Source organism: Chlamydotis macqueenii, chromosome 9 (assembly GCF_036417535.1).
Source record: "Chlamydotis macqueenii isolate bChlMac1 chromosome 9, bChlMac1.mat, whole genome shotgun sequence".
Lineage (NCBI taxonomy): Eukaryota > Metazoa > Chordata > Aves > Otidiformes > Otididae > Chlamydotis > Chlamydotis macqueenii.
The window spans coordinates 9801745-9944622 of record NC_141564.1 but is presented as its reverse complement, the minus strand read 5'-3'; the positions used below and the strand labels follow the sequence as shown (position 1 = coordinate 9944622).

The 142878-nt window shown below is 46.5% G+C and overlaps 3 protein-coding genes across 4 annotated transcripts; 1 reads left to right on the top strand and 2 right to left on the bottom strand.

The window, feature by feature from the left end:
* Positions 1-44256: 44256 nt before the first annotated feature.
* Positions 44257-61332, top strand: CLDN18 (claudin 18). 2 transcript variants are annotated; one of them, XM_010124534.2, is made up of 5 exons: positions 44257-44476; positions 57162-57326; positions 59141-59246; positions 59613-59723; positions 60347-61332. In XM_010124534.2, the coding sequence occupies exons 1-5, from the start codon at positions 44257-44259 to the stop codon at positions 60522-60524; spliced, it is 780 nt and encodes a 259-aa protein (XP_010122836.1). In that variant the 3' UTR covers positions 60525-61332. The 2 variants fall into 2 exon arrangements, with proteins under 2 accessions (XP_010122836.1, XP_010122828.1); XM_010124526.2 differs by lacking the exon at positions 44257-44476 and adding an exon at positions 52489-52827.
* A 6845-nt stretch (positions 61333-68177) lies between these two features.
* On the bottom strand, positions 68178-83044 carry DZIP1L (DAZ interacting zinc finger protein 1 like). The gene is made up of 15 exons (XM_086754850.1): positions 82957-83044; positions 78997-79518; positions 78052-78136; positions 77042-77166; positions 76523-76684; positions 76161-76293; positions 74931-75076; positions 74353-74383; positions 73505-73550; positions 72906-73038; positions 71572-71764; positions 71077-71254; positions 70062-70213; positions 69111-69250; positions 68178-68318 (listed from the first exon to the last, which is right to left on the bottom strand). The coding sequence occupies exons 2-15, from the start codon at positions 79471-79473 to the stop codon at positions 68178-68180; spliced, it is 2142 nt and encodes a 713-aa protein (XP_086610976.1). The 5' UTR covers positions 79474-79518; positions 82957-83044.
* A 1696-nt stretch (positions 83045-84740) lies between these two features.
* A4GNT (alpha-1,4-N-acetylglucosaminyltransferase) lies at positions 84741-86722 on the bottom strand. Its single transcript, XM_010127259.2, has 2 exons — positions 86303-86722; positions 84741-85354 (listed from the first exon to the last, which is right to left on the bottom strand). The coding sequence occupies exons 1-2, from the start codon at positions 86705-86707 to the stop codon at positions 84743-84745; spliced, it is 1017 nt and encodes a 338-aa protein (XP_010125561.2). The 5' UTR covers positions 86708-86722; the 3' UTR covers positions 84741-84742.
* Between the last annotated feature and the right edge of the window lie 56156 nt (positions 86723-142878).

Here is a 142878-nt window from a genome sequence, read left to right as displayed (position 1 = left end):
TTGTGGAAAAGAAATGTCTGAGGTCAAAATCTTGCAATTGGAACTGAGAAAAGGGGTCTGACTACCAGAATCTGTTTGGAGAGGACTAACTGCCTTCTTCCCGGATTGTGCTGGTAGACTGAGATCTGTGAGGATCCCTGTTCCCTCCTGCACCACCATCTGTGTGCATTTGTGAATACCATCGGGTACACCTTGGCCGATGGATTTGTTGCTGTTTATAATGTTGTTGACAGAATTATACTGGCTGCACGTGATCCCAGGCACATCACCAGGCACGATGAGATGAGCAGTGCTCATTGCCCCTTGCCGCCCATCCTCTACACATCTCAATTAAAAGGTGCCATTGAAGAAGGTTTTGTAAAGTGAGCCATCGAGTCTGAGCAGCGCAGTGTGTGGGACAGGGAATGCTGCGATGTCTGTGTGCTGCTCAATTATTCATTTCCTATTTCTGCATATACAAAAGGTTAATCCATGAGGCGCCTGCCACACAGGGAAAGCAGCTCTTTGGAGACAGCTCCATATTATTTTTTTTTCTAGTGGTTTTTCAAGCATTATCTCTCCTCTGTTTCTCCTCTTGCGTGGTGTCGGGGGGAGGGAGCATGTAGGGTAATGAAGAGCTGCTTCTTCCCAGGCAGACAGCTCGAGAAGAAACTTGATGTGGCTGCTGTAGGCAGGATGGATAATGGGTTATTAAAATGGTGGAGTTCTAACATGAGATCCCTCCACCTCTCTAGTCCTCACCTTCACCATGTACTAGGGGAAAAATGTCATCACTGGAACCTGTACCTCCCTCTTGTCACACTTCCAGGGAGGCTGCTACAGAAACCTGTAAACACCTCCATAGTCAGAGGTGCTGAGCAGATTTATTGCCTTGTTAAGATGTCAGGCAGTCGGCCCTTTGGGCAAACTCTGCTCTGTGTCCTTCAGTTCACACTGCGAAGCTTTAGGCTGGGAGGGTCTGGCCTCATCCTCTGACATTCAGTGAAACAGTACTCACAAAGCATTTGGAAGAAGAAACTGCCACTTTTGCAGTGACACCAGACAACAAGACAAGAGAGGAAGCAGGGTGGCATGGCCAGCAGTGCACTAGACCAGGAGGAAAGGCTTTGAGGCTGTCCCCTCAGCATACACTCAACAAAGATCTTGTCCTTCCATCAGAGTGGTTTGTGAGGGAGGGCTGCAGAGCCCTACATCCTCCTTTCCCTGAAATACGCATTTTTCATTGACATCTAGGGGTTTTGTCCTGCTGAGCTTCTCTTCTGTTGGGGAACTCCAGCAGGACCTTTGGAGAAGCCCCAGCAAATCTCCTCATGGCTGCCTTCCAGGCTGTGGTGCCTGGGACTTAGGATGAGTTTCTTATGCTGCTCAGAGCTGCCAGGATGTGCAGGTGAGAAGAGACCTGGAGTGGATGCTGCTCCCTGTGTCAGAGCCAAGGAGGGCTATACCGGCTTGTGCTTCACCTTGTGCTGTCTTTCGGGTCAAGGGGGAGCTGAAGGGACGTGGCCAACCAGGTGTGACCTAACCATCCACAGCCAGACCTTCTCCAAGTTGGCCAGTGCAGACAACTGGGTGACCCTCGGGCTCTTCCATTATTCATCCCGCTGGACTGATCTCATGGAGATGGTTCGAAAGGTCGTCTCACTATTAACAGGCTAAACAGGAAGATGCTATAGGCTGGAAATTGAGCCTGTCACACCAGAGTGATTCTCATTGCTGGTGTTTGATTTGCCATTAATATTAATTGTAGTTTTTGAGGGACAGTCACAAAGATTTGCTACATGGTAACTGTCTCAGTAGTGTTTGCTGCTGGAGGAACATAAATACCATCCAGAAGTTGTTCTTAAAAGGTTGAATATCCTCCTGCAATGAAGCACAGAGATGAAAAGAGAAGAGGTGCCCAGAAGACCCAAGCGTAGCAGCTAACATGGAGCCTGTGAGACACACAGGCCATCCCATAGCTCCTGGGATGGCATGGGAGTTGAAAGCAAGAATCTCCTGAAAACTATCAGGATTATCAAGCAGATGTGTGGGGCACACAGGCAGCAGCTGGATTTCCTGCTGCTATTCTCTCAGTGCCGTCCAGGTGAAAGACACTCTTCTAACTCAGGATCTCCCATATGAATCAGCCATACAGAGTCTTCTCCTCCCACAGCAGGCCAGACCATGGAAAAAGATACCTTGCAAAGAGTGCTCCTCCATTCCCAAAGAGCCTCACCACCTTTGTGTGGGTCTGTGGTTTCCGCAGTGCATTTCTGCCTGTCCAACAAGAAGCAACATCATGGCTGGAGGCCACATCCACCCTCTTTTCAATAACAGGAGGGTGCTGCTCACAGAAATGGGGGTGGTTGTAGTATCTGCGAGTTGGCTGATGTAAAGGGAAACGTGGTGTTTCTACGTGAATTCCACCATGGAGGGATGCTTCTCTTTACCCACAGATACTGAAAAGTAAGGTTGGTTGACACTAGTTGTCTAGGCTGCTTCTGTACTCTACTGAAGGAGAGCAACAGCTTCACCTCTGCATTCATAGACACTGGATTTTGGAGAGGACAAACCATCCCTTGGTGGAGCCAGTATGCCCTACTGCTCAAGGAAGCAGCGTAGATAATGTGGTTGTATGAGGCACCTCATTTTTAAATGGCTACAAGTGGTGAAATGAGTTAGCACTTCTTAGACATGTAGTTGACCAGAAATACTTGTAAACTTTCACTGGTATTTCTAAAAAGGTCGGTGGGAAACACCCAGAAAGAGTAGATGTTTCCATTTGGTCTTTTCAGAATGTAAAGTTTCCAATTTACATTACAAACACTAGCTGAGGATCAAATGAAATTTAAATGAAATTACTAACAAAAGGAAATAAAACCTGTCTCTGTGTATGGAAAAATTTGACCAAAACTGTGAGGCAAGCAGGCATCCTTTCTGCAGGAATACGGAACATTTTCAATTTGGAACTGGCCAAACGAAACCCCAGTTAAACCAAAATGCAGTGTTTTCTGCCAGTCTGCTGCAAGCAGAGCCTGGGTGTCATCCGGGATGGAGGTGATACGCCAGTCAGCTTGTGTTATGTTAGCTAAGAAACACTGTTTAAGAAAGATTTTTACGTCTGGCTTGGGGACTTTGAGGAAGATCCAAAGTTAGGCTTCAAAGTGTGCCTGGAGGGGACTATTTGTTCTGTCATTGTCCCAGACAAGAGTCTGATGCTTGGTTGAATGTTGTTTGTTTTAGCAGAGCTTTTAATCTATAGGCAATTGAATAGATGCAAGCTAGACAGCTGCTGAAATGACATTTGAGGATGTGCAAGGTACAGGGACTAGAGACCTTGACTTGGGGCTGGAGACAAATCCCATCATACTGTTCCAGGGTTATGTCTTTGTGACTCTGTCTATCTTTCTCATCATTTGTTTAACGAAAGGTGGGGGAAGATGGCTCTAAACTGTGTAATATCATCTGTACATTACTATTATATCTTCCTGGGCAGAGAATGAAAATGTAAATCTACCTGATTTTGACAGTGAAAGCAAGTGAAATGTTCCTGATGCAGTCTGTAATTGAATTGAAATATGGTCTATGAACTGGAGAGGTCCTTAGCTGCCACGTGAAGCCCAGGCAACCACCTTCAGGAAGACCTGAAGCATTGCTGGATACTGGAGAAGATGGACTGTAAATTTCTCCAGATTTAGTGCTCTGATGCTCACATCTTCAAGGTCCAGAGCTGGCCAGAGAAGAGGACTCCAGGCTGCTTCTTGTGGCCATTTTGCTAAACCTTGACACTGACCCATAAGTAACTCAGGGGGATGAAGCTGAGGGAGGGACACTGACTTCTGCTCTGAAACTGATCAGGTAGCTTAGAGGCTGAGCATTTCCTAATTATGAAACTGGAGATGCTAATACCAGTGAGTATTAGTTAACACCCATTTCATTCCTGATGTGAAGGAGGGCTTGATATTTTTGTGACTATCACTTGTTGAGCTTTTTCTTTTCCAAATGTTGTGATAGCTTCTGTTGTCCCACCATCCCAGGAAAGCTGTTGCATAATGAATGGAGAATCAGGAAAAAAAATAATCGAAGAACTAATGCAAGAACTACTGGAGAATAAACGGAATCTGAAAGATTCAAACAATTAAGTCAGTCCTTTGCACAGGGAGCTATTGAGACCAAGAACTAAGCAAGATCTGGGAGGTGACACAACATTTACATGCATACTAACAGCTGTCAGTGTTGGTGACAGTAACTGATCTGAAAATGCAAAGGTGAGCATGAATTCATGACCATGTTCTGATCTCTAAGTATTGGAGACCTTTAACATCACATCATCCAGGATGTGATATCATCACGGTCTGGAGAAGAAGGAAATGCAAAGCTGTTTGCTGGGTTCCTTGCATCACCTGCTGCAGCTGGTCTTAAGAAAAGGTGCTGCATTCAGAGAGGCAACATGGCAATGAATGTTTGAACCGCAGCTTTCAAAGCCAGCACGATTTTCCTGGTGAATACACTTGGGTGGAAGGAAAGGAATATTTGCCACGCGTCTCAATGAGACAAAGGCCTTGTGGAGATTTACACAAACCAACTCTCCTTCCGGAGTGTTTGGAGTCTTACAAAACCCCTTGGTTTAATTGAGAGATGCATATATCTACCGAGGACATGCAGATCGGAAGTATGCTCATTTTCATGCCACTCTAGCCTGCATATTAAGCACACATGAATCCTCCTTGCATGCACGGGGGGACCTATGTGGAGCAACATCATAGAGAAATACAGCAAGTCACAGCCCTCTCCTGTCTCTCCAGCATGCACACACCCACACACATTTGAATGCAGGATTTTCTGCAGGTATTAAGTTCCTCTGGGTTTATCTGAGAGCAGGCTGCTCTAGTTAGAATAACACTGTGCAGCAGAACAGAAAATAAGATGTCACGGCAAACTAAACATCTTCACTTTCACAACATACTAAAAAGCTCTGGGGTGAGCAGAGATGGGCTAGTGGCAAAGGGACCACGCGGCCCTGCCTGGCCCCTCGATGGGTGGGTTTAACCAGTTATACGTTTCTGTCTGGTCATTGTTCCCAGGGAAGAGCTGGGTGAGATGGGCACAGGCCAATCCTGTCTTCTAAGACATCTTTAATTTTTTTCTACTAAAGAATACATTTCATTTGCAGTAACATCTTATTTTCTGTTCCACTGCACAATTTTATTCTAACTAAGGTAGGTGGTTTTCTCCTGGATAAACTCTGAAGAAGTCTCTAGCTTTCTATTCAGTAAGAAGAGCTTTGGAAACCCTGCTTTTATTTATTGGTTCATTTTATTTCCTGTTCTTTTTCTGCCATGTTTAGTATGACTGAGTGACCAATTCAATAAAAAATGGAAAACTTGTGCGGATTGTGTAATAAAGCAGAGCAGGTTACTGAAGGCTCTGTATTATGCTTTCAATATTCTTTACAAAATACAGATTTGAAATAGAGATATGCTGAATAAGATGGGTCGCTGATATTTCATTTCAGTTCATATTATTGCTATGAATAGGAACAGTCACCAGTATATATCTTCTGAGACATCCACAGGGAATACACTCTTGGGAACAGCCCTGTCATTCCCTGTAAATACAAACCAGAGCCTTGGACACGCTCCTCACCAGCCCTGGGAGATGAGACTGCAAGATCTTTGGGGCAGGAATTGCCATTTGCAATATGCACTGTGCAGTGCCTGGTGTGAAGGCATCGTCCCTCCTGCTCTTGGGATGCAGGAATACCGACACTACTGCTTCCAGCTACAGCTCTGCTTTCTCTATGGGATGAGGCTCAACCCACATCACCCCACTGCTGCATTTCCACTACCAAGGAAACCCCATAATGATTAAACAGAATACTTTGCCCAATAAATATTGCTTTTCTGCCTGCCTGTATGGTGCATGTTCACACAGTATGTGTTTTGCGGGAAAGTCCATCTCAACTCAGCACAACTCCTATGCAGTCCCCATCACTTGACAGCTTTCTGCACACAATATTTGCTCTGTTTTCCCTTTGCTGCATTACTACTGAAGGTTCAGTGCAGCAGTTCCTCGCATCGCAGGGGAACGGATCGTAATGAAGAGGCTGTTTTCTCTGTGTAAGGGATACTGCAACTGAAGTGATTTGCAGAGATGGGCATCCGCAGAAATGGCACCACCTTGGTAGGGGAGCACTGGTGACATGCAAGACAGTGAAAAGCTTATTTTCACCTCCTTTTTGTGGGAGCTGGCCAAGACAGAGTGTGGTTGCAGTGCACAACAGGGTTTTTTGGGGTCATTTCCAGGTGTTTTCTGCCCTAATCCTGTGCTAGCACAATGGTAGCACTGCTCTGTACAGGTAAAAAGTTCAGCAGCTTGTGGAGAAAATGTTATCCCCCAGCAGCTGCTCATGAATTCTTATGTGCCAGCAGCAGTGCATGAACCATTCTTTGTTGTAAGATAAAATCTGACAGAAAAGCATAGCTCCTGACAGAAAAATCTGATGCAATTAAGTTTCTGTGCACAGCTCATAAACTTTGATATGGCAAATAATGGCTAAAATTGATCTTAAATCCAACATTAAAAAAAGTATCCAAACCCCCCACATTCCACTTTGTGTAGGCAGGTCATGTTTTTCTTTTAAAGAGAAATATTAGTCAACAAAGAGAAAGATAGGACAGTGTAGATAAATCCCAGGCAAAGGTGAATTTCTAGCACTGCTTGTTAACAAAACTAATTCTGGGGAAAAACTGAACCAAAATGACATAGACTGACGCTGAGGAATTTCTCTTCTTGGGTCAGCCACTTAAGCAAAACCAAGACCATCTGCTTGATTCTATCACAGCTTTAATGGCAAAGTTGTTACCAGACACCTTTATGTCTCTGCCATGTTTGCATCTTTAATAAAAAGCATGCTTTGGAGGCAAATTAAGGAGGGAGCAGGAGAGCAGGTGGGAGAGGAAGACATTACCACCAGCGATGGCAATGTGGTCCTTGCTGGGAGGAGATGGGTAAGGAGCACGAGCTGGGGACCAGGCATGGTCTTTGTACTTTTTAGAGTACAAGAAAAATGGACCATGTGAGCATCTTGAGTATGAAACAAGATAATCTGGAGAAGGAAAAGGACATTGTGAATACTGAAAATATCAAACCATTGCACTGAGCAGAGCTTCCTATGCTCTCAGGAAAAACCACGATATTTTCTGCTTCCAGCAGTTGAGGAGAGGGTAGCACAGGTCTGGTGCACTCCTTTATGCCAGCTTCTAATGCAGTCCGAGTGAGGCAAACGTCAGCATTTGTGAAATAAGCTACTTTAAATAGAAGCAAGGTCATCCGAAGTTTACCAAAGAGCATTCAATTTAACAAAACTGCAAACAACATAAAAAGGAGACTAATAAAACAATCCTAAAATAATATTTGGAAGCAATTTCAGCTAAAGAAGGAGCACAAGATTCCCCGGCTCCATTCATGCAAAATACAGGGGAATTTTATTTCCACTACTTCACGCCTAGAGCCTGACAGTCATCGTATCACCCCATCTCTGAGAGGCGGAAACAAACACCTGAGCAAAACCTCCCTGCAAAGAGGAATTTCCTTAGACACCGCACTTTGGAGATGCCAAATGATCCTATTACAGACTTATCAAAGCAGTGGGGATTAGTAGAGATAAAACAACTTTCAGTACTGGTCTCTGCCTTTCTTTGCTCTTTTGTTTGTCTAAATAGCTGTTTTGGTGAGTGCAGAGAAATAATAGGAGGCAATTATTGCTTCATGTAATGTTCCATGTTTGGTTTTGTAATCCTTCAGTTCCGTTTATTTTCATTTTAAGCAAAAAAGTTCCCCCTGGAATACTATAATCGCCTTTTAGCTTTCCATCACTCTCCTCCTGCAGAAGGGCTCCTGGCTTTGTATGCACCTGATGGAAATGCAAGGCTAGCGACATCCCCAGGGCTTGGGGCATTGAATGCTCGTTGTCTGGGCTGCGGCACCGAGATCCAGACACAAAACGGTGGGAACAAATCCACCCAGCAGCCCAGCACAGCGAGCTCCCTTGCTGGCATCCCGCTGTGGCATCCCTGGCTCAGTTCCTTTCACCTTCAGGAACCCAGAGCTGGATTTTGAATGGTACGGAAAAAGCAGAGAAAACTAGAGGGCTTTTCAAAAGCAGCTTTTCGACGCCTTTGAAAAATCTGACCTTATCTGAGCTTTTAATCAGCTTTTAGACCCTGAAAATTTCTATCCATCCTCTCCTTAGTAGGTGATCTTTTCTAAAATCTCCTTAGGAAGATCTAGTGGGGAGTTCACGTATGCTTTCCTCCATTTCCTCACCTTGTCCCTCCAGCCTCTCCTTAGGAGGAACAAGGAGATCTCCGAAAAGCACTGCTATTCCCCAAGCACCATTAAGGGGGGGCTACTGGGGCCTGGCTACGGGATTTTTTTTCAGGGAGATTTTCCCCCAGCAAATCTCTGTCACGTAGTTCTGCAGGTAGCACTGGGGAGACATCAGCTTTTCTATTGAATGCCTGCCTGGAGGCGGTCATCCCCCTTTACCGGGAGACCCAGCAGTTGCAGGAGATGGCGTCTCAGTAGATTTAATAGCTGCTGATGTCATATGTGTTGCGTGTCTGCTGATTGAGACACTCCAAGAGTGGGTCTAGTGACTTGATGTGACTGCCTGGGTCATGAAATCATGAAATCGCATCTTTGCTCCAGAGAAAAGTCCAAAAGCACCTGCTGCTGGAAGTACATAGCCCACGTTCAGGAGAGCAGGCAGAGTGCCAGCCCTTTCTGAAGTACATCTACATTCTGTGAAACTGCCACTTTGCACCAAAAAGGACAAAATATCACCTGTTTTACCCCTCCACTCTTCAAGTCACTGAAGAATGATGCAAGACTGCAGAGCTGTCTGGTGATCAGGTACCCCTATAACCAGAATTAGCTGATTGCAAGGTTTAAGCATATTTTAACTTTTGTTCATATCACACAGGTGACTATATTATGACTATAATCATAAGAATATTTGCACGACCCTGGATCATCAGGCTATGAGTATAAGCCTGTGAGCAGTTGCGCAAAGCTGCAAGGACATGTTTAAGTACTTTGCTGGCTCAGGGACTTAAATGATGGACAGAGAGTGGATGAAGGTGCCACGGATAGAAGATCATCCATGGTCAACTGGGAGGCAGAGGGTTGGTGCCTGCTGCACTGATGCATCTCCAAGCTAGTGGAGTTCATTCTCCAGACCCCTCTTGCAGCTTGGTCTGGAGCATCACCAAACCAAAAAGGGATGTGATTTTTATCAGTCTGAACTCTGTATCACCTCTGACAAAAAGGCACCCCAAAAACTTGACCTATGAACCTGTTTATGCCATGATTTGAGGAAAATACCACTCCTCAAGGCAGCGGGCTTGTGGATTGTTAACTTCAGCGCAGGGATGCTCCCATGGACACTAAACATAAGCATGCACTTAAGTGCTTTGCTGAGCTAAAAGGACTCTTCCACTGAGGATTTTAAAATATGAAGAGCAGCTTGCTTGTTCTGCCTGGAGTGTCTTTGTTTCATTTGCGCAAGTTAGTTTTGTCTGGCTCTATAAATCCTGCAGCTGGTCCTGGGGAATTACATGGGCCAGCACTCAGCGTTGGCTTGGTGGGCTTTCTCTTCTCACTCATACGTCGACCACAGTAAACAAACCCCGTTGCCTGGGCTAAGTGTTCATAGCGGATTAAACACCGAGCCTCAACCAATACTTACTGACAACAGCTTTCGCAGCAAAGAGAGGACAGGTGACAATATTCAAGAAATATACATAATAAAGCTTTGGAGAAGTGTGCTTGTGAGCTGGGGGGAGGAAGGAGATGGGGAAAATAATGCATAATTCACAAGGCAAATTAATCAATCCTCTTTCCTCTGCCTGTTGCAATTACATGGAACATGAGCAATCACCAGGTTACTACTTTTTATTATTATTATTTTTATACCAGCAGGCTAAACAGTGGGGATGGTGATATTGGAGTGAGGATGAGCTGAAAGCTGCAGTCACATTTAGAGTGGTGCCTCACCAAGATTTCTATCTAGTTGTGCTTTCATTGTGAAAAGGGCTTTTTTTTTTTTTTTTTTTAATTCTTTCCTTTTTAGATTGGTGGGGAGTTGCGGAAAAAGGAGGGCGGGGGTTGGTGCGCGTTAGAGCAGAGAGATTGGGTAAAATTATTTTCCTTCATGCTTGGCTAGGCCTCAGTGTGAAAAAAAAAGGGGACCCAGCTTAGGGCTGGTGGGAGATTGCAGATAAAAGCAGCTTCATTTCTAACTGACCTTCCATGCGTTCGGCCCAGCCGGGGGAAGGCGGGGGAAGGAACAATGAGAGCCACCTCCAGAAAAACCATCCCTGAATACCTACACCAAGCTCCAGTGAAATGAGGTGGGGAAAAAACAAAAGCAAGAAGCAGGGCTTTGCCTGGAAAGGCTTTTGATAACCCCCATGGGGGAAGAGACATGGAGTGGGGAGCAGAGGGCTGGCACTGCTGCATCTGTGGGGATGGGGACCCCTGGGACCTGTGGCAGTGCGGGTTCCATGCAGCCATCGTGGCCCAGAGGCTGTCAAAGCAGTCTGAAGAAGGCAAATCTCAAAGCAGCTGGAAGGTCTGAAGAAATCAAACCCAGGTCCCAATTCAGCAAGAGATTTTATCCAACACCCAACATTCTTTTGTAGGAATAGGCACAGGCTTGAAACACATGCATGAACACCTCATCCACCTGGCCTTTGTACTTCAAGACCCTTTGGAAAACAAGTGCAATTTAAGTCTTAGGAGGAAAAAAGACTTTGCACTACACTGAATGTGATGTGAACTGAGCAAAGGGCCTGATGAAGGATGCAGGGTGCAGCTGGTCCTGCTTGGCACAGGTGGAGGGAGTTCACCATCAGCCTGGTGGGCTTAAATAGGGTCCTAAGCATAGCATTCCCTTTTTCATCCCGTGGTGTTATCAGTGCTGGGTGAATCCTTCCTGGAGATAAGGTGTTCTCTGCTGTGTGCTCTGGGTGGGAGGTATTTTTCTTTATGCAGACCTGGAGTAGCTGCTTCTTTTTCTGTCTAGTAATCAAGCATCACATTTCCTCTTTTCTTTGTGTGGTATAAGGCCAACCTGGGAAACCTCTCTGGGGAGGCTCTGGTAGTCATCACCTTAGCAGAACAGTGTTGAAGAAGAGCACACTGGGCTGAGTAGTCTACAGCAAAAACTGCTTGAGATGGGCTATGCTTCTTGTAAAGATGGGCAAATCCCTCTTTTGTATCCCTGAGCAGCTGGGGTGTTTTGAGTGGGAAGGGAGGGAAGAGCTGTTTTGTACTGAGCAGGGCTGGCTACAGGCTCTTAGATTCTGGTGCCCTGATGATGAAGGCAAGCATCTATTGATCTTTCCTTGTTCTTTTCTCCATTTTAATGACTGTCATAAGCAACTCAAAGTGCAGCTCCTTCCTGGTATGCATAAGATGATTGCACTGTGGGGTTCACTCAAGATTTCCTTTATCAATTGCCTTTAGATCACAAAAAGCTCTTTACTGTCCTAAATTCTGGGCTTGTTTTTCAACTTTGCATAATACACTCAGCACCTGGAAGTTCTGAGTGCAATTTCAAGCCCTCATTGATGGTAATGTATCACTATGATCTTGCTTGTAACATATCTGCGAGCCCATCTCATTTTTCTAGGATAGCGTAAGTGCTAATATTGTCCTGGAGCTCTTTCACACCTTTGTCCATAGATTGTTTGTGTGCCTTTGTAGTTTTTTGAAGAACTGAGGGGTGGTCTGGAGGCTTGCACTGGGAAGAGCCTGTGACATGACAATTCCTTCCTTTCACCTACCTTAGGCTCAAAAGCCAGACATAAAATTTATCAGCAAAGCACCCATCCCTGTGCTCAGGCTGTTTCAAAAGCAGACCTGAGACAGAAAGTAGCTGTGGAAATTCTTCCTTTTTTTTTTTTTTCTATCTTTGCAAAATCAAAAAGGGGAATAAACCCTTTTTAAACTTAAATTTCCACTGACAATAAGGGCTCATCAGACCTTGCTGCCGCTCTGTGAAGTGTCTGTACCCAGATGACTGTTTCGCTGAAATGCTGAAGATATCTCCCCGACTTCTGGCTTCTAGAATAGTCCTGCAAGTGGATGCTCCCAGACACCTGCTCAAAGATAGACTGGCCAGTGCAATTAGAACAAAAGGCCTTTAATTAGACAACAGACACCTTTTTGGATGATGCTATGTTATGGGTGGAGGGGGGAAAAGTGCTTTTGCTTTTCTTTTTTATAAATGGCGCTCATAATCAGGAGCTTATTTCCTGAAATTTTCTTTGAAATACTACTGAAGTTGAGCAATGAGCTCCCTGGGAAACCCTAGGCTGTTACTTTCAAGAAATGTGAAGTACTATAATTTAGACATAAACATCAGATACATTTCAACCAGCTTCCCAGCTGAAGCTTTTCCGAGAAACTTTATTGTGTCTCGTTCAAAAGGCCTGCATGTGAAAACAGCTAACAGAGGCATGCTCTTGGACTAAAAGCCTGACATACAATGGTTTCTGTACATAAAAGGAAAGGTGTAACACTTCCTTCTGTTCCTACCAAGTGCTCTTCCAGCAAGAACCAGCCTCCCACCATCAAGAGCTGGGCTCGACTTGTAGGCATCTTTGCTGAATCACCCAGGTGCCTGTGGAGCACTAAGCTGAAATAAGGTTTGGGGAAGGTTTGAGCAATCTGCCCCACTGCCTGGGGCTGCAGGGAGGTCCGGGGGGGCAGGTGGGTCATCTCCCCAATATGCCTTATGCTGCTGAGCTCAGAAGCACTGCTATAAGATACCAACTGGATGTTTCTTGGCTACTGATACTTGTACGCTTTTAGAATCCCCTAAATTCTGCAAATTCCTATTGCTTCAGATCCTCTGGTACTCCCCCTGGACTGCCCCTGACATCGGAATAAGACAAGGACTAGGCCACTGAATCCTTCAGAGAAAAAAATGTGGAGTAAAAATGCTTTCTTTCCCTTTAAAAAATAAATAAAGGAGGCTTATAATTTCTTCAGAGTGGAAATTGCATCTGTCAGTCTGTTTTCTCAGGCCTCGGCTCTGTGAAGTACTTCAGCACAATTCTAACTTGAATTGCACAAGTTCTCCTCCTGCCTGCCTTCAGTTGGATGACTTGTGGGTTTCTAAGTTCGTCATGTCCTTCAGGATCCCTCCAAATTGAATGGAACCTTTCCTTCCCTCCAGCTCAAGGATGAAGAATCAGAGCTAGTGTCAGACAGACAGCTGGTTCTTCAGCATCTCGCTGTCCTGCCTTCAAAACCTGCCTCCTGCCCAAGCTCATGTCAAAATGTTCTGCTTTGGAAGTTGCATTATGGTTTTGTTTGACAAGTAGAAGTACAGAGATGTGCTAGGTACTTCATAACGTTTCATGTGGGAAAATTTAAGATCGCTTTAGTCTAAAAAAAAAAAGGTGTTTTTTCCATGTCTTGTTAACCTCTTTCTGCCCAGCTGGAGGAAATATTTCTGTGCACCTGAGTTTGCCTAAAGCTTTATTTCCAGATTTACAAAGGAATTAGAGGGAGTGCGAAGAAAGCCTTGATTTTTGAGTTAAGTTAGAGAGATACTTTCCATCATGTGCTAAATCTGATGGATTGCACCAGCAGCAGAGCCTGATGATGACCCTGAGTGGGGTGCAGTGCCAGGAGGAGCTGGCTCTGCCTTCTGCACCATCCACAATGGACAAATATCAAGCGTACCTGCTCTGGTCCTGCTTTTAGGTCCTAAACACAAACAGCAGCAGCAGTTTTCTTCATCCTACCATATAAGCTGGGCAGAGCATGAGAGCCCCTGAGACATGGGCAGCAGGGCAAATGGTGCTGTTGCGTTTTCCCATCCTGTTCTCTCTTGAATAACAGCTGACTGCCCTGTTCCTTTACCCCACAAGTCCTACCTAATGTCAGGAAAGCCTTCTACCTAACATAGATTTCAAATTAAAAAAAAAAAAAATCCATCCAATTTCTACGAGAGGAAATTCTATTAAATCCCCAGAAGAAAGTGTATTATAGCTGTACTTTCAGAAGCAGACCCTTGAATAAACTTTTTTAGTTATTTCACATAACTTCCATTATGACTGTCATTATGAAGCAGATGAACATTTTCTTGAACAATTAGATGTGGGTGTGTGGAATAAAGAGTGTAGTTCGCCTGAGATCATTGAAACCTATCTGTTTGGGTGATTCATTTTCTTCCAACTAGGCTGCCCATAATAAGCTTTTCTTTTCCGGCTTTGTCTTGTTTCCCATTTCAGTCGGCCACAATGCCTGAAGAATTGAAAGAATGTCTTTCACCACGTCCTTGTGCTGCGACTGAGCCTGGCAAACAAAAAAATAAAATATTTTTTTTTTTTACAAAACAAAAAGAAGAGAAGGAGGAGGCAGAGCAGATTAAAAACAAAATAAGTGCTGTTCCTTGTGGTGATGGTAACGTGGGGCATGAGGGCCTTGAGAAATGTCATGGAGTAAGGGATAGGAGACGGACTCTTTCCACTTCTAATTGGAAGTGAAAACCCATCCGGGTGGATGGGAGATGGCAGAATATCTCTTGTATTGGCCTGGCAATTGTATCGGGTGGAGACATATGCAGGCATGGGTTGCACAGAAGGCTTCATCTCCTGCTTCCACTACTTCAGCAAAGTAATCTATGTTAGTAAAGTGCTCCTGGTGATGTGGTGGAAAGCCAAATTCAGCTATCCAGTGTGCTGTGTTACAAATGTTTAACAGTGGTATGCAGAGCTGAGGATAGGAAATGGTACATGAAAATCTTTACAAACACGGGGTGTCCTCTATATATCTTTCCTGTGCTCCCACCCTGTGGTCTAGGATTGCTGACAGAGGGGCAATGAGCTCTGCTTAATGCTTTGCTCAGATCATTATTTCCTGATAGCTTTTCTTTGGAGCTGATCTGGATGTCACTGTGATTCATGACCAGGCTCTGCCCTTAAAGTGTCCAGCAGCGAGGAGCCCTGGCAGGCTCCAGCGCCTGTCCTGGTTAAGGCCTCCTCAACATGGCTGCCTCTCCCCAAGGGCAACCACTTTATCCTGTGTATGTGTGCAGCTTACTCCTCATGTACCTCGCAGACTGCTTTAGTGACTCTGATTTCAAGTGGATCAGCCTGAATTTCTTTGTTTTGTTGGCTGTGTCTTAAAGCATGCTGTGAAGTCACGACTGTACCTCACGCTCTGAGGAGTGGGTGTCATGAGTCTGCTCCTTGGAAAGCTCATAAAGCAGTTAGGTGTTTTTTCCTGTGCAGACAATGTACACAAATATACCTGGATAATGAGAGATGACTGATAATACAGGCAGATTTGTTGAGGATTGTCACTTGACAAACAAGTAGGTTTGTAGTGGGCTAAAGCCACGTTTCCATTGTTCATCCAAAATTAAACCTCAGCCTGCTAGGTGATCCCTTGCTGTTTTACCTCTTGTTGCAAGCAAGACAACAGCAGTACAGCTAAAATTCATGTCTAGGGGCTAGGACTGTAAGTGTTCATTTCCTGGGGTGAATATCACCCAAGTCCCGACACAGCAGCCTGATATTTAGTCGGTACTGCTGCAAATGATATGGAAATCTCCTGGCCGCCTCTAAGAATGCTTTGTGTATCAGTTTGCAACTCAAGAAACTGCTGGAGAGTCTAAGAAAATAAAGAGCTTTCTTTGGTTCTTTTAAAACAGCAGAAGCAGCTGACTTGGGGTCTGCCCTGAGCTTCTTGTGGATATATATTAGCAGGGATTGAATTGAATGGAAGCTACTGGAGAATGTGAGGCAAGGGAAAATGTTTTTATAAGAAAAAGAAATGGCAAAACTTAGGGGAGAAAGCAGAGAATGTGAGACCTTGAACTGAGCCTCTTTGGGGAGGGGGGGAATAAAAAAGAAAAAAAGTGCCCGCTTGAATAGTAGACTAACTAGCGACCTTGAGCATATATGGTGTGCATAATAAGAGTGAAACAAAGGAACCTCTGAATATGAGGCATTCTTAGACTGGATAATAATAATCACAAGTGGCAAATTTTTAAAAATGGAAGACTTATAATGTAACAGAAGTAATGCGGACCTGAACCAACCTGAGATGAGAGAAATGACTGAAGGGGTTTAGCAATAGGCTGGGCTTATGAATGGCCTAGTTACTGCTTGCAGCAAAGCCAGGCTTTTCTTTCTGCTCCAGGAGGATTTTATTGATGTTTTATTACCTTTGCCTATGCGTAAATTCCTCTTCCTTCTCAGACTGCTGGACAAATTTGGGAGGAAGCAAGTTTCTCGACTCAGTTCTGCTACCCGGCTGTACCCAGTCCTCCCTCTGCAATCCCTGTGATGCAGCCCAGCTCCAGCACAGGGGCTGGCAGGGGATGATGACACCAGTTGATGCTGTGTGGTGACATCACTTCACACTAGCAAGGGATGTGGCTTGATGCTCACTGCTGGGCTCGATGGATCTGGCATGGCCAGCGGGTCTATGAGTTCCCACTGAAAAGTGACAGCGCTCACAGTTCATTACCAGCACTCTCCACAGGTGATGGGAATGAATGCAAGTCATCGTGAGATATCGTGGGCTCTCGTACTGCTTTCCCAGTCTACTACAGCAGCTCAGATGAGCAGTGACAATACCTTAAGTTAACTTGACTGCTTGTGGATTGTCTGTTTCTTGCCTTCTTTGCTTGTGGATCATCTGTTTCTTGCTTCCTTATTCCATTGTGAGTACAGGTTTAACACTGCCCACCTGAAGGCAAAGTCCCTGCCCACACTATAGCTTTTTCATATTGAGTATTGCAGGATATTTAACCACAGCAGTGAGATCCCTTGTGCTTTTCCTGACCAAATCCTGTATACTGTAGCCCCTTTGTGACTGTCACTCACAACTACTTCTGATTTGATGTGAATACCTCCAGGAGAAATGTCTTAAGTGCCTTCTCTAGATCATCAGTGAGGATCTGAGACTCACATCTCAAGTGCTCCTTTACATGTACTCCTAGTTTGGTTTCTTCTCAATAATCAAAGTTACTTTATGTTGGTGGTATTGGCGAGTTTGAGATCTACATTGCAAGATTTCCTCCTAGGTCTCCCCTCAGTTTGTTTGTCAGAGGCTGTAAGGGATGTTTTATTTTAGATTTCCTTTCCATCCTTTCTGTCCTCGGAGCTTGTGAGTTTGTCCTTCAGGATGCTTCCTGTGCCTTGGATGCATGCAGTTATTACCCAGCATCCTCATGAGTGGGCTGGCTCCATCGCCTCCCAGCTCTCTATCTTCCCAAGACAGGACCATCTGAGGATGGATTTTTCTGTTCACATCAGAGACTGGATTTGTCTGGACCTCTGTGCTATGGAGGTAATGGCACTGCTAAAGTCCATGTGGTTTTCCACACAGACCTTTGCTCCATCTGTGCCTAGACCTTGGTTCTGCCAACTGACACTAGAAGACCACATACAAGGGAGTTTGTGGGCTCAGATATCTCTTCCTCTCTCAAATCTGGCTGAAGCCACTAATGGCTGGTACAGAAAACTCAGACACACAAATGTGGTTTTAGCCAAGCTTTCCAAAGCCAACGAGGCTGTATTTTTTTGGGTGGGCTTCCATCCTGTGAGGATACCACTTGACTGCTGGATCCTTCTGATGGAGGATCCATTCCTTCACATAGCCCAGCAAGCCCTGCCAGGTTCCCCTCTGCCTGGCTCCTACTGCTTTGTGTGGGTCCTTGTGTTGTCCTCATTCTTCATACCACAAAAGATTAAAGATAATACTAATAATATAAAAACGCCCTTTTGAGAATGGCCTGCCGGCTGGTATTATACCATATAAAGACTCTGTGAAATAGCTTGGGTAATTTACACTCATTAGGAGGAGAATGCAGTAGATTAAAGGTAGCAAGGGTGAATAGCTTCCCATTTTTGTCAAACTTGCCTAACCTTTTATTCACCTGCTGAAGCCATTATTTTATAATAATAAAAAAGAGGAGAAAGAGCCTTGCATGAACTTGGGGAGAAAGGCAGAGAGTGCAAGCTAGAAGCTATTTTCTCAAGAGAGAGAAATGCAGCATTATAGATTAAAGGTGAAAAGACAGCCCTCATTTAAATCAATCCACCTCTCCGAAGCATATTTATTCACAGATTAATTAGAGTTGCAAATGAAAATGATCTGGTTGGTGGGAACGTTATTGAGGCCTTTAAAGTGCAGGAGTGAAGATTAAAAGGAAGCACACTTACCCTTTCCTTATGATCTAAAGAGGAGATCAAAAGAGTTGGTGTCAAATTAACAGCCCTGATGATTTCTCTCTTCTTCTAGTCCTCCATTTATTATCTAAGGCTCATGTTGATACATGCAGGATGAAGACCTGCTTTCCTAAGCAGCTGGTACGTGGAGTGTGTAGGGACCCTTTAGACAATTCAGATCAGGTAGGAAGTCTGCAGCTATCTGACCAGGGACGTGGGGAATGTGCGTGTGTACAAGCAAGGGAAACCTTAAAACTCTGTCTATGAGAGGACATGGAAGGGAGAAATTTTCATTTTACATATTGGAGTGTTGTAGGGAATTCTTCAGGCTGCAGTGATATAGGACAGACAGAGTGCAAGTAAGTTTACCTAATCTGTGGTTAAAACATGGTTAATTGGATGCCTAGCCTCTTGTGAGGCTGTGGAATGGATTTGGGACTTCTTGTTGGATAAGAAACATGATTTTGCTCAGCTTGAAGGGAGGGGAGGCAGATTCAATGCCTGTGAGACTCCACCAGGAGCAATACAAATGCAGCAAAGCAGGGAAAGACTGTTAAACCCTTCTGGAAGACAATAGCAGAGGTGAGTCAGCACCAGGCGAGACTGAACCTTGTCACAGGGTCTAAACATAACCCTGTTGGTGGCAGGGTTAAGAGAATTGCGAACTCTGGTGCAGGCTGGTTGAAAGCCAAGAGAGGGAATGATGCAGAGCTGCCAGGGAACATCACAGCAAAGTCCATCACACTAAAGCCTCTTGCCTGGTGGGTTGCAGGTGCTCAGAGGGGGAAGGAGGTAAATGACTGCATTTGGAGGCAGAGGGAAAGATGTGCTGTGCTTTGAAGATCTGGCACCAGGCTGGGTATGTAGGGAAAGGAGATGTGTTACTGAGTGCGCTACCATAACTGGAAAAAGCTTGCTGGCTTGAGAGATTGGCCAGGTTATGGCTAATTTAGTAGACATTTAGCAGGGCAGTTCTACTGCCCTCCAAATGTAAGAAACCCATATAGTAATTATGTGGCTGTAGATATCATATCTGTTCTTCATTTTCAAGAGGATTTCTAGTCGCAGGTTGAACTGGCATACTTAAACTTGCTAGAAAGCACCAAGCAAATAAGACGAAGGAACGGTTAACAGCATCACTCTCCAGGCAAAAACTTCATCTTCCTCTCTTCATCTTGCCCCATGGAGCATGTTATCAACTTGGAAAAAAAACTCCTAATAGGAGAGAAAGCAAGTTCACACCCAGCTCTCTGCAACCTCAGGCTTGAGAATTGCTCTGCTCGAAGAATCATCTCAAAAGGACCGGAAATAAATTCTCCTTGCTGAGATTTTGCAGAGTATGAAAGCTGATTTTAAATGTACTAAGACAGCATTTTGCAAAAATATGTTCATTTTAATATCACTTTTAAAAACACACCGTGGATTGTTCTATATTTAATTTTAAAAAAGTGAAAAGAAATATGCAAGAAGGGATAGACTGAGAACATTTTCCCTAAGTATGTCTCCTCTTTTTTTTTTTTCTGAATTGTGAAGGCTGGTAAAGAAACATCACCCATAATCTTGGTTTTCTTACATGGTGGCCTTACCTGTGCAATGAATGCTGTAAAAGCTGATCTCTCTCACCACAGATTAGCTCTGCTCTAGTGTTTTGGATTTGTCCCCATGTGTCTAGTGAGGATAACGGTAGCAGCAATGTAGACAACGCTCAAGGGGTTGTCCAACTGAATGCTTGCAAAATAACTGGCGTCTTTCTCACTTTGCAAGCATGCCAAAATATTAGAGATGCTGCAGATGTAACATAAATGCACTTACTGCAGTAATTCATCATTATTTTTTCGGAGCCCTATTAGAAAGAAGAAATGAGAAAGGGAAAACCAGCTGAATCCTCTGTTTGTCTGCTATCAGCATGGGCAGCACAGAATGGCCCTGAAACACTTATAGGAAGGAGGAGAAGCAGCAGCCAGATGTATTTACTGGCTCTTTCTGAAGCCAGACAAAAGCTTTCATTAAGGACAACTGTTTGGGCAGCTTCCTTGTGCTCAGTGCCTGGTGAAAGGGCTGACCATCTCTCCCAAGGAGGCTGCACAGAGGCTGGAGGGAGAGGCAGCCCAGTACACAGCTGTGGCAGAGGCTTGTCTCAGGATCTGGACCTGCTTTGGGGTGCAAATGGTTGAGTCCATCCCAAGCTAGGAACAAGGAAATTCTTGGCTAGTGGTTTGGTACTGGTTGTGAAGGTTGGCAGTCCTACATCAGTAGGTGCCAATGAATCCAAATACATTTTGATGATCTGTTTCATGGTCCTGTTTTGTATCGGGGGACATATGCTGCTGGTGCTACAGCAATAGGAGATGGCTACTTTCCTGAGACCGAGCCCTGAAAGGTGTTTAATGACAACGCAGTCTGTCTCTCTGCTCTTAATGATTTGGTCTATGTAGAGAGGATGCCATGTCTGTCCTGAGCTCCTGAAATATTTTTTTCTTAAGAAGTCTGAAGTGGGTGGTGTGTGAGTTGGGTGCTAATGGCATGATAAGTTTGGGACTCGAGGCTGGCTCCTCCATAGGAGACCAGGCCACCCCAGGGCAGGCTGAGCAGGCATTGCTCCCACCAGGCACACGTCCTAGATGGCAGCTGACATAGGATGAGGGATTGTTCCATCTATTTTTTCACTACCACACATCTCTGTTAATTTGCTAGGTTACCCTCAAGGGTTTTGACATATCTGGGTACTCAGATTTTCCTTGCAGTTGAGTTCTTCCGACATCACAGACACCCTAATTCTCACACTCTCTGTACAGGGAACAATACAGATTCATTGCGGAGGGAGGTCGGATTGGCCCCAGCTTTTATTTAGCCTCCTGCTTTATTATTTTTGTTGTTTCTTTGTCAATACCTGTCTTCTTCTCCTAGCATATCTCTTCACAGCTGTGCATGTGTAGCCTGGCTGTTTGCCATACCAAGCTGATTGCAAATACAAGCTGGGGGTGCTCAGGCATCGAGGACTGAGCATGTTTTGGGAACTCTGCTCTAGCCATGCCAAAAATCGGCTTGCCAAGTCTGAGAGAGGACTTGAGCCACCTACTCCAGACTGTGTGGCCTCAGCCAGACTTTCTCCTTTCTGCTGCAAGGTGAACAGGCATGGTAAATGCTGTGACAAGTGTTTTGCTGATGGGGCCAGTTCGTTCTCAAAATCTTCTGTATGCTCAGAAAAGCCTAGACACAAATATTTCCATGGAAGGAATCATTTCTGGCTTGTGTTTAGTGACTTGGGAATCTTCCTGCAATGTCTGAAATAGTATTTTCAGTTTAAAACAGTCACTTTTCCCCTTGAAACAGAGTTTGCATTTGCTTGTGGAAGAAAATTAGAAACCTAATCAGTTTTTTTTTTTACTCTAAATATTTTGTTTGTTTTGAGAAAACAAAGCACCTGTGTGTGCAAAGCCATGGTTTGTGTTGAGTTTTCTGTTCTTATTTTTATTTTGATTTTTGACCTGTCTGCATAGGACAAACATTTTGCATCTAAAAGATTTAAATGAGTCGGGAGACTTGTTCCCCTCCCAGCTCTGCTGACAGGTTCCAGCTTTTTTCAGATGCTTTCCTGAATTGATGATTTCTAGGTCAAGGAGAGTGTTACATTTTTTTTTGACCGTTTGTCTTCTGCTAATCGCTGTCAGCCCGGAGATTTATGCATTGATAGTGACAGCAGATGGGGTCAATTTTAATAGGAATTCTCACACCAAATAGTGAAAGGCATGTTGGGGTGTATGGCACAGGAGCTTTTACCAGGTAGATAACAGATACCCAGGGGCTCCACTGTACTGAAAACATTCCTGTTTTTAATGGAAGCTGAAACATTGATTTTTTTTTTTTTTCTTTCTCTTGGAATACATATGTTTACATACACTTTTTTTCTTTGGGTAACTTTTATAGGAAATTGTCTAATTTCTTGCGCTTCATCTGTGGCTGCCTACATGCTTCAAACACACTCAGTGCATGTTGCTGGTCCTGCACTGTGAATGGTGAATCTGGTTCAAGGGGTTCCTTGATACTTCCAATTATCTTCTAAATATATAATTGCTTCCTGCAATACAGACCTGTAGCAAAACATCTGCTTGCATCCTAGTCTCTTTTTCTGGTGGAAGGCAAGTCCAAGAGAGCAAATTTAGAGTTTTCAAGAACGCCAGAACAAATCACTGTGCCCAAGCGGCATCCTGTAGTAGAGTGGGAAATGGTGGATCCTCTTGCAATCTTTACATTTGTGTTCAAGTGTATGTAAAACTACAATTCCCAGGAAATCCAATGTCTTCATTTCTTTTGACTTTGTCATGGCAAAGATTGTATAAATCAAATGTTTTTCTGTGTGGCAAATGTAATGATTCAAATTCAATTTTTGTAGTCTACTTAAACAGAGAATTAGATCAGAGATACAGAAATAAAATGACTGAGAGATGGGAAAGGATCCTCCTCATGCAGCTGTCATGGATTTTGTGTGTGAACTTCGTAGTAAGTTTATCTTAAGAAGCACTAACCATTTATTTTTAATGAAGAAAATTAGTGAAGACCTTTTTTTTTCCTCTCGTGTACACATAGAGATTGGATATGTATGTGCACGTCTCCCTTGTATTACATGCCTTTCGATAACAGGGATTTCAAGCTTGTAGTTTTCAGGCCTTTTCTGAGTTTAGATCTATTCTCTCCTAGTCACCTGCATTTCCTTCATCTCTTCTTTTAGTAGACCAAGCACATCCTTGGGGCCCAGATCTCTTGTTTCTATCCCATAACTTTGTACCATTTTCCTGTACAAATGTGAGAGCACAGCAATATCTCTGCAAGTTCTTTTCTTTAAAATGGCCTGAAAAAAAAAATCAACATCAACTAAAGAATTGTCTTTCAGGACAACTTCCCAGTGATTTTTGGAGTGGGGAATTGTGACCTTGGGTCCTGCTGCAACCTAAAAATGTGTGATATGGGACTATAAGTTTGTATTTTATTTTCCTAATCAAAACCCCATGATGTGTATCAGCTAACCTTGCTATGTTACAGGTTAGGGATTTGTCTCAGAGGACATGATCCTACAGTTTTGTTCCATGACTGGAGTGGCTTCTCTGCCATGAGTGAAGGAAACCTGATGCAAAGTATTGTCAGCTTCAACAGGCTGAGAGATACAGGAAAATCTTACACAGTGCAAGCTCAGGGTTTGCTTTGTGGGTCACAGATGCTCAGGATGAGATCTCCCATGTCCTCTTTTCTGTTTGCTGCTTGATAGCTGTGTGCTCAAGGACATGAGATGTACCAGACATTTTGCTGATGTCTGGTTTTGGGCAAGTGCCTTGTTTCAGGAGATGATGTATGTTGGGATAGTGTACATCAAAGGGGTTAAATCAGCTCAGCCACTTACATCATGCCAACTGTTAGATTTATCATCAGATCTCTGAATATTAAATTGAGTACAACAACAAACCAGGCAGTGGACCATGATTACGCAGCCACCAGCTGCCATCATTGTCTGTGACATCTGTGTACTGTGCTGGTGGGTCGGAGGGATGGCAGAAGATAGACAGGAAATGTCTTATCCTGAAAGCATGTCCTGAGAAGAAGAGTTAGGATGCTCTCAGCCCACTTTGAGCCATAAGAAATGAGGTGAAACAGCCAAGAATAAACATTTTGTGAATAGGTATTAAAAAGAAAAGGGGGTGAAAAAAAAATCCGTTAAGCACCCTTTGAAAGCTCCTGAGCACTGGGAGTGATGCAGAGCTCTGGTTAATGGACATTCCCTAAGATTCCCCCCCATGTACCACAATTGATTGCAGCGAGATTACGATGCCATTAAAATTCACTCTGCCCATAAACTAACACTGTGCAAAATGCTGACGTTTATAGCGGCTCCTACAAGAGACATATTTCAGTATGAAAGTGAGTCCTAATGTGAGAACTTTATTTAGGTAAAACAACATCCAGGGAGGGGGGAGAGGAGGAGGAGAGGTGGTGGCAATTGCAGAGAATTTTATTTCTTTCAACTAATGGGTATATGGATGCTAAATTTAAAAGACATTTTTAATAAATCTATTGGCCTTTGACAAAATCAATCCAAACCCCATAAACCAAGAAGTCACCCACTTGGTATTAATGAGGCTACATTTGCATTTATTTTTCCTTTACACTAGACAAACCATTAATTTCGTGTTTATGCTTCCTTTGAAGTCTGAATGCTTGTAGATAGATGGCCACATCAAGTCTCCTGCTGCTACATTAATATTTTGCTATAAATGATAAATTTGACCATTTTCTACAACACCCCTTTTTTCTTTAAGAAAGCTGAGAAAATGCGAGCAATAAGTCTTAAGCCCCTGAAAGCTTAGCTGTTTTTTTAAATACTCTGCAGTCATTGATTATTAAAGCAGTCATAGCTTTAACTTTGGGTTGCATTTGATGGCACCCAGGATTTTGCTGCTGTAAATTGAGAGATGTTCATTAACCAATTAGGGTTGCTCTTCTTGCAAATCATCTTTTATTTGACCGATGCAAAAACTGGACACAGCCAAGTCACCTCTGCTTCACCCCATCTCTGGCCTCTGAAGGTCTTTTCTTACATCTTCTGATTGCTTCTATGCAAGTGAAGCACATCCTTGTGCCCCATCAGGACAGCAAAGCTACCTTCTGCCAGTTTTACAGTAATTCATCCTTGCTTTGTGGTTTTTCTTTCAGGATGCTCTATTGCCTACATAGGTTTCTGGAAGTGACTGGTACCAGAAGCTCCCCAAAACACTGGCTCCTAGAAACAAAGGCAAGACCATTCTGAAAATCTTGCAGGAGCCTATGATAACAGGTAAGAGGGAGATTTAACTCCTGCAAGACTATGGGAAAGGTTTGTAAGTTTCAGGAGTCTGAACCTTCTTTCAAATCACAGTCCTAGATCCAGAGGAGGGCACAGGTTTGCTGATGTTCCATGATTCCTGTGCTTGATCGGGGTTTGAGAATGGGTTTCATGAAATCAACATGGATGGAATGGACTTCTCTTTGTTGGTGTAGGACAGTTGATAGCCAAGGGGGTCCTTGCAGTCAGTGCATGGAGTAGTGTGACAGTAGGGAAAGCCTAGGAAACCTAAGCTGGGACTAGAGAAATGGTTACTCTAATGGAAGCATTTTCCTGTAGTACAGAATATGTACTTGATGGTATTCATGCCTTGGGCATGTTGCTGGGCGTGGTTAACTGGGCTGCTGGGACACTGAAAGATGTGCTCCTTTTCATACCACTTTGATGGGACTGGGGAAGGGAGTCCAGCCTTCCTCTGCCCAGCAAATTAGACCTTCTGCTGAGACACTCCTAGGAATTGGCTCAGATATTTCTCACAAACCCTGCACCTTGGAGAACAAGTGACATCCCAACTGGACAGCCCTTGTATGAGGGCAGTGCTTCTGCATGTGTGCTCTAGAAGGGATTTAGAGACTAGCAGACACTCAGCTGCTGAAAGAGAGATTTCACGGTCTGTTTCTTGATGTAGGTGTCTAAATTCTTCCTTGATTATTCTTAGGTGTTTTCAGATCCACCCTCTGCCTGTCACTCCTTGCTCTTCAAGAAAAGCACAGACCCAGAATCTTTCAGGGTGACTGCAAGGCATTTCAAAGAAAGAGGCAATGACGTGTTTTGGTGCTTTTCTCTGACAGAGCCTGGTGTTGCAGGAAGCCCTGCTGCCACACCAGCACTGCCTTTAGCCACGAGGCAGGGTGCTACAATGTGAGAGGCAGATTCAGCAGGCTGAACATTTCCTGGGCCCCAGCTGTGGCTGCAACAAGCCCCAGTGCAAGTTATGTGTCTGCAGCAAGTTGGGTTTTGGTTCCCTTCCAAAGTCCTCTGGTAGCACATCTCTGATCCATGCTCCTTTTCAGTTCTGCTGCTGTGTCCCCCAGTGATTTGGGGATGCAAAAAATGCATGGGATGCAGGGATGTCCCATGGTCTACAATGACACCATGGATCAAGGGCTCTTTCAGCACCTGTCTCATCGCCTTTCTGCTAGATCTTTTATCTGTTATCTGACAGGTCTCCCAGCAACTTACGTGGTGGAGGACATGAGGTGCATTTTCCCCCTCTGCCCTAATCGGAACTCTTCTGTGCACACGCTTCCTAAGCAAGGAGCAGAGACCTGAGCATGAATTACAGATTAAATATAACTTTTTGGCTTTTTAATGAAGTGTCTTTTATAGCTATGCCGGGGTTAGATTTCATATAACCCTGTTTATTTTCTTTGCCAGATGGAGTTTATGGAGGAGGGAAGGGATGTTCTATCAATAGGGGAGTGGCTATTGACACTTGCTGCTATGAAGTGCCTTTATGTACTTTCAAATGGCAGGATTACACTCCGGGTGGCTCGGTGCCTGAATCATCTCATGCTCTATTAACAGCCTAGATATGGAGGCGTGAACTGATCTTGGGGGTCTGACATGAAAGAGGACTGAGTATTGAATGTGCAAGTTGCACCCACTCTGGCTTTTTACTTGCCTTTTAAAAAAAAAATGAAGAAACACTTCTACAGATATTACGAAATTCAGCCTGCTGGGTTTCACACCTCCCTTCCAACATACCTGGGAAGAACTCACACAGCACAGCAGTCTTACACATCCCTTGCTAAGAATTAGGTTGCTTAATTCAGGAGGCTGGCATAAAACCTTTGAGACTTGTTTTTAACTCTTGTGTTATAATTTCTCACTATTCTCATTCAGGTCCCAGTGTACAAACTTGAAAGGTGCGCATGTCCAAGCTTCACGTCAAACTGGTTGAATGAGAAGCGTACTTGAAAAAGAAATAATGCCTCGATTCAGGTCAGTAAAGGATGTGAAGTTTTAGAAATAACATTAATCTCGTGAGAGTCTTGTTTAAGTTTCCCATCTCAGGCAGCAGCTCTGACAAACACAGTCCTAATGCAAGTTCTGTGCCAGCATCTCTCCCAGCATCCAAGATTTGTGCCCAGCAGAAGCTCTGTGTTTAGCTCTACTCCAGCCAGCCCGTCTTTTTTTGCTTGTTGTCCTGACAGCTGCTCACATTCTGAAGACAGTGGGTATCTTCTGGATATATCCATGGATTTTTTTTTCCCCTTCCGCAACAAGTATGAACCTGCTAAAGATCAAGTGAATGTGGTAAGCACTTCCCATCAATAATTAGAAATGAAAGCAAGCATGAAACAAATAAGTCTGAGTTATTCTCATGGAAAACTGAAACTCAAATAGGTATTTCAGAAACCAGCTCCTGCCTTTCATTTCATATTTTGGCTTTTTTTTCTTTAAAAAAAAAAAAAAAGGAAAATATATGTCTAGTTTCCAGGACCTGGGAACCATTCCTACCCTGCACTTCTCACTGTTATTACCGTGGCATGAGAAGAGACATCACCAGTGTTGGGGGCTGAATCTGATGGCAAGTCTGGGCACTGGGAATTCTCCCCACCCCTTCTGCAGGAGCTGTACTCGTGCTCTGGGAAGTGAGGTTAGCTGAGGAGGAGACAGTTCCCCATAGCTCTCAAAATCTGCCTTTGAGCAGAGCTGGGTTTGTAGCCACAAACCAAAGGAAACCTCCAAAGCCACAAAAAAACAAATGCAAGCATAAAGCCCAGACAATTTTAATGGTTGTAGCTATTAAGGGTTTTGCTGCACCTTGGACCTGTTAAATTGTATTGCTTAGAGGCAATGCAATATGCTTGGAATAACCAACCTTACATGAGCAGATCACTCATTTTCACCTCCGGCCATCCTCTCCTACTCTGATGTTGTTCTGTGTGTGTGTTCATACAAGGATATAGTTAACACCATCACCAGAGCTTTAAGCCTCTGCCAAAGCTGGAAACTGCTGGTCAAAGAAGCAGATCCAGACTAGTGGCTGTTATTGGTCCTGAGTTTGCTCATTGAAGAAAATGAAGCAGAACCTCCTCCCTCTAGCGATGACCTGCTGTATGTCATAGAGACCATCACGCATGGGATGTGGCATTGGAAGATTACTTACTACTTCTCAGGTATTTTCATGGAGTGGACATCATCAATAACTTTGTTATATGAGTCAGTATCAGATTTTGGGGTCTGGATTTTAGCTGCTCCATTGGTCAGAGTCATCATTCATTTACTCCTTGATAGATCAGTAGCAGTTCTTCTTATTCACATTGCCCTCTTGTAGCCAGCACCTACTCAGCAAAGGAAACTTGGAAATGAGGGAGCTTTAAGGTAATTCAGGACACAATGTCTTTGCCCTACTTCCACTACAGATTGCAAAGTGAGAGGAAGATAAGAGATCTCATGTGCTGCAGACTTTCTTTGCTGCTGTCTTCAGTTAGAACCCTGCCTAAGAAAAGGCCACTTGAGGACTGTGGTGCCCCAAACCTTTCCCGTTTCATCACGAGCACCGGTGACCTGGACTTCCCACCATCCATCCAAGATGTGTCCTGGTGAGTCACGGCAGTGAGTAAGCCAGTGACATGGAGTCCTCCAGCTGTATCTGCTGGAGGGGACATGAGCTGATGGGTTCTGCCTATTCTTTCAAACCAAAACCAGAGATATGGAAAGGGAGAGAAACAGAGAGGAAAAAAAGAGGAGGAAGCAGAGACACAAAGACCAATGGTTTGATAAAAAAGGAAAATAGTACTTCCTTGTCTAATATCTGTCCTTTATTCTGCATTACAATGTTTTGAGACTTTCAGACTGGACGCGATGTTGCCAGAATCAAGGCTGAAATTAGTTTTCAGCCATTCATTCATAACCGTTATGTTTAAAAAAAAAAAAGAAAAAAAAAAGAAAAAAGAGGGAGAGAGAAGGTAGGGGAAACAAAACTAAATACAAAAAGAGAAATGTTAACATGTGTGATGCAGAATGTATACAGCAGACAAAGCTCTGCTTGTTGTTTGACAATGGCTTTGAAAAGCAGGTGTCATAGCAGCTGTACAAGGTTAAAGCACAGGGACCATTATGTACAAAATGAGTGAGTCTTTATCCAGAGTCTGCTTCAGCTCTTAAGAATGTGCTTCCTATTGTGCCAGTGTTTGCTGGAAGGACTCCATCTATACAATGGAGAAATTTTTCATTCTCACCTTCCCCCCAACCTCCGTTCCACCATCCAAATCTACAGTTATGGATATAATACAGACCTCTGGCATTCAAGGTCCTCATTGCCCTATACTTCTGAAACAAAAGCTATTGTGTTGCACCATGAAAGCCTGCCTGCGGCAGAATAAAGCTGTTCAGCACTGGACCCTGAGAGAGCATTTGTGAGGCTCTCTCTAAAGTTAAAATCCTGGCGAAAACAGAACACTTCCAATTAAAAATGTTTCTTCATTTTGTTTTGTGGTTTTGGTTTCCTTTTTTCTCCCTCCTCCTCTTGGAGATGTTCAGAGATGCTCATATAAAAAGGCAAGTGACCTGTCCTTGCTTTCATTCTCAAAGGGAGGAGATGGAAAGAGAAGCAGGAATGCACAGTCTGGGAGACAAGCAATATTAAAAAAGAAAAGAAGTTAGAAACCAGGCCAGGACATATCTTCTTCCCAGTAGGCAGTGAGATAGGCTGATGTGTTCTGAAATAGAAGATATAAAGCTCAGCAGCTACCTTTATTTATTTATTTATTTCTATATCTATTTATTTATTTAGTGATAACAAGCACAGAGTGTAATAGAACTATCCCATTCCCAGGTTTCCCATACCCTTCCCCATAGCACATCCAGCATGCCTCAGGTCTGTCCTAGAGGGAGCATAACAGATGGTCCCTGTGTTAAATAATTTGTCCCCTGGGCCTGTATTTTAGATTTAACAATGGAACAAGGTGTAGGGAAAGGATGGAGCTGGTAGCTGTTCCTATTGCCTGCTCCCAACCTGGACCAGCCTTGGTGAAAATGAGCCATCAGAGTATGGGCAGCCAAACATATTCTGAAGCCACAAATGAGATCAGTGAGTATTTTGCTGTTGCCACTGGGACAAACCTAACCCCTTATTTCAGAAATGTTGTCCCTGTTGGGCTATTGGGCCCTTTCTTCTGTGGGATGTGTTCCCGTGTTTCTGGCATGGTCCTCACTGGCTTGCATGCCCTTCCTAGGCACTGGAAACATCGGCGTGTGACTGAGGAGGCAGTGTAAGACTTGAGTCTGCCATGTGTGTTTGAAATGAGTCAAACCCTGAAATGTTAACAAGCTGACAGGAGGATTGATGTCCTCAGGATGATGCTTCACCCATCTGCACCACAGATGGGGTATGACAAGGTGCTAGAGCAGGGAGATGCTTGGTGTAAGGGATATGTGCAAGAGTTATGCTAATACCCAAGATCTATATCCTTCATGGCTCAAATTGCCCAGGTTTATAAGTGTATCTTGTCTTTTGGATTGGAAAGAGATGGGAAAATGGGGTTGGAGAACTTGATTTTTGTGTCTGGCTATTTTCTGTATCGAGTTTTGCATTTAGGGCATATCTGGTGGGGGTACAGAGCCAGGCAAGGGAAGCTTTGATTCAGTACTTGCTGTACCCCCATGCAAGCACACCTCTGTGTAAACAATGTCACTTTGAAATCACTGCCTGTCTTATTGCTGCAAATAACAGCATCCAGCAAATTATACATCCATGGCACAGATGGCTGAAATGGAATGGAGGTTGATAGGGAGGAGGAATTGAGCTCCAGGACCTCAGCCCTTGGACTCCAGCAGATGACAAAGGCTGGAGTTATTCTTCCATCCTTGGGCGCTTGGGTGGTAGCTCAGATGCCAGCTGGAAGTCCTCAGGTAAGCACCCCCCTCACTGATGACTTCCCCTGCAGTAAGAGTATGGTTTTCATCAGGACCTGCTCATACTCCATGATCTGTTGTCACTTCTGCTTTCAGCATGGATTGGAGTATGCATGGTCAGGCGCAGGTGTTACACACTGGTTATTGAGCTTTGTGCATGTCCAGTATTGAGTAATATCTATTTGAATGTGAATTACTGTTATCTACTATACCATATACTAGGCTCCGAAGCCATGAACTACAGGCAACGAGGGAAAGGGCAGTGAGATAGGGGAAGTATGGGTGATTCACAAGACAATGACAGCTGAGGATAAGAGCACTTTGGGATGCCAGGGTAAAGACTTGGCCACAGCAGCCTCTAGGTATGTAGCTGAGCAGCTACAGCGCTGCAACTGAAAGGCGAACACCAAAACTGTGTGTGGGAGAAGCCTCCAGTGCTGCACAGGTTACAACACCCTGCGATATCTCCCTTCTCTCACCCTCCACCCTCTCTTACAGAGGGGAAGGACTAAAGCAGGGTATGTATCTCTGGATGTCTTGTATCTGTGTCTCAGCACCAGCATGTTGCTCTTCTGCCTACCTTTGCACAGTTAGCCGTCCCAGTGTTGTAACTTCTCAAAGCAGCGTCTGGCTTGAGTTTTGGATTTATATCGAGCATACATCAGAAGTGATTTTGTCACAAATCAACTTGTCTTAACACTTTGCCATGCAAATGCTTTTTAAAAAGATCTAGTGAAGAACCTTGTATCCAAATTGTTAGAATCACTTGACCCTCTAGCTGTATGCTCCTGGGTGTGTTTTATGCTGTATTGCAATCACCTGGGTGCTTATTAAATACTGCTTTTAGGAAACAGTGGTGTTTGCTGCACCTTTATGCAGCATTCTTCTGAATGTCGGGTCTACTTCCAGTTTGATTTTTCCTCTGGTACTGGTATTAGCACCCACCCTTTGTCATGCTGTGACAGGTCTCTGTGGGACCTGCTCACACTGTGATCCTTGAGGAATTAATCCCAGCTGATGCCTTGCGAATCACCACTGAACCCTGCTCTTGCTTTGCTTCAGAGCACAAGCCTGAAAATGAATTAAAGCCAGATATGGGAAGAGGATGGACATCAGGGCTTGGCCCCTGGACATGGAGGTCTTTGAGTGTGAAAGCCAACATTTTGGGCCACCAAGGTAAAGGGACAACAACTGCCTTGTTGGTTCCTTCTTCATGACACGCATGCTGCTCCTTGTGCCATCGTTCCCCTTTTGAGGTGAACGAATGTCTTCCAGAATGAAACCATAGTGGCAAATGGCTCAGAGTTTTTCTGCCTCTCGCAAAATAGCTGCTGGGCAGTATCACCTTTCTCATAAGAGACTTAGTGGATTGGCAGTTCTTGTGTAGTTTAAAGGCAACAGGAGAAATGGAGCTAGAAAAGCAAGCTGATGTAAAGAAATGAGTTAATGAAGTGAGATCACAAAGTGTGCAACCCTAGCTGTTTGTATCTTTCTCTCCAGTTACCTTGGTAACTGTGTAGTGATATGATGTTGCTTGGTTTTGTATCCTTCAAGTGAAGAAAGCTCAAAGTAGCCACCAGTGGCAAAATTATTGGCAAGATATCTTCATCTACAAAACATAACAATTAAGTTATGGACTCACTAGATACTGTATCGAAGGAGAAAAGATGTCTTCCCCAAAGCCTGGATAAAATGACTTCTATTTTTCTATGAGCCAGCAATTTAGTGCATCTTTTGATGGCATTTTTCAGGGCCAAATCAAAGGGATCACAACGGGACCACTTTTTTTCAGTGACATGGTTAGCTGAATCTCTACACCCTTTCAGTCTTAGATCTTTCAGCTTATGAATAATGTTGGTTAAAGAGATATGGACTCCTGTTTATTAGAAAGAGGACTTAAACTATATTTGGATAGGGATGGACTTTCTTAACAGGGAGTTGAAAAAACCACCAGCTCAGTGTCTGTCATCTGAAGATGATAAATATTGGTTCACATCAGCAGTGAGTCTGGGCAGGTTTGGATCCACTGGCCATCTCTCACACTGCTGGCAAGAGCCTGCTAGGGACCCACCAGTGGGACATTTAGCAATAGAAGAGGATGGCTACTGGAGCCCCAAGTGTCAAATATTGAGGCATTGCTCCTCTCTAAGGGTGACAGGGAGTGCTACTGCATCCCAGTTACTTTCTCCAGCACTCCTCTACCTCTATGGCTACTCACAGCCATTGGGGAAGATAACTTAGGGTGGTCAATGCAGGGGAATGGACCTTTATCTAGCTACCCTACCTGACCAACCACCCTTGGTCCTATATCCATCCTGAAGTCTGGCGTAATGGTGTCATACAGGCGCAGTGCCTCTGGGGCACAGTGCTGTTCATATGGTCTGGAGAAAACCACGGTCTGCTTCGTGCTTCCTTGGTCGTCTTCGTCCAAGGGTTTCCTTGTTCTCTTTACAAAACCTGCAACAAATCATTAAAATGAAAGGTACTACTTAAGGACTTGAACAGGAAAAAGATATGGGAAAACCAGTTCAAAGTGGGACAATTCATCTGGGAGGAGAGGAAGCAGCACTCCTTCACTGAGGGGGAAAAATGACCAAATATCATTTGATACTGAATGTCATTTCCTTTCCAGCCTCTGCGCATATAGGCATGAGAAAAGTTAGGCTAGGAGTATTGTCAGCTCTGGATGCAAAATCTGAATGGCCAGAATTTTGCAGGTAAACCCAGAGCCTGTCTGGCAGAAATATGAATGACATCTTTGCACTGGCCTCTTTTCCCATGATGTTTTCTGCACAGTCTGTAAAGCTCTGGGAGTGTGACCTGGAGATTGGAATGCTCAGCTGGAGGGAGGTGACTAGGTTTAAGAGCAGAAGTCTTGGAGAAGAGCAGAGCGGGATAACAGAGTGTTGTCTTCTCATGGATCCAGGTGAAGTGTCAGAGGCTCTAGCAGGGCTGGCAAAGGTCTTAACCAAAAAGTCCAAATCTGGCTTCAGAAAAAGCACATGGTTTGCCTTTGCCAATACTACGAAGCAGCTGATCTAGCAAAACAAACCAACCAACTAACTCTCTGGCTGGATATTAGTTTAGGGGCTGATCATGGGAGGATCTGCATGCATAATTTATGTCTTAGTTCACTGCCTGAACACTGACAGTCAATTGGAACACCAGAACATGGAAAACTTAATTTAAAATACAAGCAAACAAACAAACAAAAACTTAATGAAAAAAATCCTATGGCTACTAACCTTACTTGTCTGCATAAACATCTAATATTTGCCTTTTAAAGGAAAAACTGTAGTTGCATTACTATAGAGAAAATGGAGAGAAATATCAGGGCAGAGGCAGTAGCCCCGACTTGGAGTTTGCAAAATCCCTCTGCTCAAACCCAGCCGCTCCTGCATGGTGAAGCACATGGAAAGGAGGAAATGCAGATCAGGCACCAATACAGTGCTGGGGCTGAAAACTGGTCCCTGCCTTTGAGAGCAGAGCCGGAGGTCGGCAGACGAATGGACAGGCAGCGGTAGCCAGAGGGTGTTTTTCTTTTCCAGTGTCCTGAGCAGGTTTGCAGGTGCCCAGCTGTGCGTTCAGGGCTGTACAGCCAACCAGCCGCTATCAACAGCACAGCCTGAAAAGTCGATAAAAAGGAGGGAAGATGAAGAGCAGCAACAACACACCTGTAATGAGCTGGAAAGACTGAAAAAACCTAAGTATGTAAAGGTTGGCTAACTGATGTCCTGGAGGGTGGTGGTCAAGGTTGTTGAACAGCCTTTTACATATATATATATAAATACATATATATATGTATGTGTATATATATGTATAGTTAATCTGTGTTCAGCGATCCTGCAATGTCTAAGATGAAGCAGCAGAGTTCTCCCCTCAGTTAACCCAGCCCTCTTGCACCGTGCCCTCGAGGGCTGCCCACGTCCCGTGGGGGGAAACCCCTGTGCTGTGGGACACAGGACACTGGCACCTTGGTCCTTCGTCTTTGTACCACCTCCTTGAAACACCAAAGCGGGTCTCTGGATGGAAAACTGCAGAAAATTCCTCCAGACAATAAAATTATTCAATTTGCTGCCTCTAACAGAGGAAGTCTATCGTAACGGTGCAGAAGTCAGGCCAGCACCGGATCGACGAGTTTCTGCTGCCATCCTGTGGCCACGGTCCACGTTGCTTTGTTTGAGCCGTGATCTCGCTTTTTGAGAGATTTCTGGTGTGAGGAGGGTGGAGGCCGTGGGCAGCTGCCCGCACTTCGGCAGCGTGTGCTGAGGCTGCTCCTCTCCCCGCTGCTGCTGGCATCTCCCTGCCTTGTGCGTGCAAACACTTGATGCCTTTCCCCTGCCAGCCCGACATTTTTGCAAAAATATATTCTTGTGAAGTTTCCCCCAAGTTTAGAGTGAAACTCTACTTTTCCTTGTGACTTTCTTGTCCAGCTACGTATAATGTCAATTAATAGATCTGAACACTTTTGAGTAAAAAAATTAATTAATGATGAATTTAAGAGGCAAATACACAATGCGAAGGATCTGCAGGCACATCCCATAATGGGCTGGAGGCTCCTTTTCCATCTCTGCAAGGATGCTCCCTTCCAGCACTGGGACTTGGCAGTGGCACCACTGCAAAATCTGAATTCCTGGGCTGTGTACAAAGCTGCCCTATGCAGGGGGGGAAATAAATCCTGACTCTTAACAGCTATGCAGGGGATGGTGGGGCCCCTTGTCCCCAGTAGGCTTTGCTGGAGCCTTGCAGGGAGATCTGTCCTCATTCCTCATATGCTGCATCTTCCCTCTTTCATTCACCCTAAAATCAGAGACTTGTGAAAACGTCTCCTTGTTTCTTTTGCTCTTCCCAGAGCACTGTAAAACAGGGCTGAAATGCACCTTGAGAGGTCTTCTTGTATGGCCTGCATAGGCTTTCTTGGAAGTAAGAAGTAAATGCAAGAAAAAAAAATTACAAAGAGGATAATTTAGAAGAGTGTCCTAGGTGCTTTCTGCCCAACAATGCAAAGGAGCACTGCCAAAGTAAATCTTGTCTTTCCAAAGAAACTGGAGACAGACATAATTGTTCTCTTCAGTGCCAGGCTTTAGGTCTTGAGAAAGCTGGGGCTGTATTATCTGCAAGCACAATTCCTGAATTTCCAGAGGGAATCTCTTGGTGTCAAAGCAATGAGAAGAAAACAAAGGCTTGGAGAAAAAAACTTGAAATGGTGTTTGTGACAGATGCGTCTGAGCCTTTAGATTCTGGCCACAAAACCTGAAGCAGGAATTTACCATCTGTTTGGGCTTTAGATGTTAAAAATCACCCTCCTCCCTCCCGCCAAAATTAATTGCTGCTGGTGGAATAGGTTTAATACAGTGTGGTTGGCACATGCACTGATGCTATTTCAGTAAGTCACTTGCTTGTGTCCAGAGACCTCGCTGCAGGTACAGCATCCCAGTGGGTGGGATGAAGCCCCAGGGTGTCACGCCTGCTCCTCGGCAGTGCGATGTGGGAGCGCACAAAGGTGATGCTCTTGGCTAAGAGGAAACGCTGATCCATATTGGGTCTTGCAGATAGGTGACAGGAACTGGGGTGTGGTTGTGGTCACACTGTTTTCCCTCCAGTTACCTTGGGTCACCACTCAGGTAACCTCTCCACCCCTCCACAGGCTTAGTGCTTTGGTGGGCATCCATGCTCCAAAGGGAGATTTGGGGATGGAGACGGTTTGCCAAGAAGGCTTAAGTTTGGGATGTGAGCCTGAGATACACAGATGGCTAGTGAGGGGGATGATCAAGAGGCTGAAAAACACCATACATTTGGCAAACCACAGAGCAACGGGGCACCAGGACACACTGGTGAGAACTGATACCACAAAACACTTCAGTCGTCCCTTCTGTGAGTGGTGGAGAGAACCATTTTGCTTCATAAAACCACTGAACAAAAGCATCATCATCCTTGCGATAATGTTCAGGGTTAGCTCTGTTCATACCTTGGATGTGGCAAATAGAACATGTCCACTCTGGTCTCCTCTCCAGCTTGCCTCTGTGCAACCTGATGCTCACTCAGGCAAAGTGCGACATCGCTCTCCGGAGCCAGCTGTTGAGAAATCACTAGTGACTTCTCAAATATGTAAAAGCTGAAAAAATAATTGCGGTGTGGCCTAAAACAATGTTTAAAGTTGTTCTGATTGGTCAGGTAAACAGAGTTTACCATTGCACATCAAATTTACTTTAATTTATATAGTACGTAAACTCTTTCTGTCTACCTCTCGCAAGCAGCAAATGTTTTCATGGGTTGCTTCCAGTACAAAAATAAATGAAGGTAGCAGGATTCAGTACACTATATTGCCTTGAAATGTTTGAGCAGCAGCATGTTGTCATCTCTGAAGTCCTTATGCACATCAAACACGCTGACCTTTCAGGCAAGCACTCCTTAATTGAAGACTCAGGGCCTGAGTGTGTTACAACATGCATACAAGATACTGCAGTTTTATTCTACTTTTAACCCCAGTTTCTCCATTTCTTGGCTTTTAAGTACTTAAATATGCAACTCAGTGTTGTATCAGCACAAGAGGAAGGGTTTGTAGTGAGCTGTAAAATAATAAATAAAAAAACCCCCAACATTGATACACTGGAGGAGGCTGAAGTTATGCAACAAATACAGTACAAGATTAAAGAATATGATCCATGCAGTGAGATGAAGGTATAACTTCCATGCCACCTAGAAGAAAGGTAACAGAAGTGGCACACATGATATTTGTATACAAATGTGTGAGTGGAAACAGCACAAAGTGATCAAGATATTATTTAAGGTGGGGAAAGAAGGCCTATCGATCCGAACCGAAAAGAAAGGAAAGCTAGGCTGGCTGTCAGCAGGAGCATCGATTTATGGACAAGCACATTATGAAAAGGCACTATGTTCTTGTAGGAGCTCATCCCAGCGGACAACTCCCACCTGCTTCATTGAGCATACCTGTGCTGTTCTGTTCACACCTCTTTGCAGTACAAGTTTCTGTTGTCACTCAAAGCCACCAAGTGAAAGCTAATTAGATCCATTATTTTGGGCAGTACTCAGATTCCTCCTTGTAAAACTCTGATCCAGGAGAACATAACTGTTTAGGAATGCATTTAATTGCAGTTAATTGCACTTGTGCTTAACTTGTATTGCACAGTGAAGCAAGATGCTGTACCTGCAGCCTATTGTGTGTTCCTCCTTCCTCACAGAAGTCTCTACCCAAGGTCCCAGATTGAGATCACCTGGTCATCTCCCTTCAGGGACTTGATTTAAACAACGTGTTCCCTAACACCAATAAATCTAGAGAAGAAATGTTAGCAAAAGACCTGCCAGCTAGGTTCATAGAGGTAGCCCATGTAATGGGGAGGTGTTTCCTTCAGGACATTTCCTTATCACAAAACAGGGAAACCACCAGCCATCAATGTGCTTTCCTGAACTCCTTTTCATGGACAAAAGCTCTCCCGCCCACACATCTTCCTCCTCAGACAAGAGTATAGTAGTTGAGAGGCTGCGTGAAGTTCACCCTTCCTGAGAAGCTCGTATTGCTTGGGCACATACAAAGAGGTGTCATGGCTGAGCTCATGAGCCTGTGAAGGGAAAGTGCTCCTTCTTGCTCTTTTCCTGAAGACTCTGTTAGCGTGAAGCCATGGCTGCTGTTCTGACTTGTTGGGAAAAACAAAAATGCACAGAGCAGCTCTGCTGCTTGTGCCCTCCTAGGCTACAAACCCTTTCTTGTCCTGCTCCTCTGATCACCCCTGCCATCCAGCCCTCCCTGGCTAGTAGCAAAACGGAGTTTCCTGGTGTGCCCAGCTTTTCTGGAGCAAAGCTTGCTGTACTGGTCTGTGTTAGCGGCCAGCCAGCGATGAAAGGAGTGACGTATTGGCGTAGCCTGGCTCTTTTGATGGTAGCTGCCTTTCTTGCCTGATGACTAGCACTCCCGAGTCATACTTAGCATTAGAAGTCATGGGCAAGTAACACCATTAGAGGTCTCTAACCTCCTATAGTTTAGAAAAAAAGCATAAATAAATTTTTTGGGGATGTGGTTAAAAATAATCACAGCAAAATACATTTTGGCTGGACCAACACATTTCTTCTCAACATCTTTTTTTTTTTTTCCCCATTCTTTCCTTTCCTCTTCTAAATCTCTTTATGTTCTTATAAGTAAAGTTAGAAACAGAAATGTCATTTTGAAAAGAAAAGTAGAAAAAGTTTTCACTTTGCTAAATTTGCAAATGAAGATCTTGGTTTCTGTCTCCCTAGATTAGTTTTTAAAACCAGACCTGGAAGAAAGGTGTCCTGAGCTCCTCTGCAGCCTCACTCACTCCAGTGCAATGTTTTCTAGCGTGTTCACTGTTTGCAAAAATCCTCAACAAAGTCCCCCCAGCTCCCCAAACCCAAACCACCTTCTAAATAACACTTACAATACAGCAGTGCCTTGCCCTGGAAATGATTAACCCACCATTTCACTTGGCTGTATCTGGTTCCAGAGCAGTAGCCCAGACCCGTACCGCTTCCCACGCTGTTTTTTATTGACCTCTGGCAGGTACCGCAAGTGCTGCTCCTGGCAGTTTATCTCCTTCACCGCGTAGGAGAGCGGCGAGGCCGGGAAGGAGGGATGCTCACAAAAGCGCAATTAGCATGTTATTTGGCTCTTAATGGGTAGAAAAGATGCAAGATTCTTTTGGCACAGTGGTACTTCTTTTCCTCCAAAAAAAAAAAAGGGGGGGGGGGGGGGAAAGGACTTTAATTGAAGCCTGCAATGTTGTATAAATGGAAGATCTAAGTTTTAATTGAAAAATAATTATAACCACTTAATCATTTTAAATGAGGGCTGTAATTGCAGTCAGTTCATAATAGCCAAATACAGACACTTAGATTCCCGCAATAAAGCAGGGATGGTACAGCTTGATTTGCTAATAGCTCTTCCACTTCTCTCCTCTTTTGTCTCAAAGATTAATTCAGGCAAGGGCTATTAGTGCCGTTAATTGGTTCTGCAATTTAGACCTTGTGCTTGTGAATGAGTGACTGATGCAGACCTATCAGCCAATAATGTGAACACTTTGTCAATGTGTTTCTCATTGTCCGGCTGCACATAACTCCCTCAGCAGCTCCTCTGCCACCCAACCCCGGCTCCCCGGAGGGATCAAGAAGAGTGGGTCTCCTCCGGGGTGAGGGATTCACTTAGCTTTAGATAGGTCACCTAGATGTCTTTGAAATTACGGCCAGCTTATGAATAAATTAATTAGGCAGTCAAGGAGTCCTCCTTGACAGGGACAAATCCTGTATTCAGGAGAAATCTCCACCATGCTGGAAGAAGGAGGTTTGATGGGATTGTGAAGTTGATGGGGAGATGTGTTAGGTGGAGAGCAGACATTGCTGGTGGCTCTGGGCTGTGTCCCTTCAGGGGTCCCCTTCCCAGGGGCAGTAGTGATGACTAAAGCGAGTCTAAATCATCAAAGTCACAGAGAACAACACAAACTCTGCTTCCCAACAGGCAGTATTTTTCACTTAAGCATTCACGGCATTGGTGATGGGCAGTGGGAACAGCTGGTGGCACAGCTGGAGGCACTTGGGCTAACAGGAGCAGCTGGTGGCATCATCCTTGATGAGGCCCTTATAAAAACACCCAGGAAGGCTTTACCCTTGCCATATCTATTTTGCAGGAGATAACTGACTGAGATGAGATTATATAATTCAGTCTTTACCAGAAAAAACTGTTATTTTAGGCTTAGCACAAGTGCAGGTCTAAATTCATTGCTCATTTCTCCTTTTGCCACCACCACCATTTGCTGAAAATCCCACTGCTGCAAGCAGGGTTGGCAGGTTATTTTCCTCCAGGGCTGTTTTAACAGCACAAGGAAGATTTTCCTCATTCCACTTCAATCATGGAAGAAAACAGGATGGAGAAGAAGAGCCAGACAGTGCCCTGGGCAGCATGAGTGAGCATCATCCAGCAAGCATTAGGCTGTCTCTCCCAAGGTCTGTCGAGGGGATTTGTCCTGAAAAAAGGTAAGTTGACTCTCCACACATACATTCATGTGACAATTCCTGCAGCATAAGGGCCCTTAACCCCTGTAGACAGACAAACTGCAGGTCATCTGTCCACTGTAACATCTCCCTCAAGTTCAGCATCTCTTATCCTTCCTCCTAAGCTGTTAGTTTGGAAAATTTACATTTGGAAAATTTACACTGTTCCAGTCAGACCACTCCTGTCTGCAGGACCACCTGGTCTATTTGAGGTGGAGGGTGGGGAAAAGTGTCAAACCATTGTTGAGGTTTGGTGGTGCACACCAAGCACAGGCACATCTTTATGCTTTAATCTTATTTGTAGCATCAAAAATACATTTACAACTATGCTTCTGTAGAGTTCAGCTCTAGTGCAGTTCTTTTTATCCTGAAAGGAGGTGCTGTGAGATCTTTGACCCTGTGGAGATATTTTAATCTCCTGCTGTTTTTTTTTCATACTGGGAGTGACAGCTATTCAGAAGGAGTTTACAATGGCATTCTCTTATTTTCTTAGAAATAAATGAATTGTTTGCCTTATAGCAGAAATCTAACAGACCTAGAGAAGAGGTTGGCATGAGCTTAATTTTTCTGTTTAAGATACTAAATCAAGTAACAAAAAAAAAATGAAGAAAAGCCACTCTTCACTCTCCTTTTTAAAAAAATAATTATTTTTGGTTGTTTAAATCTGCTCTGTTACAATAAGCAAATCCTGCTTGTTAAAAGCACAGTATTTCATACCAAACATTACTCTGATACTGTTAATGGGAGGCTGGACCAGTCCTTGCTTGTTGATACTGCTTGGGGAAAACCATAGCCTAGGAATAAGCTTTTACAGAAAACCTAAGTAGGACATGATGTGCTTTACTTCAGTCAAGGAGGAATTGCTCAGATGAGAGGCACTGTGAAAGGTGGGCAGAGGAGGGGAAACAGCAAAGGCAAGAGCCCAGGATGGTGGTTGATCCTCCCAGGTGACCTGTGTGAGAGCTGCGGATTGCACTTCACCAGGAGGAACAGTTGTTAAAGGTGCTGGCGAGTTTTGAACGAGGGAAATAAGTGGTACTCTCATGTCAAGTTGGTAAGTTTAGGTGGTTGAAGGAGTTCAGTCCTTGATTATTTTCACAGTGAAATGCTGTCAGTAGATAAAACTGTCCTTTTGGTTACAGCTGTGAAATTTGTTTGTGAATCATACTGCTCACACACCAGGACCCTGCTCTTCTGGCTGCTGTAAATTGGCACAGTCATTGAAATAAATGGAGTGATGACTTGGCCAAGCTCTCTCCCTTTGCATGCATACAGTGCTTCCCACCCAGGGAGCGAGGTGTACCAAAATGGAAATGCATTTTTCAGGCCTCCCAAGGTTGATGGAATGCAAAGCAAATTGATCCTTTTATTGAATTTACTGAAAACAATCCCTGGCTGTCCTGAGTCTTTCCTGTCACCAAGTGGTCCTGGTTGTGACAAACACAGGGAGTGTATTTGCGCTCTAGTCTTAGGCTCTATATTTAGCTATGTGATACCAGGAAAGCTTTCTGTGATTAGGCTATGTTGACTAACACCGAAAGTAATTACGCAGCAGGTGTGTGTCACTGGGACTGGGTATCACTATGTCCAAAAAAGGGTCTGGGAGAAAGAGTGAATTAAGAAAGTATACATGAATCATCGTACTGTTCTTTTGGGGAAAACAAGGAAAATGGGGTAATGTTACGTTTAAAGCAGAAGACTGTTGGTGGAACACATGGAGTTATGTTTCCCTGTTTGGTGTTTACTTTTGGGCACTACTTTTCATGAATGACATGTAATGAACTTTAGTATTAGGCATAAAATCTTCAGAATTGATTTTTGAGACTCTGAGATAAATTGTCTTGAGTTAGAGTGGCATCTCCTTTGTTTATGCTTTCTGATGGCAGGTCAGAGGTTTTTTGAGAAGTAGAGTTGCTCTGCTTTGGGTGTGGGAACAGATTTGGATGACTTTCTAAGGTCCCTTCCAAACCGCTTGGTGCTCTCAAAAAGATGCAGAAACAAAATTATGTCTACAAGCCAACAACTATGTTCACAGGACAGGTTGGATCTTCTTCAGAAGCAGCTTTACAAGAAAGCCTGGCTAGACATGAGACCAAGCATCTGGGAAAGCCCCAGTGGTCCTTGAACACAAGGGTGAATGTACCGGTCTACTTTTTCAAGCTCCTTGATAACCTTCCACTTCCACCACCTATGTGTCACCTGACTGGGCTCCACTTCTTCGGAAGGTCCCTTCCTCGACCCTCTGCATGCCGTGTGTGAGTCTGGCACAGAGCTCATCCTCTTCTCCCTCCCAACCGTAAACAGGTTGGCATCAGTGGAAAATTGGGGTAGGAAGCAGTGAGGGATGTAGCAGAACAAGACAAAAAGGCATCACCCAACAAAGTGATTCTCTGCAATAACATCAGGTCTATAGGGTGCTCTTGTCTTACGCTAATACATAGCAACTTATCTGACTTGCACTCGTTCCTTGTCCATCTAAACAAGTCCAAATTCATTTTTAGATGAGGGTGAAAAAGCAATAGTGAATGAGGATATATCTTTGCTTCTCTTATTTTTTTCCTTTGCCTGCCAGATTTGGTTCTCCCTCAGCAAACTGCAGGCTCACACCATTCACTCTTCAGCAACTGCTGCCTTTCCCATGGGCTCCCAGCCTGATCTCACCAAACAGTGACCCATCTGAACATCTCTGCCAGGGGTGCACTGTCCTTTGCTAAACGCTATCCTCTTTTACACACTATCCTTTGCTTAAACATTTTGGTTGAGCAAACATCCTCAGGTAGAGGCATGCTAATAATTGCCTCTCCACTTGGCTCAAAAGCATCATCCCTGCCTGGAAAGGATTAGGCTCTCTGTAATTTTTATCTGTTTCATCTGTTTTAAGCATCTCTGTGGTTGGCCTCCTGGAGCATGCAGTTGCTTCTGCAGAAGCTGTCCCCTAGCTGTTTCAGAGGGACCCATTGGTCTCTGGCTGCCCCTCGTTGGCTGCACCTCTGCCTGGAGGGAGAAGGTAAACAGAGTGAGGCGTTCACGCCGTGCGTAACAAATGGCTCTTGGTACCGAGTGAGCAAAATTATCTCACCAAAGCAGATAAAGGGAAAGGCTAGGTTTGTATGGCGTGCACCAGACCTCTCCTGACTCCCATCCGTGACGTAGGCTGTGCCTCCAGCTAAAAGTCCCTTCTACCCTGGCTGCGTGCCCCAGACCCAGCTTGTGGAGGCTTGTGCGTGCCGTGGACCTGCCTAGTGAGTGCACGGCGCCATGTCTGTGACAATATGCCAGTCCATGGGCTTCGTGGTGTCCGCTTTAGGAATAGGAGGCATCATCGCATCAACGTGCATGGACCAGTGGAGCACCCAAGACCTGTACAACAACCCGGTGACAGCAGTGTTCAACTACCAGGGCCTCTGGCGCACCTGTGTCCGGGAGAGCTCTGGCTTCACTGAATGCCGCGGCTACTTCACCATCCTGGGGCTGCCAGGTAGGGCTTGCTGGCCATGAGGGCAGAGCCATGGGCATGTGCCATAAAGCTGTGTATGAGTGCTGGTGATGGGGGATTTTTTGGCGCAGAGTGCGGAACCCAAATTTTAGCCAAACCAGACCTCAGGTGCTCACACTGTTTGAATGGCAGGTCCCTTGGAGGTTTCTCCCATGGCCAAGCTGAGGTTCAGCAAAACTCATTACAGCTGATTATAGATCTGGTTCCTGAGGTGTTGTCCATGGGGCAGCGGCTGCTCCATGGGGTAATTTGTCCCCCATGCCGTGGCTGGATTGGGTACACACTCCTACCCCAGCTTCATGGCTGTGCATGGCTTCCCACCAGAAACCACTGATATCCTTCTTGTCTGAGAAGATCCTTTTCTAAGAGGATATGTCACAGTTCAGCTCACTGTATTTCTGTATGGGCTGACGCTAGGCTGTATTTCTCCCTAATTCTCCTTTGGTTCAATTTTTTTCTTCTATGGGTATCATTCCTGTCCTGGTTGTGCCCGGAGTATCTAGGGGTGCAAACAATTAGGTTACAACAGGATTATCTGGATTTCCTTCTTGCCTTTAATACAGTGAGAAAAAAAGGCAGTTAGACTACTATATCCATCTAGCCTCTGTGCTTTGACACAGCAAGAATGGAGGGAAGAAGCCAATTGTGTCAGCAAATCATTGCAGAACTTCTGCAAAATGGCATTTCCAAAACACAGAGGAAAAAAGCATTGTGCACAAAAATTGCTTCTTTCACAAGTAGTCTATCTCTGCACAAATCAAACCAGTATAACCCAATGCAGCTGTGGCCTCAGACACCAACGGGAGGGGTGTTTCATCCCCTCAGCTGTATTTCCATGCCACTCATCCCCGGATCCTCATTCCCAACTGGTGTCTGGTGTTAGCTGTGCTGCAGCATCCCTGTGCAGGTGCCAGGGATGGCCGGGAGAATCTTCCTCTTGCTGGGGCCATGGCTTTGAATGCCCCTGCTTGCTCACCCAGACTCTGGGGTGCAGATGTGCATTTTCCTAGAAGGACATGGGCCTGATCCTGCCTGGGCATCTGGTTGTGCAGCCCCTAGCAAAGGCTGTGTGCTGTAGTGGGTACAAGTGAACGAGGGCTGGCATCCAAAAAGATGGGGATGGTGGTGCAGGGCTTGTTTCACACACTGCTATCGCAGTCGGCAAAGTTGAGCGGTTTCATCACTGGAAAATGCGTGTAGCAAGTGGCAGGACAGGTTGATAAAACTTGAATCCAGCAGGCTAATTGCCTATGGGTAAAGAGATTAAAGTTGCCATATGAGGAAGAAATAGAGGTGTAAAAAGCAAATCTTACTCCCATCACACAATGCAGAACTTCCTCAGTTCTTCAGCTCTAAAAGCTTAAAATTACAGAAAATGTAACTCTACAGAAGAAGCAATTAAACTTTTCAAGTGCTCAGCTCTGGGAACTACTTTAATCTTTGAGGAAACCAGAATGCTTGAGATTTGAGGGTTTTTTGTTCTTTCAAAATACCTCCATTGCTAACTTCAGCATTACAGTGAAAAGCTGATGGTTTTTGGTTTTGTTTCGGGGTTTGTTTTTTTTGGGTTTTTTTTTTTGGTTTGGTGTTTGTTTGTGGTTTGTGGGTTTTTTTTTTCCAATTCCTAAGCATCCAAACTGCTGTCTGTAGGGAGGGTATTAATTTCCTAAAATGAAAATACATAGCAGTGTTTGGAGGATGGATCCTTCATTTAGCAGATGGGCTGTACGAGATGAGTCTGTCCCTCCTTGGCTTCGTCCAGCAAGCTCTGCGGCCCCCTCCCAGCTGCAGACAGAAACAGGCATCCTGTCCTAAATTGCAAGGTTGCTAATGAACCGGTTCTCTTAGAGTGGAATTACCATGTGTGATTTGCTGGGCTTATTGCAGTCACCTACTAAAAAAAGGATTTTTAAAAAAAAAAGCCCAAAGAATAAAGCCCAACCTTTAAAAATAAAGGTGGGTGAACGCCCTAAGGTTGCTGTCCTCACCCTCAGTGGTGTTAAGCATTGGTGCATGAATATTTACATGCTGTTGTCCTGCTGAGAGGATTTCTGTGACTGGTGCTATCAGCACTGCCCTACAAAGTGAGGTAGATTTTTTTTCCTTTCTTTTTAATGAACAAGGCTTACTCTTTTGAAGTCACTCCCTTGCTCTCTCCCCCCACCTCCCCTTTTCCCTCCTGTTATATATTGTCTGACACGTCCAGTCTCTGGAGAAGCTGGTGCAAAAACAAGAGCCCCGCTGCTCTACTTTATAGATTGGCTCCGTCTCCTGAATTAATCTGCTCCTACGGGCATTTCTTCCTACATATCGCCAGCGAAGGGCAACTGCATCCCAACCAGAAGGGAGGGAAAAACAGTGCTAAAAATTAATTTATTAATTTGCAAAGATATTATTTAAGTGGATCATCCCAGTGTTTATTTTAACCATGCTGCACCTTGATCTCCATTAAACCCCCCTTGCTAGCCACACCATAGTTAATGGTTTGTCAGCATTTCTATTATAAACCCCTATTTATTATTCTGACAATAGCAATTTATATTGGGAACAATAGTGCCAGAATGAATAAAAATAATAGGACTCTAGCAAAGCAGGGAGGTGACCTGAGTACATCGATGAAATTTTGGTTTCTGAGGACTTTTTTTTTATCAATCCCTCACTCCCATAGCAAAGATTAAACTTGTCCTGACGATCATCTATCTTCAATTTAGTTGGGAATTTTAATTTCAAATAGACTGAGGAAAAATCAAGATAATAGACGAAAATGAGAAATAACACAGGTAGCTTATGACTCTCACCCTTGCTGCTCTGCTATAAACAGTCCATCTCCGATGAAATATGTCACTTGAGAACTAAGACTGCTTGTTCTGATTTTGCTTTCCTTTATTATTTTTTGCTGCTTGCTTTGGTGTGTCGGCAGACCTTACTGTGATTGTCTGGAGGACACGATCTGAATTTGAACACACAAACAATAGACAAATAGCAGTAACTGAGCTCTGGCGAGGCTGGTAGTTTCACCTGGTGCGGAAGTCACAAGGCACTTTCTGCTAAAAGGAGCATTTTTCAGTTGCTTGCAAGTTTTCTAAACTACAATAACACGGGCAGTAATTTTCCTGTTCTCTGTCTTGGTCTCTTATTTTCAGACCTCTTCAGCTATAATGGTTCAGTCATTTTTGAAAGGACATTTTGTTCTCAAGTTGACCCTTTCAGAACCCCTTTTGACCCCTTCAGAAAGTCTGAGGCATCTCTCTGCTGTGGAACAAAAGGCTGCCGACTTGAAAAATAAGAATATTTTTGCTTCTTTGACAGCAAACTTTGAAAGTCTGAGGGCCCTCTGTTAAACTTCTGTAACTGATGGAAAGGTGTATGTTGCTAGAGCGGTCAGAGTGAAAATACCCCATGGGAACGTAATCGTGACTGTCAAGACTTTTGCATAGGACAACTGCTTTTTGTTCTGCTGGTGCAAGGTAGCAGAGATGGGTAGATGTTCCCCAAGGAGAATTCATGTCTGGGAAGTCTTAATGTTGGAGTCTCTGGATTTTTTTTTTTCTTCTGCATCAATGATGTTCTGACAAAGTTTTATGTTTTTCATACAAACAACACACATTTTGTGGCATAGCCCTAGTAAAACCTTGCTCTGGAGATTATGGAGAAAGGGCAGCCCCCCAGCCAAAGAAAGAGCATCTCTGCTCCCTGGAACTGCTTTATGCCCAGAGTTTGTAAGGATGAGGACTGCTAATTGCTGTGCAATGATTCTTCACTGGTGATGGCTGCGATGAAGTCTTGGAAGAGACTCTTGCTTACTACTTAAAATCCTTTAACCCAGTCAGTTCAGCTCCAAATTTTGAAATATCTGCAGGCAACTGCTGTAACCTGCTTAAAGTCTTTCAAGACCAAGCTTTGTGCATAAAAGGGGTTTAGGTGGCCCAGATGGGCTGGAGACTTGATATAACCTACCAAGAGGGTGTGTGAGGCTGCAGTGGGTTTGCACTCACTGCAGGAACTGAAGAAGGTGTGGGGATGGGGAAAGCTAATGTGAGATTCTTAGAGATGCCTTGGGTACCCCAATCCCCAGTGACATGCAGGGTGGGGAGAGATGGTAGAGAGCCCAGTGGGGATGTCAGGAAGCTAGACACATGCATCACATCCTTGCTATTGTCTCGTGCCTTTACATGATGAAGAGACAAGAGACATGAAAAATAATCCTAAAGCATCTGGGCTGAGGGCCAGAAGAGGAGCAAGGAAAGGGAAACAGCAAGAGACTGTGGAGATGCAAGGCTCATGTCTCATAGACGTGTAGGACAAGACGCAACTTTATGCACCCCAGCTCTGCTAAGGGACCTTCAAAGCTCCTCTGGACTGCCTAAAGACCAATGGGATAGAGTGGGTCTGAGCTGGGATGGGGGCCTTCCGTGACCCCCTTTCCCTGTTGAGTTTCAGAAAGGCCAGTCAGCCCTTCTCGTGCTAAGGACTGGTGGACCACATGCTCCTGGAGGTTGTGGTCATTACAGCATTGGAGGGACAGAAAGAGAAGGGTGAGTTTGCTTTGTTTCAGTCTGAATAAGCTGGAACTGACTGGCAGGGTGTGAGCTATATTTGCAAATTTTAAAGTAAACATGAGCTGTAGGTGATTTTTGTGGGAGAGGCAGTGATAACATTCAGGAGCTGCAATGGGCCTAGTGAACAGTTTTGAGATAATATAGAGTCAATGCCTGGGTAGATAAAGCAAGTATGAGCTGAAATAAACGTTGCAGAGGGGAGCGGTCACAAAGTACCCTTGCTTTTCCTAGTTTGGGTAAACTGCTGCAGATGTCCCAGTAGTCAGAGTGGGACCCCTGATCTCTCCACCTTGGTGAGGAAGCTTAGTCTTTGCAAGAGCTGTCTTCCCATCCCATCCTTAGATACTGCTCAGCACTACCATGTGGTGTGGCAAGCCCTCTGGCCCAAGCATTCAGCCACCTTGCTGGAAATTGAGAAACAGGCATGTGCTTGGAGGGAGATCCCCATCCTTCAACCACTCCAGGCTGGAGATGAGCATCAGGTTGTAGTAAAGATGCTTAGACATGCCCTGCAGCATGAGAAATGGCAAGCAGCTAGTGCTGGGATGGCTGGATAGAACCTTAGGCAATATGTTTAGGGATGAGCAAATGGAAAACCCCTCCAAAACACAATAGTTCTTCAAAGACAGCAGTACCCAGAGTGCAAAGCATGGTTGGGTGTTTGTTTGCCTCTTAGTGAAGGACTGCAGCATGACCCTTGCTACTGAAGTTGCTTGCTCAGCTCCACTTTTGGAGGTTTCATGAGGGAATGTGCAGCCTTATGCTGGTTAATTGTCTTCAGAGACATGATTTAATTTGTCCCTCAAAATCAAAGATAGACCAGTTCTTCCAGGCTTTCTTGCATGTCTGGAGACTGTTGATGATTTTTTTTTTTGATTGCTCCACCATTGCTATGAGGTTTTGATGCCCCTGAGTAAGAGGGATGATGAGAAGCAGAATCCGTCACAAACAGGAGAAAAAACATATCCCCAAAGAAAGGTGAGGCAGTGCTGCCTGGGTGGCAGGCTCTGGCTCAGGACACAATTAGGGGCAATCCAGGGGATGGCCCTCTTCCCAATGGGTGTGTTGGGGGAGCAATGGGGCTTGGGGGTGTGAAATGGTGGACAGGGAGAGAAGGAGGAGAGAAAATCCCTGTTGGCTTGAAGAGCTGCTCCAGCTGCATGAAGCTGGAACCAACAGAAAAGGTTAGAGGAAGGAGTGGTGGCTCCCCTCCCAGTAAAGCAAACATGTGGGCATGGGGCACAGGAGGGCCACCTCCGCTGGTATTCATGCAACCACCCAGTTGTCCAATTAAGCAGAAAAAACCCAGTCATTTTAAAAGAGCAAGAGATTTGGGGGGGGGGGGGGGGGGGGGGAAGAAAACATTTGCCCTTTGTATTCCCCTCCTTTTTCTTTTTCCTCCTCAGAGTTGGTTGGTTTTTTTTGTTTTTCTTTTTTTTTTTTTTTTTACCTGTGACCATAGGTCCATTTTTCTGTGCAGCCCTCCAAACCATTGCACACTGATGCTGTGGGGTGACACCACCCTTGGGAACATGGGTTATGTCCCAGAGAAACATCTGTTCCCAGGACATGGTTTGAAGCAGTCTAGCCTGGGAAAAGAGTGAAGTGGTCTCTTGCCCCTAAATGGCAAGAAGGTGGCAAGTCCTGGGGGATGACGAAGGAGTTCTGGAAGCTGCTGGGGAGCATCAGGGCTTGGGCGCATCAGCCTTTCTGGATTGGGGAACAGGAATGGGTACAGCAGGGGATTGTGTGAAAGGGTATCTCCTTCCTCCTGCTACCAGGGTCCCCACCTGCCACAGACTGTGGGCAGTGAAGGATGGGGTGGAGATCTGGCCATGTTACTTGTTTTAGCACGTGTTGTCCTCCCAGCTTCTAGGTCTTCCCCAGCCCTGATGTTTCATAGTGAATTATCCAACATGAGGAATGTTAGTCAGCATCCTTATCCTTCAGAGGGTGAGCAGCTTTTATCATCTCTGGTTCTTGAGGGCTCACTTCTATGGTTTTCGTTCACACTACTCTTTTTGCTGGCAACTTCTGACCTTCAGATATGTTTGAGCTAGCCCTTTCCCTGATATAAACTTACCAAAGTCAGTGGAAATTACTAAATTTGAATAAAATTGCTGGAAGCAAAGGCATATTTTGCCTGATTCAGGAGGGTGGCTGTGATTTGTAGCCAGTAGACATTCGAATTGTGCTCTGGCTGCTACAGCAGAGTCCACTGCAAAAGCATTTCTGTCTGCTGCCCACCAGCTCACTGAAGAGCCAAAAAAAAAGCAAAAGAGATGTTCTGGGTGGTTGCTTTCCAGAAAGCAGAAGCAATAGCCAACGGGTAATAACTCTACTGTAACTTATCCATCCACAGAAATTAGCCTCTCATCTTATCCTGGTGGCTTTCACATGGTTTCACCATCAGGTGATGGTATTGATGGTGCCTGTGGCACAGAGCGGTATTGGGACTGGATAAAATGGGAATTTGTTTCCAGGTCATGGCTGAAGTAAATCAGTTGGAGCAGGGTATTGGATAAGAATGGGTGAGCGTGAAGGCTGGAAGGTCCTTGTAACTCACTGCGCTCCCTTGCCAGAGTGAAACACAGAATTTATATTGCTCCTGTGAGCCTAGCACTTCTCCACCATGCAAAGAGATAATTAATTTCCTAATTTTTATATATATATATCCCCCTGCCCCTTTTTCCAGGACCATCCCCTCAGCCAGTACAGGAAAGCACCTGTAAAAGGGCACTTTCCAAATGCTCCCTGCAACCTCCCTCTCCTTCTCCCCATACGGATTTCGGTGGGGCCACATGACAGGTGATGGGGATGCAGGCGGGATGCTTTGCTGGATCAGTTTGGGGCTCTTAGCTCAGTGCCCTGGGTTGTGCCGTGGTCAGCATTGGAGGTAACATCAGTGATGCTTGAAGTGGCTGCAAGGAGCGGCCATGTCCCTGTTTGTTTCCTGAGTTGAGCCGTGGCCCTGCATCCTCCCACAGAGCTCACCGCTGGCATCCTTATCTATCACTGTGCCGCTTGTGTGGATGCTTGCATGGGTGGCCAGGAGCAGAGACGTCCCTGTCTTGATCTGATGGCTGATCTACTCTCCCTTTGTATAAGCAGAGAGCCAGGGAGGCGGTGACCTGGGCTAGGTGCTGAGTTCACCTGGGAACATGGTCCTTCCCTCTGCCCCTCTCAGCACACTTGCACTGTGCCAAGCACGCAGGAGAAGCCCAATGGGCAGTGAAGGGTTTCGATGGGGAAAAGGCACATGTTCCAAGTGGGTTGCCCAGCACTTGATGGGAGCGTGGCTGCTTAGCTGGAAAAGGACAAGCACTTCTGAAGGACAAAGGCTCATATCTCTGGCTCTGCCCGTACAAACCTACCCAGCGAGAGTGAAACTGGACTATCTTGCAAAAACACTTTGAGCAAACACACCACTCAATGGAAAGCATCTGATAAGAGCTGCTGCATTTCTGGTGGCTCAGTCAAGAGGACTTCGGCGCTCCCATTAGGTCTGCGACTTCATCAGGGCTGTCTCACCTCCTCTCTCTGGGGGAGACACTATGTCCACGACGATCTGCCAGGTGATGGGGTTCATCGTTTCATCACTGGGTGTTGCGGGCTGCATCGTGTCCACCGTTATGGATATGTGGAGCACACAGGACTTGTATGACAACCCGGTCACGGCCGTCTTCCAGTATCAGGGACTGTGGAGAAGCTGCGTGCGGCAGAGCTCTGGCTTCACAGAGTGCCGGCCATATTTCACCATTCTTGGGCTGCCAGGTAGGGGCAAAAGATGCACCAGGTTTAACCCAGGAGCTCTCCTCTAACTCTGCAGTTTTCATCCAAAGCAGGAGTGGATATCTTAAAGCACTTTGCAAGGAATAAAGTTTCTATGAGCATAAAAATATGGGCATATTTCTTACCAAAATAATATCTTTACTCAGTGGAGGTTACAACTTGGAGCATGTGTAGGTCATTTCTGGATAAGCATCATGTGGTTAAGCATCATCAGCCCTGTTGCTGGCCTAAATTAGCACAGCAGCACTGATGTGAGGAGTGTGAGTATGTCTAAACCTGCGGATATTCTGTCCCTTTGAATGGAAACACAATGAAAATAGCTGCATGTAATTTTTCTGTCTTTATCAGAATAATGGTTTCTACAGAAAACAATTAAAATATTTTTTTTTCCAAAGAGAAAATGGGAATTGAAGAAGTGTGCCTGTGAGTGGTGCGTGTAGGAAGGGTGAGAAGGGGAAGGGTGTGCTCTGTTGCTTTGCGTTACCTGGGGAGCTTTAGTGGCTGCTGTAGTAGATTGCAGAGATGTACTACTTTCTCGTTTGCTTGCTTACTTTACAAAAAGAGCTGGTTTTCCCACCCCCCTGCATGCGCGGGTGTTCATGTGCTCCTGAGCTAGCTGGACCCATGGGAGGGGAGCGGCCAGCCTGGCTCGCTGTGCCTCCCTGTCACCTGTTGTGCCCATGGCCTGCCTGCTAGCAATAAATACGGCCCTGAGAAGGTTTTTCACTCTTGGTGCACAATTGCAAATAAGTACAAGCAAGCACTGCTGTACGTAGGCCTTTTGCATTTATGGATCAGTGTAGAAAAGAGTGTGATGTGGGTGCTCAGCCCTGAATGCGCAGGGATGCCAACCGTCCTTCCCTGCAAGGCAGGAGGGAGAGCTTTGCTGAAGACCCATGTACTGGCTCCAGTGTTTGCTTTTTGGGAAAAGCCTGTGACTGTCCCAAGGGGTGTGATGGAATAAATGTGTTTCTGTGTACCCAGCTTCAGGATTTTTAGGCTCCCTCTTTTGGAAGAGTAAAACTTATGTTTGAAGTAATTTCTCCTACAAGCCCATTTGTTTTAAAGAAAAAAAAAATTAAGCTATATATTCACATGGTGATCAATATATTTACATATAATGCTGTGTGTAGATGATTGTGTTTTAAAAGAGGAATGAGGCAATGATAACAATCACTTGCCAATTTATCATAATCAAGACTTTTCTTATTACTTTTAAGTAATATAGCAATAAGTGCAGTCACAGGCATTTTCTGTTGTGTCTTGGAGGTATTCTGTCAGTTTTATTCTCTTCACATGTCAATTTAGTTGATGAGTTCATTAAAACAAAGAAGTAATGCTTCTGTTTGAATATGGTTAACTTAAAAAAACCCTCATTTTTTCCCCTAAACTTTCTGTATTCTATTAATCATAACTAGGCATAAAGTTAGATTTCCAGTTTTGTATTTGTATTAATAACAGAAATGTGAGTGGTGTTAGTTTGTGACTTTAAATTGTTGTATTCCATTCACCACTCACTACTGACAGCAATACTGGGGGAAAAGACAGCTCTCCAGTTTCACTTAGGCCTGAGAAACATAGTGATGCTAACTGTGGTTTCAGGTTGCTGACATTTATTTTGGTGAACATGCTTGCATTGTTACTGTTTTCTGTGCACATCATCCCTTCATTTGGAAATCAGGTGTGCAAAAAGATATGTGTGCAGGTACGAAGCACAGTTATCCTACTTCATGCAAAATGTGTATGCAAACCAGCAGGTAGCTTCTGTGCTTGACTTGAACTATAAGGTTGTTTGCTACCCAGTGCTCCTGATACTTTTTTTTTTCTTTTCTTTTTTTTTTCTTTCTCCCCTTAGTCTCCTATTTTGTTTGTCTAAGCCCTTCCACTCCTTCCTTCTAGGGCAGGTCATTCACCTTTGGAAAGCAGCTCTGTTCAGAGGACTTTCGATGGATGTCAGAATTCACTTGAAACTGCAGTGTGCTCTTTCTAAACAGCTCTGACTTTCAGTCCCGAGAGCCAAGTAAAGGGGCCTTCATGCCACAGCAGACCTAGGAACACTTTCTTTTCCTTTCTGTCTCTTTGTGGAGCTGGTACATAATTAAGCCTCATGGAGAGAGGAATCACTGCTGGTGGCTATTTTGCATTTTTTCTGTTGTGTTCTGCTGTTCTTCTCTTCCCCCTTTCCAACAGCTGCAGATTGCTCCTTTTCAATGGAGATTCACCACACTTGGACTTCAGTGCTTGAGCAGAAACGCAGCATCCCAGGAGCTGCTTGGCTTGGCCTGTCCATTGTGTCCTTCCACAGGCACTCAAGCTGCTGGGGACATCTCTCCTGGGAGCCTACAATACCCCTGTGAGGTCTTAGTTTAGGGTCACTTTTTCTTGAAGGGTTGAGAGCACCACAGGAATGGTACCTGGGAACTACAAGTTCTGTAGGAAGCATCCCAGGATGAAGGACTGTGTTGGGGACAAGAACCTTCCATGACAATCTGTAGTGTCTTATGCTACCCTAGAGTATCACCCTCTCTTGCCTGCCCTGAATCAAAAGCAGTTGCAAAGAAACTTAAATGACTGTAAAGACAAATTAGTCTTGTAATTTTCTTCTCTTTGCAGCTTTCTGCTTTGCATCAGGTGCTGTGTGAACAACCTTTGAGGGCTGATAAGGCGTATCCGCTAGCTTCTTGTTCTCTGAAGAATAATAACTAATGAACTCACACCTGGGGGCTGATGAATGGGAGATTGAAAATCCCAGGCTTGTTAGCACTTGCTATCTGTTGATAAGAGCAAATTGAGTCATAAGAGCAGGAGCCCCAGTGGGACTGCCAGATGGGAGAAGGTAGTGTATTCCCAGCCTGTGGGATGGCAGACCGCTTGCTTCCTTGTGCATCACGGTGCCAGCACGGTTCTGTTTGTGTTTGTGGTACCCCATGAGCACGGAGACTTACACAGGCACCCCAGCACTCACCCTTGCCCTCCTGGGGAGGGTTTATAAACCCTTCTCCCAACTTGTGCAAGGCCAGTAGAGTCTGCTCCCTGCCCTCCTGCACCAGTGCCTCCTGCTCCAGTCAGGCCATACAGGATCTTGGGCACCATGGCCATCCTGGCTAGCTCAGCAAAAGGGGTGATAGACAGGCTGAGTGAAGTCCCTGAAGCTGCAGGATATGTTGCCTGCCCCTCTCAGTTGGCAACAAGCCCACGTCACCTTCCCTGAAGACAGACTGTTATGTACAGGGAGCATCAAAGCCCAACCCAGGGCTGCAAGAGCTCTGGGAGGGCAAGAAGAGGCTGCAATTCATCCCAGCCAAATCACAACAACCCTTCAAATACTTTCAACCACCCTCCCTGGTGCCTTGCCAGTGCTGCCGCCTTCCTGTCTTTGCCAGGGACACGAGCACAGGTGGGGAGGAGACGTGTCTGGGTCCAGCACTGAATTGCAGGCAAGATGGGATATGTGCCACCTTATTAGAAAATCTCCTTGGTATTCAAGGTATTTAACTTCTCCATTTTAAAAGGTACAACTTTCCCTTTGCTTTTCTCACTACTTTTCTACTCTGGCCAAGAGGAGTCTGGAGGGTTGTTGCTGCCTTCATCTGATTGATGGCAGTGCCCAGCTCCCACAACATGACCCAACAGCATTACAGCCTGCCTCCAGCCTTCCCACCTTGATGGCAGGCTGCTAAACAAATTCTGGGCTAGGATATTTGTGTGTTGCACTAATGAACGCGGACAGGTGTATACAGGACTGGTGTTGTAAATAACCATGGAAAGGATATTCTGGGGGAGGTTATTGCTGAAGATTTGTTGCTCTCCCTTGGTGTACGTGTAATATTGGTCAAGGTGATTTTCCTCTTCTCCTGTGCCATGTGTTTTACTGTAAAGCAGGAACACACAGAACTCCACTTTGACTCACGCAGTAGTTGGAAATACCACAGAGAGCTGGGTGGAGCTGTCAGTTTTCATTGCTGCTTGGGGAGAAAAGAAAGCTTCCTCAATAATTTTAGTTATGAAAAAATTCATGCTTACCCCAGCTGTACACTGACTCTCCTCTGTGAATTAGAGCTGATTCATGACTGTTGCCAATGAATACTCACCAAAAAACTATGTCTAAACTGTGAAACTCTTTGGGAAATTGAGACAAAAAGCCACATCTCCAGCAGTGCCCCAGATAACAGTGAGAGTAGATCTGGTGTCCATTTTGCAAGGTTTCCTTCTTTAATATTTTTATTTTTAGACAGAAACAATCTTTAAAAACCTCCCAGGCCCTGATGAATCTCGTTTCAGTTGCTCAGCGTGGCTCTTGTTGATTTGTTTTGCAGCAATGTTCCAGGCTGTGAGGGCTCTCATGATCGTGGGTATCGTCCTGGGCATCCTTGGCCTCCTTGTGTGCATTTTTGCTCTGAAATGCATCCGTATTGGCAACATGGAGGATTCTGCAAAAGCCAACATGACTCTGACCTCTGGCATCATGTTTATTATTGCTGGTAAGTGGGTGGTGGTGTGTTCTTCACGTGCAAAGCATTGTGGTTGCTTGGAATTGAAGACTGGGCAAGTCTTCACATACTTCTGGTCACAGGTAGCAGATGCTCTGGAGCAACCCAAAGCATTGATGCTTGCGTGAAATTATTAGCATTTGTCTTCCAGCTTGGCCTCCTGGGGTCAAGCGGTTTCTATCTCTGCTTAGTAAAAGAAAACCATAACTTTGTATGGGACAGAACACAGAGGACTGAAAACACAGGCCACAGATAAAAAAAAAGAAATTACATCTCTTAAATTATCTTATGTATACTTTTGTTATACCTTTTATTTATACATAATAATTTTATTAACATTTTTGGGCTTTATACATAAAATATTTATTAAGACTTTCAGGGTTGCAGTAGCCTAGCCTATAATTTTTTAATACCTTGTGTTATCTCTGAGGCTGCAGGAGTGCCTAGTGTCACCCAGCTCGCTTGAAATTGCAAATGTTTAAGAACATCATTTAGAGGTTTTCTCACAATATATTGCAGATGAGTATATCAAATCGAGTCCATTTCCTAATGAAGGCAAAGAGAATGTCTCAAATCCTTTCAGTTGAACTGCACTTACATTTGTAGGGATATGAAACACACCACACAACTTAAAGATGTACAAAAAATACAAGCTGGACAGAGGAAACCATCTTCTGCAACACATCTTCAATTTTGTGCCCAGAATCTCTCATTTTATCCATCTGAGTCAGTGGGATGAGAATTTGGCCAATGAGGATATTAGAAAAGCCCACTCATGCATTCCCAAAGAGAGGGTGGCTAAAATGAATATGTGACTGACTCTTGGGATGGGGCATCTCTTGGTCAGGTTCACCCATTTCAAAACAAGGTCCTTAGTCTCAGTTAGCTGAGGAGTTGGGTACCCACGTGCTGTGGTGGTCCTTGCCCTTGGTCACACTTCTGTGAGCTGGGGGTTATGTTTCTTCCCAAAATAACACTTTTGTCCTGAGAGCAGCCCTTAAGGACTCTGACACTGAAGTACCATGGTAGTGGAGGCTATATGGGCACCTGAGGCAGAAGCACCGCTGGTTGCTCCATCTCTCCCCAGTGCTGAAAGTAACTGAATTTCAGGAAAGATGCAGAGGTCTTGGTGGGTGTAGTGAGGATAAATAGGACTTGTAATGCCCAGAAAAGCTGGAGTCCATATTTTTTTGAACAAACCCTGGAGACCAATAGTGAAACAGCAAATGATAATGTCATTGCTGCCAGGCTTGTCATGGCTGGGTGATCAGTAATCACCTGTGCAGACGAATGGGAGAAGTTCCTGCCTCTTGAGTCTGGACCTACAGGCTGCCTGCAGACTCAGGGAGGCATCAAATGTATCTTTTCTTTGGTTGTGAACCAAATGTATCTTCGCTTCCACATGACAGAGTGTGGGGGTTTTTTTTTCTGTTAAAAAAAAATAATTTCTAATAGGGAATCTTTTGTCACTGTAAAACAAATCTTTAAAACTGAACTACTGGATATTTCCAGCAGCTAAAATAGTCTCTTTGTTAAAATCCTTTTCTGGGAGAAAACACATCAGTAGAAAGATTCCTGCTGGTAAGACTTGTGATTTTGTAATATGGAGTTATATTCTTGCTGCTGGATTGTAAATATGTAGAAATCCCAGCAGAAATGCAAACACATTGTGGGTCCCCACTTCTGCTGAAGGTACCGTGTCAGGACACAAAGCAATACTGCACATGCTGTAAGGTGCTTCCTCAAGGCCAAAGCTGAATGCTTGTGCTATGTGGGTCTCAGTCTGTCCTTCTGTTTGATCTCAGGTCTGTGTGCCATCACTGGAGTGTCTGTGTTTGCCAACATGCTGGTCACAAACTTCTGGATGTCCACAGCCAATATGTACCAGGGAATGCAGAACGTCCAGAACAGGTAGGTGGTCATGTGGCTTGGGGTGCTCCACAATGCACATCTCCCTCAGGGTCAGCGTGTGCTGCAGCTGAACAAAAGATAAACTCAGGGTGAATATTAGTCTGGTCCCTGGACTTGGAAGATTTATTGAGTCTCTTTCTTATCTGCACTGGAGATAATTTGTCTAAGCAAATTTTCTGGGATGCCTCTGTCCACACAACTCCAGAAGGTGGTAGAGAGCCCATTGAGGATGAGTCTGCAGGTAGGACAGTGCTCATGGAAACTTCTGCAGGGCCAGAGAGAGAGTGATGATGTTCCATGTGTTTCAGAAGCAGCAGACAAGACCACTGTCACAGCACTAACCAGCTATGTCTCTGTGCTTTGTAGGTACACCTTTGGCTCAGCCCTCTTCGTTGGCTGGGTAGCAGGTGGCCTGGCCCTTGTAGGAGGCATCTTGATGTGCCTTGCTTGCAGAGGGCTGATTCCAGAAGAATCCCGGTAAGCCTGTCTGTGATGGACATGGGAAGGTATTGCATGAAGCCTTGGGTGTTGAGATAGCATACAGCCATCATACACAGGACATGTCTATGTGTAATACCCCTGTTGAAAGAGTTATCATGATTATACATCTCTTTGCCCTGCATCATGGGTCAAAAGCGACTATTTCCCTACCCTAACCACCTGACTTGCAAACAAATAGGGAGGGCAGGAGAGATCAACCTTAAAATCTAAAATTTGCAATGTTCTGGCTAAGTCAGGCCCCTTAATTGCAGTTTTGATTGCAAATTGCATAGCAGATCATCAGTAGGTGTAGATTACATAAGCTGAGCTACGATTTACATCAGGTAGGGCTTTGTGTGCCTATGTAGCTGCTTATTGTGGATGTGTCCTTCACTCAGTCAAGGTTTTACTCATTGGAACGAAAGTAGAAGTTTATGAAAAAACACGAAAAAGACTTGCAACCTGTCCATGGATGGTTGGCTCTGAGGTCATTGAGTGGCTCTAAGTGATGGCACAGTACAAAGTTGCCTAAAATCCAACAGCAAATAAGAACACAGGGTACAACATTAGGTAGTCACAGACCCTCCAGTGGCTGATCACATCTTTTGCATCTCTTTCAGTTACAAAGCAGTGTCCTACAATGCATCGGGACGGAATATCTCCTACAGAACGGGGCCATATAAGGTTGGTTCAGGGTACGAACCAGACACAAAGACTAGGAAGGGTGCAGGATATGAAGAACCTGCTCGAAGTGAGGATGGAAGACGCTCGTACCCTTCAAAATATGACTATGTCTAGTAGACTTTCTGGGCTTGAGTTGTGCTATCTTTTATAAATTTTTTTTAACTTCAGAAACAAAAAGTATAGGCAAACAAAGCAGTCTGTAAACAGGATCGTGTTTTCTATCATGTTTCCCTTACTCTGAGGTTGTATCCTAACTTGTTATGCACATCGGTTTTATTTGACTGCCTGTTAGTACGCCTACCATAAGGAGCTCTGTAACAAAAGTAATGCCTTTTAATCCTTTCAGAGTAGAACAGTTTGTGCAGATTTTGCATATGAACTCTGATATCCAGGAGCAGGATTATGCCTTGTGCCCTTTCCTAATTCTTCTAATAGGTTAAAATTCCTATTTAATAATAGCCCAGATGTAAAGGGGATGCTATTCCATTGCCTTCTTCCCTTTGAGCAGGCTTTCATGTAATTAGGCAATGTCATTGCCTACTTTCTGAGAATTTGGAGAGGTGAACAGTATCCTGTGACCTTAGTGTCCTCTGTTCGCAAGTATTTTGCTGAAATCATAGAGTATCTTTGCTCTGGTTTTGCCACTCAATTTTTTTTTTTTAGAGCAGGTTGAACATCAAAAACTATAATCCAGTAGTCTCCTATATTATTTTGCTGTGTATTTTTAATAAATTCAGTTGTGTCCCTTTGGCTGTGGCCAATGCATACAGACCCCATAATTACGGTGTTTTCCTCCCTGGTGATTGTTTCTACTCAGACACTCCTTTGCTTTGCTGGTTGTGCTACAATGCTGATCTGCTGCAATATTTAATCTGATTTTTGTTACTTAGATATTTGCTATAAACCGTGATACCAAAGTGTATTTATTTCTTCTGATCTCTCCAGGGAATATGTATAATCCATTGTTATTCCTATGCTAGATATTTGCTGTAACAGCTGAAAACCTCTCTGTGTGACCAGTGTTCCTGCAGATGTCATCTTTAATGAAGCCAGAAGTATTTCTCATTTAGAATTAATTAGAGTTACAGTTGGAGCAGAAATCCCAGGGAGCATTAGATGTGTAACTTTGTACTGACATCAGGACTTTCTTGTGTTAATACTTCCCCCAGTGATGTGATGATTAACTTGTTAGTGGGACATTGATTGTTCTAGCCAACCCACCAGAGAGCAAGTTTACTTGAAGGGGTCAGAGAAAGAAACACAAGAGCTTATGTAGGAGGAGAAAGCTGTGTGCTGTTAGCACATCCTCCCACCTGGCTCCAGAGCATGTTCTAGCAAAGCTTTGGAAAGTGCCCATAAACAGAGCAAAGGGTACTGAGGGAAAAGTTAAAGAAAAAAGAGGTCCAAACCATCCAAGGCAGCAATTTTGATACATAATCTGCAATAGGTTTTAGCCCTACTCGCAATAATTGTAAGTTCTCTGCAGGAGTTCCCTGACAAACTTGTTTTGGTGAAATGCTGATATTCCCTTCAGTGGTTTCATGTTCTGGAGGGATCAGAGGTAGGGCTAAATATTCCTTCAGTGATGGACCTTTGGTAGGTCTAGCTGGCATCTCTGGTGGCTTGTATGAATAGGGTGGGCAGGATGTCTCACTGAGCATCAGTACCCCCTGCCACTACCCTGAGGCACATCTCCAGCAAAGGTCCAGGACATACAGAGGGGTTGTACCTTGGGAAGGTCAGTAAGATGAGGAGGGAACTCCTGGAAGGGTACAGTGCTAAGGGCTGATGGTTGGAGATGATCACAGTGGAGAGGGTGGGAAGATCTTCCAACCAACAGAACCTCTTAGTCCCATCTCAGGCTCAATGCTGGACCCTGCTGCCAGCTGGGATAAATCACTACATCTGCTGGATGTCAGCACTGACTCTCCATTTCATATTAGCAAAGGACTTGTTTTAAGAATAAGTTTTAAAAGCAGTTTAAGGAATTACTTCCACAGTTCAGTTTTGCAGAGGTAAATCCCATCCTATTTTAAAAATATTAATATTCTTTACCATGGATTCTTCCCTAGCTCTCAGTATAGCCTTACCTTTTCTTTTTTTTTTGCATGCTGGATTTATTTTTTTTGTTCACTTGTTTTGTTAGTTAATTTTTTTACATGAATATTAAAACAAAGTCTTTAAGACCAAAATAACTGTTTTCACTTGTTCTATCCTCACCACAAACAGCAGCTACCAGCTTTCTTGCTCACCTACATGAACCCCAGCTTCAGGTTCTGCTGCTACATGCAGTTGAGGGGAAAAAAATAAAAGATAAGGCTTTTCTTTTTCCCTTTATGAGACATCATTAGTTATATGCTGAGACAAAATATCAGAAAAGTAGATGAATAAGCATCAGAGGACCCCCACCTCACTTGATGCAATGAAATGAGAGGTCCTGGCTGGGACCCTGGGCTTGCTGAAGAGCACGGTTCAGCATGTAAGTCTTCTGGGGTTTGAGGCCACTTTGAGTCCAGCATCTGCCCAACTTTCAAGGTAGCACTTAAACACTCCTAAATACTTTATTGTTCTGAGGAGGGTAGAAAAATTACTGGTATGCTCCCACTCCTGCCAGCCTCCACTGGAAAAGGGCTGAAAAGCATGGGAATGTTTAATTTAGATAGGAAACACAGAAGTGGTGGTTAGGTAAAGGTACACGGGGTAACGAAAAACACACAGAAAAAAAATTGAAATACAATTTTCCAACTACATTAGAACAAAAAAAAAAAGTGTGCACAGAAAATCACAAGGAAGCAGAGTTGAAAGTTACATTTCATTTTTGTGCAACACAAATACTCTGACAAACTCACCGAGCAGGCTATCTCCCAGTTTCTCTTTGATGTGTGCAAGTGTGTAGATGACAAGATTGGGGGCAGGAGCATTATGGAGAGTGGCAGAGAACTGAGAGCTGTATCTGGGAATTCCTGCCCTCAGTAGATTTCTAATCTTCCAGCATCAGTTTTCATTTCCTTACCTTGGCTGAAAACTCACACTATGAAAAAAATTTAATGCAGTGAACTTTACTGAAAAAAAAAATCAAATTCCAAAGCAGAGAATCATTTATTTATGAGCCTGTTTGCTATGTAACAACATCTGATATTATGGCTGCTCCTCTCTTTTACTGGCCATAAGGGACCTTATCTCAAGGTGGGTACCACTGCAGGTGGTGAGAGCGGGGACACTCCGTTCCTGTGCTGCCTGGGGAGCATGCTGGAGCCACCCACCCAAAACACAGCCTCTCTACCCCAGAATTGCAGGCGATTGGCTGAGCAAAGCCTGGAAATAGCTGGAATCCACATACCACAGCTCTCCTGGCCCCATGAATAAATCCAGCGTTTCCTCCTGCAGTTGTTACTGGCGAGGGCTGGAAGACCCCTTGCCAGTTTTTGCCCTTATTAACAAAAAATCACAGGGCAAAGGATGCATTTGGTAGCACTGGTAGAGCCAAGGGAGATGAGCCAGGGAAATGGTGACAGGTGATGTGTGTGCATGTGGGCACACACTCAAATCGGTTTGTTTCCATAACTTTGATCATCCTCTGAAAAGAAATGCATATTGTGTTTGAGAGGAGCTAATTAAATATAGGCTTGTCTAATAAAGCAACCGCTGAAAAGGCTGTATGCATTATCTGACAGCAGATATATAGGTTCTTTCTGAGCTTCTGCAACATTTATAAGTATATGAGAGCATGGCAGATTTGCATGGACTTTGACCAAGGGAAGCGAAGACCCCTATCTGAAGCTACAAATTGGACTATGAGATAAGAACTCTCCGGAAATCTATATGCAATTAAAAGCCCAATCTTCCTTCCTATAGTGACAAGGTTATTGCTTTTATATAGCTGAACAGAGATGAATGAGTCTGTGGATTAATAGCACTAAGATTTATGACACTGTGCTTGCCCCAAATATTATGGGAGAATAGCTCTCTGGGTGAGATATTCCAGCTGAATAAATTTGATAGGATTTTTCTTTTCCATTATTTTTTTCAGCTTGCTATTATTTGGGAGAGTTGTTTTGCATTCAGAGATTGTTAGTATTGTGGTTTGATTATCTACTAATTGTACCACAAATACTCATGCTTTATAAAAGCATTACAAATAAATGGCGTCTCATGAAGACAAACATAATTGAGAAAAACAAAATTAAAACCACTATTTTAAAGAGCACGGGATGCCAGTGGCATTAAACTCCCGTAAAGGGCAGTGCAGCCGTGCTGCTTTGCACCCACGGGAAGGGGGTAGTGCCTACTCCTCGTGGATCTCCTAAACAGCATGGCTCTGCTACAGTACATACCTGCAAACTGGACGCTGGTTGTGCGGGCATCAGCTGGTACATTGTCTGTAAATCCAGCCTCAGGTTTCTCTTCACACCTTCAACTTCAAGAGCAAAAGGTCCCTTCTTCAGAGGGAAACCCTGATTTGCACGGCTCCACCTTCATTAAATTGGCTAGTTCTTTATGTTGTTTTACTGTTCCCAGAAGCTCTGGAGAGGACGAAGACAAAGGAGACACTTCTGGTAGGAGAAATGAGGTTTTAGCAATTGGTGAAGACCACGGAAAACCCTCCATACTGTGCTAAATTGAAGACAACATTGAAAAATTAGAGGGAGGAATATAAATAGCCATGGGAATTTAAGGGGAGCACTTTGGGTATGGGAAGGATGGGGTAACACACCTGGGTGAGGGATGCAGGTCAGGGCAGAGGAGCGAGGACTGGGCTGCTTGCTCTGGAGGAGAGGTAAAACCACCATGGCAACAGTCATGTCCAGGAAAAGTCATGGGCGCTGGACAGGACCCACTCCTCCAAATCACATCATGATGCTAGGGGTGCATCTTCCCCATTTAACAAAATTGCAGGGTTTTTTACCTTTTCAGGAAAAGCCTCTGGGTGTTGAACAGCACCTGTGTTAACACTTCAGTGTTAAGACTGAGCCTGCTCCAGGACCTCTCCACCCCTCACCTGCAAGCAGCTGACTGGTGGTGTACAGCCACAGCATGCCAGTGGGCAGGATTTGACCTGAGGAGCAGGTGTGAGGGCTTGAGAGCAAGGGGCTGTGGTTGCAGGCTCTGAGAGGTGCTGGCAGCACGAAGGTAGGATGCTGGCAGTTGGCAGGGCCATCTCTGCCTGCTTTCGCTGCTAATAAAGTTGCCTTGTCTCATGGCATTGCAGCATTGCATCTTTACAGGGTGAGGGAAATTAATTGTGGAGGCGGCTCTTGTTCCATTGTTGCTCTCCTCTGAGAGAAGCTAAATTTGTTTCCTTAATGCAATCACAAAGAAATCTTTGTGCAAAGGAAACATTAGGACACCTGTTTGCCTATTTAAACTCGGCTGCGAGCAAGAGTCCCCGCTTGCGCTTCTGATTTTTTTCTCCATTGTGGTCTTCCTGCTGGCTTTGTTTTGTTTTGCTTTGTTTTGCATTCCCCGGCTGTGGTGATCGCTGCTCGAAGAGCATCCCCGCTGGCGTTTGCTGCTTTGCTACTCTGGAGCAAGGCACAAGGGCTCAGCAGTGCCAGTGGGCACAGGAGTCATGCCAGGTGCCCAGCCAAGTGGCCCAATCTGCTGTCACCAAGAGAAGGACAGTACTTTAAAAAGGGGTACGTAAGCAGTTGCTTTATCATTTGCAGAAGTAGTCCATAAAACAACAGGAAAAAAAAAAGTTGAGTAAAATTTGTTTTCTGGACAAGCCACACTGATGGAGCTGATAGTGTTGGAGTCACTTCTCATCCTCTTCTCTGGAGACATCTGGGATAACGCAAGGTGAATCTTCATGGCTCTCCTATGCCCACCACACATCCTCTGCCATGTGGCTCGCTGCAACTTGCAGCACTCAAGAGAACAACTTCCCAGGGACCTCATTGGTTCAAAATATCCCATCTGAAATAAAAAAATGCTTTGTCTGCATCTCTATTTATTTATTTGTCAGAGTATGGCTGTCACCTTTCTCTTACCACAAGGCTGCCAGGTATTTTTGGAGTTTCCTAGCTTAGGGAAAGTGTTTCCCCTACCTTTCTGGCACCATCTGGACTCAGTGTTGAGGGCATGAAGCTCGCTGCAATGGCTCAAAAGCTCCTCAGGCATAAAAATTGCTGGCAAAATGAATGGAAGAGTGATTCTTGCACTTGTCAGCAGGTGAACACAAGCAGGAACAGCAAAAGCAGCCAGACCCAGGGCTGACAAGGTTTGGTTGGCAGCTGGAAGGACGAGTGTGATTTAGATTTTAGCACTGGGCAGGGTACCCACCTTGGCACTGAGCTTGTCACGTAGTCAAGGTGAAACAGCTTCTGCTTTCTGCCCTTTTCCTGCCTGTTTTCTCCTTTGAGCAGAAATATATTTCCCCATTGGCTTTGGGCCATGCCAGCACTGGAGCCCAGCCCAGGGCAGGCAGTGAGGGCAGAGGTGTGGGAACAGGACAGGTTTCCTATCACCCCTCTCACAGGAGCAAATGCTTGCTGCTACCTGCAATTCTTAAGTAAAAAAAATAATTTTTCCCCAGTTACCAGTACTCTGAAGGTGATGAGAACATCCCTCTTTTATTTAACTGATTAAAAGCAGTGTTCATTATGATCAACACTTACCAAGAAAAACAACAGCTGTTAAATTAAACATTAATTAACACATCTGGCAACAGTACTGTAAAGCCATTAATAACACAAACCAAGTATCGTTCTTATTTAAACTTGAAAGACTGAAACGGAAAAATTCGTTTTTGAGGCATGCACCTACACAGCTCTGCCCTGTGGGTGGGTATAATCCACAGGTGAATGAGCAGAAACTTGGGGCAAGTGGATTTTATGGGTCTTTTTCTGCATATTTGTGGACAGTTATCTGGAAGGCACTTTTGCTGTTCAATGAAATGAAGTGAAGTCACCCTGCTCTACTCAGCCCTAGCTGGGCTTTCTGTTCCCTAGCACTAAAATCCAAATGCCAGAAAAGAGGGAATAGCAGAAGTTTGAACCAGCAGTGAAGAGGGTTGGAAAAGAGAAGAGAAATTGAGAAGCACTAGTTTTTCCTGTTGCATTGTCCAAATTGTCATACTTTCATGGGATCAAGATCATAAATGCATTGCTACAAATGTACAAAATATGGAGAGAATTCAGAAAAATGAACTTAAGTTACACAGCTAAGCATTATCAGTGGAGTCATGCTTACGTGGTCATGGGTTGGAGTCTTCATCAACTCAAGAAAGGAAGGAGCCAGCTGCTGTGGCTTGTTACTCTGAGTGCATTCAGTCCAGGTTCCTCCTGGAGCAGGAGATCTTTCCCACCACCCCTGGGAGCACTGACGAAGAGAGCCACGGCGGGAAGGAAAGCTGCTTTCTCCCCTTCCGGGCTCTGCTTTTCGGACTGCTTAAAGCGTAAAAAAGCCACAGGCGTGGGCCAGGCCGTGTCTGGTGTGGAGAGCTGGCCCCGGCCCGTGGGATGCGAAGACTGGGGGGAGCCGCTGGGGCTGGGAAAGCTGTCCGGGCTGCCGGGCGCTGCGTGCGTGTGCGACGGGACAGCAGAAACCGCTCCTTTTCGGACCGCGCAGCAGTTATCCTCCTCGGTGGGATCCACGGGCTGGCCAGGTAGGCCCCGACCCTCCCCGTGCTGCCCGGGAGGGCCCCGGTACCGGGGTTTCCCCGGGAGAGGGGCGGCGGGGGCGCAGGAGCGGCCCCCGGGGCTGCGGGAGCGCGCCCGGTGCCGTTGCCGGTCTTGCGGCGCCACCCAGCGGCTGCGGGCGGGGCAGTCACGGCCCCGCCAGCGCCCCCCGTCCCCGCGCAGCCCCGCGGAACGAGGGGGCCCCCCGAGCACCGGCAGCTGCCCGCAGGGGAGGCTCGGCCGGGTCCTCGAGGGAGGAGAGCTCCAGGTCGCTGCTGTCACCTGCCAGCTGGAGAGGAGCACACAGAGGGTGACGGGGAGCTGCAGGGCCAGACCCACACCCCCCGTCTGCACCCTGTGCCCCCCGGTGACAGACCAACAGGGATTTCTTCTCCATCAGGCCGATGCAAAAATTAGAGCAAAGAGGGACAAATGCGGTTGCATCACACAGGAGACCCCTTCTCTACCTCCATGGCTTGCAAGTTGTCTCAAATCTCATGCCTTTTTTTTTATTTCCTCTCCCCACTTTGCTGGATAAAGGCCTAGAATTTCATCATCATTGCAATAAGGGGAAAAAAATTCTTCCCAGTATTTATGCCAGGCCTCCCTTGAATAAAATATATATTTTTTTTTCTGAAAAAGCAATTTAATTCTGACACCGCCACCACTTTAATTACATCAGCTCTCCCCCATAAATTGAGGTTATGTTTAAGTCTCATTTTAGTAATTTAATAATTTTGCCATTGCATCACTCCAATTATCTCTGGATTTGTTCCAGAGACCTTTTCTCAATTTGATTCCCTACAGCCTACTGTTTTGCTCCCAACTGCATGAATACTGATTTTTTTTTTTCCTCCCCCGAAGAGGGTGAAGGGACAAACATTAGGGGAAGGACAAATGTCTGCAACTGGATGAAGGGGCCAAGGGCCCGGTCTCTGCTGCTGTAGGTTTGAAGTCCCTGCGCACAGCCTACGCCCTGAGGCACCACTGGTGGGTATGAGCTGAGAAGAGGGTTTGAGGGGCCTTTTTTTTCCTGGAAATTATGTCAAGGAACAGCCCTGTGGCCATTTGCATGAGGTACCTGGAGTTTCTTGGCAGGCTGGCTCTTTTTTGGTGATGCTGAGCTCTGGTCTGGAAAGAGTTTCACCCTGCTGTGCGGCCTCTGTGCCGCTGCGTCCAGATGTCTCTCCAAGATCCTCGCCATGGTGGAGATGACAGTCCCTGTGCAGGAAAAGTTAAACAGGGAGTCCCAAGGCACGGTGATGGCTCAGCTCCGTGAGAAGGGAAGGGACTACCAGCCACCACAGGGCGAGTTGGTTTCTAAATAACTTAAACTCACTAGCTATGTCCGGACCCATCCTAATGGGGCTGTTTGAGGAAGAAAATGTTTTGTGCATAGAATAAATCACGGGGGCTTCCCTCCCCACGCGAGCACTGGGTGGGTAATGCTCTGTGTATGCAAGGAGGGAATGTCCATCCACACACCCAGCCTGGGCTGGCGGTCTGCAGTAGAGCACCAACAGCTCTTTTTTGGCCTGGGACACACCAAAACCACATGCAAGGAGTACCTGCTGCTGTCCACAGTTAATTAATGGGCAAGAGGTGCCTCCCACTGCCCCCCAGCTCTCCGAGGGCCTCAGGAGCATCCTCACCTTGTCCCTGACACACGGTTCACATTGGGTTTTACAGCGTAGAGCTGACAGTTAAAACAAGCTTTTCCCCTTGTGTCTGACAGCCCCTGGGGGTCCTACAGGGTTCCCTGCATCTTCCAGACAGTCTGGAATCCCTCAGTGCAAAGAAACAGTTGCAGAATTTATTGCACCCCAGGAAAATACCCTGCAGGTGTTTAGCCACTGCAGATGGTTAAAGCCACCAGTGCCCTGTTGCCTGGCCGGATATGGGGGATGGCAGGGTAGGACCTGTCCCACTTCAGCCCCAGGAAGAAGGTGACACAATAGCACTGATGGTGCTCACCAGGACCGTCCCCACCACCTCGCTGACCCACAGTGGTTGCTACAAGAACAGGCAGTACCTGAACCGGCCATTTCTTCCAGGGAGTCCAGGTCTGACCCATTGGAGTCGGTCTCATCCCCCAGCACCACTGCCGAGACCGCCAGCTCTTGCTGAGGGCTGAGCTTCACAGAGCACAGGGCATGTTTCTTCCCTCCCAGCATCGCTTCTGGGCTGGTGCAGAGAGAGATGGGTCAGGCGTGGGGTTGCTCCGGCGTCCCCTTCCCCACTCCTGACACAGATGCAGGGAAGCCCTGCAATGCTCTGGGCTGTGATCCAGCCCTGAGCAGGGTGGCCCATCGAGAAGCCCCGCACTCCCCATGGATATGGACAGATCCATCACGCCCATGGACTGGAAACACCTTGCCGCTAACATGTCCAACAAATACTCACACCCGTGCCTTGCCTGTGCTTGGTATTGCTTTGCTTGAATTTAAAACCTAGGTCTGACTTTCTCTTGCTCCTGGAGCAAAGAAGTAACACCCTTTTCCTCACCGGCTCTCGGCCACGGATGAGCTCTTCTTCCTCTCTGCAGAAACCTCACACCCTCTCCGCATTATTTCTTCTCTGCATGGTCTGCACAGTTTCTCCAAGCTTTTATTTTACATCTTTACTTTTGCTCCAAAACCCCAAGAGAACTCCTTTATCCTCTCAAAGAAGTTTTGGAAGGGGAAAAAGGAGCTGAATATCAGTGGGAAACACCCTGTGTTTCTCTCCAGCACCACATGGTGGGGTAGAAGCCCTCAGGTCTGAATTTGCAGAGTTAGAGTCCACCCATACAGACAGGGAGACCCTAGGAAACTCCTTTTCCAAAAAAGCAAACAAAACAAAAAAAAAAACCCAACCAAAAACAAACAAAAAACCCAAAACAAACAAACAAAACCACAAAAAACCCCGGTGTGCCACATCACCCACCACTCAGCAGTTTCCAAAGGCAGTTTGGGCAGCACCGACAGCACACTTGGAGCTGGTTCATGGCTGAGGGTGCCAGACTTTGCCCGCCTGCTTGGAGACCAAAAGAAGGTGATGGGACTCACCTCCACCGTGGGACAGATGCTCGGAGGGGGCTGCTGGCTTTGGAGGTTCGCAGGGCGCCCCAGGGAGTCCCTGGGGGCCTGTGAGTGGAGTGAGCTCTACTCCGAGGAGCTGCTCCTGCAGCTGGTATTGCCACGGGCTGTGACCCACGAAGTGGCCTGGGGCTCTTCAGGCTTTGAGCTGGAAGGCAACATTGAGAGCAAGGAGAACCATCATCCACCTCCTGGTAGTCCTGGGAGCTGCCCTTGGGGGAGCCATGCAGACCACCTCGCCAGGAGTTATATAGAAAGTGGGGGAAAGAGGGATTTGCAAGCACCACCAAACCTGTATTTTGCTCTGCTAGGGCTTTCAGGGTCAGCTGATTTATTTTTTTTCCCAATGTCCTTTCCTGCCCTTTCTCCATCTTGTTGTCCCACTGGGACAACAAGATAAGGACAGCATCCCGTGGCCACCAGTCCCCATGGTTCGTATCTAGACAGGACAGGAGGACATCTCACCTGGGAGGATGGAGAGCTGTCGAGGAAAAGCACTGCTGGTCTTCTGGCATCGCCTGCATTTCCTCATCACTGCTTGGACCAACTTGTCCCTCAGGCTAAGGAGACCAGGAAATTTCTCAGCTTTCTGTCGTTGCTGAAGCCTGACCAGAGCCTGGAGGCTTTTGTAGGTCCGAGTAGAGATCCCCTTCGCAACCTAAAGCGGAAGGTGGCTGAGGAGCCTGGTGTTGCCCTCCCATGGCACTGGGTAGTGAAACAAGCCCTCGGCAGCACTGCCCGCACCTCAAGAGCGTCCCACAAGCTCCAAGCCCTGTCCCACCCCCAAGGAAGCTCTCACCACCCTGACACCCGTCGTTTCCCCAGCACAACATATCCCATGCAAACAGCCCACAGTGAGGCTTCACTTGCAAATCCCTCACCTGTTTTGGCAAATGGCTGCTGAAGGTAAATCTCAGCTATTTTAGGGAATTTCTGGGCTACAGGCTAAGTACAGCATTTTCTTTCAGGAGACATTTACAACTTTGAGCAGGTTTTGCGACCACGAATGTCCTGGGCTTGTAGAGACGCAAAGTGATGAGAAGCGAAGGGGGGGGGGGGTTTACGCCTGTGGGCCTGGCTTTGGGCACCTCTCCTGCTTGTGGAACCACCTCAGTGTTCCCAAATAGGAGAGGAATCGGGGGACATCCCAGGGCTCTGGCCCATGGGAAATGAACCCACGCACCTTCAGGAAACAATCACACCAGAAGCCGGTTCAGTTGCGGCTTTCTCGACCCGAAGCAGAGACACCACCTTGCTCCGAAACGCGGGCTGGTAGAACATCATGGGTTGCCAGCAGCCATGCCTGCTGCCTGCCTGCTCGCTGCCCGTGCACCAGCTTGGCAAGGTGCTAGGTGGTAGTGTTGCATTGCCGGCAGCTCCGGAAGACTTGTCGGAGGTACTGTTTAATATGCTTGGCATGAAAAGGGCTTGGACAGTGAAAGTCCCCTTGAAATCCCTGTGACAGGGGCTGCTGTGCCCTCAGACACCCTCCTCTCCTAGAAGAGAGGGAGCCCTGGCTAATTTAGCATATGAAAGGCTGCTTGGGAGAGAGATTTGCTGGGGAGATAGGAATAACCAACCTCAGGGATGGGAGCACAGCAGTTTATTCCCTGTGACCCTGCCTCCACCTTCCCATTTGCCTCTCAGGGTGCAATCGCTCCAGATGGGTTTTTTTTTTTTTACTGCCTGTTAATATTTCAGCTGTTCTTCCCTGCCAAAAAAAAAAACCAACCTTTGTGTCCCCACACTGGCTCAGGGCTGGCAGCGCAAATGCTGGCACTGAAAGACTCCAGACTCACCCTCTTGACTCCCATGCTCTCCAGCTTTTCCTCCAGCACTTCCTCCAGGATGGGGCGAAACTGCTTCAGGAGGTTTGGGTTTCTCCGCAGGGCTTCCAGCAGCCTCTGCTTCCCACCCTGGGCAGCCTCCTCCCTGTCTGGAGTAAAGGTGGGTGCTGGTACCAGCACAGCGACACACGGTCTGCGCCCTGGGGAGCCGGCTGATGGGTCCCTCCTCCTCTTCAGGGACATGGGTCTCACCAGTCCCAGAGCAAGCAACTGGTTACTCTCAGGAGACCACATCCCTCCACAAAGGGGCAACTTCCTCCTCTGATTGGATTAAGTCCTGCTCACAGCTTTTCCAAAATCCCACCCCCAGCCCAGCAGCTGCCTGGGACAGCTTTCCTGGGTGACAGGCTGGCAGCAGGGCTGGTCATGATGCTGTTGTACTCTGCATAGGCAAGATGGGACCAGCAAGCCCATCCCCTCTGTCCCCAGCACACCACTTCATCACCACCAGCTTTGCCCAGCACCCCCTCATCCTCACCGTACAATACCCCAACCAAAATTCCAGTTTCATCCTGGTTCTTTCAGGATAGGGATGGTCCCAACTCTGGTACTCACCTGCTGACTCATCAGCCACCACTTTGGTCACCTCCTGGGTCACTGCAGGGAAGAAAGGAGCCTGTGAGGGTCAAGGAGGAGCCAAGGCTCCAGTGCAGAAGCAAGCGCTGATCACCACTTGGTTTTCCTATACAGAAAGGATAGGCACACCTGTCCTTTTGGGGACCCAAGGCTGGCCCAGGCCTGGCACCAGCCCTTGGAAGACATCCCTGAGGGAGGCATGGGGGTGCTCGCCCGCCAAGGCCTGGAGGATGTCAGTGGGCAAACAGCCCTCTGCTACCCTTCAGGGCTGGTGTCAACAATTAATAGCCATCCCTGGTTTATGGCCTTTTTTGTTTCCTGAGTAGCAGCACCTGGCCCAGTCTGCAGCTGAGCTGCAGGCATTAGGGAACTGAGAAGTCCCTGTTTTCTTTCCCTGGTGCCTGATTATAGAAAAAAAAAAAAAGACAGTAAAGAAAAAAAAAAAACACCGCTGCCTCAGCTCCTTATTTTTATGCAAATAACCACCGGCATCATTTTGGAGGTCATCCATTTGCTGCAAGCCCTTGATTGAGATCTCATTCCTTTGGGGTACAGCTACAATGCCAAACCCACCCAAGAGACAAGTCAGCATTGTGCCAGCGACCAGAGCTGTGGTCTAGGCTGCTGCAGCAGATAGTCACGGGACTGGGAGGTGTCCCCTCCACGGCTTTGTGTGAGAGGACATACAGCCAGCTCCCTGGAGAGGACAACATGGCACGCTTTTGTAGAGGGAGGCAGAGGAGACGTTGTGGTCTGAAGGGCTGTTAGCTATGAAAAATTTATCTAGATACAAATTGAGTCACTTTAAAAATGCAATCATTACCTTCAGGTTTGCTTGCAGAGAGCAGCTTGATCTGTAAAGACATAGACTGGGCATTATTCAAAGATCATTTCTTTGTCTATAATTTTGGGTAATTTTTCCTCTCTCTGCAGAGTGTTATTATTAAATGCATTCAAAAAGGAGTAGAAAATAGCAAGAGCCTAAAGTGGGCACACACATTACCCAAGAGCTATTTCCCTTAAGCAGACCACACTTGGAGGGGTCAGCTTGGGGCTCTCCTCTCCATAAAGATCATCACTAGCACATCAGATGCCATCCTCTTATACCCCACGTGCCAGTCATGGATCTGATAAGAAGTAAAAGATGCTCCAGATTGTAATGCAAAGTGTTGCCCTGGTCATCTATGCCCCGATGGACACGGTTCATGCCGATGATATTCACATAATGCTCCATGTTTAACGAGTACAAAGAGTCGGATGTAGCAAAGCATTACAGAACGGCCTTGAAACTAGGCTTAGTCTTAACTCAGCAAATATTTGAAGGCTGCTCAGAGTCAAACATCTGCTTAAACCCTCTTGACAAACCAAGGCCATCATTTTTTTTTTTAAAATTTCACTTGCCTTCTTCTCCTGGGACTTCATGACCTTGGGCTGCTCCCCGAGATGGGTGCTGAGGACATCCATCTGCCGATGGACATGGTCCACAACTGCCCGCCGGTCCTGGGATGGGATGGCACTGAGTGTCCTGCTCTCTTTCTTCAATTGAGAGGGGCAAAAAAGGAACAAGAAGGCTTGAACATGGTAAAAATAGTTTTGCAGCCACCCCTTCCCTTCACCAGGAAGGGCAGCTCTCTGGATTTTTATTCATTAGTGAGATGTCCTCTGAAGGGCAGATCTGGCCTTGCAGAAGACCTACAGCCAGCTCCAAAGCCTGCTGGTGGCAAGCTCATGTCTTATTAGCCACAATAGGACACAGCTTTGGCTGCTGCATTCCCTTTGTGCTTTCCCCTTGATAACGTAATAACCATACTCTGTTGCCCTGGGCTTTGAAGCCCAGCCAAGGATCACTTAAAGAGTGTAGCCCTGCAATTTTCACCTACCACTTGCTGGGCTGATCTGCAGAGAGCACATCCCCAGTTCTTCCTAACACCTCTGGGCTTTCAGCTATAAAGGAAACAAGGCCTTTTCTGAGCAAGGTCCCTGGGAGCTGCCAAGGACATCTGGCACCTACCTGGACCTCCTGCACCCAGTTCTCCCTCCGCAGGTCCTTCAGCACCTGCTTCTGCTCTGCCCTCTGCCAAATTAAACACAGAGGCATTTCCCTCCTTGGGTTGCAGGCTTCTTGTGGGCATGAGCACCAGTCATGTCCATGCTCAGAGAAATTCAGCTTCCCTTTCTGCCTTGAAGGACCGTTGACAATGTAATGGCAATGCCATTCCCAACTAACTCCGTGCTCAGAAGTACCATGCACAGCAAAGCCTTCAGATGTTTTTAGACATTGAGAAGGCAGCTGATGCACAGGTAAACAAATTTCTTTTGTTTATTTAAGTGCTTTTCCATATGGTAAGCTTCTGCAGTGCTCCAGTGAAGACAGGCTTCCATGCAGTAAGTAGGGATGACCTGGGACTGTGACATGCCCTCTGCACCCTCCAGGTCCCACTGCTGGGCTTGGACTGTCAGTGCCCTACAGCAGCAGCAGGGGCTCATTGCTACCCAAACCTGAGCCAAGACCAGATATCCACAAAGCAGGTGCACACAGAGGTGCATGGATGGAGGTCAATCTCCATCCAAATGGACCTCCTGGGATGCACAGCAGGGGTAAGGACACAGGTACCCCATTGCTCACCTGTGCTGCCATCTTCTCCTGCTCACCCCGCAGCTCTGTCCAGCTTGGCACCTGCCACCGTGCCTCCTCGGTGTCATCATCCCGCAGGGTCCCCAGGTTGGACTCCGTCACCTCCTTGGCCTGAAGCTCCTGCAGTTTCTGGAGTGGGGAGGGGAAGGAGCTGTGTGTCCCACAGGAGGCTCCACTTTCCTCCTAGGGAGTCCAAACTTGGCCAGCCACTGCTTCTAACCCGAAAATGCTCGTGTGCCTCAGAAGCAAAGAAATGAGGACTCTGGGCTGTGAACCTGTGATGCCACCTGGACCAGGTGAAGCAGCAGGTTGGACATCCCCTCGCCTGCCTTGAGGAGCATGCGAGGTGCTTGCTCACCCCCTCTATGGCACTGCTTCTGCTGGCCACATCCTTGAATGCTGCAAGGAAGAGCTGCCTCAGGCCATCTATCTCTTCATGTAGCTTCCTCCTCTCCTCTTCTTGCCACCTTTCCAAATCTCTCCTGCCCTCCTCTTCTCGCTGGCGAGCTCTCTCCGTTTCCTAGAGAGAGTGGAAACATTGGGGCAGGAGAAGTCTTGGCTGCAGACGAGAAGCACCAAGGGCTGGGGCTTCTGCCCGCTCTCATTACACCCATTGATGCTCAGAGCCTGCCTGCACGCCGTGGGGAGGCCGAGGCAGCACAGCCTCCTAGGCGGGCACGCTTACACAGTCCTTATCTCCACATGACATTTACCATGGGAATTTCGGGGGGGGTACGTTTTCCAAAGAAATAAACACGAGCCTCATCATAAAATATTTTTTAGCATCTTTTTCACCCGTGCTTTAAAAACACCCTGCGTTTCATCACTTCTCCTCCCCCTACTTTTTCAAACAGGCAGCGGTGCCCTGGCCCCATACCTGCTCCCTGCGCAGCTTCTCCGCTTGCCTCTCCGCTTCCAGCTGCTGCTGCGTCTCCCGCAGTTTTGCCTTCAGCTCCTCCACCTCACCCTCCATTTGCTCCACCTGCTTCATCTTCTGCCTCTCTGCAAAGGTCACGGAAACAGAGGTATTGTCAGCAAGCGTGTGACCTGACAGCTCCTACTGGGATTTTGATTTGCGAACCCTACTAAAGTACCAAGCAAAACAGCTGCAGGGTTTCAGGGTGGAGAAGCAGGTAGTGAGTTGTGGGAAAATCCATGAAAATCCAGGTGTGGTTAGGTGGCTTCTGATTATTTTTATTATTTTTTTTTTTTGTAAACTTGGAGAGATGAGTGGCTCGTGGAGCAGCACAGTTTTGCGTTGCTCTTGCTGTCCCAAGTAGCCGAAGTGCCCTGCTCAGACGTTTCAGGCTGCACCGGAGAAGGCGCCTCTGGAGCAAAGCTCAGCCTGTTGCATTGCACCAGCCCCGGGCTGAGGTTTCAACCCACCAGCAACAGCAGCTTGTTTATCTGCCGAGTTCAAGTGCTGGGTCCAGGTGAAGCTGTAACCAGGCTTCGTGGCTCTCGCACAGCACGTTCCACCCACAGCTTTCAAAGCTTTTTGCAAAGGAGCATCCATTCCTTGCCAAAAAAGGGGCATGGGGAAGGTCAAGCCCTCTCCCACTCCAGCAAAACACTCTCCCAAACTCCCCAGCATAGCTTCGTCCCCATGGTCCCATGGAATCTTTGGGTGGAAAAGATCCTTAGGGAAACTGAGGCACAGAGATGAACTTTAAATGCTCATGCAGCCTCACATTTGGCCGCATGTCCTACCTGTGCCTGAGGGAAAGGCAGCAGGCAGAAAGCATTCAGTAAACATTCATAGAAGAAATAAGTCACAGGAAGTTGTCTTTAACCACTTGTGGTTGCTCTTTGGTTTCCAGCACCCACATCCAACTGGGGAAAAAACCTGCCTGGGAAAGTAAAGGGAGAAATTGTCCCAGGGCTCACCTGCCTTGGTGGCCTCTGCATGCCGGCGCTGCACGTGGGCTTGCAGGAAGGCATCGTTCATGAAGGCTTTATTGCAGAGGTGGCACTGGAGAGGGCGGAAAAAAAAAAAAAAAAAAAAAATCAGCAGAGGGAGGGAGTCTGTAGAGAGGGACAGTCCCCATGTCCCCTGCCTGGCAGGCAAAGCTTTGCTGCTTTAATGCAAAAGGGGAGACCCCAAGAGACATGGTTGTCATGTTGGAGGTGCATAAATGGAGGGTATGAGGAGCTGCTTCTGTCTGAAGCCAAGGAAAAAATGCTTTAGGGGTCAGGAGGAGGCAGAAGCCAAGATGGTGCAGGGATACTGCTTGGGGAAGGGCAGGGGGGGGAACTGCTGCTTTCCCCAACAGCAGTGCAATAAAGTGGCCAAGCAGCAGCAAAGTCCTGGTTATAACAGGGTCCTGCTCCAGCTCTGGAGGAAGGGAGAGCCACGCTAGTGGAGCTGTACGGACCTAAATCACCTGGTTTGGGTGGCTTTTACTCTCCAGGAATAAGTGAGTGGGTTAATGTGGTGATGGAGAAGCAGCAGACAAAAGGCACAGCCAGCAGGCTTCCTGCTGAAAGGGTGGGAAAAGCTTGGCAGGGAACAAAAAGCAAGATCACCACCAAATCCAGGAGCACGCAGAAATCTTTCTCTGGTCTGGAGGTTGTTTAGAGTCTCCCTGGCATGAGGTGTCCCCCAGGACGTAGGGATTTTGCGAGATCTCCTCAGCCAGCCCTCTACAGACCACCTCTCCCACACTCTGTGCAGCTCTGACTACCTGTAGCTAGCACAAAAAAAAGGGAGCTTCCCTAGCAAGGACTTCACAGTCTCCAGGGAGGTGATGAACCAGCACCAGGGATAGTAGGACTGACCAGGACCTTCTCTAGGAATGTGCTTTACACCCCTCGCACCTTTCTGTCACGCACCTTGCGGTAGGCGTTGGGGCCAGCTTGCAGGAGAAGCTGCTGTGTGGCCATCAGCTTTTTCCACCTCCTGCTCTCCTCCTTTGCCCCCCGGAGCTGCGCTGCCTGCTCCATTACTTGCTGCTGGGCACGGGCCAGCTGGGCCTGGGCATCTTGCAGATGCTGGGCGTGCAGGGCCAGGCTGGTCCCCAGGCACTCCTGGCAGTGCAGCAGGTACTCGATGCTCAGCTGGGCCATCCTGAGCACCTTCAGCAGGACAGGGTCTGCCGGCTGCCCGCAGTGGGGGCACCGCTCCCCGTCCAGGTTACAGAAGGTGACACTAGCAATGTGCTCCTGCAGCGTGGCCAGATCCACCTCCCGGGCCACCCGCTCCACATCAATGGCGCCGAAGCGACGCCAGTCGACGCCAACCCGACGGGGCTGGAAGTGGAAGGGGGGAACATCCGCTGGGATGGTGAGTCCTGGAGATGCCCCTGGCATTGCTGCAGCCTGGCGCAGTGGGTGGTAGACGTCTGCAGGAAAGGGCTGGAAGGCAAAAGGATGTGTTAGGGCTCACTCCACGGCCATTCCCCAGCTCCCCTGGAGCCCCTGCCAGCCTGCACACGCTGCCAGCATCGGGGAGTGGGTCAGAGCTCATCCTCTGCAGCAGCAAACCAAAAACCTTCCTTTCCTTCCCCGTCCAGAGCTGCTATCTACTGCTGTGCCAAACTCTGCAAAAAATATTCTACCATCTGCTTTAGTTAAAGGAGACTTGTACAACTACCACATTGCAATGCGTTACAATAACCCGTTCCGAACGAACCGGTCAATCCCTCCCGAGCGTGCCTGGTTCAGGGATGCAGACCTAGCCCGTGTTCAAACAACAGACGGCAAACGCTCGGCACGCTTTAATATCACAACACTGCTGCCTTCTGCGGTGCCCTGCTCTGATCCAAATCCAGATCATTTCCCAAAGTGGTGTTTGCTTGTTTTCCTAGCTGTGCCTTAAACAATAAACAAACAATTGTATTTAAAATATACAGTTTTAAATCTGTGAAACTGACCTATGTTGATCTTAGTTCCTAGCTAGGGATTTGCTGCTGGTCCACGGGAAAATTTCCCCTCTGCAACACTCACATGCCACTTCTAAGATACTTCATTTAAAAAAAAAAAAAAAAACAAAAAAACCAAAAAAAAAACAAACAACAAAAAAAACCAAACCCAAAACCAAAAAAAAAAAAACCCCAAAAAAACCCAAAACCAAAAAAAACCCAAATACTCCCCCCCCCCAGAACAACAAAAAACCCCACAACAACAACAAAAACCCACCTGTTTGCTGAAAGGCCACTTACCATGTTTCTGGATGCGGATGGGGCTCCTGCAGAGGCTGATGGCCCTGGGACAGAGCGGGGTTGGCGTGTTGCTGGGTGTGCTGTGTACAGCAGCAACGGGCTCCCAGCCAGCCCATCGCCCCGCGCACGCCTGTGCCTCCCGCACAGCCCGTGGCCACCGCCGGGCTCACCGGGCGAGGACACCCAGCCTCAGGAAACCCAGGGAGACGCTGAATAGCCACGTGTATGGCACAGGAGAGCCGAGCTTTCTTAGGCTCTCCCCTGCTAACTCAGAGGAAGAGTAGTGGGCAGTGGTTATCACTGCCTGTTTGCAGCAGAAAGAGTGCCAAAATCAGCTTTTTTTTTTCCCCCCTAATTTCAGGCCCCAGAATGTTGTTTGCAAATGGGAGGCTCCAAGGCTCAGTCCCACTAGGCACACAGGGTGATGGGGGCATGGGGAGGGAGAGGGCAAGGAGCTGCCAGGCAGAGCCAGCCCTCCACGCAGGGCTTCCCAACCCAGAGCCTAGCAGAGACACTTTGCATGGTGCCAGCACACGTGCTGGGATAAAATAATCCTGTTCTTATCTTCTTCTGATGCTGGAGCAATCGCAGGGTTTCCCAGGAATTATCTAGGTTGCACAGGGTGAAGCCAGTCAACTCTGATACTGCAGCCCCTGATGTCTGGAGCCCATGAGTGCTTTCCATCCCCTGGGACTGTTTTTCCATCCCTGCCCCAGGGTCTCTGCTACCTGCACTGCAGAGGTTGCTTCATCTTGCAAGGCCAGCTTGCTCTCAGTTCAGCATTCAGACCCATCAAAAACTCTGCAAAGCCCCCTCTCACTCTCAGGGACAAAGGATCTCCTCCCTCCCTGCTAATACTGGCCCTGCAGAGGGCCCTTTACATCTCTGCCCTGCTCAATCAGCTCACCAGCACTAATTACCTTCTTGCCTGCAGTCCCATCTCCCAGAGGCCTCTCCCTGCTACATTTAAAGAGGAGAGGGTCAATGACTGCTCTGAACCCACCTGTATCAACCTGTGTGGATCTTCTAAGCACATTTTAGCTCTACATGAGTTTCACCTGACCCCCTCTTCTTTCTCACCCTCTTCTCTCTTATTCCACTGCCTCAATACAGCAGGAGACTGACAAGCCCCAATTTGGGGCTGCAGGTAACCTGGGAAGAGGTCTCACGCAAGGCACGAGAGCCTCCGGGAACGGCTGTGGACCAGTGTGACACTGTAGTTAACCATAGCATCCCTCCAGGGTTTGCCCCTTTTTTATCTTTTTTGGTGTCTGCCTAAAAAAAATACCAGATCAGCAACCCTTTCCAGGCTTGTAGGGCCAGCAAGGATCGTCACTGTAGTTACGGCTGGGACGTGTAACGCTAGCAGCACTGCAGTGGCAAACAACCCACTTCATTGCATCAGGCAAAGCAAAGTGTATGCATATATATACATGCATACCTATATATACACACACGCGTACACACAGGCGTACGTACAGCTCTGACTCACTGCTGCATGCTGTGTAGATGGCTGGGTAATGGTGCATGGTCCCTGCAGGTGAGGTTTCGCTGCAGGAATTAACCACCTCTAATCAAAAATCCCCTAATGACCTACCCCACACCCCTGGGGGCAGGCTGTGTTGCGTAACCTGGTTAATATTAACAGGGTCTTCACGCACCAGAGCCAGCCGTGTTTCACCCAGCCCTCAGTGCCTGCATGGCTGCAATCGCCCCGTCGCCTGCCTCAGCCTTGCTTGTGGGAGCTTGGAGCCTGCTGGGTTTTTCCCTCTGTTTTTCACAAAATGCTATACATAAGGTCTCAGACAGTGCAACCATGGCTTCAGAGGGGTTGGTACACCACACTGGGCTAGTTGGGAACCCAGCTCTGAAGACTGACTTCTCTTCAACAGTGTGTTTGCTGTCCCAGCTCACAGTTGCTGGGTCAGGCTGCTGCATGGTCCTTTTCTCTGCAATCCCCATCCTTTGGCAGGGAAATCTGTTTGTTCCCTTCTCCGCTGGCACCCTGGGATCCTCTTCACCGTCCTGAACACCTCAAGGCTTCTCCACTCCCAGCAAAGTCTAAGGGTGCCCCGGGTGCCAGCATCCCTCTGCTCCCCTGCCGCTCTGGGAACCTGCAAACACCAGGAGACGCCTTACCACGAAGCAGAGAGGTGTCAGGAGACCCAGACTCCCCTCCTGACTGCTCAAGCAGCTTCCCTGCCTCCTCTGGACCCTTCTCCAAAATAGCCATCACCTCCCTCCCTTTCTCAGCTTCTCCTCTTGCCAAAATGCAATCTCCTGGGACTCATGCCAAGCAGCAGCAGCTCACTCAGGTGGCCACAGGAGAAAGCCCCCATGCCGGACCTTGGCTGGGGTCAGCTGTGTGTGCGAAAAGTCCTGACGGTAAATTATTGTTTAAGCATGAGAGAGAAGCGAGACGAGATCAGACCTCATCTGCAGAGGAGCCGCTACGTAACACAGCAGAGCCTTGGAAATGTTTCTCGCCTGAGCTCATCAGCAGAGTGAGCTCCAGTGGGCCAAGTCTCTGCCCGTCCCCCAGCCTCGTCCCTCCCTTCCACGGACACGGCCGTTGCCCGGAGAGGGAGGCCTGGAGAGTCAAGCCATGGGGCAGAGAAAGGCAAATACTCACTTGTTGCCGGAGACAGAAAGATACACCGGAGAGGGGGGATGAGGACGGGAGCAGAGCAATGAACGTGGGTGGCAAGAGGCCGCTAGGGATTGCCGGAGGCTGTCCAAAGCCATGTGGGAAACTGGGAAAACTTTCCGGGCTGTAACTCTACACTCCTCCCCTGCAACCTCTCAGCACAGGAAAGTCAAAGTTGTGGAGGAAAAGCAGCTCCCAACGCCACGGGCAGGCAAAACCCGCTGTGACGGAGCGAGGAGCAAAGCTCAACCAGTGCAGACTGCAGTGGGGCAGGAAACTCACAGCCCTGGGCTCAGCCGTGAGAGCTTCACCCTGGGAAAGGGAACGGCAAAATATTCCCCCACGCCACGTTCCTGCTCCAAGCGGCAGCGCTCGGCTTGGCACCGCCTGCCCCTGTACTGGTGCAGCTCGACTGACTTTGGTGTTACTGGGGAGGGGAACACGGGGCTGGAAGGAGCCTCCAGCCCCATGTCTGAACACAGCATGAAGCCCGCGCGCGCGCAAACCCGTGGGAAGAGGGCTTTCTTCTCCCAGTTAATCCTGCTGCGGTTCTTAGCTGCAGAAACCGGGCTGCGCGTTGCAGCACGCTCATTAGCTGCTGTGTTGACAGAAGATAGCATTGTGCAGATGGCAAACATTCGATGACGGGCCACCGATCCGCCCCCGCCTTTCTGCTCCCAAGTTAAAAACAGCTGTTCAGACAGACTTAGAAGAGATTTGCAATCTGGGTTTCTTTTCAGGGAATTGGGTGGATTGGCATTACCCTGGGGAAAAAAAAAATGTAAATGCAAGGGGATGCACTGCTCTTCAACAGAAAAAAAAGTCACTGGCAGCCCTGTTGGGGTTAAATATGGATTTTTGCACAGCTGGACAAGGGTGACCAGAGCTGCTGCATCTCATTTCCAGGGTAGTTGAACTCCATTTGTTTCAAAGGGATTTGGGAGCCCTGGAGGGCCACTCGTATCCTTTCTTGGCACCTCAGCATCTCCTTTCCAGGGGAAGATGTGACTCTTTGTAGCCAGAATTGACGTTGGAGGATGGAGCAGTGCAGCCCCTTCCTGGAAGGAGCCAAAGTAAAAGTGGAGGAGCACAAACATTTGAAAAATGGGACTCATTTTCCCAGGGGGATGCAGGGGAAAGCAAGCTCAGAGGAGTGGTGGTTTATTAATCATTTTATTTTCACTTGCAGTGATAAGGTCCCTCTCAAAAACGTAGGGTGTAAAGTTTGTGTGAGAAAAACACAGATTAATGAAAAGACAGTGGTTTGGGCTTCTCTTCCTTAGCAATTACTCTCCTCTGTCCTCTGCTATACATTTACATTACACTTGCCTCAGAGGCTTCAGCCCAGTTCAAAGCCTGTGGCCTCTGCAACTTTTCTGACACGGGTAGCTGCCAATAACGGCAAGAGGTGCAGAGGTGAAATTCCTCCCAGGAGGCCCTGTATCTCTTTATGAACTTTTCACTTGGAAAAGCTCACTAGTAAGGCCTGTAAGTCCATTTGATTCAGGAAGGTTTCGTTCATGAGCACCACGAACCAAAACATGAAACAGAACTGAAGCAAAGGTGCCCTCAGTGTCACTGGGGGCTACGTCTGATGGATACCCACCACCATTCTGGACACGTTCCTTAGCATCCCAAGGGAGCGGGAATGGTGGTTATGAAAAGGTCTGTCCTTCTCTTGTGAAGCCAGCTACTGACAGCAGTGGTGACTGTGTTTTGGCCTCAGGACAGGGAGGGCTGGATGATCACCCCCCCTCCTCCTTACACTGTGTCACGCAGTGTCCTCGGAGTGTGTGAGATCCCTCAGCTTAGCATTTTGGATCAGGTCCTTGTACGTGGTGGGGCAGTAGGCTTTATACAGTTTTTCAGCCAACGTGTTGCTGCCTGCAACCACAGTTTTCCGGTTGTGGTTCATGAAGTTCCACAAGTGCAGCGCATAGGAGTGGTTGAAATTGGGGCTTTTGTCCCACACCTCGTAGTACCGGCCCCAGGCTGGGTATGGAATGGGGTAGAAACGCTGGGGATTGAGGAAGGAGATGTTCTGGCAGCTATGGTCCTCGGTGCCTTTGAAATCTGTGAGATTGCAGATGGCTTTGAGCATCCTTGTCATTAAAAAGGGCCCCTGGTTCCCCCAGATGTTCCCATTGTACTTGAGAACAAAGTTCTCCATGCAGTCCCAAATAAATTTGTGGTGGGCAGGAAAGCCAAAGATCCCGTTGCTGGAGAACTTTGACTTCTGCGCTGCTAGGAAGCTTTCCTCAGGGATGGGCCTGATGGAGATGACATCTGTGTCCATGTAGATGCCTCCATACTTCCAAATGAGTGCCAGTCTGCTGGCATCGGAGCTGACGTGGATCCAGTTCTTCTCCTGCTCTGGGATTACCTGCGGCATTGAAAAGGTGAGATAGTGATGCTGCCAGCAAAGAATGGACTACATCCATCCATTGGGATGCAAATTGTACCATAAAACTGCGCCTGCAAATGTCACTGACCGCCTTTTCTCCTCCAGCTATTGGATTTTATTGGAATAAGATAAGGAGGCAGTGCAGAGCAATGCTTTGTTAACAGAAATGAATGCAACAACATTGCATGGGTGTTTTGATGGAACATACAATGTTAAATCAATGATACCATGAATCACTGCCTGCTATTTCAGTGGGACACAATCCACTTAACACACTCCCTGATCACTCCCAGCTCTCTGAAACAGGCTGGAGGAGTTTTATTGCCACTGTTGGTATCTGGAGTCATTTTTTCTCGGGAGAAGAAAGAGTTTGGAGGAAATACACCTGGCCTGCACAGAGACAGAGCCAAACAAATTTGACAAAAGGTACTTGCAGGCAATTTGCCAGGAATTTATTTCCAGGGAGGCACTCACAAGATCCCACCTCAGTTTTGCGTATTGCTATTACAAAAACTGAGGTCTCTCCTGCCTCTTATCTACTGCGGGATCTGTCGGTGTGTGGCAGCATTAACAAGCACTCAGATGACTCGGGCAGTACGTTTTGTTCAACCAGCTTCTGTTGAGAAAGATTATTAAGCAATGTTTTATCAAAACACGTATGCAATCTATTTTTACCAATGTTTCATTTGCCAAAATATCTGATTCTCCAGACAGAGGAGAAAATGCTGATAATGTGTTCGATAAACAGATAGATGAATACACTGCAAAACATGGCAAAAATGAATCTATTCTGAACCAGAAAAAAAAAATTTACTAATTTCACATAGCAAGTCCTGCATTCCTCCATTTATTTTAAGCCTACTTCAGACCCTTTTTTCCCCTCTATTTATAACTCTTTTCCCATTTCCCACTTATTATAACGCTCACCTGGTTGTACCACTGGAGCAGAGGAGTCTCCTGGAAGACAGTTTCCATCTGGAGAGGAAAAATGAAGACATTCTTCATAGAAGACAAAAGCGAGAAGGCCACATAGCTGGAGTTCAAGTCCAATGCCGTGTCGTTCGTAAGTCCCTTCATGAAAAGGATGATGGGCCGGTCCTGGTAAATCCTGGCAGCAGACTCCACGGAGCAGGACACCAGTGGAGGTGGCTCCAGGCGCTCTGTCGTCTCCAGAAAGATGATGCTTTTGCCGAGGTTCAAGACTTGCTCAGGTGTCAGGAAGTTCTTGGACATAGGCATATAGGAGAAGCAGCAGCCAGACAGCAGGGAGATCTCGTACAAAATGCCAGATACAAAGAAGAAGCAGAGGCATATCTGGATTTTCTTCAACATTCTTGCTTTCCCTGGACATTTAGGGTCATACCTTGGACATGGATGCTAAGGAGAGACAAGAAAAAGCAAAAATATACACTAGTGTTATTACTTTGCAGGACTGGGAAACGGTAGGATGTGGCTTTGGACAGTGTAGCATGAAGGCAGTTTGGTGAAGCTCATGCCTTTCCCCCAGGGCAAGGCTGGTGAGATGTCTCACGGTGCAGAGGGCTCTGCCCCGGGAGGTGAAGTGCTGGGGTCCCACCTCCTCATCCCCAGCCAGCAATGGGGGACCAGGAGAGGTCTTGTAGAAGGGACGTATGGCTATCGCTCATGGCACAGCTATGCAGTCATTGGGGTGGCAGAGAGGGAAGGACTGAGAGAGAGTGGGGAGAGCAAGATGAGAAGGATTACCTCGCCCCATGTCAAAAGCAAGGACCCCCCAAGCCCATCCCTGGGGCAGGCTGCTGTAGGAAACTTCCCAAGCACTACTGGATTGTGCCAACATGTCTTTGTCCACAAGCAGAGCTCCAGGGGATCTGAGGAGCAAACCCTGATGTGCCAGTGGAATTAGGTGGCCAAGGGGGCTGGGAGTCCCAGCAAGGGGAAGGTCATGATTGCAGTTTGGGATGTGTCAGCCAAAGCTAAAACATTTGCATGTAGGCACCAAAGTCTTTTCCCCAGTTTGCCCCTTCTGCTTGCGCTTAAACCCTGAAGCCCATGAGGGACTCGGGTCCTGCAGGGATGGGGGCTGCAGAAGAACCAGAGAGAGGCAGATGTAAGGATAAAAAATGGGTGGTTTTGTACAAGCAAGGAACTAGGACCTACCTGGGTTATAGTTCTGACAAATCCACATTTCCAGCTTGTTTGTTTGCCATCACAGTGGCAACCAGGCTCCCTTGAAGCCCAGCTCCCTGATGAAGACAACCAAAGTGTCTGGAGCATGCAAAGAGATTTCTGAAAGCAGGAGACTGGTGCACGGAGGAAAACTGGCTCTGCTGTGGGCTGAATCTCAGTCCCAGAAATGGTTTGGGGCCAATGGGACTCACCTAAAAGGACAAAGAAGGGTCAGGTTTTAGGTGAGATCCATCTCATGCCTACATCATCCCAGCTCCTCATTCCTGGTCTTGCCACAACACAAGCCCCCACAGCACCAGGGAGTTCTTGCTGGAGAGAGGCAGGATTGAACCTTATCTGCATTGTACTGTTTGACAGGCTCGTCATGCAAGGAAATTCCCTCCTGAAATGCCACCTGGTTGCATCTCAGCAACCACATTTGCTCTGCAGAAACCAGGAGCCAGGGTCCAGTGGATAGGAGACACTTTGAATGACAACGCAATGTCCAAGCAACCCCTGGAAGTGTTTAAAGTTCAATTAATTAAAGGGAATTGGAGGAAATAGGGCTCTGTGTGCTCAGTTAGTTAATGAGACACACTACCACATCACCCAACCAGAATATAGATAAGTCTGCAGCATGGCAAACCCTGTGGACATTCCCCCACAAGCGCTGAGCGCGCGCGTGAAGCTGTGGCAGCTTCCGATCCATTTCTCAGAGCTAGATTGCATCAAATTAAATATTAAAGCAATGACTGTTCCCATCAGTCCAGCTTTCCATGCCGCATAGCAAATGGTGTTCTTTTTTCCTTGCCATTGCACATTTTCTCCTGACACCCTGGCTTCCCACGACGGCACGGGAGAAGATGCCGGGGTGAAGGGGGTAACGGGGCTATAGCCACCAGGCACCAGTGTGGCTGTGGGTGGGATCTGCTGGACAAAGCCAGCAGGTTTGCAGCCTGCAGAGGAGGGAATGCTATTTTAAAATTATTATTATTATTACGTTCTTTTCCCGCTTTCTCTCACTGCCCCAGCACTTTGCAGAGGAGCCCCTGCAGTGAGAGGCAGCACCCCGTGCCCAGGGCCTCTCTGCAGATATCGAGTTTGGACGGAAGGCACGGGACAGAGAGCAAATACAAGCGGTTTGGAAACTACCTGTTCCCCAGCCTGCAGACAAAGCAGCCTGTGCTGCAGAGCACCACAGCCCCAGCACCATCCAGGTGCCTCACAAAAGCTTGCAGCCGAGCCCAAGCGAGATTAAAATAAACCACATCACTTGGACTACATTTCCCTCCGTGTTCCCCTCCTCCTCTTTCTCAGACACATGCTCCTGGCTTATTCCAGCTGTTTGAAAATAAAACGGAAAGAAAAAGTTGCCTCCTAGCAGCTCCCTCATCAACCTCAGCTTGGCCAGATTTTCAGGCCTTTTTTTTTTTTTTCTTTTCCCCAACTCTGACCTAAACCGTGCCAACCGCTGTTTCTGTGCCGCTCCCGCGCAGTCCAGGGACCAGAGCTCCCTCCCTCTGTTCCTTGCGATTTTTAAATCTTGATGCCACTCTCTTGGCAATGTTTGCTTGAAGCAGAAAAGTCAGGCTTTGCTTTGATTAGAAATGGGACCATCAGAACATTCCCATTACCGGATTAATATTTCTTCTTTGATAGCCTAAAGATCCGATGTCTCTGGTCTTTATGAGCAGCCTAGCAAGGCTGTGCTCGCAATAGTCGTTCAAATTTAAAATAGTCTGGGAGGCATTTTATTTGCAAATTGTGGGGAGAGAATAAGTAGACACTCCGGCAGATACCGGCTCTGTGTACGACATTGTGAAGAGAAACGCGAATCTTCATCGTCTCATTCTGGGAAATTGTTTTGCTTGGTTGGTTTTCCAAAAGCCCTCTGTGGCGAGTTATGAATTCTCATCACATTTGACCTGGAGGCTGCTGTTATCAAAATGTTCACTTCCCTGTTCAAGTTAAAAGGACTGCAGAACGGAATGTTAAAAATAAATCCCAGCCATTGAATAGATTACCCCGCTGCATGGGTTGCTCTTCTGGATGCAGCAGACGGCACGCTGGCGTGATGGCCCATCTTGTACAGATATTTCTTTTCTTGGGGCAATTTCAGCATTTCAAGTGCAGGATGAAAACGGGTGAGAGACTACAAGAGAGATTACTATGAATGTGTGATAATTCCTCTGAGGTGTCCGCGAGACATGTGCGGCGGGAAAGGTAGAGCAGGATTTTTCAGTAAATGCCACCAAAAGGAGTACCTCGACCAGCCGGGGCGCTGGCAGCCGAGCACACCCCCTGCGCATGACAGCCCGACCCCACGGCAAACGCGGGGGTCCCTGCAGCCGCAGCCTTGCCAGGGGTATCCCCTCCCAGGGCAGCCCACGGGGCACAACCGGCCCCACAGGGACTCAGAACACCGGCTCCGTTTGCAAGGGGACCGAGTCTTCTCGCTAGCTGAAAGGATTTTTTTTTAAATGAAAAAATAACAGCACTTGCAGCTTGCACAGCCCTTTAGTCCAGATTGGGTTTGAGTTTTAGGCTGTCTGAAGCGGGGCACCTTCATTATGAATTACAGTTTATACACCACAGGTAAATAACACACATATCAGTCCTCTGGCAATGCCGAACTCCACTCTCACCAAATCCGCATTGCCACGGCTCCTGGGCATCCCTCGAGATTCAAGAGACTCCCATCCTCTTCTCTATCCCCAAATCTGCAGCTTTCCTCCCAGAGCCAGTGGGGTTTGCATTTGGGTCTGCACCCACCCAGCTGTGTGGCTGCCTGTATTTCTCCTGGCAGGGAATAACCCCAAGGCAGCCCCTATTTGTGACAGACACGGCATCGCTTGAACCTACATGAGTTTACTTTCATGTCTTTACAGAAACTGCTCAAGTAAATTACAGCTACAATCACGTTAGCGCACGTGCGTGCACTTCAAAGCCAACTTCCTTCCAGCTTTAACACCAGGCTCATTTGGAAGCCTCTTTCAAACGGAAAACCTGTAGAAGAACATATCGTATTCACTTCAGACTCTGATTAGCGCAGGTTTTCCAACCTCCAGCAACGCACGCCAGTGAAGGGGCTTCTTACTGCACCACTTCTTACCTGCTTTCAGATGCCACAACCCCAACATGTTCGTAGCGATAAAGCAAAACTCACCTCTTGGCTACAAAAAGCAGGCAAAGTGTGGGGTCTGTTGAGGAGCAAAGCCAAGCTGAAGCACCCTGGAAGGTATCCACAGCTGGTGGAGAGCCCTTTGCCTGTGCCCCAGGAGCTGCACTGCCTCTCCGCTACCTTCTGCCTGGCCAGGGCTTGGAGCAGCCTCATGGCTTGCTCTCCACCAGCTCTGGTGTTTGCATTCCCGGTGCGCTGAGATAAGGCCGAGGAAAGAGCTGGGGCTGTGCTTAGCGCAGGAGCACGCAGAGCGAGGTCCTTCAGCGGCCAAAGTGAGCCCCACCACCTTGCAAGGGTCAGGCACGGTGGGTGGGACTGAGCCAAGTGGGTGCCAGAAGGCAAACCATTTGCAGCTTTTTGGGGTGCTTTACAGCACATTAAGCCTTTTTTTTCTTTGTATGTAGAACCGCTACTTTGCGCCATAGCTGAGATCTCTTTGCCCCGTAGCAAAGAACAGCTTTGCTGGCCTGGCACTGATGCTCTGAACACTTCCAAGAAAGGGGCCTCCTACACAAACGCATCCCAAATAACACTCCACATCCTGAACTGGCTGCCTGACAAGCTCAGATGCCTGCCCAGCTCCCCATTAGAGGTCAGGCAGGCAGGCGGGTTTGCTGATCCATCAGAGCTTCTGCTTGTCCCCCCACCCTGTTCCCCAGGAGGATGCCTTGAGAGGCACAGGAGCACTGCCAGGTGCCCCCAGCGCTTTCCTGGCCTTGGGGTGTAAGGAGTATGAACTTCAGTGGCTGTCCTGTGCTGGGACAGCAGAATTTGTAAGGGAGATGTGGACCTGTAGCACCGAAGGGAAATCCCATCCCTCCTGCGCTGGACCAGTGCCACTCAGCCTGTGCGAGCAGAGCAGAGCATCCCACTGGGATGGAAACGCCCGTCTCTCGATCACCCACAGCCATCAGGCTCTTTGCAGCTCCCCTCCTGCTCCTTTTTCACCTCTCCTCCTGACTTTTGGAAAGGTTATGTATCCAGGGCAGATCCCCCAGCAGGGCTGGAAGCTTTGTCCAGCCAATGGGTGCCAGCAGCCTTGCGTGTTGTGCACGTGCAAACACGGCAAAACCACTCAGAAAACCACCTCTCTCCACCGACAGCAACCACTTAGTGCTTTTGAGCCGCCAAAAAGCACTCAGCTCATCCCCTCCACCGCTTGTGCTGGCAGCAAACAGCCTGCCTACTCTGAAAAATCAGCCACCAAATGTGGCAGGGTGTGCCCGTTTGCTCCTGGCCAGCTCTGGGCCACCCCACCTTGTCCCACCGCAGGGTGCAAAGGGCCTGCCCCCGGCTTTGTTTGTGCTCCTGCGTACGTGTTTCCTGCTGCGGAGAGCTGGCTGAGGATGCAAGTGCAGCTAATGTTGCCACAGCCGGGCAGAGCAAACAGTCCTCACGGAAAGCTATCGAGATAGTCAGGGCTTAATCAGCAGATAGCGTCCTGGGTGAAAATGCAAGGAGGGCTCAAACTCCAAAGAAGTCCCTCAGGCAATGACGTGGGTGAGGAGCCCCCGCGCCCCGACACACCTCTTTGTGAGAAACCCTCTCCTTCGGCAAACACTTGCTCAGGTCCACCGTTTCCAGTTTGACCTGCAAGGAAATAGGATGGCCAGCATCCAGCTCCAAAGCCAGGAGCTCCTCTGGGGATAAACACATCCATCCATCCATCCATCCCTTCCCAGTGCGCACACGTAGTGTTTTCTGAACCTACAGGATGCATTAACACAGGGGCATGCATGGGAACAGATGGCAGCTGTTATTAAAAGTTTCAGCCAGCTTTTATCTTGCACAACATGGAAGCATCCTCCTCCTGCACCAGCTCCCTGCATTGCCACCATGTGCCACCGAGCCCCTTGCCCTGGAATTGGGGGAAGGCATTTTCTATGCAACCCACTCCTGCAGAAGGGGTGGTGTGGAGTTGCAGCCTGGAGCAGCCTCTGTCACCAGCACATAGTGGGGAGATGATGAAACTACCAGCCAAAATGCACAGGCTTAACGTGCAGCAGACAATGAGAGGGCTGGGCATGAATACAGGCTGCCCGCAGCCCCGGCTGCTTGGTGGGAGCACTTTAAGGGAGAAATGGAGTTATTTATCTTAGAGGATTCTCTTGCCTGCCCCTGCACCTCTACAGGCAGAGCCCCAGGGTTTGGCTGAGCTCTGATCTCCTTCACGAGCATCTTTGCATCAGAAATGTGCTTTTGAGGGCTGGACTCATCCTGCCTCTTAATTTGTCAGGCAAACCGAGGCAAACCTCTTCATATCTTCTCAGCCCCTCACCTGGATGCCGTGAGCTGCCAGCATCTCAGCAGGACTCTGCCCCGTGATGGAATGGGCCAGATGCCACTGCTGTGGCCTCGCGTGCGCCCTGCCAACCCGGCACGTGATTTTGGGCCCCCAAAAACCTACTGGAAAGGCAGCAGAGTGGGGACAGGCAGGCTCACATACATCAGTGAGCCTGGTCTGCATGGAGCTGGGGGCTGCGCTAGCGGAAAACACTGCCATGTTACTCAGATGGAAACCCTGCATGCTTCACATCTACACACACACACACACAAAATAAAATAAAATACAGGGAGTAGCCAAAATCCTGGTGCTGCTCGGCATTGCCCTCTAGAGGAGCCTGGTTTTTGCTCCGCTGTGGTGTCACATAAGCAGCCTGCAGCAGACTGAGGCCCCAGCTCCCAGCGAGGTGCCCAGTAACAAAGCCATGCTTTGCCTTCACCTCTCCACAGCGCCGCACAGCCAAAAAATGCAGAGCAACATTTCAGCCGTGAGCGCCATGGGATACTCACCACGGTTATAAGGAAAGGGCAGCGCCAGCTCTGGCCTATGGTCTGCCTGCTCCGGTTCGGTCCCCGTGCAACGCTGGCTGCTTCTAGCAGCACATCCATGTCCTGGGCTGCAGATGTTTCACCTGCAGCAGTGATGGTGCCCACTGGGGCAGCCTGGCTTTCTGCTCTGGAGCCCACCCAAGCCTTCATCTTCTCCATAGCACAGACCTTGTGGAGATTTCTCTTTGTCCTGAATAACCTTAGAGACAGTAATCCTAAAAAATCACCCTCGCTCCACTCAGAGATGAGGTTCATTTTATTCCTGAGCTTGGGAATCTGCTTCGGTTTTTCTCCATGAAAGGATGAACATATCTGCTCTGGAGATCTCCTCCAAAAATGGCGGTCCATCAATGTGGCTGCTTGAGGATGCTCCAGCAACGGCTGAGCACTGCTCTCCATGAGCCCAACCAGCTGCTGGTCTGGATTTGGCCCCAGTAGCCTTCCAAAGGATGATTTCTCACCTATTCAGAAGAGGGGCCAGAGCCTGAAGGCAAGCATCCCACATGGGCACTGGCATTCTCCTAGAAGCATAACACATTACAGTATTCCCATATATAGTCTCACCATCACCCCAAACAGGTTATTAAATAATATTAAATAATATCTCATTTTCTCAACCTTACCAAAGGTCTGCTCAGGTCTGTGCTGGCGACGCAAATCTTAGATAAGTTCCTCTGGGGCTTACCACCCACTCACACTCCACGTATCTCCCTTCTGAAACACAGCCACTTGTCCAAAATAAGCCAGCTGATGTCACTATTTGCCAAAGTAGTTCCAAAGACCTCTTTCTAGAAAGTTTCAGCCCATCTGACAACCATCTTGAGAAGTCACAGCAACTAAATTGGGGTGCGCGTCGTTGAGGGGCCCAAAGCTGGACGCAGTAGCCAGCCATGGCCTGCCAGGTGCCAAGACAAGGGCAGTAAACCCCTCCTTGCCCCACAGTGCTCAGTTTCCAGTCAGACCTCTGGAAAACCGGTCTGAGCATTCACAAATATGGGGAGAAACGTCCCCGGACTTGCTCCCTTCGTACACTAATCCCTTTAGGCATCCTACTCCCTGTTGTTAACTGCCAGCATGTATATCTTCAGGCATTTACTGAAAGCTTATATTTTTTTAGAATTATGGTGGTACAGTAGAAAACTCATTTGCTCTTTTTGAGCAACAGAGACATTATAAAATAATGCTTGTTTAGTTATTTTATCAAAAATCAATAGCGGTTACTTGGGAAACAGTAAAAGCACTTATACCTGATACGCATACGAAGAGAAAAGAAGTGAAGCTCACATCACTCTGTTATAAACAGAGGGACCCAGAGTCACATCTTGGTAAGGTGAGATTGTCAGTCAGTTCAGAGGAAGGCAGGACTTTTACCACTAATGTGTGGAGGAAAAAACATCGGAGGAAGGAATGCAAGGAGCTGAATTGTGCCAAATTATGAGCAATTGTAAAGCAATATATTTGTGCTTAAAGGTTTCCATATTTATACTTCTAACACTCGCAATGTCCATACAGCTTTAGAGATAAAGCAAATGTAACGACTAAAAAGGCAGCCACCATATCTGCAATGTGAGAAGAGTTTACATTCATATGCCCAATTTTACTTTGCTAAGCTTTTTGCAACTTCCCAACATGCGATAGCATCACACTCTGCAAACATATGGGCATTCTTACAGCCTTCCCTGCTTTAATTTCATCAGCCTTTGCAGTATCAGGTTATACCCTGGCATACCAGGACTTTGGGGAGCTAACTGGTTTTCAGTGTTCTCTGCCTTGGACAGCCTCTGGTCATTTGCAGGGGGGTGTTACATGAAGACATGATGCTGTTGGTACAGTCTAGGGGGGGACAGTTCAGGCAGGGGTGCTCCCAAATCCACCTTTACATCACGCAGACTTTTCGTGCTGCTGTATCAGAGTGCAAACACCATTAGACCTTGGGGGCCTCATTGGGCAAAAACACTTTCTAAAAAATCTCCTCCCATCAAAAACTGCTCTGTTATCTCTGACCAGCGCCAGTCCAAACTACCAGTTTACATGCTACAAATTCTGTTTCAGCCATGAAGATCCAGGCTGTGTCAATCCTGCAGTCCCTGCAAGGCAAAAAACCCCACCAAGCAGAGCCCACCAGCAATTGCAGGCTGTTTGCCTGTGAGCAGGGGAGTCCAGAGCAAATTCAACCCCTAAGCCTGGTTTTGCTGGACCCCGCAGAGCTCCCAGCCCCTAAGAAAGAGAAACGCTGGAGAATGGTAAAACGAGGAGCTGGGTGCTGAGCAGTGATGGATGCACGTTTGGAGTAAGCGCATTAGAAATCTGTCTCTGGCAAAATCACGCGTGATTTTATTTCCATTTTGTGGACAGCCAGCAACAAGGGTTTTCTATATTCATGAATTCATCAGATCCGCATTTCAAAAATAACAAATGTTGTTATTATTATTATGGGAATGAATGTCTATATTAGGTACCGAGCAACTGTATCTACTTACTGCCTCCAGCGCAGGAACCACCTAAAGAATAACACAAGCAAATAATATTTCTGTTGGGGTTGTGTTAGGTTTTTTTAAAGTGAGAAAGGTGTTAACAACAGCAACAATCATAACAGAAATAAAGTCATTATAAGGTTGTGTATAACACTACCAGCTTTTTTTTCAGGTAAATTTAGTTTGGGGCACATGACTCACGCTTCTGTGAGATTTTTCTTGACTTCTTGGAGCTCTGCCTCTAATAACAGCTTCACACTTTCCGCCTGCTTTATCCGACGTACAGAGGAAGGGAAGCAAAGCAAATCTCAGCAGAATGACTTCCTGATCCAAAGATTGCAAGGGACGACGAGGAGGCTGTTTGCTCTGAACCCCTTATCGACAGCTATTAGCCCATTTGTTCCCATGGCCCGTGTGTGCTGCCTTGGCTCGTGTACTTCGGAGGTGGGGCTTTCCCCGCTCGTGGGCACCGTCTGTGCTGTAGCTTTTATTCTCACAAGCTCATCCATAAAATGCTGCGCATTGACAAAGAGCCAAGGAGATGAACCAACTGACCATAAATGATGCACTTGCAAGCTAAACCTAGATAGCTAGTGGATGGAGCGGATCGGCTGCGAGAGATGGCTTTCCTCCGGCTAGCTGACAGCCTGGGGAGTGGAAAAAAGGCAGAAGGAGCTGCAGAGCTGCTGGCAGGCACTCCAGTGACTATACGAGCATGGACCGGTCTCCCCGGCCGTCAGAGAAGGGTTTAGTGTGAAAGTAATGAGTCCCTCTTCTCCCTAGTTATTTCCTTCCCATGGTGATTAGCAAGTCCCCTCCCTGCCTCCATCCTGACCTCCCTTCTCACAGGATCGACTGGGCGCCTCTATCTAAAGAGCAGCCATGGTATTGTAATATAGAAAATTAGCAATAGACAGAACTTTCTGAGAGGCCCAATCTAGTTGTCAGCATATTTTGACATGAGTCCAATAGGATGGATTCAGAAAAGATGGGATCCTACCATGCCAAAACGCAACATTTGGTCGAGCATCTGCCAAAACAAAACTAGCAGACTGCTGGGAAGGCTGGTTTTCCAGGTTTTTTTTTTTTTTTTTTTTTTTTACGCATGCATAATGGCAAGGAGGATCACTGTGAGCATCTTCAGCTCCCCAGCCTATGTGAGCAAGTACTCATTGATATCTGGGTCAGCTGGAGGGGATATTTACTACAAATGCTAGGCAAAATGTAAACTTATGGCCAGAGTGATAGCAAGTTGCTCTGCATATCCCTGTGCAGAATTCAGGACTTTTGCCTGCAATAATCTGGAATAATTCTGCAATTATACAGACCCTTGGTCCATTGCAACAGAGTGGGGGAACTGGTCATTTCCATGTTACCTTCATTTCAGTCATGCCATGTCATTATCTGATGAGAAAAATGAGAATTACATTTTGGTGGCTAAAATTCATAGGGAATTTACCCTCGTTAACTCTGCTGACCACTTGTGCATCCATGACATCAGAGAAGGTGTGACACCTTCCCATGAGAAACACTGTGCATTGGTGTGTTTAGAGGAGGATCTCTTCTCTCCCAAGGGCAGGAATAATTTTTGCAATTACTTGAGAGTCGCAGAGGTGTCTCTAAGCCATGAAGATCTAACCTGCATGGACAACTGAGATAGGCTCCAGCCCTACAGGGAGCTTTCCTAAAGGCTCCAGTCCAATCTTAAACAGGGCTGACAAGGAAGATGGGGACAGACTTTTTAATAGGGCCTGTGATAGGACGAGAGGTAATGGTTTTAAACTGAAATCAGGTAGATTCAGACTATATAAGGAGGATTGTTTTTCCAGTGAGGGTGGTGGAACACTGGCACAGGTTGCCCAGAGAGGTGGTGGACACCCCGTCCCGGGAAACATTCAAGGCCAGGTTGGATGGGGCTCTGAGCAACCTGATCTGGTTGGAGATGTCCCTGCTCCTCGCAGGTGGGTTGGACTGGGTGGGCTTTAAAGGTCCCTTCCAACCCAAACTATTCTATGATCTCCATAGCTGGAGAGTAGATGGAGAGATGACAGAGATGGATAAAAATGTCAGGACAGTAGAAAGGTACATCTTCTAAGTGAGGAGAAGGCTAGAGCCAGACTGAGCATGACCATGCACAGGTAAGGGAAAAGCAAATAATTGAAAGTTTCCTTAGTGAAATATATGAATGTAGGCAGCAACGGGGACAGCCCACCAGCAAAAGCAGGACCAGGCTAAAGGGTAATAAAGCATTCTTTCCAAATTAAACAGATAACTAGCTTTTGATGGTAGAGGTGATGTGGATTGGGGAGTGGAGGCAGACAGTTACCTGGAAAAGAGGTGGGGAACGAAGGCAGCCACATCAGCAGTGAAAGCAGGACCCTGGAGGGGACCCAGATGAAGCCTGAGGGGTTGGAGAAATCTCCATCCCCTTTGGGGGGAAGTAGCACAAGGTGTGCAGAGGAGAGAGCAGAGATTTCTAATGAGTTTTGTGGGTCAAATGGCACTGATTGAACCCCCACAAGCAAGTGGATTATAGGGAAAGTAAAGGAAGATAAGGAAAATGAAAAGCATGAGCCAGCCAGCTACAGATGTTTTAACCCATTTACAGTTATACGCAAGATTGTAGGACAAATTCTGAAGGAAACATTAATTAAAGGCACCGAGAAAAATGAGATAAAGTGCAACACAGGTTTACCAAAGGCAGTTTGTGCCAGACTGTGCTGACATCTTCCTTTGATAAGATAATTGGTTTTCCAGACAAGGGAAATTTGGTAGATCTAATCTATCTAGAGTTCAATAAAGCATTTGATATGGTGCCACATGGGAAATTATTAGTGAAGCTTGAGAAAATGAGAATTAACAGAAGAACTCTGAAGTGGAGAGAGCAGGGGCTGGCGCAGAGACAGCCAGCAGCAGGATTGTCATGGGGGAGATGCGATCAGCACAAGGCGGCTGGCGGGCATCCGAAAACCCTGTCTTGAGACAGGTACTGGTAAAGGCCCTCCATCTCAAAGGCTGGGAGCACAGTGGTGAAGTTTCCTTGCTTACTTTGATTTTCTGCAGTGTGGCTCACGTGCTCTCGGTGCTGGTGACCTTGAACGGTGTGAATGGGAACATCACTGCAGACTTTGTAGGGATGCACCTGCACCATGAGATGGCAATGTTGTTCCACCAAAAAGCATCCCTCTTCTCCCATCTTCCAGCTCTAGTTTTCATGGTCTGGACATATTTCAGTACGTACTCCAAGAAATATCAGTGGTTGCAACTGTGAAACGATGATGATGGTGGACGTGAAACCAGTCCCCGCGTGACTCAAGCAACACAGCTGTGGACAACCAGCCTTCATCTCTCCTGAGGGAAAAGGTGCAGGTGACATGGGAAGGGAACAAGTTTAAATACCTCAGATGAGGAACAAGGCATTGCTATCTTCACTGCAGATCCAAATAACCTTTCCCAGTGTACAAAAAACCCCAAACAAACAAAGGCAATGTTGCTCGGGGTAAGTCTGAACGCATATGCATCTGTGCATGGCAGAGAAAGAGGGAGAGGAGGAGACAATTTTAAATGGAAATAAAATCGGCTTATTCCTTGCCTATATTTTTAGCTTAAATTACACCCAAATGCCATCTGATCAATTCAGCTGAAATGAGCCCTTAATCCTAATAAATCTTGATCACCTTTTCCAACCTTGTGAAACAGCAGGGAATGTGTTTGCGTTAAGTATTAACACTTTGATTCAAATTTCTTTGGCATGTATCTACCTTACATAAGCATGAAATGCTCCTGCTAATATTAAACAAGAAGTTGCAGAGGGCCAAAGAAATGCTTTGGGCGGCTTTTTCTCCCCGTGCACCATGTCTGATCCCTCCAGCTCCTTCCTCAAATGCGAAGGTAGGGAAGGTACAACAAATCTTTAGGAATTCACCAGTTAAGGCAGCAGGGAGTTGCTCTGCCTGGGCTGAGGTAAATAGACCCCATTCAGACCCTTTCTGTGCACTAGGGATGTTTTAATCCAACGTAAAGCAGAGAAGATCAAATAAACAAGAGGCTTCTGAAGACACCTAATAGGAAAATAGCTGATGTGAGTTTCGCTTGTGCTTCAACAGATTAGCTAAGGATAGGACTCATTATTTTCCTTAATTCTTTGAAAAAAGCTTGGAGCTTGTTATTCTTTAAACCTAGAACAATTTTGTAAGTTCCAATAAGTCTTCAGGGGAACTTTTAAATGATGGATTCGCCAAAGGATGCTGTTTCAGAGAAATGTGGATGTCAGCAGTCCACTGTAACCCTTCATTCAATCATTAGCCATTATGATGCCTCCTGAATGTTGAAATTTGTGCATTTATTATTGTTACTTTCTAGATTTCTTACCTTTTGTTAGTACCAGCACAATCGCTTCTTTGCCAGTGGTAGCCTACACAATAAAATTGTTTCTTTCTCCCTCTCATTTTACAGCTACCCAGGAATTTCTTTAGGTCATCTGTCACTCACTAAATTATGGGTTAGAGTTGTAAGAGAGGAAGGGCTGGCAGGCAGAATCTCTTTTTATAGTAGTCTTGCACAAGCTTAGCCCCAGCTGCTCCAAATTAGCGTGGACAGAGTGATGTAAATCAAGATGTATTCATTTGAACGCAGTTGTGATTATTTTTCCTAGCCGAGTGTTTGATGGGGGGGAGGCGGGGCTTTTTTTTTGCTAACCTGCTCGTCCCCCTTTGGGCTCATCAGTAGACTTGGTGCTGAGAGTGTTTGTGGTGTGTGAGCTTCCCTGGCCTGGATGGGAGAGGAGGGGTGTGAGGGAATCCTGAAGGTGGTAGTGTTTCCATTTTCCAAGAGCATTTTTACTGTCAGCAGCAGCCGTGAAAGCATCTGAAAAAAGGGATGGTGCCCAGGGTGCCCTGAGGAGATGGGGTCAGCTGTACCAGGGAAGGTGATGGGAGGCACCACCCTTGCAAGTGGGTGTGGGGATGGGGATGAAATGAGCAGAGCAAAACTGCCTGTACTGGAAAATCAAGCAGTGAGAAGAGAGTAAAAGTTATCTTTGCAGCCTGCTTTGCAGACCAGCGTAGGTCAGCTGGGTGGGAGACCATGCTCAGGTCTCCAGCTCAGCTCTCTTCTGGGAAGACTGAATACAGCCCATCGGGAGTGCGTGTTACACCTCCAAAGCGGGGTGGAGGTAAAACTTTTGCAGGATCTTAATTTCAAAGGGATATGTGGAAATGGGGCTCCCCTCCCGGCATCCACCTGAGAGGCCACACCGATCTCATGCCCTTGAGCAACGTGAGTCTGACTATTTGTTCTTCACCTTCTACACATTCTCCTGTAGGACCAAACACTGGCTTTGTAAATCCCTTGGAACTCCATCCTATGGCATCTCCTTACACCCAGAGCGCTGGGTAGATCCCAAATGTAATTGTACAGATATCCCTCCTCTTGTCAGAATTTTCCTTTCTGGAGCCCTGCAATGACTGAACAGCTGTAGAGCTCCCCTCCCATTCAGATATAAATAAAAGGATCAAGGTCTTGGCTTCTGGAAGCTCGCCGTGACCCTACCATTGTGCAGCCATGCCTAAAACACTATATTAAACTGGCAGGGAACATAAATCCGGGAGGAAATAATGAAGACCCCTAGGGCCACCGCTCTCCACAGCTGGCTCGTTAACATGATCTAGGCAAGACAGGGGGCCCTTAAAAAAACAAAAAACAACAACAACAACAAAAAAACCAGAGATAATAAGTGACCCATCAAAGTCAGGGAGAGAGAGAATATCGTCAAGGAGGGGTTACAGGGCTGGACGATGTACTGCAGAGCATTGCACTCACAACTGAGCACCACTGCCAAGGGGACTGGGAGGGCAGTTATCCCTTCAAAATGTCAGTGACCTTCATGGCCCATCCAAAATCAGCATCATCATTAAAGGCAATGAAAGGTCCAACCCTGTGACGCATCCTTCTTCTTGCTGTCAAAAGCAGAGTAGACATGAAAGCCCTTTTTTTTTGTCTTCATGCTAGTAGGGACTGAACAGCTCGTGGATGGTGTGATATTAGGGTCTCTCACACAGCTAAAAGGCCCAAGATCAATATTTTATGAAAGGCAGGAGAACTTTCAAAGGTGCTCAAGGTGGCTGGACCAGAGGGCTGAGGTGTGAAAAGCTGCCTAGGGGATTTGTATACCCAGTGCTGGTGGAAGTGCTTGGAAATCTGGAATCGAATACAACAGGCAGCATAGACTCCACAGCTCCTACTGCATTGCCAAATACTCAGGGGTTGGTACCTTAGGGGCAATGAGAAAGGGCATGGGTTCTTCTATTGACAAAATTAACCTCTGCCAAGTCCAAGATCCTGAAGTTGGAGATAAGACTCAAAGTCTTTTGATGAGAAAGGTGGCAATGACAATGGTTATGGGTTCAACTGTCACCTCTGCGATGGCTGATGACCAATCTTGGCATGTCCAGGCAATTGTCTAGGTGGGGATGGTCTGGTCAGGAAGCCTTGGTGGCCAGGGCCATCCACCTGTGGATGACAGCAAACCAGAATTAGAGGCAGCAGTAAGTTTCAGGTCCCCAAACTTGCATGTCCTTGCTCTCGACCTTTTGGAATGACTGGCAGATGGATGGGAAAATTGCATGGGACAACAGAGAGTCAGGTAATGATTTTAAAACTGTTTCCACGCCTGCTGCTTCGACACAGTTCTCAGATGTTACAGACAGAATTACACTGGCTTTCCAGGTACTGCAGGCACTGATTTTCCCTAAAATTGTATTTTGGCCGCTCACAATGCCATTGCTGTCCCAGCTGCCATTGGGGATCCCAGTGGCACCAGGAATCAGGTGGGTTCCCATTGTGTTCATCTGTCAGCGAGGACAACATGCCAAAAATGGATTAAACTTCGACACCAGAGACCTCGGGAGCCCTGGTACCAGCCTGTGTCCCTCGCTAATCTTATTCTCTATTAATTTGTTATCCTATTAACACCTTGCACATTTCTTTCTCTCACTGCTCTGCTATCCTGAGAGACTTCTGGGGACCTTGTAATACGGTATTTTGTCATTAAGAGTGTAAGCCAGCAAACTCTTCTCATCTTAGCCTAGAAATCCCTTGACAGAAAAAAAGAAAACTGCTGCTTTGTTTCTTTCAATCAATACTATCCATTAAGATCTGTGTCTAACAGCTCCCAGTCCAAGTGAATAACTGAATGAGCGACCTCCTACTCTCTTAAACCTTTGGAAGCAGTAAATGCTCTTCTAAAAAGAACAACTTGATGTCACAGCCTTGTCTGGACCAGGCAGGAGGGCAGCTTTCTTCTCTGATGTATGAAAACAAAATTGCTTGTGATTTTCATAGAGAGGAACAGAGGGCAGAGGGAAAGATGGCCCTGCTTCTCTGGAAAGCCGCACAGCAACGGGTGAGACATCAGCTGGGGTAGACCTCCCCTCCCTAGCACTTGTGCACTGGCACGTCAGAGATTGTAGGGGGCATAAGGTGTAAAATCTCCAGCATCAGGCCATTGGCGGTGGAAGTTGTGCAGTTTCATGTACTTCAGGAGGTGGCTGTTAGCTGAGCCTGGCCTTGCTGGGCTGGCTGGGAGGCATGGACTGCACACGGCAGGGCATTCCCGGGAATACGGTCCCTCTGTATGTCCTCAGCACAGCCAACTTCGGATAGGCTGCAGTGCGCCCGCACAGCACGGGCAGCATCCTGCTGCACTGCGCCTACACGGAAACCAAGAGGCTTCTCTCCCGAGAAGGGCTCAGTTAAAGCCTGAGGAGCCTCGTGGTTAGAAACCTTCTTCTCATTCCTGTCCTACATCTGTCCACATCCAACTTGTACACAGCTGTCCTTGTGCCTATGAAAACAGGTGCAATCAATATTATTGCAATCAAAAGAAATGCTGATATTGGTGCCTCTCTTCTCTTGGGAACACTGAAACAAACTTTCTGCTTTAAGCAGGGATCCGGGCAGCAAAATACCAAGTTTTCAGCTGAGGATGGCAAACCTTTCAGGTGATCCTGCTATGAAACCATGCGTGCTCAAATGTGTGAGCTGAGGGATTCCTGGTCGAGGTAGGCAAATATTCATACACTCCACAGGCAACTGCAACAGAGTATGTCTCCTGTCAACCTTTCAGAGAGAAATTCCAAACAGAAACAGGCTTGGAAAAGGCTAAGAAGGTGATGACAGAAAGGACGAGCCCGTCTGAGAAGAGCTTGGTGCCTAGAGAAACATATTCACTAGGCAGTGCAGTGTTTTGCAAAACATGTGGAGCTATGAAATGGTTTTCCCTTCCCACTTGCCATCCCACGGAGTGTGCCACGGAGTGAACAGTAACTGAGTGTGCTACGGGAATGTGGTCTGTGTTCATTATTGATTTGAAGGTTCATCAGTTAGCATCAACATGATCAATACTTTATTATTCCACCAATCGATTCCTGCTTTGTTTGTGAACTTTACCCAATTGATATACATTAAAAAGTTTAGCAGCATTGATAAGGTTTAAATCACAAGCTCTAGACGGAGAAGAAAAAGAAGCTGCTCATAACACAGAGCTCCCAGCACTGCAGTATCTCAGGCGCAGTGGGACCTTGCAGATACTGCTTGGATAACCTGGGGTGCTCTTCTCTCCAGGCTGGACAGATTAATGACCTCTTGGTCACGCAAAGCCTAATTAGAGCTAGACCCTGCATTGGAACAAGGTGAACAGGTTCAGGAGGGTTTGTGCAGGCAAAGTTGCTGGGACAAAAAAGAGTCAAGAGGCTGTCACTTGGGGGCCCCTCCTGGCTGTAGGGTGCTGCTTGTGGGGTGGAGGTAGTGGGCATCACTCTCCTAAAAGCAGCTGAGCTTGGGCTACCAGGGATCCCACTGGCTTGGGAGAGTGATGGTGGTGCCCCTTGAGGAACTGTCTGCCAGTCCAGACTCATTTCATGACATCCTGGCATAGTTCTATCTGAGTCCTAAACATTCTGAGCTCAGGGTGATCCTGGCTAACGCCATCTGACACAAGGAACAAGAAGACTCCTGATGAGCCAGGAGAGAAATTCTCTGCAGTCCAAACCCAAACCTGTGCAGTGGCCTTGGAAAGAGATCAAGGAGTTCTCGGCTGCATTGCCTCCACGAGCAGGAGCACACTCCTCTGCCCGATGTTCCCCTGGCCATCTGGTGGAAGAAGAAAACTCTTGGAAAATATATAGATCCGAAGTTAAATCCAGTAGTTCACCATATGGCCAGATGCGAACGGAAAAGGGCCCTACACAATGAATGTCAATGTTGCAAGACAAGAAGTCCCCATGCCCTGCCCAGGGAGATGAAACCAAAGAGCTGTTCAGGTTATACACAGCGCATTTTCCCATCGTCCCCTCTGCACATCCAGTACAGTATTTTGTTCTTGGGATTCCACACTGACTCTCCCTTCTTTTATCCCAGGCTCTGAATTGCTCTGGCTGCACATCTGCCCGCTGTGATTTCCCAACACCCCTTCATCTGCAGTTTCCCGAGGGGAGTGAGTGTGGGAAATTCGGTGCTGAAGGCTGGCCGTGGTGGTGGGGGATGTAGGGCACCACTAAATAGTCATCTACCACACAAACAAACCTGGGAATGCTCCGCTTTCGCTAGTGCCCTGCCAATCCCAGTGGTCAGGAAGGCAACTGCCTACAGGTGCTGTCTCGCAATGACTCTCCCACTTTACAACCAAGTGCTGGTTGTCTCTTGACTTCAATGAAGAGTCAGGTACCCCTTCTATACAGCCCATTTCTGGCTTCGAAGGCACTGCAGGTGCGCAGAACCTGTCCTCCGAGCATGGCATTCCCATACACAACATCTGCCCCAGCACTTCTTAAATCTGAGCCTGTGCCGTCCTTCGCCACAGCCCTGATAAGGACATCATCCTTTGGACTAACCCCTTTCCCTTTTTCTCTGATGGTTATCAAGGCAGGAATAAAAAATATCATGCAGCTTTAGGCAAAATAAAACACACACACATATATATATTACCAAAAGCATCCTGATTAAAACTGATTTTATAGCAGGATGCGAGCTGCAGCTGGAGTCAGCATCCGATTTGCTGGCCCCTGCTTTAACCAAACTACTTGTATACTATTCACAGTTGTAAATTGCTTTGAGATTTCTGGAAGACATTAGAGCGGATAAAACCCTATTTCTCTGCAGTCCTTTTAAACATCCCCATGTAAAATCTATTAACATTCAGACGGATGCATGGGGATGAAAGGCAGGGGATAAAAAAAAAAAAACAACCCACTAAGAGTATGCAGTGCCCCAAGCTTCATGCAATTTTACCTGAAAATGAAGCTTTTGTCAGTGTCTTTTCTCCATGGGGCTTTTCCATTCCCTGATGTAATCTGAACATTTTACTATTCGTGTCATTACTGAACAAAAGGGTGAAAATGTGATTTTTTTTTTTTTTTTTAAAAAAAATTAAAGGGCTTTTTCCCCCCTATAGAAGTGGTAAAAGAATATCAAATTATGGCCTGACAAGGCACACTTCTGAAAGAGAATCACCAGAGTACAGCAGATCTATATCTTATCTCTCTATGAAATTGCATGCCTACGCGGTAGCGTTGTAACAGATTTCAGCTGGGCATAAATTCGTAGCATCGCAGGGCCTAAATAGGAAGCTTATTGGAGCCTAAATTGCAAGTGAACTATGTATGAACCAATTTCAATACTAATGAGCCGTTAGCCACACAGCCGCAGAATATTAGCAAGAGGCAGTGGGTGAGACTGGGGGGAGCTGTTCTTCTCTCCGCGCAAGCCCCAAAAATCGCATTAGCCTTTGCCTGGAGCCAGGACAGGGATGAAGACATGGTTCTTCTTCCCACCATGGCTGGAGTCCTTCTTAGGCAGCGTGAGAAGCAGGAGGTGGGTCCCTGGTGGCAAAGGGTACCTCAAGGTGGACAAGCTGCTGCCTCTGCCTCCTCTTTGCCCCAGGAAGAGGCAACAGATCATGCTTTTTTATGCTTTTTCTTTGTTTGTTTATAAGACATAATTTTCAACAGAAGCAAAGGGAGCTACTGTTCTGGTTGAAACCCCAGTTTTCTCATCAAAACTAGTTCTGACAGAGTCTTTTTCTTGTGTCTAGACTTCATGGAGGATCCTCAAAGACTCAAACCCCACCTGAGGAGTGTGGTTAGCTAAGGGCGCTGCTTTTATTAACGATGAGATACAGGCTTCCTCCTCCTAACGCCGTCTCCTTCAGCCTGAAGTCCTTGCATATTTAATTAGTGGGTTTTGGCTTTATTTTGCTTTCATGATCTATCTTTTGAGTAATTCATTCAGATAGGAAATATTTTTAACAAATATTTTTTTCAAACAACCGTTGGATTACTTGCTGTAGTGTTCATAAATAGTTTTTTTCTCCATAATAAGGTTGCATAGATGGTTTAACAGAGAGAGCTGTTGATTTATGGTAACATTAAGCATGTACGTGAACTTACATTTGAGGCTGATAAATACGAGTCTTTAATATGCACATGCATCATTTTTATGTTTCTTTTACAAAGAGGCTTTGAGTTGTGTGCATATTATAAAATTACACCGAAAAGAATGCCTGCAGTCTGCATGGGAGCGGAGGCTGTTGAGTGGTAATGAAATATGCATTTTCTGGTACACTCTGCGCAGGTTTGCTATGGGAGCAGTATAAAATTTATGATATCCTGAGCTATTCGTTTTCATGGGTTTTGAGAACTCGGGCCTTGTAAATGCTGTTACGGATAACTGTTGAAGCAGTTGTTCGCTTGCAGCTTTAACTGCTTTTTCTAATGACTCAATTTTATTGTTATTGTAATTAGTAAATTAGCCATTTTTTGATTCTGTGCTGGTTTTCCTCCACATTTTCAGCCTGGTTTCTTAAGGCAGTGAGGTTGGCACGTGGGCTGGCAAGCTCTCCAGTAACCCTTTCTGAACCGCGGCTTATTTCAACCAACATTTGGGTGCACAGATGATGTCTCCAAGATAATTAAGTTCCTGCAAGCCTTGTGAAAATTTCTAACCAAGTGGAGGAGGGGAGAGGCTCCAACCACTGTGGCCAGCAAGGGGAAGGGTGGCAGGATCTGGCCATTGGGTTTGGCAGCAGCTGGCTGCCCACACCAGCCTGGAGCGACTGGCTGGCCAAACTTGGCCTGCAGCTGGATTTCTAACAAAGGTATTTAGGTGATAACAAATATGAAGTCTCCCTTCAGCTCATAGCAGATAATGTTAACTGGGAGAAGTGTGTTTTGGTACATGGGAAGGCGGCTGTTAGAAATGATCAGACGTTTTAAGCGCAGTCATTCCCTGCCCACCCATCTGCTCTCCTCTGAAACATTACTTTTGCTTTTTGGTTCTTCTCCTTTTCACCTCTATTTCTTCCTTGCTTCTTTGCTTTCTTCTCTTTCTCTCCATTTTGTTCCACCCAGCAACGTGCAGTCCCTCCTCCCATCCTCCTTCTCCTCTGTCTCTCTCTCTGCATCACCTCATTTAGTCTACCAAAGGAGTGTTTGTGAAGGCATGTAAAGCCTCATCTTGCTTTAGAGTTGATACTTCCAGGTGGTTGATGAAGATGATTCACATCCCAGCGTCATCGTTTCAGACTCTGCAAACTCAGGCAGACAGCCCTGCCACAAATACCTGCTGCCTACAGCTGGGCATGGACCCACAGGCTATCTGTGGAGAAGCCAAACGAAAGTTTGCAGCCTACAAAGCCTGCCCATACCATCACTGTATGACCTGTTCTGGGTACGGCTCGGGGAACAAACATCCAGCTAACTGCTTTTTTTTAAAAAAAAAAAATTTAAATAAAGTTAAAATAGGTAGTTGATAGGGTTGCTGAATTATGAAGCCAAGAGGGGAAGGCTCAGCAAGGACCTCTTCCAGCCCTGAAGACCTCACTGAAAAAAAGAGCAAATGGGTTGGTTTCACTTCCACACCTTGAGTCAGTACCCAGACAGACACAAGGGCTCACTACTTGGAGCTGAGCCTCCCTAAGGAGACGTTAAGGAGCCTGTCGACATGGTCTGGTACTTCAAACCATCAACTTCACAAGCCCTCAGCATTTTCACAGGGAAAGGAGAGGATAATGAGCTGCACAAGCACCAACAGGAGCAGCAGCAGGAGGGAGAGGAGGTTTCTCCAGGTGCAGGGACGTGGGAAGACCCATAACACTGTGATTTCCATTAACGTTTTCAGTGGATGCAGAAAGATGCTTTCTCACTCAAGCAAAGGCCCTCCTAGTGAGCCAGGACATGAGTAACCCATTTGATGCAGTGCCACATAAAACACATGAAAAAGGGGATAAATACCAAGAGGTAAAAATATTATTGCCTGAGTCAGATCTTTACTGCTAAACAGGGAATGAAGCACTCGTTACCGTAAAGCCCTCCAGTGAAGAACAGCATCTCAGTGGCACCAGAGGGCTTGATGTGGGTGGATGGTCAGACACAGAGAGCCTGGAACCGAAAAGATAGTCAGGAAAAAGCTGAGATGGACAAGGCAGGGTGAGAAGCCAGAAGCACTGGGATTTTGTAAGCTTTTCTTCTGTTGACATTTTTAAACACTAACAGGACCCTAAAAAAAAAGCTGCATGATTTTCCCTTTTTTTAGGTCGATAGGAACGTGTTCTCCTTAATGTCATGAACCACTCTACTTCTTTCTGACCATCAAACCTACAATGCATGGGCCACACCACCGCTGACCTCCTGGCTTGTCCCTTTGGGATGACATGCCTCAAAGGGTCTGTCAGGGACCATCTGAGGCTTGGTAACGAGACAAAAGCACCTAACGTAGTCATTTTCATTACGCATTTGGAAAAAAGCTCAAAGTAATGTGACTTAATCTGCAATGAAGGAAACAGTAATGACACTACCAGGACCATTTTTAACAGCTTCAGGTATCAATTTGCATAAGCTGTCTGCATGCTTACTTACCTAAAGACAAATTTCCTCAAGCATTCATCAGATATGATGGTTTAATCTTATTACTAGTGATTCATAACACACTTTTGTACAGCTAGGATAGTGAAAATAATGTGTGTTATTAGCTTAAGGGGACATTAAACAACTTCCCAGCCAACTTCTATACCAGCTTCACATAGGCTGTGGGCCTTACGCATTCATGCAGCTTAAACTGTCTATAGTCAGCTGGCTGGATGTGTTGTTGGGGATTATTTTGTGTGAGAAAAACACCCCTAAAAGATTATTCATGCCATTGTAAGACAAGGAGACCACAGACAGCTGAGAAATCACCCATTACAACTCTTAAATCTCCAAGGTGCCTAGGCCTCAAACCAAGCCAAAGTACTCCTATCAACGTCAAGGGTTTATGAACATGTCTCACCAAAAGCCCCACTTGCAGAGGCCCATGGGGAAGCCCAAAGCAGTTCCCAGAGGCAGGTCTTCAACAAGACAGAACGGAAAATAAATCAGTGCCTGTGGTCTGGTGCTGGCTCAGATGATGGAAAAGCTTTTCCTGGCTGTCCTGGAAGATGGATGCCTGGGAAGGGTGCCCGTTGCGCTCTCCCACACTCCAGCTATGTCTGTGCTTCTTGCCAGAAGCGTGGCTGCATGGTCGTCTTCTCTACTATAATCCTCCCTTTCATTTTCTGAATTATTCCCAAGTGGTGTAATTGGGGAACATCCTCCACTCAAGGCATATCAGCTGTATGCATTGGCCTTGACTTGTTTTTTGTATGCTGCTCCAGGCAACATGGAAGAACCTGTGAAATGCAACTGGTAAGTGCATTTTTCAGGTCTTTTTCAGAAGTCTATTATTCCAAAAAGACATTTTTTTGTAGGTTTTTTTTTTTCAAAACCAAGCACTGGGTTCCAGCTCCCAAAATATACCACAGCTTGTTGTTTGAAGAGGGGTTTGGAAATGAATGGAGCACTGATCACAATTAGTACAAAGTAATTTAAAATTATTTGAAGGGCTTTCATAACATGAAGTGTTCCAATAATTTGTAATTACTTAATGTTTCACCTGCTCTGAATCCCATTTACTTCCCAAATCAAGCCCTTGAAGGGCTTTGAAGTGGCACATTTCAAAATGAACAGGGCAACCTGGAGTAGCTGCTAATTCTAGAAGCACTTCTGGTGCTCCTGCATAACAACGAGGGGTTTTTTTGGATGTAATTCCCAAATGGTCACTTAAAGATTATCCCCCAAGGCAGGCAGGAAAGGCTTAGGTAAGGCATGGGACATCCAAATGCTAGCGGGATGGGCATCCCATCACACTGCGGCTGTGGGGGCAGCATCATGCATGGGAATCGTGCTCTGCAGACCACCTCCAAAATAGGTGATGAAGGTTGAATCTGTGAAAAGTGATGGAAAGCCACCAAAAATGAATAGCCCAGGCTGTGACTTGTCAGAGCGATGTGAACACATCTGCAGTGGGTAAGGGTTATTACTCCTCCAAGTCTCCCACATCCACCACCACCAGGAGCAGGATCTGCAGGACTAATGGGTAGATGTCTGGTTATCCCTTCAGTCAGAGCAAGTCCAGGAGGTCACAGCTGAAACCAGACTCCATGGATTGGCTTCAGAAACTTTTCTTGCATGTTTGGAGAATCTCTTTGCTGATCCCTTCTCCCATGTCTGCCTGTCCCCAGAGTGCAGGAGAGCAGGACTTGTACAGAGAGATTATCTTGAAGAGTTTTCACTAATTTTGAGCATAATCAACGGGTGAAGCGCACTTAAGGCTGTCAGTTGTTATACAGTGATGCTTTATAGACTAAGATCATCCTCATGTAGCACAGCATGGGTCCTCCCTGCTGCACGCAAGCAGACCCCCAGGAGCACCCAATTTTAACCTTTCACTTTAGAGCTGGCCTGAAGCCAGCAGAAAAACCTGGCTGGAGTCAGTAGCAAACCTTAAATCTCAGGATATGGAGGACAACCAGACAATTATCAACTGAGGGGAAGAGTAATTGTATACTCACAGTACTGGCCAGCTCTGAAACACCTCTGTAAAACACCTTCTCTGGGGAAAGGAGGATATCGTATCAGGTTGAGCGCAGCCTCGATGGATGATGCTGTTTCCAAAGTGTCTCTGCAAAGATGTTTTGACAACATGTCTAACAAAAGAAAACTGGTTGTTTTTTTTTTTTTTTCTGCAGGATCATTTACACTAAGAACAAAAGTTTAAGGTGACACCTGTGCACAGCTGGCCATCAGCTGTGAGGGGAGTGTATGCTCAGCAGACACCTGGGAGGGCTCTGTGCAAAGGGCCACAGCTGATGTCCATGAAGGAAAGATGCTTTGTGTTACCTCTCCCTGGTAATCAGTCCAAAATAAATTTTACTGGATGTCTGCATCCTGAAAGTGGAGTGCAGAAGGCAAATGGTACCTTTGAACAAAGTGAAGTGCCCTGAAGACAAATGGTGCCTTTGGGCAAAAAGGAAAGAGTGGGGGGAAAAGGTCCTGCAGGGGCTTCTAATGAAGGAGCTGGATCTCAGGCACCAGCAGCCCTGAGGGGGTTAATGATGGGGCTCATTAGCAACCCAGGTGTACCTGAGCAACTAATTGGGAAGGGCTGCAATAAAAACGTGCAGTGCAGAGTGGGACAGTTCTGGAATTTGTGAGCATTGCTGGGATTCTGGGAAGGAGGCAGAGGGCTCCAATACTGACTTCAGCTTACAGGAAAAACCTTTCTCTAACCTGAGGGGGTCTCCAGGACCCCCCCTCTTTTGGAGGGGAAGCGCCTTTCTAAGCAGGAGATTCACCTTTCTGCGGTGTGGTACAAGCAGTGGGCAGAGAGACAGCTCCATCATGAGAAATCAATCGCTCCTGGGGAAGGTTTGCTCTTGCTGGTTATATAGAAGTGACCCTGTGCCCATTCCGGCAGATGTGTCGTGGGGAGGAGGGCCCGAGGCACCAGTTCAGCATTCAGCCATAAAGAGCCTGCAGGGCAGCAGCAAACCCTCCTGAAAAGCTTTTCTCTCTTGCTTGAGCACTTCTGTGCCTTGCCTTCCCACTTTTTTAATGGTGCTGTATCACTGAGTGCATCATCTGAAATTATATTAGCTGTACTTTGTCTGTAGGAAGCACTGATTTGTCCCACTGATTTAGGCAGAGGCACCCACCCACCGTCAGGGAATGGGGGGGCTGCTGTGCAACAGCGCCTGTCGGAAAACAGCTTTGCAGACAGGCGTGAGGAGAAAGCAATAAAGGGACTAAATGAATATGTGCTGAAAACTTTATACGGGATATACGAATGTTACGGCTTGTTATCGTGCTTTGTTTTTGCTGAAGTTAAAAAAGCCATTCAGCTTCAAAGCATCTTCTGACTGGAACTTCTTGCATCGCAAATTATTCTTGGTGAAGCCTTACATCAAAGATAGGATCCGTGCTTGCAGCTTGAATGGGAGGGGAAAAATCCCCCTAAAATGTTTTCCAGCTAAACTCCAGAACTAGAGAGAGAATTAACATCTTCTAGGGAGCTCCGCAATCTTGCCTTCCTCAAGCTTTTCCAGACTCAGGGTTCAAACAGCAGCTCAGAGGCATCAGCAAGTGCCTTATATCCCATATTTCCTCAGATCTTTGCTGGGGAAAATGGACTCATTCCGACTTCAAAGTGTGACTGGTTCTTTAAAAGGTCTGTGTTGAGAAATGACACTTTTGGGAATGCTCTGCTATGGACCACTTGTAGTTATTAGAGCATGTTAGAGGCCCAGGAGAGAAAATTTGCTCTGAATACATTTGGGTGTAAGAATCAACCCCCTTGGGAGAGAAGGTACCTGGGCTTTTGATGGCATCATGCAAAGACTTTGCCGCAGGGCCAGGCTGCACCAGGGACGTGTTTCTCCTCTTCATGGTGGGGCTCTGATAGCTGCATTGCTACAGCCCCTTGCGCTGCTCCTGCTGACACTGAGTCCTCAACAGCTTTTTGAGAAGGGGGATGTGATGTTGCGCTTCCTCCTGCTACCCTCAACAATGATTGTGGTGTTCCTCGGCAAAGAAACAGGGATGTGAAGTGGAGGAAAAGCATAAAGCATTTAGAGCAAAGGACTTCTCATTCTCTCCCCCAACAAGAATAACCTGAGATCCATCCAGCAGAGAAATGCCAGTGCTTTATACTGGCCCAAATTTTGTTTGCAGCGCTCTGCCTTCAGATGGTATTTGGGTTTACTTTCTAGCTTAAGAAACGAAAAGGCAGGGAGGGAAATGGCTTCAGCTGTGCTTCATTAAACCTAGATTTTGACACCCTTCCCTTCATGGCCTTCTGGAGAGCCTTCAAGAGGCTCCTGAGCCTCTCACAAAACGCAGTTTCGTTGGAAAACCGAGAAACTCATGCCCCTGCCCAGCCCACGCGTGCTCCCAGCCCATGCCCACGTTGGTATGAGGAAATGCGGATTTCTCACCAAACAAACCGAATTGACCAAACAAACAAGGAAATGGGTCCCCAAGCAGCGTAGCTCTTGGGCTGCAGACCTGCCGCGCTGCGGAGTGGCTCAGCAAACACAAGGTGAAGGGAGCTGAGGGCTGGGCCAGCTCCTCCTGCGCGGGCAAACACAGGCAGCGGCGTGGGCACCATAGCCAACACCTCCTCTTGCCTCCAGATCAAATGCAAAGGATTTAATGAGTGTGACAAGAGAGGACAAATATTTACACTGATGAGCTCAAGTAGGCAAATAAACCAGGCTTTTAACAAATGAGACAAACATTACGCACAGCTGTAATTCAAAGGAAAAATTGTATTTTGGGTCTGGGTCTCCACAGTTGCTCTGTTCCTTTGACAAACTTCTGCAAGCTACCTTCCTGGTCAAAGAGCACCAGAGACAAGGACATTCAATTAAGTTTGTGCAAACAGGCACAGTATTAGCAATTCTAAATTGGGATGGAGAAGGAAATGTGTTCTCATTAGATTTGCAGTCACATTAGATTAATTTTCGCCTCCTTGGCAAGTGAGACCAACTTTCCCCTTCTTGTGCTGCCGAAGTTGCACATTTCAGCAGCAGCCCTGTGCCCTCCAGCACAGAGTAACCACCTCTCCCATCAGCCTTTCATGACAAATAACTACTGTTGAAACGCTAAAAGTCCTTACAAAGCCTCAAGAAAACACAACATTGATCTTTTCACAGGCTCTGCAGGTTCAGCTGGAGAAAAGGAGGGGTGCTGGTAGAGGGGCCCAGCGCGTCTCACCCAGCTGAAGCTGTGACAGCTGCAGAGAGAAATCTGTACTGTCGATGGCGAGATGCAGAGCTGCTTCGGAGCTGCCGCAGCTTCCCCATCTGCAGCAAAACATTCGCGATGGTGGCCCAAAAGCCTGCGAAACAAATCACGCTTCCTCCTGCTCCTGGTGTGAGGCAGATGCTCTGGCAATTAAGGAACATGCATCTCTGAAGATCCTCTGCCAGGCTGGGACGTGAGCTCACGCTGAACTGAAGGTAGGAACAGGCTCAAAAAGAAGACAGCAGTTCCCCTGCCAGTTCGCAAAGCCATCCGTCTACAGCCCGGCACGGCTGCTGTAACGCACGGCTGTGCAGGTGTCCCGGGCAGGGATGAGGCAGCTTGTGTCCCTGGGACTCTGCAGGTCCCAGGCAGTCCAGCGTGCTGCCTCCAGATTCTCAGTTTTGGGCCTTCCAGCCCCAGAAGCCTCTTTGCAGCAGCATGGTGGTGGTGGCTCTCTTGGGATTTGGGGCTGTACTCAGTAATGAGGATCTAGGGGTGCCTCCTGGGTTGGCAGGTGCCAGGCTTTTCCCGTCCTTGCAGAGATCTGTGGGTCTCCAATCCCATCCAGGCTGCCGTAAAAGCCACAGGCTACTGCTTTGGGCTATCAGCAAGAACACTAATGAAACTTTTCTGCCCAGCAAGAATACAGCTCAGTGGGAGAGCCGGAGAAGTCCAGAGTGCACAGGCAGTGATTTGTTGTGAGATTTCGGGGCCAAGCCCCAGCTCAGTAGCAACTGAGTCAAGAGACTGGTCTGAGGCTCTTTCCTGCTCTCCCTGGGTAGCCCCTGGTCTGCTCAACCTGGGCGGGGGGGTCCTCTCTGAGCCCCCGACCCACGGCTCCTGGCAGGCAGCAGCGCTCCCCCCGGCATCGCCGCCGGCAGCCCAGGAGTGCGAACTATTGATCAGCGGGCATTGCAAGCTCATTTAAACAGATGGGCTTTTAGGAGTGAATTAGAGGAAGCGTGCAACTAGAAAAGCATGAAAAATGTATATGATTCCTCAAGCTAATCACAGCAATAATGCATGTTTACTGACAAGGCTCTCTTCACGTAAAAAGCTACTTCCATTTATCCAATTTATCCATTTATCTGGAAAGCAGATATCACGGTAAGCAACGACTTAGAGGCAAGTCCACAGCAATAAATCAGTGTTTTTTCCAAAGACTAAGTAGAAGGACAGGCCTCGGCGTAACAGCTTTGCACCTCAAGTAGAAATTACTCAATTCTGAAGTCTGAAAGGACACTCGCAGACCTTGTGCCTGGCGGGTGCTGAATTTTAGTTAGGTTTCTTCTTCATTTGCCATGCCAGCACCAGGCTCTGATTAAAAATATTATCTTTGCTTTAACAGAGGCCTGTACTCCAGCTGAGCATCCCCATTGCTTATAGGAAATGACAGTATATTCTTATTACTTCTCATGATATCCCTCACAATCAAATCACTTCTCATTCTCCTCTCTAGGCTAAATGACTTCAGTGCTTGTGATGCCTCTCTGCATCATATTGTTCCAGTTAATTATTTTTTCTCGCTGCCAAAAAGCTAACAAACAGAAAGGGGGCAAATGAGTGGGAAAAAAAGAAAAAAAACACCACGATAATTTGACACGGTTGCACAAATATTTACTTTCTTTGCATGAAAGGTATCCAGAGTGCTTTAACATTTCTAGGTTCAGCAGAGAAAAGTAATTTCTGCTTGTAATTAAATGCTTAGATAGAGTCTGCATCCAAGTTTGCCTTCCATAAATGGGAAAGCAATTAATGGCTTGCATCAACGCTATTTGTCTCTTTCTTCTTGCAAGTCCACCTGACAGGAGAACAGTCTATTACAAGGAGGAGATACCTGTTTGGGTCAAAAGGATGCCCTTTTAGGAATATAGGTTTCAAGTCCCAGCCTGCTCGTGATCTATATTTGCAGTTCCTATCATATACTGAAAGATGCATTAACGAGAGATGGGAAAGGCAGAACTGGGATGGGAGATGCAATAAAAAGCCTATTTGTTATTTCAGGAACATGAGAAACATCTCGATGGATTGGTTTCCATTAGAAAGAGCCAAAAAAAATCCTTCACTTCTTGTCTTTAATGGCGGTGTCCATTGCTGTTGATGGAGACAGCCAACAATTTCCTCTCCTCATCAATTTTGATTATGAATTCTCTTCTGGAGGTGGAGTCCAATTTTTGTGAGAAATGTTTGCCCACAGGCCAGCAAATATCAGGCTGACCTGAGAGTTGTTCCTTGCTGTCTGTCCTTCGGGTGCTCTTTGCTTCAGCTAGCTGCATACAACTTATTTCAAATTAATTACAGCCCCATACATCATCCTCTCCCATTTTTTTTTCTGCCACAGACATCACATTGCCGTGTGTCAATGGACAACCCGTGTTTGTTGGTGAGCTTTCTAGCAGCCTTTGAGCCTCTTCAAACAAACACACGAGAGCATTTAGGAAGCTACATTTCACTATAAAACGTGGTCCTGGGTAGCATTCGCACATAAGCATGTCATTGATGTTCCCAAAGTGCCAGTCTTGCCAGATGTGTAATGGGGAAAGCTTCTGTTAGTGCTCCAGCTTCCCTCCAGGATGCTGCTTTGGCCTCGGGAGGGGAGCGGCTGAGTGTATGTGTCAGCTCTGCAAACGTGTGCCGCCAAAATGCTTGGTGGCCTGTCTGGAAGGCACACAGATCTGGGTCTTCAGGGCACAGCAAAACCTTCACAATGATGAGAAAAGCCCCTTCCTCGGCTGGATGACCTGCTGAAAGCTTACACAGCTGCAGTGAACGGATTAAAGTAGCTTCCTGGGGAACAGGGGATTAGAGCAGATATCTCTAAACCTCCCAGCGCAGCCTTCATGGCAGGTCCTACTTTAGCATGAAGCTGATGAGCTGAAAGTATTTTTGGGGTAGAAATTGTCAGGGCAGTTCTGATTGGGAGATGTCACCAGTAAGGAGAGTCTCCTTCCACACAGGAGGGCACCTCAAACACTTCTGTATAATGGAGCTGGGAGAACAAAATTGTTTAAGGCACCTTGGGTTAGGGTCTGGCTAGCATCTAATATATTTGTTGAAGAGGAAGGATAGATGAAATAAAGAGGGAATGATCGGCCAGAGAAAGCAAAGCCCAGACTTTCACAAGCATTGAGCAGCTGAGGGGGCCTCCTCTGCCACCCAGGTATCCAAGACTTCACCTGTCCCTGCTATTTTACTGCAGCCGGTTCAAAATATGGCATCAGCAGACCCTGTTTGGGACTGGAAATGCCCAGCACATTCCAGCTTCCAGACACCAACAAATAGCTACAGAGATGGTGTAAACTGGCTTTTTCAGGAGCTGTTTAGTGGTGGAAGCTTGGACTAAGTTCGGGTGAATGTCGAAGAGGCCACTATTGATCTTGGCCACTCTGCCAAACAGCGTGGGCTTTTTTGTCTGGGAGCATAGAAACTCCTCAAAGTTGTAAAACTGTTTAAATGTGAGAGGGAAAAAAATGAGACTTTGCTCACTTCAGTTTTCAAGGAAAGCTGAACCCTGCTATGCACTCAGCCAAGGAAGTTTCAGCCCAAAGAATAAAAATCTAGCAAAATTATAAGCAGGTTTTTTTTTGTAAAGGAGATATTGTTAGGAAACTGTAAATAGGAGCATTGCTTCTTGCTCTGCGTAATAACAAACAGTAGTAATTTTGTACCATATATGTACTCTCATTTGCTATTCTCTCTCAAAAACGAGCATTTAAAATAATGTTAAAAAGACACATTCAAAAATTAAGAAATCTGAATTTATTATTATTATATATTATTCATATAATGACAACACCCTGAGTTTGCTCAGCACTGTGCAGAAAGAGAGGAAGATAAAGCCTCTGGCCCAAAGAGACTTCAAAATAAATGGAAATAAGGTTTGGATCTGTCTCTCTCTCTATGTGTCTGTGTGTGTGTGTATAATTTTTAAGTATTACTGAAGAAACTGTGGGGGGAAAATTGAATTATACATCAGCTTATTCACCAACAGGAAAAAAAAATGGGCAAGTCTGCATGCTCTTGATAACATTTTAATAATTTACAAACTCAAATTTCACCCTGGGAGTGACTTTCATGAGAAGTAAGAAATCCTGTGACTGTAAACACAGCTGGAAGTAAGCAGAAAATCATGGCGAATCCTCTGCATGAGGAGGGGAAGCGGCAGGAGGAGAGGGGCGACAGCTTGTGTCGGCTGCAGGAATGGGGACCCTCCTCAGGGATGGTGTTGGAGAGGAGAGTAGGGATGGGGCAACGCGCTGACCGCCCAGAACCTCACGTTCACACCCCTGGCCGTGGCACCTCCATCCTTCCCTTCCCCTGGGACATGCACGGCCTTGCTCTGCGTGCTGGCAGCAAGATGCAGAAATTCCCTGCAAACCTGGCACCGTCTGCTTGCTGCGCTGTGCGAGGATGAGCTGCACGTGGCGGGGCTGAGGGTCAGACGCAAATAAGGCAGCTGGGCAGTGCAAGCCCCTGGAAGAGCATCCCCTCACAGTCCTCAGAATAAATCCTCATTTTAATCCTCACGTCCTCAAAACAGGCAAATTGCCAGTTCATTTGTGCTCCCTGCATTCCCTTGGAGAGTTTTTGCCTGCGATAAAGCACTCATGAACCAAGGTTTCGTGCTTTGTAGTGAGTGGCACCGTCCCCGGCACAGCCGGAGCAATCAGCACCCATGGAAACGCTGCCATGCGTGTCCACGCAAGTGGGATTTCATGTGCTTGCAGGATCTGACTGTCCCCAAACTGCTTGTGAAAGCCACAGCTGGAGCGGGATGAGTGACAGAGTGTCTGTCTGTCCATCCCACGCTTGCCCTATCTCTCACTGGCTGCAGCAGGGAGCAGGAGGCAGCGATTCGGAGTTACTGAGATCTCCAGAGGGGCTCATTAAGGGACACCAGGAGCATAACGGTGTGTTAGAGTGCACTCATAGGGCTCTGCTCCACCTCGCCCTATCCTGTATCTGCCTCACCTGCCTGGGCACAGAGTTTGGGTTTTGGGAAGACCGCAAGGCCACGACAGCCCTCCCCAGACGATGGTATAGGGCCAGTGCCAAACTCTGAGCTTCCCAGGTGGGCAATGCTGTGGCACAACCTCACAGACAAACTGCTGAAAGAGCCTTGAAACACTGTCGCACGTTGCCAAGAAATCCAGTGTCAGCAGGGATAAACGGTGGTAAAAGCGAAAATGCCATCATCCCCCTTCCCCCAGCCCCTGCCTGCAGTGCTGCAGTGCCTGCAGGTACCAGGGGACCGGTGACAAGAGCACCAGCCTGCACGAACCTCTCTGTGATTACCATTCGCTGCTTTTTTCTGCATCTCAGGCTGCTTTTATATGAATTTCTTTGCCCAGCAGACACTGCGGGACCTACATTTCTATTTCCCAGAGAACACAGAGTTGCTGTGTTCATTAGAAGTGGTGTGAAAATACCCCATTCCTACTGCCCGTTCTCCCTCACTGCCTCTGTTTCTGGATGGTTTCTACCCCTGCAGTTATTTTGTTGTCCAGAGAGGCTCGGGAAGGATTTCCAGCTTGTCTTAGATGGAGGTGCTGGCAGACAGCGGTGTCTGGGGACCCGGGCAGGGTCTGGGGGATGTGGCAGCAGGCAGGCAGCGGGGTTTGGAAACCAGCATGGTGGAACAGCCAGGGGATGGGGACACCAACGGCAGAGTGCTCTGAGACACTGTCCTGCCTGACTGCCTGCAAGAGGGCAGCCAGACCACCTGCATCTCTGAAAGGCACATCTCCACCACTCGCTGCCGAGAGCGGGGTGCTTCTGTCTGAAGAAGGCTTGGTTATAAAATGCCTCCTACAAAAGGATGAGCGGGAAGCTGGGGCCTCTGCAGGTTTACAGAGTGCCTCTTTCTCCTTCCCCATCATCACGGGAAGAGGTCACATTGAAAGCCCCTCACTGCCCCTGCTGCTTGGCAGTGGTGGTGGTTGCCGGTATCTTCTCTCGCCCTGTGGAAAGGCTGTTGGCTGCATTGGTGGAAGATGGCCTTCGGAGAGAGCCTGTGGTGTCTTCTGCTCAGCCCCACTCTGCTCGGCCGGGGGATGCCCAGGATTTGGGCTCTGGAAGCCACTAGATGTCAGGGTTACTCCGTCGCAGCCCTGACACCCACCAGATGTGGCACAGCTGGAGGAGGCAGGTCCTCTGTGTCCCCAGAGTGCAGGCCAGGGCCAAGCAAGGCACAGGAGCTGACAGGCAGATCAGAAATTAGGGGAAAACCCAGAAGAAAGTGGGATAAAGACTCCGTCTGGTTGCTTGCATCGTGAGCAAACTATTCACTATCTGCCTCTTGAACGACAGCCACGGTTTGGTTTGTCTAGTGAACTTCTGACCATCGATGTTGCAGGAACAGCCACCTCAAATGACCAAAAGCCTGTCCCCAGAGTCACAAGTACCTTAAAAACTGGTTACCGGTGGTCTCCCAGCCAGGAACGGGCATTTATTGCCAGGGTGGGTTTGGTTTAGCTGCCCGGCGTGTGTCATGCCATCACCTGAATCCCCACCTCTGCATTGACCGTGACTAGGCGCACCGCAATCCCTCAGCCCCCAGCCCGCCCGTCCCACTGCTCGGCTGGAAACACATTTTGATTCAACATCATTTAGCTCTTAAAATCATCCTCATATTTGTTTAAAAACATCAGGACCAAACTCTACTGTTTTGAGGGAAACAAAAGGGAGAAAAAGTTCAGATTTTTAAAAAGTCAGAAAAAGCTCAGATTTTACAGACCCCCAATGTTTTCTTTAAATTCAAAGTAATGTAAAATATGGCATTTAGATGAAACTTCAAAATTTTCTGAAAAGTGCCAGTTGTTTTACCACATATAATGTAATATTATAAACAAAGTTCATCTCATAAATAAGGATTATAAAAAACTCATTTTAATGTATTGGAAACTAAAGGAAGTTATTTCATTCTAAACAAGAGTATGCAGCAGTGGCGGCTTAAATGATTGAGACTTTTTTCCCTGTGGAAATCTGTTCATCAGACTGGAGTTAAACAGCAGATGTGGGGATATCCCAGCTTTGGTAGGTCAGATGCTCAGCCTGACCTGGCTTCTCCGCGTTTAGGACCCAGGTACTTTAGAAAGTGGCACAAGGTCTTTAGATATTTTCCTTCCCCACCTTAAGACTCATCCCAGTCTCTGGAAGAGAGTAACAAACTTGAGACATACAGCCTCACATCACTTCCAAAACCTTTTTGGCCATAGCTATAACTGTGGGCTTCTGACTACTCATTTAATGCCTGAGCTTTTTTAATCTTGCAATGTTCTCGGGCTGAATGACTTTCTGTGATGAGAAGTCCTACGAACTAATTATGCTGTATATGAAAATTTATATTGCTTTATCAGTCTGAATTTTCCACCTTTATGGGAAAGTGGGTTATTTATTAGGAAAAAATAACTTGATGGCTTTTTGTAGTTATAGCCTCTAAGATCACTTTCTCTCTGAAAGAATCAACAATTAAAGCTGGCTCTGAGTTACATCACTACTTACTCATGATAGATATGCAATTTCATAGTTTTCATTATAGAAAATAGGCACCAAAGTACATCAATAAACTATATAATGTGAAGGAATACTGATAAAAGCATGCTATTAGATTCATTAGTGCTAATCAGAAGGAAAGCATCTATGGTTACTCATTGATAATACTCAGTTAAAAAAGCGGTTTCTGAGGTTGAATGATTTTCAGTGATATGGGATTGCTGAAAAGAGTCTAAAAGCAAATGTCAAACCTGCCTTATTCATTGAGCATTGCCACTAAAGGAAGGAAAAAATCCCTTAGATGAGGTCATACAATTAACATTTTTATTACAGAGAAGGGCAAGGGAGAGAATATAATGGCAGGGGATGAGATGGTGTAAGGAACAGAGAAGACAGTGAAGGTCTGGGTGAATGTTTCTGCTAGCAGGTATGTGCTGGGCACTGCTTTGTAACTACAGCATTCCCTGATGCATCTCATGGAGGGAATGACGTGCGTGTGCATCTGGAGATGCAGCCAGAGATGGAGGACAGCCTCGGACTTCCCAGCATACAGAGGAAAGAGGAGGTCAGGAGAACAACCCCAGAGCTGTAGATAGGACTGTTGATGCAATGAGAAGATTTCTTTGGACAGGATCCAGTTCAATAAATTCATTGCCATTTCAGACTTGGTTACTTAGATAATGAATTGGTCATAGAAAATAACTGTGGTGACTAACCATGAGAAGGTCATTAGAAATTGGAGGTGAAGGAAGTAAATGTAGATCTCACTCAAATCCACAAGTGCAAACTTGGGGAAACCCAGGAAACTTGTTAGAAACTTGCTGGAAAACTTGGGGGCCTGAAAGTTAGGAAGCAGTCTGGACGTCATCTGACAAGTAACAGGGAAAATATGTCTGCAAAAAAATTCCAGCTATGACAGGATGATGAACTGTCTCTAAAAATATATTAGGAGTAAGTTGAGAACCTGCAGAAAGGATAGAAAAAAGACTGATCATCAAAGAGAGATGTGACACAGAGGTCAGGAAACAGAGAGAGAAAATGAAAATTGAGAAATTCAAACTTAACTGGAACTTGCAAAAGATATTAAAACCTCTAACAAAAGGCTGTCTCTAGAGCCTCTGTTCTTCCTTGTTCTTTCCTTGTGTAGCTAGAGATTGTAGCTAATCTATGAGGACCAAAATGAAAATGAATGTGTTTCTAGGGATTATGTTGAAGGCTGAAATGAAGGCAGAGCCGAGCTGCAGAAACAGAAATGAGCTGGATGTAGAATGAAATCCTCTGTGCACTAAGGCTGGTGGGATGAGGGTGGGAGAGGGGACTGAGACAGCAGGAACAGCCCCCATCCTGAATCCTGAGATCCTTCCCATGATTTTGCAGGTCTCCTGGCAAGGGCTAGATGTCCAGTTGGTGGGAGTATCATCTAACCAAAGAGCAATGGCAACGCCTGTGTGTATGCAGGAGAAAAGCAGTCACTGGAGCAACTACAGGCGCGATACTCTGAGTGCAGTCGTATGCAAGATTGTAGAACAGATCTGGAAGGAAAAAATGAACCTTTTGAACCTAAACACACAGGAAACTGGGGGAAAACAAAACATAGGTCAGCTCAAGCTAGAATGCCTTCTAAGTAGATTGAAGCACTGGTGAAACCACATGGTGGTTACTGATGGGGAAAGAGACCCCCACAAGACCCATGAGCTAGAGAACATGGCAGCAATGATCATCCACTGCTCCTGCTCAAGCAATGCTTTCAAGCTCTCCATTTTTAATGAAGGCCCACTGTATCTGGCAGCGAGTGGCAAAGCTTGGGACTTTCACTAGATGCTGGCCTTCGGTACTTCTACACGATGCACAAAGGAACCAAGAGGCAGCTCATCTTCCCCTCTGGGTCATCACCTTTTCTAACAGCATGGTTCTGAATGTACTAAGACTTGCCCCTGAAAAATAAAGTGAGACTTCAACTGTAGCACCTCAAAAAGACAGGAAGGGTCTCTTACTTTGGCTTTGACCCTTCCACAGCCCCTGACGGCGGTGCAGGGGTCTGGTGCAACGCTCAGCTCTGCCATCTCGCTTGGCTGCCCTTTGGCAAATCGCTTTGCCGCTCTGTTTCCCCACCGCGTAGAACACAGACTGGCATTACCTTGCTCTGCGTCTACGCGAGTCATCTGGCATCATGGTGATTTGATCTTGAAGCCTGCTGGTCTAATCATGATGGGAAGGACAGATGTTGGCAGAGGCAAAGCGTTTGGTCAAAAAGCATACAGAATTTAGGCAGACTGCAGGATTTTTTCTGTGGTATGGACAGATATTGACTGGGGCCGGTTCCAACAGCCTCCTTTCTTAATAGATGCTCTAACATTGAACACAAGCGGTGACAAACTGGTGCAATTACTCACCATGTTACTAATCACACCATTTCCCTCCCCCCGTTATTGATTTTGGAAACATTGTTTGAAAAGAAAAAGGAAAAAAACCCTTCATTGCCTGTAATACCTAAATGGAAATTTAATTCCTCTTCCATCTACCATCCTCTCTCTGCATTTATTTTCAAGACACATTTTGATTGTTTTGTTTACTGCTTACTGTGTTTATGATTATTTTAATAGAAAGTGTTATGTGATACATTTTGTATGAAGGTCACTGCTTAGATATTCTCCGTAGATGCTTTATTCGAGCAGCACGGATTCGTAATGAATTCATGCCAGCCTCTTGCAGGGGGTTCTCTCCATTTCCTGATGGGGGTCCCGTCGTAATCCAACATTAGCACCGTGCTGAATAAATAACAGTATCTGCTGCGGTATTTAGCAGTCACTGCAAACAGTGTAAAGGCCACTGTGAAGTTGCTGAGGCCTATCATTTCACCCAGGGGTTAATATACTGTCAATAAACAGGGACACAAACGATGCTGGAGCAGTTGGCTCACCAGAAACCAGAGATGCAGTAAATGGAACATTTCATCTTTTCTCCAGCTACATAAATACTCATGTGTGCCCCAGGCGTTCCCCTCCTCTTGGTGCCAGGCTCTGAATGAGCTCCGAGACTCTGGTCCTCACTAACAGAGGACTGGATTTGGCTTTCTTAAGCGCTCCTTTCCCCCCCAAAGGATGGCTCTCAGCCTGCCAAAATCATCAGTATTTGCTTGTCTTCTGCACAGAGCTGTGAACACCATTGCATAGCTCCCAACGAATCCTTGATGTTCTCCAGGTTCCCATCTGTTGTATACTAATGAGAGAAGATCTGTTTTGTCTTCCTGACCTACTTGCATCAGGTTCCCCTCCTGCCTCTGACCTCTGCCCCGTGCAGCAATGAATACTTCAACTTCGCTCACAGTGAATGGTGTTGCATGAGTTGTAAGGGACAGCACTTGGTAGAAATATTCCTTCCAAGTACTGAAAATATGAGGCTACATCTACTTACATTCATCTGGAAAAGGAGCCAAGGCCATCGGAGAGCAGGTCTTTCCCAGCTGTGAAGATAATGGCTAGTAAACAAGGATCTAACCTACCTCCATAGGAGTTTTAGGGGATTTTGTGAGGACCTAGGCCAACCAGGGAGAGGGACAAAGCCTGTAACAGCATAATCTCTCTAGACCTTGGCAGATTATCATCAGTTTGGTTGATGGATCTATTTCAATGTGAATTAAGTTCTGAGCCAGATAACGCTCCCCACAAACACTCCATCAGGCTCCAATGCCAGAGGTTTTGTTCTCTTTGCATAGTTTCTCTCTATTCATGGATTTCTCCTTCATGAAGTGTCCCCTCTGCCCTTGAGTCCACCCCTTTCTTGCTTGTTACTCCAGATATGTGATGGGAAGGGCCCTGATGGTCTCACAGGTGTGGATGCCTTTGAGTCCCATTTGAAATGGCTAGATCCAAACTGCCTTCGGACAATTTGGGGTGCTTTTCTTTCTTTCTTTCTTTTTTTTTTTTTTTTTTTGCTGTGAACTGGACATTGAAGGACTCTGGGCTTGGTTCCCATCTCCTGGTTATGATTAGATGCTCAATAGTTTAGCACTGGCAAAGGAAGAGATCCCTTCAGCTCTCCCTTCAGCTATTATTCTTTGGTTTAGAATGGTCTGGGATACATTAGCATGAGGGAAAAAAAATCACAGATAATAAAAAAACCCGCAACTCCTAATGATTTTTATGCAGTCTGGCTTCTATTTTGACAAAACACAAGCAGAACTATCTTTCCAAAAGTTCCTGGAGAATAGACAGGCATAAATGCTTGACTTCACTATATAGACTGCGTGCTTTCATCTCGATACATCGGGAGGCACCACATTTATCTCTGCACTCATCATCTTTTATTCCTACCACCTGCTAATACCTGGAGCTGTACCTGGATGGAATTTTTGCCTGTTTAGTAATCTTTTTCTTTTCTGCTATTCTGTCCCATAGCTCTGTGCTGTGTTTTGTGGTTCATTTTCTCCAAGAGGGGCTTTCTCATTTAAATACTCAGTGATACAGCCTCTGAAATGTAAGCGGGCTTTACAGAAAAAAAAAAAAGAGAAAAGTGTCCGCAAAAACAAATCCATGATTTAACTTATCCATACAAGAGTTTGTTCATCCCTGCAAGACAATCCAGGTACATAGCCAGGAAGGTTGGCAGATACCAGTAGTACTTCCCTGACTCAAGGCAAAGATGTACATAGGTACAATTAGGAAGGAAAAGCCATCCCAAGGACTCTCCAGAAACTCTGGCTACCAAAACCAGCACTTTCTAATTTTCTTAGTGAACAGTAGAAGCACTTAGAGTAAAAATGTATCTGCCCTATGGCCCTGTTCTACGATGTTTGGGGCAAGGTGGGGAGGACTCCAGCATTCATAGCCAAAGAGGTCGCACATCTTCCGGGATCCGAAGATGCCTCACTTGCTGGCTTTGCCAGTCTTAGCATGTCATCTTGAGTGAGGGCTCTAATTACAGTGCCTCCATTTTCCTCCTCTAAAATGAAATAATAAATTGTCCAGGCTTTCTCATGAGTTCATGAACTCTTTGGACTAGGAACTGTCAACATCTGGCATTTAACCTACTGGAAGGCGAATCTTTTCAGACTTTGTCCAGAGCTGGTAGTGAGAACAGACTGACTCCAGCTCTGAATCCTTCCCAAGAAGACTCCTTCTCTCTCCACTGAACAGAGAGGGAACAAAGGGGTCCAACTCTAGCACCACAGGCTGGAAACCAAAACAGGCTTTATGAAGGAGCTCCTAGGTAATTAGCAAGGGGAGATCCGGATACCACTCCAGTCCTGGAAGTGGACAGGACTGTTTCTCACACCCTTTCTACTGGCAGAGCTGGCATCTGCAGCCTGAGGTCTGGATGTCACTGGCTTGAAACATGAAGACTGACACTTGATGTGCTATTGCTCCTCCTTGCAACAGCTCGCCTTCCAAGAAAGCATGCTTTTTAGCACAGAAAGATGATGCTTTTGGGAACAGGGAATGGAGGCTACACCCGTAACATCTTCCCTTCCTGCAGGGAAGATGATGTGTCCCAAAGTGCTCAGAACAGGACTGCACAGTTTTGCCACTGCAACCTTTAGTGTGATACAATGGGCATATCAGGCAGGGCTGGGGTGTTTCTCTTGTCTCAGATGTTTTGATGTGTTCTATCAGCTTTTGACAGCCATTGCTTCAAGAACAATAAGAAGTAGGGAGCAAATTCAAGCAAATCTGCTCTCAAAGCATCCAGGTCTGGAAAACCACTTCATGGTGTGAAGCTTAAGGAACTCAACTTAGCTCCATCAAGAGAGGTGTAAAGTAGGGTCCATTAAATTATGTAGGCACAGGGTGCTTGTTCAGGGTTTTTCTCTGCCATGCCTATAAATCTAAAAATACATTGATAACATCCTGCTCTCTTATGTCCTTGTCTGTAACATATATTCTGTCTTTAGGTTCAAAATATTGGCCATAATTCATATTTTGGCTTGATGTAGATATCTGGATGACCTTTAACAGCCTGTGATATATAGAAAAGCTGATTATATGTTCTTTCGTTTCATAGGAAGGATCAATATGAACAAGATTAGGAAAAAAATACAGTTTGATTCATGTTCAACAAATTCTGACAATGGTTTCTTTGAGAAACCTTACACCTCCCATGCTTGGAACGAGGATTTGAAAATCAGCAGGGAGTCACCCTGCTGACACAGATGTGCCTTTTGACATAGCTGTAAAACATCTGCCCAGATTTGTCCAACCTATGAAGTTCTAAGGATCTTCCTTCACTGGGGCTCAGTGCTTGGTTGGAGAGGAGGAGCTGAGGCCCCCAAGAGCAGATCTGAAAGCACCAGAGAGATGAGAACCTGCTGCTCTTGTAGCCCTGGGTGGAGGCTGTCCTCTACCACCTTGGTTTCTTTTTTAAACCTCTCCACAGCATTGCATTTCCTTGCAACCTTCTTGGTAGCAGGGCTTCCCTTGGTAAGCCTCAGCCTGCTGGTGCAGCTCTCTCTGATTTCCATCAGTAGTGTTTTCAGTGCTAATTCACGTTTGGATAGTAGAAGACTCCTTGCCAAGCTCTAGAGCAAGTGTAACCACGGTGGGAGTGCTGGGGAACAAATTAGGAAAGGCTGTAGGTGTGCATTTGCCCTCCACCTCTAGACATCATGGGTGTCCAAGCTGGTTTCACTGGTAACTCCAACCCTGGGGCATGAATGTGCAAGGATTTGTCTCTGACCTTCTGTCAAGCAATTTTCTGAATGTCTATGTCTTCATCCGAGCTAGTGTAATGCTGTGTCTATGCACACAGATTACACTCAGTCTTCCTACATCAGGTAGGATTAGGAGAGCGTCTGCTTTCCCTTCAGGAATCCTCTGCCAGCTGGCAGCGGAAATGTTTGCTGTCTTCTGCAGACGAACGGCAGAGTCTGAGGGACCGCACAATGCGTTATGAACACATTGCATTTCATCTCCAGCGTGAAATCCACTCTCCCAGGTGCCCTCCTGCTGCAGTTTTAAATGTGACTTTCTTCACAGTCTGTGGAGACTGAGTGAGTTAAAGAAGCACTGGGTCACTGGAGCCTTGGAAGAAAGACCAAACCAACCTGTAATGCTGCAAGGGCCTCATGACACTAATGAAAGAATCAATTGCAGACCTCTCTGTGAGGATAAAGATGTTGGATGTAATCCCCGGTAGTACCTCCTGTCATTCCTGCAGTCACCCAGACAGATGAACATGGCAGCGAAGCTCACAACCTCTACATCTGCCCTTCTCTGTCGACATGCCTCCTCAATAAGGATGATTATTCCTGCTGCTGAGGTGAGCAGCTGTGCTCCTAATGCCAGCTATGCTATCTCGTGTTTCCACAAATAAAGCCACTGATTATCTCATTTGTTTGGTTTCCCTCTCACGTAAACGTATTCGTTCCCTATCCCCCAAAGACTTGAGAGTTTGTAGATGCACCTGCAAACACAAACAGAACCTGCTCTGACTTCTGGGTGGTTGCACAAGAGGACTTCAGGAGAGATGGAGCTCAGTCCTTCTCTGTTATTGGCACGTGGCAAGAGGAGGTACTCGCACCAAGCAGAAACCCCTCCCTGTTCATGCCTCCTCCCATCAGCTGCCTGATGAACTCTGGGAGTTCAAAGCAGAATATTGGTCACATGAAACTGTAGCCATATTTTACATACAGAAATGATTTATCAGATAATGCTTTCATTAGCTATCAGTGAATTTTACCACCACGGATCTGGTCCTTTCCCCTACCCATGGTGTCTGGGGCTGTGTGGAGCACACAGTGTTTTGATACCTGATTTGAATAGATCTGATATGCCTTGGAAGACCATTTTCAAGCAGATATTCACAGATGAGATCTGTGTTCCCTTATGCATGAATCTCTTATGCTTATGATTATGAAAGCTCTTTTCATTCTATGCAGTTACAAAAAAAAAAAAGCAGAGAATTGAGGCATTTGTAGATTTTTTTTTTCCTAAAAGAGATTTTAATCCAGAAGAAAGAGATATACATCCTCCTTTGAAAATAAAGGGAAATGCATTAAAGAGTTGAACAAACTGTTTCGATTTAGTACTCATTAGTCAAAGGCAATGAAGAAAGACTTGATGCTGTTTAAACTTGGAGTCAGAGCTAACTCTTTTCTAAGACTAGCATCACTCTGAACTTCTGTTTATCCTGTCCCAGTTATTATAGCAGGATGGAGAGCTACTCAGATGTATAGGTGCATTTTCAGGCTGTCCCTCGTAATGTAGGCAAGACTTATTATCACTGAGATATCCCTCATAGGAGCCTTCACAGGATGGAGAAGTCTCTCTCTCTATCCAGCCAAGTGATTGACAATTTTCCTCATTAGTCCTCCCATCTCTCAGAAGTCTTCATGCCATTGCACATCCCTCTCTGTCCACTTCATTTTTTTTTTCCCCAGAAGTGTAAGAAAGCCACAGATCAGTTTCAGGCTGTAGGAGCCAGCTGCTATTTCTGTATTATCCTCCTGAATGAGTGCAAGCTGTGAGCTGGAAGTGACAATGTGCAAAGTAATTTATGGCGAGAATAAGAGGATCATCCTTCATTTGGGTTGTAGAACACTGGAACAGGCTGCCCAGAGAGGTGGTGGATGCCCTGTCCCTGGAAACGTTCAAGGCCAGGTTGGACAGGACTCTGAGCAACCTGATCTAGTGGGGGATGTCCCTGCTCCTTGCAGGGGGGTTGGACTAGATGACCTTTGAAGGTCCCTTCCAACCCTAACCATTCTATGATTCTAGGATTCTATGATTTAAACCACTCAGATCAAAAGATGGCGATCTGGCCCTAAAACACAAAGTGTGTTCTTTCTTGAGCAGTGCTCCTACTTCCCACTTAATTGTTAAACGCATTGGCAGGAGACAGCAGGTCAGTGGGCACCATTACATTAAGTTGAAGAGGACTCTGAGGAGCATTAAGGAGGGCCTGGAGATAAGTGGGCACTGGTGGCACTAAAACCTGCCAGGAAGGATGGGCACGTCAGCCTCCCGACTTCTCAACCCATGCCCCAGCTACTGCAGTTATTTCTGGGAAGGAAAGCAACCACAAACACTGGCACCACCACAGAGTGCTTGTGCTGTCCCATGATGTCCCAGTGTGTCCTATACCTGAAAAGCTCCAGAGCTTCAGACAGAAGCCTGGTTTCCAGGGGTTTTTTTTGTGGACCAGCTCCAGGTCTGTTTGCTCAGCACACGGGGCTTTAGCTTGACTTGTCCTCCACAGGGAAACATCGTTCAGTTCTCACCATGACTTTTCTCTAGTCTAACTCTCACTGAGTTTGACAGTTTGACATTATCTTCATAGCACTTGTGGTTGATTGCATCTTCTGTGGATTTAAATAAACTTGCTAAATCCTAATTGATCGTGGTTTAAGGCCAGTATGTAGTGTTTTGCCTGCAGGGTACGTAGCACATAATATACTGAAGTCGGTATTTAGAGTCAATGTTCGGCCATTACCACGAAAGGTTGTTGTTGCTATATAATAATACATTTTGTATTGTTAGGAGTGTACGTATGTGGGTATATTCATACTTCATATCAAGTCATGACATTTGCCATCATTTCAATTAAGTCCATTAAAAGAAAATCCAAGTAGCATTTCTTTACAAAAGACCATCAATGAAAAGGAAAGATACAGGAAATCAAAATCTATCATCCTGTCCACAAGAATGACAAAACAAACAAGAGGATGAGAGAGAAACGAGTCTCTCTTATTCACAGGATTCTGCCCTGGAGAAATGAACAGATTAAGTTTATCAATGACTCCAGCTTCTGCCATGTGGCTCTAAAGGAGATTGTGCAGATAACTGGAAATGCAGCATGGTTCTTCAGGAAGACTCATGCCAAGCACTTCAATTCTCTTTTGGAAGTTATTTGTAGAATTTTAAAAGTGCATCAAATATTAGGATTATCCCATGAGTCTGAAGAAGCTTAATACCCCCTTGCATCCCCACCTTAGGTTCCCCATGCAAGCATGTCCTTCATCCCATTGCCAACATCTTCATCTTTCTCTCCACTGAATGACCCTTGAGGTGGGCTCCCACCCACCTCTCACTGATTTCAAGAAGGCTGGTCAGTGCTTTTCGTTAGTCTGAACGTTGACAATGCTCGTTTGTATTACTTGCTGCAGATTCTGGCCTGGAGCCCAGAATTGCTCATTTCCCCTGGCTTCTTTCTGCAGTGCTCTTCACAGTGGACAAGGGCTGGTGGAGTTATCTCTACAATCCCCAACCCATCTCTGAGGGATCAGAGGTAGGGAATGAGGCACAGCTGAAACTTGGCTCAGCCTTGAGTTGATTTACGGTACTGTCTGCAGACAGAAAAGGGACTCGGATGGATGGTTTCGGTTGCCCACAGAGATGCCCAGGGTCATTTGAGGAGTACTCACTTCAAGTATCTATCCTGTGTGGCTGAAAACCACTTAAGGAGGGTATGTGCCCTTCATAATTCCTCTGCCCTATTTCCCAACCCTGTGTGTATATCTCAGATACATTCAAATACCTCTGATAGCACTGGGAGATGTGGTTGAAGGTAGGATATTGAAGGCAGGAGAAGTTCTTACACATGTGACAGTTAATGTGCTCCTTCTGTGTTATCTCCCTGTTCCCACTGCTTTTACACAAAGAACTGAAAGCCCAGTGACATTTACAGTAGGTTTCAATGTGAGCTTTGTGCCCAGGAGGCCTCTCCGCAGCTCCTGGTGGGTTCGCAGGCATTGCTGGAGAACTTTTCCTACCTGCACACTTCCAGCGATAGCCGCTTGTCCTTCCCTTGCCCACCTTTTTAAAAGAATTCTAGCTACATGCACTCCTGAGTCATTGAAATACAGAAAAAGACATTTACCAAGATGGAATCGGGAACAGAAATGCAGTCAGTGCTGAAGTGTTTGTGCGGTGGCGCAGAGCCAGAGGCAATTAGCAAGCGACATGAATCTTTCTTGCTCGCCACTCAACCATGTGCAAATGGCACTTCTTGTCCTGTGGGTTAAGAAATGGCAGTTTAGTCTGTCAAGTCGTGCTAAAGTTTGCTGATTGAAGGGGTTTGGGGCTGCACTATTACAAAAACTATGTTTTAAAAAAATGTTCTTAATCCCTATTTTATGAGGCACGCACTGGAAAAGGCAAAGCCATTTCTTTTTGGAGAAGTAGCAGAATCAGCAGCTAGCAACAGGAACACATTCATACCCTCCAATTTGAACAAAGTCAAATTGGAAACTACAAATAAAGGTGTTTATGAACTTCTAAGGGCTCCGACGAATAATCTTGGGCTTTCACCAGGACCAGAAAAACAGCTCAATGAGGTGTTGGTTTCCTCTCCTGCCCCTAGTCCCATTTCTTTCTCTCTTCGTCTTCCATTTTTCCCTTTTTTAACCCAGTGATGTGGTTTTATATTGTGATTCATCCAAGACTGTTTGCTGTTGGAGACGCCATGTCCCGCAGTGGGCGGCAGAGGGGAGGCCAAGGAATCAGATCCAAATGCGCGACTGAAACTGCACACAGCGAACTCACTTTTAATTGTGGTGGAGAGAAGCTGTTATACTGGGGCCTCTGCTTGTTTAATAGACTCCAGCCAATATCACACTCCTAATGTATTCATAAAACACTTACACTCTATATGACCCATTGATCTCAGCCGTGTGGGATGAGGGGCTGAGCTGGACCCATTAAATCAACCACGGGCAACCCTCCAGGTACTCGGAGATTTGCTTTGTCTCTGAGAAGAAGCTGTACTTGTGTTTTTTGCGCTTCTGTTGAGGGACTCTGCATTATTTTGGGATCCTCATCCCCTTGTCCTGCCCTCTGAAGGCCTCCTCTGACCTGTTTCTTTCTGCTTTTGAGGATTTTTCCACCCAAGCCCAGCACCCATCCTCTGTCCCACTACATACAGGCACACTCACACCCCTGTAACCTTTCACGTTTCGCAGAAGAAAAGCTTATGGGATTTTTCTTTCTCTAGGAACATATTAACCTCTCAGACAGTTTTAACTTAAGCTGCTAGACGAAAGTGGTCTCCAGAATACTAAAATTCCTGAAAAAGTCAAAGGTGGATGAAAGAAAGAGGCACATAAGAAATACCCTCACTGAAACCAGAGCTGTAGCTTGAGCTTGCTGCTCATTCAACCTTCCTCTCCTCTACCCAAAGCAATACAGGTCATTCAGACCTGGCTGAGATTTACAAAACAAGTCACTTTAGAAGTAAACACTTCAAAAGTAACATGTCTAAAAGTATTAAAAAAAAAAAAGTCATGACGATGCACAAGAGGCAAATACATCCCCAAATGCCTAGGAAAAGCTGTACGGGAATCACCAAGCAAATGGGAAAGCAGAACAGAAAAACGACCCAGGAAATAAAATCTCTTAACGCTTGGGACTTTTCAAGCTACCTACTAATTTTCTCCATGCTTTACAGCATGGTAATGAGCACTACTGAGAAACAAATCACCAGCTTGTGATACAGATAGACTGAGGAAGAGGAGTAATTTTATCTGCTTCTATCCTCTAATGGTTAATTTTTACGTGCTACCTTGCTTTAATTGTTTTCTTTAGTCTGCTGGCATACCCTGTCTCACCCCGAGGCAGCAAGTCCTCCCTGCAGACATTAAACACTTTTCCTTCCTTCCAGTAACAAAAGCTGTTAATAGCAGTTGAAGCACAGTAAGGTGAGAAACAAAGATGTGGTTTTGCTCCAGCCCCAAAGCTTTCATGGTTTCTATAAAGGTTTAACACAGGATGGGGATTACAGCAGCACCCCAGAGGGTTGGCAGCAAAGACCAGCGTGTGATGGGTGAGGCTGAAAGGCACTCGAAGCCACTGCGGTTGCGTCTCCTCAGCTCTGGCTCCAGCAGTGGGATTGGATTTATTTCTGCTTCTCCGTTTTGGTGACTGTGGTGGGCTGGGGGGCAGCTGAGCTGCAAGCAGCGAGACACCTGAAATACTGAAACGTTTCCATTTGGGTATTTTGACGCTTACAGGAGCTTCTATTCAGGGTTTTCATGAGAAAATACACAGTTTTCATGTAAAGTGAAAGTCAAAACTCAACTAGGAGAAAATCAAACCCAAATGTTTTTACCTCATGGAAAAGAAACATTTTGATGCTGTCAAAACAAAACGAGAAAGTTGAAACAATCTGTTTTGATACTTCCCAGTCAAAATCAACACATTTCCTTCAAAATGTTTTGATTTCAGTCCGACTGCATTTTCCTATGGGGGAAAAAACCACAACAGTCGTCTGAGATGTTTTCCACGAGCTCTAGTGTTGAATTTATCACAAGAACCTTGTAGCAGGTCTAGAGGGCTGGTTAGGGAGCAATGTACCGTCAGATTAGATATTGAAAATGCATCCATTATCTCTGTATTATGATGCAATAGGAGAAGTTGTCATCCAGTGCTTTCAGTGTATTACAATAGAGAGGAGAGTGACCCTTGGAAAAACAGGATGAAGGTGGCATGTCAGCCTTTGTGACCTTCAAATGGAGGTGTTGTCCTGCAGAAGCACAGACTGGATTCCATGCAGGGATAATGGGAGGATGTGATGGATGGGTAATGGACAACAGAGCAGGAACTTGCATAGGTAAATGCCTTTGAAGGTAGAAAAAGAGAGAAGAAGGAATCAGTGGAAGTTGTACCAAATTTTTCTTGGTCTTATGAAAAGACAATGAAGGACTGAAGTAGGAGATGAAATTGCAACCGCAGGATCTGAATTAATTTCCTAAGGATGCATATGCAGCCCCTCACACTGGTGCTTGGGTTTATAATCTCATCTCTAATTGCAGACCACCACCTGAGGGAGGGAAGAGCTCCCTGGGACCGGGACCTGGAGATTGGCCTCGTGGTGACCAGACAGTGCTGAGCCACAGGCACTGCAGCCCTGTCACTGGGAGAGGCTCCACCAAAAAAATTGCCAGCACCAAGTACTGCAGAGGCTTCCTGTTCACAACTAAAGCCCAACCAAAAGCTGAGCAGCAGTCTTTGTTCCTCTGTCAATCCGCAAGCATTTCGAGTTAGCAAAACACCCAGGACAGGCCAGTGGGCAATAAATCAATCCAAGGGCTTCGGATGGGGTCCCAAACCACAGGAGCACAGACTCCGTGCCCTGCCGCAACCTCACGTTGTTTTAGAAGCATCTCATCCCTTCGTCCCCGGCTGCTTCACTCTAATCATATGAGAACAAAAGGCAAAGTTTTCTCTGCTTTTCTTTTAACTGCTTTTTTTGACACACCAGATGCCTCCAATCCTCACTTCTTGGCACATGGATGGCTAATGTACACGGAAACAGGCATGTACTTCATGACATTTCTGCACTGTTACTCTCTCTTGATCTACTGCTTGCATAAAACAGATAATTCCTTTTTTGTGTGCGCTCTGCTCACCCAGAGTCACCCACATTCCCCTCAGGAAAGAGGATTTCACCATCATATTCAACACGCAGTAATGATCAAGCTGCTCTGGGGTCACAGAATTAAACCATCCTCTCATGGTGGCAGAAGAGGAACATTATTACCTCCACAGCTAGGTCAGATCTCTTTCCTGTGTTAATTAATCAGCAAAATTAAATAGTTTGTTCAGTTAATATTAGTCCCCAGGAAACCAAGTAACTTATTAAAATGAAGCAGGGAGCCAGGTAAAGTATGCTATGCACCACGGCGATCTGTCAGTACCTCACTATGGTGATCTGTCAGTACCTCTCAAGCTCATCCTCGGGCACGTCCTGACTGTTTCAGCCAGACATTTCCCTTCAGCGAGGTGGATATTGCTGCTCCACAATGTGCCATGATGGGGAAGAAGGATTAGCTGGAGCCTTCAAGGTCTCATCCACGGATGAGGTAAGTCTGTAGTACCCTTATGGGGATTAACAGACTTTGAATTGGGGTGTAGGAGTCGTTGGTTGCTTGAAATTATGGGTTTAGGATTAACAAGCACACAGGTTCACCCCGACACAGAGCAGGCACCAGGTCTAGGAGGTAGAAACAGCTTTCTTAGTCATACCCATGGGGCTGGGATGCCTTGGGCTGGACGTGGGCTATGTGGGGAAAGCCTCTGCCAGGACTCAGACAACCCTTATTGGCAGCGGACTCTACAGTGGTATTTATCTTTTCCTAAAGTAGGAAAAAAATTAAAACTCTCATTTGGTTGGATAACTCTCTTTCTGAGCTCCATTAACTTTATTGACTCGACTCCAGCGAGTATCAAGGGAGAGAAGCTCTCCTGGAGGCATCTACACCACAGACGTCTAAGTCGGGTGTGATGAAGCTGACACTAGGAGATTGGTTTCTGACATGAACAGACTTTGGGCCCCAGTTTGCCCTGTCGTGCTCCTTGGGTTTAGCTGCTGTGATTCAGCATCTCATTGAAACACGGTGGCTGCCCCAGTCTGATTAACACCTTCATTGCCAGACCAGCAGCACATCAGAAATTGTGGCAAACCCTAACGCACACCCAAACCCCGCGTGCTAGGGAGAAGTTTGACTCTGAGAAGCCGTTGGTGCTGGAGATTTCTTTTTATCGACTTGCAGGGAAACCCTGGGCAAACATGCTTAGTAGCAAATGTAAAGAAAGAGGGGGAAAGAGGTCTTTCTTAAATGATGTGTCCCAGGAATACCACCTCAAGGCTTAAACCTCAGGGCCCCAAAAGTAAGGTCTGCAGCTCTGAGCTGGACGTGCACGGAAAAGCAAGGCGCAGGTGGAACAGCAGCAGCTATGTTTTTTCAGTCCTCCTTGCCTGCGAGGCTGCCTGCTCTGCACTCCATCCTCTCCTGCATTGCTTCCACATGCTTCCTAACCTGGAGGTGGCAAATATCCGGGTGCAATGAGCTTGCCCTCCTCCACAACATACCTGCCAAGTCCCCCGGCATTGCTGGGGTGGGAGGGCAGGAGGCTGATACGTGAGCAGAGGCAGCACATGAAAATACCTGACCCAGAACAACGTAGAGGACCTGCCCTCGGTGAACACCGAGGCTCTGACTATCACAGCAGGATTTGTAGTCAGATGCTGGAAAAAGAAGATAAAAAATCTTCAGCCTGACAATATTTTGCAAAGGACCTCTCAGACAGAGCTTATCGGTGCTGTAGACGTTGACCTCCTGTCCTGACCATGGGGCAAGGGGAGGCAAAGATAAGGGCAGGGAACGGGAGGGGACAAGACTACAGAGCGCTGTCGAGAGTTTGATTCAGGAGACAAAATTAGCTATAACAGACAATTAAAGACACACTCTGTTAAGAGAGACAGCACTGCACGGAGGGGTCACCATGGGGCTGCGGGACAGTGGCTCTTGGAGGCTCTTGCAAAGCCCACGTGCCAACCTGCTCTACCTGCCCACCGGAGCTGCTCCAGAAGCCAGCAGAGCTGCGGAGCTGAGCCTGGCAGTGGAGGCTGGGGTGAAATGACTCCTCAAGGTACAGGACAAGGCTGGCTCTGAGCGAGCCTTTGCTGAGCCTTTACTGAGTCTCGTCCCTCTATGCAGGCTTGAACGTGACCATTATTTCCAAAAAAACAGCTCTGATTTCTCTGGGGTGTTATAATTCAACTCTGAATGGCAGAGCAATGTCATAGATACGTCTTGATACAGACGGCTGGAAAAGCCTGCTACTTCTCTCTAGAAAACTCCAGGAGTTAAAAAAAAAGGAGCTGTCCCTCGTTTTCCCAGGATCATGCTACAACTTCCATTACTTTCATTTTCAAAGACTGTTTTTCCCCCAAACTCACTTTTTTTTTTGCATTCCATCCTCCTCCCACGCCTCCAGGTTTAATTTATTTAATTTCAAAACAGAAAACATCAGCGAGAATGCCCGCTTGGCCATCTAGCTGAATTTCATTTAACCTCTTCTACACAAATAACAAGATCGTTTATAGCACAAGGTGCCGTGGATTATTTGGTGACTTGCTTTGCAATGAACTGTCTTGATGTGTCAGATATGGTGCCTTTTATTGGAAAACTTCAGCTGTTCTTTGGTGATTTAAATCTCCTTTCTCTGATGCCCTGCAAGGTTACTGTATAATCTGCTGCATACTTCACAGTTAGATAACAATTATTGGCAGATATAAATAGACGTTTTCATGAGCAATATTGTTTAGTATGCTAAATGTTGCTTTAATTTGCTGGTTCAATTTAAAGTGAATTCCTGTCATGCACAGAACAAAATAGATCAATTATATTACGACTAATTATTGTTATTATTTTAAACTGTGCTTCTCAAGCAGATTTAACAAATTTGTCAATCCAGCTTGTTCACCTTCTTGAAACTGAACCCGGCAGTCTTGCATGCAAATTACCCTAGATTTTCAATGAGCAACAACAATAATTGCAACTGTTTTGTAATTATCTCAGCCTAGACGCTCTCAATTTATCACATCTAGGCCTAAAGGCTCCAATGTCTTCATCTTCCAAAAGTATCAGTATGTAGTTCTATACATTGAGAGTAAAAAATTGCATTTGGCAGCAATCCTTACTGTCAGAGTCAGAAGAAACAGGAACAAATACAAATATTTTGGAAGAAAATATATCTACAAGTTGGTCAGAAATCTCTTCCTGGAAAACTGAACTTTTTCAGCAATATTTTCAGGTAATATTTTAAAAATACCAGAAAATATATTCATTTTTGTGCCCAGCTCTGATAAATAGCCTTTTTTATAAGTGTTTCCAGCACCAAAATAACAGTTCAAAACCTATAAACTACATGGCATCTCTCCTGCCTACCTATAACTGCATCTTTTCTCCCTCCATCAGGATATCTTTATCAGAAGGTCATAAATCACAGCCATTCACATTATGGAGCGGTGATTCTGATAGGGCTGTGCTAAGGCAGGTTTCATCTTAAGGTATTTATTTTTGTTATTCACTGCTGCATTATTTACTCTGCAATAATCCATCTGAGGTCAAATATATGTACACATAAACCAACCTTGGTGCTGCAAAAAAAAAAAAAAAAAAAAAAAAGCTGTGGAAACGAGTGGACAGAAATCCAGTGGTTGTGAAGGATTTTGAGATCTCTGAGTGTTTTGGTTTCCTCCTGAGCTGGAGCAAAGCTATGCTTACAAGCCACGAGGAGGTAAAAAGTTAAAAAAGAAGTGAAAAGCAGAGGCTGTTCCCAAGCACGGAAGATGAAGAAGAGCATAAGCCCTGCCAGGGTGAACGTGAAGGCCCATGACAGATGGGACAGGCATGGTGAACGCATGAAAACTGAAACCACAGACCTTTCCAAACACAGCAGAAACAGGAAGCCTGCAGAGAGGAGCAGCGGTAATCAAGGAAAAGGGAAAAGAGAAACAGATTATTTTGTTCTTTGTTCGCAAGCAACGCGCCTCCAGAAGCCCTGGCCCCGAGCTGCTGCCAAATGCTCAGTTCAGCCTGGGCACCGGGGAGATGGGCAAGGCTAATCTTTAAAACAAGCTCGGAGGCAACCCAGCGAGGCTGGCCTTTGGTTTCATCGATGGAAAATTGGATTAAGGAAAGGGTTAGCACCCCTGGATAAATGAGATATTCTGGGGAAGGCACTCATGTCTCACAGAGCTGTGAACATACGGAGAGGAGAGCAGTCTGCTAATGTCCTCTTCTGCTGTTTCCCAAGGCTTTTGGCCAGATCCTGCACCAAAAAACCTGAAGTATCACAGAGAGAGGCCAGGCTGTTAGGGAAGAAATGGCAGGAACAAACTAGCAGTTTTCTAAACAGGGCAGACTGGCCAGGTCTCTGCTGAGACCTGAGTGGCTCTGCAGAAGCCAAAATGATGGGGACCAGGGGAGCATTCTGGGGACCAGTGTTACATTGCGGGGACCAGTGTTTTCTAGGCATCCAGGTCCCCCAGGACACAGAACCAGGATAAGGCAAGAGCCTCCCTGGAAGCACTGAGGAATGTGCATAGGGTTTGTCCAGCACAAGCAGACACCTCTAAAAAGACCCTTTCTCCAAGGATGCAGCAGAAAAAGCATCTTAAGTCCTTTTCCCAACCTTTTTGTTTGGTCTGTCTCGCCTGGCTGCTCTGAGCTCCCTGTTCAGGGCCACCTTACTCAGATGTATTAGGTTTGTGCGCTAACAAAACACAGCTTTAACCCTTGGAGGTGCCTTGGAAGGAAGGGGAAGCTGCTCTGCCATGCGGCTCAGCTGGTTCCACATCCTATTTTGTGACACTGAATTATGTGGCTTCATCACGGCCAACAGCAAAGAACTGTGGCTGAGCCAGAGAAGGAGCTCCCAGTGCTGAGTTACAGTGGCACAATGGCAGCTGACCTTCAGTGTTGTTAAAAGTAAAGTAGAGTCCACAGGGAAAAACAACCTGGTTCTACACTCACGATGAAAGGAACTAAATTAGCTATTACCCCTGAAACGAGATCTCGGAGCGGGCGGTTGTCTGCGGCTGCCAGCCTATCACGCCGCAGTGGCCAGCAAAGGGGCTACAGTGGCGGGGGGTATTGGGGGAGGAAGAAAGGAGGAAGAAGACAGTGCGATGCTCCTGCATCAGGCCGTGCTGCTCTTTCATTTCAGGTATTGTGCCACTTCAGAGGATATCACAGAGCGATGAAAAATGATCACTCACCTCATGAAATTATAGGGTGGTAAGGTGCTCCTGCCCTCCACCTCCCTCCTCTTCCCATTTTTTTTTTTTAATCCCAAATTTCCCCAACCCCTTTATAAGCCTGCAGCCCAAAGGAGCAAACCCCTCTGATTTGTCCCCCACACCAACAGCAGCCATCGCCTCTCATTTAAGGGCATATTCTTGGGTGGGTACAAGCAGATTTTATGCACGTGTTCAGACAACACATAAACAGGTTGTGCCCACGGTGTGAAGCGGAGGGCGATGCTTCGCGGCAGATGTGAACAGCACGGCACACGCGGTGCTGCAGCGTGCTGCTGGTGGGAGCCAGCGCTCGGCACACTGCCAGCCGGAGCAATGGGATGCAGAGGACCGAGCACAGGATGAGTGTGCGTTGTGTTTCGCTACAGCAGATTGCCAATTTTATACATCTCCATATCTCAAAACCCATGTAATGAAGATAAGACATTTAAAGCAACAAAAATACAGGAAATGTAATAAATGCAAAAGAGAATTATGTGGAAAACACACTGAAGGAGTGTTTTCCTTGCTGTTGAGACACTTACAGTCTACTTGCTTCATGAATATTTAGAAGCAAGAAGGTTGGCTCCAAATGTCAGTCTAAATGTACACAGTTTTCCTTTCTATAAATATTACATTTTATTCCAAGACAGCAGAATGCAGAAAAGTAACAGCTAAGACCTCGAAAGCCTGTTTCTCTTGCTCCTT

Excerpts from the sequence above, each read along its gene's own strand:
- CLDN18 (XM_010124534.2), top strand. The coding sequence starts at position 44,257 with ATGTCTGTGACAATATGCCAGTCCATGGGCTTCGTGGTGTCCGCTTTA. Across the intron at positions 57,327-59,140 it reads CATCATGTTTATTATTGCTG|GTCTGTGTGCCATCACTGGA; the intron begins GTAAGTGGGTGG and ends GTTTGATCTCAG. Across the intron at positions 59,247-59,612 it reads ATGCAGAACGTCCAGAACAG|GTACACCTTTGGCTCAGCCC; the intron begins GTAGGTGGTCAT and ends TGTGCTTTGTAG.
- DZIP1L (XM_086754850.1), bottom strand. The coding sequence starts at position 79,473 with ATGCCAGGGGCATCTCCAGGACTCACCATCCCAGCGGATGTTCCCCCC. Across the intron at positions 76,685-77,041 it reads AGAAGCTGCGCAGGGAGCAG|GAAACGGAGAGAGCTCGCCA; the intron begins GTATGGGGCCAG and ends CACTCTCTCTAG. Across the intron at positions 69,251-70,061 it reads GGAAGAAATGGCCGGTTCAG|GGACTGTCATCTCCACCATG; the intron begins GTACTGCCTGTT and ends TTTCCTGCACAG.
- A4GNT (XM_010127259.2), bottom strand. The coding sequence starts at position 86,707 with ATGTTGAAGAAAATCCAGATATGCCTCTGCTTCTTCTTTGTATCTGGC. Across the intron at positions 85,355-86,302 it reads TGCTCCAGTGGTACAACCAG|GTAATCCCAGAGCAGGAGAA; the intron begins GTGAGCGTTATA and ends TCAATGCCGCAG.